This window comes from Oncorhynchus masou, chromosome 20 (assembly GCF_036934945.1).
Source record: "Oncorhynchus masou masou isolate Uvic2021 chromosome 20, UVic_Omas_1.1, whole genome shotgun sequence".
Classification (NCBI taxonomy): Eukaryota; Metazoa; Chordata; class Actinopteri; order Salmoniformes; family Salmonidae; genus Oncorhynchus; species Oncorhynchus masou.
Genome location: NC_088231.1, coordinates 8407146 through 8548368, shown reverse-complemented (window position 1 = coordinate 8548368; position 141223 = coordinate 8407146). Strand labels below are relative to the sequence as shown.

At 43.9% G+C, this 141223-nt stretch overlaps 11 protein-coding genes and 1 long non-coding RNA gene across 21 annotated transcripts in view; 5 read left to right on the top strand and 7 right to left on the bottom strand.

Moving 5' to 3' along the window:
* Positions 1 to 1069, bottom strand: part of LOC135506829 (T-cell surface glycoprotein CD5) — a 5049-nt gene extending 3980 nt beyond the window's left edge. Inside the window, exon 1 of one of the 2 annotated variants that reach the window (XM_064926220.1) lies at positions 787 to 1069. In XM_064926220.1, coding sequence (XP_064782292.1) covers positions 787 to 898 — 112 coding nt within the window. In that variant the 5' untranslated portion in view covers positions 899 to 1069. The remainder of the gene's footprint in view (positions 1 to 786) is intronic. The other variant, XM_064926219.1, reaches the window with a different exon arrangement.
* A 3400-nt stretch (positions 1070 to 4469) lies between these two features.
* vps37c (VPS37C subunit of ESCRT-I) lies at positions 4470 to 12858 on the bottom strand. Of its 3 annotated transcripts, none has more exons than XM_064926215.1 (5): positions 12610 to 12858; positions 10950 to 11058; positions 9445 to 9616; positions 7899 to 7981; positions 4470 to 7457 (listed from the first exon to the last, which is right to left on the bottom strand). In XM_064926215.1, exons 2-5 carry the CDS (start codon positions 11040 to 11042, stop codon positions 6759 to 6761), a joined length of 1047 nt encoding a protein of 348 aa, XP_064782287.1. In that variant the 5' UTR covers positions 11043 to 11058; positions 12610 to 12858; the 3' UTR covers positions 4470 to 6758. The 3 variants fall into 3 exon arrangements, with proteins under 3 accessions (XP_064782287.1, XP_064782289.1, XP_064782290.1); XM_064926217.1 differs by having other exon boundaries at positions 12633 to 12858; XM_064926218.1 differs by lacking the exon at positions 12610 to 12858 and adding an exon at positions 12517 to 12601.
* Positions 12859 to 13391: 533 nt separating this feature from the next.
* On the bottom strand, positions 13392 to 23602 carry si:dkey-9i23.16 (uncharacterized protein LOC571915 homolog). The gene is made up of 6 exons (XM_064926214.1): positions 23465 to 23602; positions 19502 to 19583; positions 19003 to 19116; positions 14347 to 14403; positions 13890 to 14039; positions 13392 to 13729 (listed from the first exon to the last, which is right to left on the bottom strand). Exons 2-6 carry the CDS (start codon positions 19580 to 19582, stop codon positions 13604 to 13606), a joined length of 528 nt encoding a protein of 175 aa, XP_064782286.1. The 5' UTR covers position 19583; positions 23465 to 23602; the 3' UTR covers positions 13392 to 13603.
* Positions 23603 to 23665: 63 nt separating this feature from the next.
* Positions 23666 to 36911, top strand: tmem176 (transmembrane protein 176). 2 transcript variants are annotated; one of them, XM_064926213.1, is made up of 7 exons: positions 23666 to 23829; positions 24005 to 24155; positions 24643 to 24753; positions 24971 to 25027; positions 28151 to 28312; positions 35123 to 35239; positions 36552 to 36911. In XM_064926213.1, exons 1-7 carry the CDS (start codon positions 23666 to 23668, stop codon positions 36609 to 36611), a joined length of 822 nt encoding a protein of 273 aa, XP_064782285.1. In that variant the 3' UTR covers positions 36612 to 36911. The 2 variants fall into 2 exon arrangements, with proteins under 2 accessions (XP_064782285.1, XP_064782284.1); XM_064926212.1 differs by having other exon boundaries at positions 23957 to 24155.
* A 1251-nt stretch (positions 36912 to 38162) lies between these two features.
* Positions 38163 to 40813, top strand: si:dkey-9i23.14 (L-asparaginase). 3 transcript variants are annotated; one of them, XM_064925884.1, is made up of 7 exons: positions 38163 to 38371; positions 38676 to 38812; positions 38942 to 39037; positions 39147 to 39307; positions 39451 to 39534; positions 39696 to 39858; positions 40527 to 40813. In XM_064925884.1, the coding sequence occupies exons 2-7, from the start codon at positions 38678 to 38680 to the stop codon at positions 40677 to 40679; spliced, it is 792 nt and encodes a 263-aa protein (XP_064781956.1). In that variant the 5' UTR covers positions 38163 to 38371; positions 38676 to 38677; the 3' UTR covers positions 40680 to 40813. The 3 variants fall into 3 exon arrangements, with proteins under 3 accessions (XP_064781956.1, XP_064781955.1, XP_064781954.1); XM_064925883.1 differs by having other exon boundaries at positions 38164 to 38467; XM_064925882.1 differs by having other exon boundaries at positions 38164 to 38812.
* A 1510-nt stretch (positions 40814 to 42323) lies between these two features.
* Positions 42324 to 44555, top strand: tmem109 (transmembrane protein 109). The gene is made up of 3 exons (XM_064926211.1): positions 42324 to 42778; positions 42998 to 43100; positions 43905 to 44555. The coding sequence occupies exons 1-3, from the start codon at positions 42536 to 42538 to the stop codon at positions 44276 to 44278; spliced, it is 720 nt and encodes a 239-aa protein (XP_064782283.1). The 5' UTR covers positions 42324 to 42535; the 3' UTR covers positions 44279 to 44555.
* Positions 44556 to 59784: 15229 nt separating this feature from the next.
* Positions 59785 to 67880, top strand: LOC135506823 (pre-mRNA-processing factor 19). The gene is made up of 16 exons (XM_064926210.1): positions 59785 to 60000; positions 60320 to 60469; positions 60686 to 60762; positions 60853 to 60994; positions 61240 to 61310; positions 61542 to 61610; positions 61802 to 61843; positions 62095 to 62169; positions 62366 to 62441; positions 62667 to 62776; positions 62944 to 63099; positions 63238 to 63307; positions 64092 to 64265; positions 66795 to 66877; positions 67300 to 67405; positions 67655 to 67880. Exons 1-16 carry the CDS (start codon positions 59982 to 59984, stop codon positions 67750 to 67752), a joined length of 1518 nt encoding a protein of 505 aa, XP_064782282.1. The 5' UTR covers positions 59785 to 59981; the 3' UTR covers positions 67753 to 67880.
* A 2619-nt stretch (positions 67881 to 70499) lies between these two features.
* On the top strand, positions 70500 to 86680 carry tcirg1a (T cell immune regulator 1, ATPase H+ transporting V0 subunit a3a). Its single transcript, XM_064925850.1, has 16 exons — positions 70500 to 70604; positions 73759 to 73881; positions 74527 to 74609; positions 74854 to 74941; positions 77453 to 77553; positions 77949 to 78067; positions 78177 to 78316; positions 78510 to 78667; positions 80209 to 80299; positions 80955 to 81073; positions 81259 to 81485; positions 81652 to 81761; positions 82011 to 82100; positions 82358 to 82478; positions 85531 to 85702; positions 86069 to 86680. The coding sequence occupies exons 2-16, from the start codon at positions 73765 to 73767 to the stop codon at positions 86145 to 86147; spliced, it is 1815 nt and encodes a 604-aa protein (XP_064781922.1). The 5' UTR covers positions 70500 to 70604; positions 73759 to 73764; the 3' UTR covers positions 86148 to 86680.
* A 1270-nt stretch (positions 86681 to 87950) lies between these two features.
* kdm2aa (lysine (K)-specific demethylase 2Aa) lies at positions 87951 to 110836 on the bottom strand. 4 transcript variants are annotated; one of them, XM_064926207.1, is made up of 21 exons: positions 110689 to 110836; positions 105156 to 105294; positions 104865 to 104943; positions 104680 to 104726; positions 101552 to 101730; positions 100479 to 100585; positions 100224 to 100317; positions 99940 to 100093; positions 99639 to 99754; positions 99371 to 99497; positions 98710 to 98942; positions 98456 to 98533; positions 96011 to 96262; positions 94570 to 94704; positions 93575 to 93658; positions 92665 to 92697; positions 91339 to 92522; positions 90448 to 90611; positions 90171 to 90317; positions 89690 to 89905; positions 87951 to 89508 (listed from the first exon to the last, which is right to left on the bottom strand). In XM_064926207.1, exons 1-21 carry the CDS (start codon positions 110692 to 110694, stop codon positions 89327 to 89329), a joined length of 3756 nt encoding a protein of 1251 aa, XP_064782279.1. In that variant the 5' UTR covers positions 110695 to 110836; the 3' UTR covers positions 87951 to 89326. The 4 variants fall into 4 exon arrangements, with proteins under 4 accessions (XP_064782279.1, XP_064782278.1, XP_064782280.1 ...); XM_064926206.1 differs by lacking the exon at positions 110689 to 110836 and adding an exon at positions 109305 to 110307; XM_064926208.1 differs by lacking the exons at positions 105156 to 105294; positions 110689 to 110836 and having other exon boundaries at positions 101552 to 101726; positions 104865 to 104888.
* A 1658-nt stretch (positions 110837 to 112494) lies between these two features.
* On the bottom strand, positions 112495 to 116629 carry LOC135506521 (syntaxin-3-like). Its single transcript, XM_064925881.1, has 10 exons — positions 116449 to 116629; positions 115750 to 115824; positions 115561 to 115660; positions 115319 to 115393; positions 115032 to 115102; positions 114767 to 114875; positions 114172 to 114245; positions 113562 to 113696; positions 113332 to 113442; positions 112495 to 112775 (listed from the first exon to the last, which is right to left on the bottom strand). The coding sequence occupies exons 1-10, from the start codon at positions 116476 to 116478 to the stop codon at positions 112698 to 112700; spliced, it is 858 nt and encodes a 285-aa protein (XP_064781953.1). The 5' UTR covers positions 116479 to 116629; the 3' UTR covers positions 112495 to 112697.
* A 3897-nt stretch (positions 116630 to 120526) lies between these two features.
* On the bottom strand, positions 120527 to 131854 carry LOC135506820 (GTP-binding nuclear protein Ran-like). Its single transcript, XM_064926205.1, has 7 exons — positions 131623 to 131854; positions 129902 to 129960; positions 124911 to 124995; positions 124226 to 124351; positions 123832 to 124019; positions 121045 to 121215; positions 120527 to 120850 (listed from the first exon to the last, which is right to left on the bottom strand). Exons 2-7 carry the CDS (start codon positions 129926 to 129928, stop codon positions 120806 to 120808), a joined length of 642 nt encoding a protein of 213 aa, XP_064782277.1. The 5' UTR covers positions 129929 to 129960; positions 131623 to 131854; the 3' UTR covers positions 120527 to 120805.
* A 5923-nt stretch (positions 131855 to 137777) lies between these two features.
* On the bottom strand, positions 137778 to 138737 carry LOC135506520 (uncharacterized). Its single transcript, XR_010450530.1, has 3 exons — positions 138649 to 138737; positions 138461 to 138550; positions 137778 to 137868 (listed from the first exon to the last, which is right to left on the bottom strand). It is a non-coding gene; the product is annotated as an uncharacterized LOC135506520 (long non-coding RNA).
* Positions 138738 to 141223: the final 2486 nt, after the last annotated feature.

The window sequence follows — 141223 nt, the reverse complement described above, 5'->3', positions numbered from 1 at the left end:
CTTTATATTTTTGATTTATATATATTTTTCATCTTTAACTCTGCCTTGTCGGAAAAGGACCCGTAAGTAAGCATTTCACTGTTAGTCTACACCTGATTGTTTACGAAGCGTGACAAATACACATTTATTTCCTTTGATATGTTGCTGTTTATCTACTTTAGTTGAATGTACTGACTCTAAGTCACTCTGTATAAGGGTGTCTGCTCAATTACCAAAATGTAAATAAATGTGTGAAAATGAACATGACAAAATTGACTGCAAAGTACACCTGGTATTATTATTGGCCTTGTTATGGGTTGGACTTCATTATAATACTACTCAGCATCCTTTGCAATTGTACAATTTTACATATACATGTATATTTAATTAATCTAGCAGATGCTCTTAGTCCACCATAGTGCCATCAATCTTCTGATACCAATGCAGGGAGAAATGGGGGCAAAAAATTACGAACCGCTATATATAAATATAAAAGTATTTTAAAAATACAAAATTACAGCTCTCGAAAGTATCTTGTTAGAAAACACATTGTAGTTTAGCCCAGTGTAATACACTTTTTTTTTTTACTCAGAAGTAATTGAAATGCGTATTTCAAATACATGTAACAGAAATACTGCCCCTCTCTGAGAGGGAATAGGGAGTCACTTTGGACACGGCAAATGACTACAATTCTGCTGCTTCAAGTTCAACTGTCACTGTCAGTATAGCATATCAGAACATGGGGACATTGTGTATCGTAATGGACTCGCTCAGAAAACACAGGACTGCATTTAAATAAAGACTTACCAACATTCTTGACACACAGGACCAGGATGGTAAGAACTAGCCTTCCATCCATTCTGGAGATGAACATGTTGAGAAAAACTGGGGAGAGAAGAAGAGAAGAGAGACAACGCATGCAAAACAAAAAACGACAGAAAGACTGAAGAGAGAGGAAACGGTGCAGAAGTCTAAACTCCTCGCTCTCCTGTCTCCCCACCCTCTCTTTTTCTGTCCATACAGCCTTCGCTTCATCTTTGGCGTCGGCTGCTTTCTGTCTGCACGAGCTTCTGCAAACTTCCTCACTTCAAAGACAGTTACAAAAAGAGAGAGAGAGAAAAATTAAAGAAAGAAGTGAAATGAAGAAGAGTGGAGGATAAGTGGGAGGGAGAGGCGGAAAGAAACATTTGAATCTTTCATATTTAAACATTTTGGTTGAGTCAATCATGAGCCTGATTTTCACACACCTTCCAACAGTGAAGTGTGTGTTTGTGTGCCTGTGTGTGCTTTCACGTCCGTGTGTTTTCGCGCGCTTGTGTGTATGTGTTCTCCAATAGGTCATGGTACACACCACTGCCAGGTACACCAGTTGTTTGCAGCAAGATCCCTTTTATGAGTTGGATTCCTGTATAGGCCTCATCTACAGGGAACTGCCAAAATGAAGGAAACACCAACATATAGGGTTAATAGGGCGTTGGGACACCACGGTCCGGCAGAACAGCTTCAACGCACCTTGGCATAGATTCTGTCTGGAACTGGAGGGATGCGACACCATCCTTAGACCATAAATTCCATCATTCTGTGTTTTGCTGATGGTGGTGGAAAATGCTGTCTCAGGCACCGCGCTAGAATCTCCCTTAAGTGTTCAATTGGGTTGAGATTTGGTGAGTGACTGACACACACACACTTTAAACCCCCCAATGCTTCTTTGAGACCCCTCTTTTTCAAAGTCACTGAGATCTATTCTTCTAGCCATGGTAGCCAAAATATTTGGGCAACTGGGCATTTTAATAAATGACGCTAAGCATGATAGGATGTTAACTGCTTATAATACTCAAGAAGCATCCTGTGTGGAAGCACCTGCTTTCAATATGCTTTGTATTCCCTCATTTACTCAAGTGTTTCCTTTAATTTGGCAGTTACTCGTACACTATGTATTAATTATTGCTTGGGAACTTAGATAATTTAAGGGGGATATTATAAATCTGTTGTTAGTTTGTGGATATTGTTGTGTACAACCTTACCTTTTAACTGTAACTTCATACATTAGCTGTGGATTAAAGCGTCTGCTAAATGACCATATTATCTTACCTAATATTCTATTTAATAACCATATTATTATTATTATATTGTTTATTATCCTACAGTGCCTTCAGAAAATATTTATACCCCTTGACTTGTTCCACATTTTGTTGTGTTACAGCAGAAATTCTAAGCTGATGACTTTTCAGCCATCTACACGAAATACCCTATACGGACAAAGTGAGAATTGTTTGGTTTTATTGTATTTAATTTATTGAAAATTAAATACAAAAATTCACATAATATTCACACCCCTGAGTCAATACGTTGTAAAAAGCACATTTGGCAGCGATTACAGCTGTGAGTCTTTCTGGGTAAGTCTCTAAGAGCTTTCCACACCTGGATGATGCAACATTACCCATTATTCTTTTCAAAATTCTTCAAGCTGTCTACTTGGTTGTTGATCATTGCTAGACAACCGTTTTCAGGTCGTGCCATAGATTTTCAAGTAGATTTAAGTGAAAACTGTAACGGTCACTCAGGAACATTCACTGTCTTGGTAAAACAACTCCAGTGTAGATTTGGCCTTGTGTTTTTAGGTTATTGTCCTGATGAAAGGGGAATTCATCTCCCAGTGTCTGGTGGAAAGCAGACGGAATCAGGTTTTCCTCTAGGACATTGACTGTGCTTAGCTCCATTCTGTTTATTTTTTATCCTGAAAAACTCCCCAGTCCTTAATGATTACAAGCATACCCATAATATGATGCAGCCACCACTATGCTTGAAAATATGGGGAGTGGTACTCAGTAATGTGTTGTACTGGATTTGCTCCAAACATAACACTTTGTATTCAGGACAAAAAGTGAATTGCTTAGCCATGTTTTGAACTATTTGTATTCTGTACAGGCTTCCTTCTTTTCACTCTGTCAATTAAGTTAGTATTGTGGAGCAACTACAATGTTAATCCATCCTCAGTTTTCACCGACATTCAACCCTGTAACTGAGTTAGGAAGGACGCCTGTATCTGTGTAGTGACTCAGTGTGTTGATACACCATCCAAAGTGTAATTAATAACTTCACCATGCTCAAAGGGATATTCCGTGTCTGCTTTTAACTATATATTTTTTTACCCATCTACCAATAGGTGCCCTACTTTGCGAGGCATTGGAATACCTCCTTGGTCTTTGTGGTTGAATAATTGAATGTGCGGGGGACAGAGATTAAGTAGTAATTCAAAAATCATGTCAAAGACTATTATTGCACACAGAGTGAGTCAGTGCAACCCAGGCGACTTGCTAAGAACATTTTTACTCCTGAACTTGTCTGTCATAACAAAGGGGTTGAATATTTATTGACACAAGACATTTCAGATTTTTTTTTTTTACTAATTGCTCACCCCCCCCCCCCAAATGAAAAACATTATTCTACTTTTACGTTATGGGGTATTGTGTGTAGGCTAGTGACAAAAAAAAAGTCGAAAATGTTATCCATTTACATATCTGTCTGTAACACAAAAAAATGTGGAAAAAGTAATGGGGTTATGAATACTTTCTGGAGGCGCTGTACTTAATTCATGTTTACTTTTCTTTTCTTAATTCAACCATTACTCAACTTTTCTGTTCGTTCACACCCGTCCACCCCCACCCTCTATCGCTCTAGGAGTTCTCTCATCTTTAGTATCTGGTTTACCGAGCCGTAGATGTGTAGAAAGCCCCGTAAAAATTATCCTCCACCCCCTTTCTCTCTCTATGAGACACTTCTCTCCGTACTTTGAATATACGAAGCATTTTAGGACCATCCCGCTTTCCCCGCACAGCCAGTTGTTTGACAAAAAAATATATATAAATTCTCAAATTGTATAAACCGTTCTGTTAACAGTATGGATTTGAAATGATATGTATTCGTCGTTTGTCTATCAGTAACTGTACCATTAAGCCTACATGCACCTACTGTACTGTTTGGTAAATTAGTGACTACTACACTTTAACTGACTTCACATACATTATAGGCTACAGAAATCTTTCCACAACAATTGATTGATCATAATAATCACTGAGGTGGAATATTTGATAGGTTATGTGGGAGTTTTTCCTCCAGTGCCCTCCTTTCCCCCAGGGGTCCGTCGCTCTCTCTTCTGTGTCATCTCCCTGGTTCGGTCTTCTCAGCCCACATCAGAAAAACATAATCACAATCAGAAAGCGGGAAGGAAGACCTGATAGTAAGCTCTGTTTGAGACAACACAAGCAAAGCCCACACCTTTCATATCAAATCAATTAAACTCAATCAAGTTCTATCCGACTTGAATCGTCCTTGATGCAATTGGAGTAAGAACAGTCCAAACTAACTTTCGCCCCGCATGAGACAGCTACCGTGGTATTTTTATTTTCTCCCAACACGAGAGAAAATTAAAAATAAAAGTAGATAAAAAAGAAAATATATTTTTCTAATTACGAGTCAGAACACAGCTATTAGATCAAGTTCAGTGTTTAATAATATTCACACAAAAAAATAAGAAACTTAAAACAAGCTCCAAGCTTGTATTTTTATTTCCCTCTTATTAATGCTGCGTATCTCCGTTGGGCTTCTAAATTTCTGACTCATCTTTTCCTTCTTTTAGTCACCTCCCAAACAGAACCATATTCCCTACCCATAGGGCTCTGGTCAAAAGTAGTGCATTCAGTAGGAGGTAGGGTGCTATTTGGAACAGTAGTAGTATGATAATACCAGTAAGACACTGCCCCCTGGTCGTAGACCAGTCATTCCAACCAGTTAACCTGATGAAGAGGCCCTACATAGGCGCTACATAACACCTTCATAGAGCGTGATGGCAACCAATGTAGTAACACTCAGTTTAAGACCACTAGGGTTCTCATGACTAAGATGACATAAGTGTCTATGAATGCTGTATGAGCCGTCATGAAGGCGGTATGAATCGTTGTAGTACCCCCGTCACAGCTCTCTCATCCTGTGCTTTCTGAGCTAAAGCAGGCAGATCAGTCACAAATAGCACCCACTTCCCCTATATAGTGCACTACTTTTGACCAGAGCCCTAAGGGTATAGGGTTCCATTTTGGGTGCAGTCCCTTGTTATCAATAACATCTCTTTAATCATTTATACAAATCACATATTCTCACTGGAAGTGAACTTAACAGAAATAAACAATTTCCTCATTTGCAATCATTGTCACGCATCAGTTCATGTCAACAGGCAGATGTTGGAGAAGGATGGAGAGGGCGAAGGAGTGAGGGAGTTGAGAGGGAAGGAGAGAAAGACGAGAGGTGAGTTTAACGCCAAGTCAGCCCTCAGGGACGGGGGACGAAACGAAGTGTGAAGTTATAGCATGTGGGAGGGAGAGAAAAACGGAGATACCAGAGATACAGGCATGATCCTCGACAGAGAATACAGATATGATTCTGTAAACAACGACATCATTGTCAATAGGCATCACAATACCTAAACAACCAACCAAAACATTCTGCCAAGAAAGAAAATACTTGGAAGCTAAACTTGTAGGACATACAGATGTAGGATTTTAATTTGATCACCCTGCACAGCAGAAAATGCAAACTTGTAGTGTATTCAAGGTTGAAAAAATAATTTTAAAGTTTGTAACTTCAGACTTGATTCGCCCTGACAATTTGACATTTAAAAAAAAAAATCAACCCTTTAAAAAAACCTCCATGAATTATAATCCACGCAATAATTCACGTCCTTTTGCTGCAGGATTATTTTCCTGCTGTGAAAAACTGGTCAGATTAAGATCCTCCACCAGTAAAAATGTCCAGATTTGGCTAAGAAACAAACATCATACATGCACAGCCAGGTGAATAAGAAAGAAGACAGGGTTATTGAAGTCTCCAAAAGGACCACTGATCAGGGCCCGCATTCATAAAGCCTCTCAGACTAAGAGTGCCGATATTGGATCAGTTTAGCCTTTTAGATCATAATGAATACAATTACATGGTCAAATCCTAGAGTAGCTATGACTTCCTAGGATTTCCTTCTTTAGTATTGTCTTAAGTACTTTCTACCCAGAACGAAGAGCAAGAAAGAGTTTACAGAACAGAATTCCTGAACAAAACTGCACCTGGAGAACATTTTGGTTCGGGTGGGTATTAAGTTATCATATACGAACGAATATGATCAACACATGTAATCTGACATCGGTGTAGAATGATATTGGTGTTAGAACAAGTCAAATGTACTCTAATGCATATACCGAACAAAGTGCCACAATGGATTTGTGCTACAGGGTGAAACCATTGATAAGGAATACATGATGTGTAGATATATTTTATGTAAAACATGGCTCTCTGACATGTCGAATAAAGAGTCACGTCAGCTCCATTTCTATCTGAAACGTACATGGCCAAGGTCTTTTTGATTGGCTCAGTATTCCACTAAGGGAGGGAGAAGAGTAAAAAGGCTGACAGCCAATAGGAGGAGAGAGGAGAGAGAGAGCGAGAGAAACAGAGAGAGAGAGAGCGAGAGAGAGAGAGAAGGGGCCGACAGCCAATGGAGAGTGTTTCTAACACATTGGAGCACAAGGGGAGGTCCTGAGACAGTTATGCACTTGAATGACAGGAGGGGAGGGGGAGGAGAAGAGGCAGATCGAGAGAGAGAGCGAGAGAGGGGCAGATCAAGAGAGAGGCAAATCGAGAGAGAGAGAGGTAAAGAGTCAGAAAAAAAGAGTGAATGAGAGAGACTGGAGAATGTGTGGTGGGAGAGGAGTGATGGGGTGAGAGCAGAGGGAGGTTCAGGAGTAGGGCTGTGGCACTCCAAACCCGGGCCTGTACTGCGGCCTGCCTGTGGGGGACTGAGAGTTGGGCAGAGCAGGGCCCGTGGGGTAGCTATACCCCCCAACCCCACCGTAGGTGTACGCAGAGGGGTATGGGGCGGTGTTGGGGGCACTGTATTGCCCGAAAGCAGACCCTGAGCCGGGGACACCAGGGAACGTTGGCTGGGTGGGGTATGGGCAGGCAGTGGCTGGAGGCCCAAAAGCAGGACGGGCTGAGTAGCCCGCCGCTGAGGTGAAAGGTGAGCCGGGGCTGGGGTAGGGTGGAAATTGACCTGGGGGAATGGACGGGACTGGGCCTGATACTGCTGAGGTGGCTGTCGGGTTAGGAGGGGATACGGGGTAAGGGGTGTAAGGTAGGGCGGAACCAGGGCCGTTTTGGAAACCAGCGTGGTTGTTGGGATTGGAATTCTGCTGCGGTTGTTGTTGCTGAGGATGATGATTCCATGGCGATGACTGTGTCGTCGCTGGGTCTTGATTGGCGCTCGTTTGTGACGTCACGGAGCCAGCATCGCCCGCGGCGTTCTCCTTCTGCCGCAGGATGTCCTGCAGTTTCTCTATCCGCACCCGTCTTTTGTGAGCGAGGGAGCGGAGGGAGAGGAAACGGTCGAGGAACGAGTCCAGAGACAGCTGGCCGTCCAGAAACTCATCTGCCAGAGACTGACGGAGAGAGAGATAGAAGAGAGAGAAAGGGAGACAGAGCGAGAGTTAAAGAAGGGGAGAGAAGAGAGAGAAAGGGAGACAGAGCGAGAGTTAAAGAAGGGGAGAGAAGAGAGAGAAAGAGAGACAGAGCGAGAGTTAAAGAAGGGGAGAGAAGAGAGAGAAAGAGAGACAGAGCGAGAGTTAAAGAAGGGGAGAGAGGGATGTGGGTAAATATGGACACACTTTATTGACAATGTCTGAACATGTATTATTTATTATCATCGTCTTATTCCAACTGCTGCTCCTCTGTGCGGCGTTGAATAGAGTAAGAGACGAGTTGACCATTTTGTCGTCGTCGGTCCTGTGTTTTAGGATGGATACACATCTCCCATACTCGTCATCAATATCATCCGTCGGTTGCATTGTCCGCCTGAGAAGCGGGTCACCGCGGCCTCTCACCTCTGACTCCGTCTCCGTGCTGGCGCCCTCTGTCTGAAGTCTGGAGAACAACCCCTCCGGTGATGACTGCCCCATGATGCCATCTGGGGGGGGCAAGAGAGGCAGAGAATGAAAGAGAGGGCAGAAATAAACACCTCCCACACGCCAATGTCACGCTATGATGAAAATTACAGGCCTCTCATCTTTTTAAGTGGGAGAACTTGTACAATTGTTGGCTGGCTTAATACTTTTTTGCCTCTGTATATATATATATATATATAACTGTATATAGCACAACGGGAGAAAGCGAGCTAGTGAGTCCGTAGCGTTCGATATCTATAGGCAAATCTCAGTTATGTGGCACACACTCTCCAAAAACGACATTCGATAGTTACCAACTACGCTTGTATAACTTTGAGCTGGATTTGCAACAAGGTTTGCCATTAGCTTGTACAGCGTCAATTTGATTTCACTATTAGTTTGTGCTAATTTTGTTAGCATTCCGGTAATTGGGTTCTTAGCGCCCCCTTCTGTGCCATGCAGGTAACACCGTAAATCCCAGGATGAGAGAAGGATGGTATGAAAATCTGGATACCGCCCAAGCCTATTAAACGCATTTAAAAACTGAGAACAAAGTAATCTCATGAAGCTCAGCCTCTCATGTTGGATAAACATGGATACACACGCAACAGGACAATCTACTTTCAAGCATCTTCAAATACCTCTGGTAGACTTCTCATTGAAGGCAGGCTCCCACAATTATGCTGGTTGAGTAAAGGTTAATACCCAGTCAAGGTGAATCACGAGGACTGATTTAGGGGTGAAATAACAATGCATTCCATATTACCTAATCACCTTCAGGAAAAACACATGACATAACTATAATAGCAGACTTTACAACAGGTGCGCACATTCAAACAGACACCAACTCCAGCCCTGCAAACGGAGACCATCACAAACACAGTTTTGGATGAAAAGCTTACAAAACAAGGCTGCAGGAGCACATGTACACAGATCACACGGGCTGTTCTACTTCCTGACAAAGCACTGACGGCAGTGGAATGGGAGCTGATGCGATGGTATCCAGGGAGACCCTGGCAGAGAGACAGACACACAGGCCAGATCTGGAAGCCTGGGGGGGGGGGGCTCTGTCTGTCTGTCTGTTTGACCAGTAGAGACCAAGGCTTAGAAACAAATGGCACCCTATTCCCTATACTACCTAAGTAGTGCACTATATAGGTGAGAGAGCGCTTTTGGGACACAGACACTGTGTTCGACTAGTAGAGACCAACTGAGTGTCCAGAATCTGAACAGGCCACACAACATCTACCCCTACACTACAAACTCCCTCTCCAAAATCTGTTCCTGCCACATCTGCCATCTGTCTGTGTCTCCCTCCCTCTCATCTCTCCATCTTGTTATTCCTATTTCCATATCCTCTCTCTCTCTCTTCCTCTATTAGGTTGCTTTTCTTCATCTGTCGCTCTATTATCCATCAATGACCTCCCATCTCATCCCCGGTCACAAGTGTTGTCTGTAGGTCTCTATGACTCCCTCCCTCCCTCACCTTTCTGGTCACAGTGTTGTCTGTAGTTATCTCTGACTCCCTCCAGTTCAGAGTATCTCTCCACTAGATGTTCTCTCTGTCTCTCCAGACGAGGCTTCATGTCCAGGTTCTGTTCTGCCAGGTTACGGTTGGAGGCCAGTGCCATCTCCCTCTCCAGCTGGATGTTCTGAATCTATAGACGAGGAAGAAGAGGAGTCAATAATACATTTTTTTTTTAATGTATTTTTGACCGGGACCACGAACAACAGATATTGTAGTGACCGGACGTCAACTTACATAGCTAGCTACTTCTCATAACGACCCTAGCCTTGATCAGCATGTTAAGATCTTTGGTATAACTTTATTAGGATTGCGGATAGTGCGTTCGTCTTGGGGTCAGGCGACCTGGGTTCAAGTCCTGCTTATGGCACTACTCTCTCCTTCTCTACGTGACTATGATTGGTATATCATGGCAATACATATCAGTCTGTGTTTGACAGAAGCTGCCAGGTCCTCCCTTCTGAGACCAGTGTCCTGGCCATGCTACCGTAACGGAGATAAGAATGTGCCGTGAACTCACTCCGCAGCTAGCTTGAAAATGTTGCCGACAGTGCTATCCAATTGGATCCTTCTCTATAGCTCGACTGGTTCGTACGTTGTCAAGCTGGCGAGGGAGAGGTTCAAGCCCAGTCAGAGGGTAGTTCCGGGAGGCAAAGCTATATGCTAAGCTAGCACACGGACAGCGTTTACACTACGATAAGGACAGGTTCGCCTGTTGATGTGTTTTTCTCTATCAATGTTTTTACTTTCAACTTTATTTAACAAGGAAGTCCCCTGCTTGAGATAAGGAGTCTTTAAAAAAAACATTTTTAGGCAGACCTGGCTAGCCAAGACAGCAGCAAATGAACAAGGCTTAACTAACAAGACGAGTTGGCCAGGAACAGGTCATTTTGCATCTAGTGAACATCACTCCCCACGTGAAGAGTGAAGACAAACAAATGAACCTCAATGGTTAGTGTTTTGGACCTATGGACAAATGTGGAAGAGAAGTGAGTCAATATGACCTTGTTAAAAAAAAAAAAAACTGCTGATGGCAGGATGAGCCTGGACATTGCTACTGGTCAGAGTGAGATGAGACCTAGATGTCCATCCTCAGATCAATCATTAATCTAGGGCTTACATTGAGTAATAGCCAAGTCGTGTGACCCCGACAGAAAAAGCCAGGTCTCAGCTCAGATAAAGGCCTATAGACAAGCTTGGCTATTCATTATCCCATTACTCAGGTACAAAACACTCGAGGCATTTCAGTAAGAGCGGCGCATCTCGACTAGCCTGGTCCCAGATCGGTTTTTAATGCCGTCTTGCAAACTCCTGTGGTGAGTGTCATTCCTAACATGGCGTATGACAATAATAAATGACAACAGAAGTTGGTTAGAGCACAAACAGATCTGGGACCAGGCTACATCTCAATCTAGATAAGACACAATAGACAGACAATGAGACAAAGCAAAGACGTGATTGCTTACCTCATCAGATTCCAATGCCATGGACTCCACCCGCTCTGTATTGTCCAGCAAATCCTCCAACTCGGATTGGCTGAGGTCCTGAAGCTTGTCCATTGATTTGCCAGGACCGCTGTCAATCAGATGGAGGGAAAAGTGAGCTGTCAATGTCAAATGTCATCAGTTTACTGAACATAGATCATTTGAGAAAAAAATAAACTTGAAACGGACAGGATACAAAATAGATCCACACAAAATAATAAATGAACAGGCAGGCTATTAAATGGGAAATCATTTTCTAGACTATAATCTAGCGTTATCATACAAGACAGAATTGACAGTTATATGTGAGCACTAACATCGCATTGTTCCGCCATGATACTACATACTAGATCTGGGAGATAAATAAATTGCCTGAATTGATGCGATAACAATGAATAGAACAATAAGTTTATAACATTGTGCACCACAGTTTTTATTTAAAATTATCCTTTCAACGACTACTAGTTCAATGATTGTCGCCATCAATTGTCCCATTATATTCAGCCATATTAGCAAACGTATGTAATTTCAAACTTCACATTCCTCTACTTATCGTAATGAACCGTATCAGCAAAATGCCTGCGATAAGTGATCGGTACGGTCGGTGTTAAACTGTGATATGTCTCGGATTATTGGCCGAGGTCTACTACATACATTTTAGGCTTTGATAAACCAGACTCGAGCTAAATTCCGATCAGGCCTAAATGACTTCAGCTGCTTGCTATCTTGGCTACATCTTTGCCCAGTCATTAAACATGGGCCACATTCAGTAGGCAAACGTTGTGGAACGTTGCAGTTAGAAATATCAATAGATCTATTCATTTTTTTAAACATTTTAGTCATTTTGCAGATGCTCTTATCCAGAGAGACTTACAATTATCTTAAGATAGTTAGGTGAGACAACACACCACAGTCATAGTAAGTACATTTTCCCTCAATAAAGTAGTTATAAAACAAAGTCAGTGCTAGTAGAAAAAGACTATTGCAGGGAACTGTTTTCTTATTTAAGATACTCTTGATGAGGTAGGGTTTCAAATAAATTTACAGAAAATGGGCAGGGACTCCGCTGTCCTGACATTAGGGGGAAGCTTGTTCCACCAGTGTGGTCCCAGGACAGAGAGAGCTTTGACTGGGCTGAGTGGGAGCTGACCCCCTGTTGATTTCTGTCGTCGGGGTTCCTTATTCTACATGTCAGAGAGGCATGTTTGTAACGTTCCACAACATTGTGCCCTGCTGAACGAACCCTAGCTATCTTGATTGATGGCTTGCCATCAGCTAACCAACACTTATACTGTTGTCAACCAGCTATAGTTAGCCACAGCACGCAGACTGGCTATGACATTATAAAGCAAGTTAGCGGGCAAAATTAATTACGTTACGCTGCTAGCAAATCAAGAAATTCGTTGCGACACGGCACACAACATTGACGGGCATCAACCTATGTGTGGATGACGTAAAACGGGCACGGGAGCCCTGACCCCAATATACAAACAAGGCAATCTGGTTGAGTGAAAATAGCCGGTAAAATAAGAATCCAACGTAATTTTACCGGCTGGCTAGCCTTAACGGGTTGTTCAAGTTCCGTGTAGAGATGACAACAACAATCGTTATGATCACATTCAATGAAAGGCACTCTTGCTACCGTCAACTTTGAGGAAAGCCCACCGTTCGCGATCTCCAAAGCCTCAAAAAATAAACGTCATTCGATCGTGTTGCTTGGCGTCGGGTACAGCAGTAGTCCAACAATAATTTCTTCAATATCTGTTCGACGATAATCCTCAAAATGGATTTAAGAATAGCTATGTTTAATTAGCAATATTTGGAAAGTTTCACTTCACACTACCAGAAACCGCTGCCATTTTTGGAATTACCCATTTTCTGCTTCCGTGGGGGGGGTTAGTAAATGCAGTGTCAATAATTGAAAGACCTTTCTAACTAAAGAAAATGAAATAATATTGTGATCAAGTTGCTGCTTTCACAAGATAAATGTTAATTTCTTGAACCTGAAAGCAAATCTTTAGATAGCATGAACAGTTTTCTTTGACAGTTTATCCACTTCTTGGGGCAATGGTTTCATCCAGCGCGCATCTGATTTGAAGGGAAATCCACCCCTACGTGACACGATTATTCCATGAATGCCAGCAGGGACAGGCCGACAGGGAGGTACCCAGTAAAGTACACGAAGTCTGGTTGGAAAAAGTGGAACATTATGTCAATGGCCAATATCTGTCATCATGACTCTCACTATAAACGCTTACTAATAAAACATATTGGCAGCACTATATGTATCCCACAAGTAATGACTAACCACAAGTGAAACAGTACGGAAAGAATATGTTGTTCCTGATATTTCTAGGTTATTATGAAAAGCCAGTTTACACTGAACACACAACACTCAATCTAAATAAGCATCAGAAGTCCACAGAGTTTATACAAATTATTTTATTAGATTTATCAAAAAATGGTAAGCCTGTAAAGCTGGAAAGGAATAAACCAACCCATGAAAAAAACAAACATGAACTTGAACAAGTTAAAGGAAATGTGGTCACTGATAAAAATATGATAAAACAGATTAATATTTTTCTAAAGTAGGTTTTTCAACTAGCATCAATTGGTTAATCAGTTTGACTAATTGATCAATTGATCATTCGGCACATTCCCACTCTGAGTCCCTTGAGTGCAGACAAAGAGAGGAGAGAGTGGAGGATAAGAGCCCCCAGGTCATAAATGATGAGTAGGACTGTGACACTCCTGAAGAACCCCTGGGACCGAGAAAAAGACAAGGAAGGATAAACAACAACACACAAAAAACACAGTGCCACACACAATACAGGGCACTAAAATAGCATAGCGGCAAACAAGACAAACTGTCCACAGACACACCCACACTCATCAACCACCCACCCACAAATCAGTCCTTACCTCCAGGTACTCTCCCGGGCACAGGTCGATGCTTGGCAGAGTGCAGGGTTCAGCAGTGCCCTGGACGGAGTGTAGGGAGACGCTGTACATACACAGAGCCAGTAGGCCCGCCAACAGGCTGGCCACGTTAGTGTAGGCACAGCCCGTCAGCTGGGGAGAAAGACACAACATGGAAGATAGAGTAAGTAGAGACAGGAAAATCTCCTGGCCCCAAAGATGAAACTGTTCCTAAGAGAAAAAAGGTCTTGGACCTAAATGTTGCTATATAATGGATGTATCTTCTCATGCACGTAATAGGGTATATACATTGCACAGTAGCCCATGGGCAACATGTTCAGCCCAATATGTGGACTACTGTACAGGTAGACCTATGTGGACATTTGAAAAATGGAATCGATTACACCCGTTTAGAGCAGTGTATATTCCAATGCAACATGTGGCTGTTGTAATGTCTTACTAGCTGTCTGCTGGGAGACTTCTCACAGGCGAAGGCGAACGACCCTGCAGTCACAAACTTTAAAAGAAAGTAGAAACAATATCTGTTGTTTCAATTGCTACAGATGTGAAAAAAGAAAACCAAACCCTCCAATGATGCACACAATATAACATATCGCCTATGCATATAAACAGAAGCCAGAGGAAGCTTGGCACCTTAATTGGGGAGGAAGGGTTCATGGTAATGGCTGGAGCAGAATTGGTAGAATGGTATCAAATATATCAAACACATGGTCACCCTTCAATGTTGTGATGCAAAAATATTGGCTAAATGTATTGCTGATAGAATAAACAAGGTCCTACCGGACATTATTCATCACAATCAGACAGGATTGTTAAAGGAATATATATTGGAGACAACATTAGGCAACTACTAGAAATAATGGAAAACAATGAGAAAAACGATCATTTTAGCAGATTTTGAGAAAGCATCTGATACAGTCCCTGGATTTTTTAACTCTCTCATAAGATGGGTAAAAGTCATGCATAACAATCCTTTATGTGAGATAATAAATAACAGTTACTTCTCTGAGAACTTTGAATTGTCAAGAGGCGTAAAACAAGGTTGCCCTCTGTCACCATACCGCTTTATTATGGCCATTGAATGGAACATAATATTTTGTGTAATTTTGGAGTCACTTTTATATTGTAAATAATAATAGAATATGTTTCTAAACACTTCTGCATTAATGTCGATGCTACCATAATTATGGATCATTCTGAATGAATCGTGAATAATGATGAGTGGGTAAGTTACAAAAGCACAAATACCATTCCCACCCAAAAGTACTAACCTCCCATGTTATTGTAATGGTGAGAGGTTAGCATGTCTAGGGGTTATTATATTTGTGCATCTGTAACATTAATGTAGAAGTGTTTAGAAACATGTTATATTCTTATTTACAATATACATTATTTACCATTAATTTCTATTGGGCACAAACAAATCTGAAACAGAACCAAAAACAAACAGCAAATATATCCAACAAATTTGTAGTTACAAGCTTGATGTAGTCATTGTGTGCTATGAATAATTGGACCAAACACTTTTTACTACTTTAATACATACAGTGGGGCAAAAAAAGTATTTCATCAGCCACCAATTGTGCAAGTTCACCCACTTAAAAAGATGAGAGAGGCCTGTAATTTTCATCATAGGTATATATGACAGACAAATATGACAGACAGAATGAGAGAAAAAAATCCAGAAAATCACATTGTAGGACTTTTAATGAATTTATTTGCAAATTATGGTGGAAAATAAGTATTTGGTCACCTACAAACAAGCAAGATTTCTGGCTCTCACAGACCTGTAACTTCTTCTTTAAGAGGCTCCTCTGTCCTCCACTCGTTACCTGTATTAATGGCACCTGTTTGAACTTGTTATCAGTATAAAAGACACCAGTCCACAACCTCAAACAGTCACACTCCAAACTCCACTATGGCCAAGACCAAAGAGCTGTCAAAGGACACCAGAAACAAAATTGTAGAACTGCACCAGACTGGGAAGACTGAATCTGCAATAGGTAAGCAGCTTGGTTTGAAGAAATCAACTGTGGGAGCAATTATTAGGAAATGGAAGACATACAAGACCACTGATAATCTCCCTCGATCTGGGACTCCACACAAGATCTCACCCCGTGGGGTCAAAATGATCACAAGAACGGTGAGCAAAACTCCCAGAACCACACGGGGGGACCTAGTGAATGACCTGCAGAGAGCTGGGACCAAAGTAACAAAGCCTGCCATCAGTAACACACTACGCCGCCAGGGACTCAAATCCTGCAGTGCCAGACGTGTCCCCCTGCTTAAGCCAGTACATGTCCAGGCCCGTCTGAAGTTTGCTAGAGAGCATTTGGATGATCCAGAAGAATATTGGGAGAATGTCATATGGTCAGATGAAATCAAAATAGAACTTTTTGGTAAAAACTCAACTAGTGTTTGGAGGACAAATAATGCTGAGTTGCATCCAAAGAACACCATACCTACTGTGAAGCATGGGGTTGGAAACATTATGCTTTGGGGCTGTTTTTCTGCAAAGGGACCAGGACGACTGATCCGTGTAAAGGAAAGAATGAATGGGGCCATGTATCGTGAAATTTTGAGTGAAAACCTCCTTCCATCAGCAAGGGCATTGAAGATGAAACGTGGCTGGGTCTTTCAGCATGACAATGATCCCAAACACACCGCCCGGGAAATGAAGGAGTGGCTTCGTAAGAAGCATTTCAAGGTCCTGGAGTGGCCTAGCCAGTCTCCAGATCTCAACCCCGTAGAAAATCTTTGGAGGGAGTTGAAAGTCTGTGTTGCCCAGCAGCAGCCCCAAAACATCACTGCTCTAGAGGAGATCTGCATGAAGGAATGGGCCAAAATACCAGCAACAGTGTGTGAAAACCTTGTGAAGACATACAGAAAACGTTTGACCTCTGTCATTGCCAACAAAGGGTATATAACAAAGTATTGAGATAAACTTTTGTTATTGACCAAATACTTATTTTCCACCATAATTTGCAAATAAATTCATTAAAAATCCTACAAATGTGATTTTCTGGATTTTCCCCCCCTCATTTTTCTGTCATAGTTGAAATGTACCTATGATGAAAATTACAGGCCTCTCTCATCTTTTTAAGTGGGAGAACTTGCACAATTGGTGGCTGACTAAATACTTTTTTGCCCCACTGTATGTATGCGAGAGCTGTGTATGCATCTCTGTGTGTGCGTCTCTGTGTTCCTCTAGAAAAGAGGTAAAACAGAAAGTTTGCCTGGATTAAAGTCCCTGGCCATTAGGAGCACCGCTTCTTGATGAGCATTTTCTTGTTTGCGGTCTTAGTGCCAGCATCGGTTTGTGGTGGTAAATAGACGGCTATGAATAATATAGATTATAACTCTCTTGGTAGATAGTGTGGTCTACAGCTTATCATAAAGTACTCTACCTCAGGCGAGCAGTACCTTGAGACTTCTTTAATATTAGACATCGCACACCAGCTGTTATTGACAAATAAACACCCACCCCCTCTCTGTAAATGCCGATGCATGGAAAATACCACCAGCTCTATATTATCCGTGTTGTCGTTCAACCACGACTCGGTGAAACATAATATATTACAGTTTTTAACGTCCCGTTAGTAGGATAGTCTTGACGTATATCATCAATTTTGTTTTCCAATGATTGCACGTTGGCAAATAGAACAGATGGTAGTGGGGGTTTACTCACTCGCCTACGAACTCCCAGAAGGCAGCCCGACCTCCGCCCCCCTTTTCTCTGTCTTTTCTTCACGCAAATGACGGAGATTTGGGCTCATTCCCGAGGAAGCAGTATATCCTTTGCATTGGACTCGTTAAAGAAAAAAATCTTTGCCCAGTTTGAGGTGAGTAATCGCTGTTCTGATGTACAGAAGTTACTTTCGGTCATAAGAGATGGTAGCAGCAACATTATGTACAAAATAAGTTAAAATATAAGTTACAAACAATGTGCAAAAACTAACAAAATAGCACAGTTGGTTCGGAGCCCGTAAAACAGCAACCCTCCGGCGCCATTCAAAGCTGTCATCAAGGCAAAGGGTGGCTACTTTTAAGAATCTCAAATATAAAATATATTTTGATTTGTTTGACAGTTTTTTGGTTACTACATGATTCCCTATGTGTAATTTTTTAGTTTCGTCATTGTGTCACTTCTAATCCAAAGTGCTGGAGTACAGAGCCAAAACAATAACAAAAATATGTCACCGTCCCAATACTTTCGGAGCTCACTGTATTGCCTAATTAAATAAAGGTTCAATTAAAAAATGTAAAAAATAAAACCACAATTGACACATCAATCCCTTCGCTTCAATTTAAGCTATTATATAAATACTTGCTACAAAATGAATGCTCAATACAGTATATGGGGCATTGAACAGTCAGCCTTGTTCAGATTCTGCCACGAGGAAACAGAATCAATAGAATATATTTTCTGGTACTGTCCATCGTGGCTCACTTTTTTAATCAGGTCCAGGAATGGTTGTTTATGTCATAATATCAGGGTTCAGATGGAACTACAAAATGTATTGTTATGGGATCTGAAAAAAAAAACCGATCAGTCAATGGGAAATATCATTATACTCTTGAGTAAAGTATGTATTTTTAGGGCAATATCGGTAGAAATGTAACAAATAGATAGGTTCAGGACCCTCGTAAGACCCTCACAGTCAAATGGAGGGATGTATTGCAAAAGAAAATAGCAAAATGGCATTATACTGAGAAAGATGGGTTAATCTGTGGATATCGGAGGGTTGGAGTTAAGATCAGAATGAATGGTGGATTGGCCAATGTGGGTGAAAATCCAGCACTTGAACAAATGTGGAATATGTGTATCATTTTTCAACGACAGGTACTGTAAATGTGAGAGAAATAGCTTTAAGTAGCAGTAGAACTATTGTTGTCCATTAGTTTACTCCAATTAGAGTAGGGATGGTACGGCAAAGGGGGAAAAGTATAGAGAGAAATAAAACAACATGGTTTCCATGTCTTTGATGCCATTCCATTTGCTCCGTTCCAGCCATTATTATGAGCCGTCCTCCCCTCAGCAGCCTCCTGTGACAGAAACAAAGTTATTTATGGCTTTATTAAATTAGGATCTTACCAGGAAGCCAATAAATAAAGGGAGCATAAGTTGTAGTTTGGGTAAGCCAATGTCCATGTAGTACAGAGGCACAGCCAGCAGCACCTGGAATAGACCCAGCAGTATCGACACCACCTGGTGGAGAAAAGAGAGAACTGTGACGATGATTGCATAACTCAGCGCTGTGGTCCGATTCTAGCCTTCTCCCAGTTCCATTCATTCTTGCTCATGAGAAATGACTAGTGCAAAAAGTATGATGAGGACAATCGGTCCTTCTCGCTCTTGCTTTCACCAGTCCAATGCGTTTAAGTCCATGAGGAGGAAGTGAGCAAGTGCGTACTCCGTGGAGCAAGTGTCTGATGCATGTTGACAAGAAAGATATATGAATTCCACTATTAAAAGACAATCGAATGGTACAATAAGGAGGGAAAGAGCAGTCTGGTAGATGTATTGACTATCTATATGTATGAGTGTTTAGTAATCATTCAATTCATGTCCATTACTCATTCATTTCTCTTACCGCTACAACTTCTGGGTCAAACTTGATGAAGAGGCGATGTAGTTTAGGACCACCTGTTGCTGACTCAGTGGTTGACATCATCCTGAATTAAAGGGTTTGGTCCAGGAGTGAGGAGAGGAAAGATAAAAAAGAGAGAAAAAATGAAGAGAGAAGAGAAAGGAGAGAGGAGAGGAGACATGCTTATCAGAATCAATCACAAAATGTAACCAATGCAAGGCCCTAAAAATTGTACATTGACTCTGTACCAGTACCCCGCCCTGTATATAGTCTCGCTATTGTTATTTTACTGTTGCTCTTTAATTACTTGTTACATTTATTTCTTCTTCTTATCTGTATTTCTTAAAACTGCATTGGTGGTTAGGGGCTCGTAAAGTAAGCATTTCACTGTAAGGTCTACGACCTGTTGTATTCAGCATTTCACTGTAAGGTCAACGACCTGTTGTATTTGGCGCATGTGACTAATAACATTTGATTTGATTTGACAAACACAAAATGTAATCACAGGCACTGGAACGCAGATAAACGGTAGAATGCATGTTTGCAATTTTGGGTTCTCAAAGGTTTGATTGATGATTCACACCGAGTTCTATGCTTCCAGCATGATATTTGAACTCTGCTTAAATAAAGGGATACTTCGGGATTTTGGCAACGAGTACCTCTTTTGATTGATTTAAATTATTTGACAATTTGTTAAATCAGTACATAAGGGCACTCCAGCTGGTGACGCCTCCACATACAATTTAAGAAAATCATCAAGGATAACACAATAAACCTTAACAGCCTACTTCCAGTGTGGTCCTTTTGAAGAAGTAAAGGGGAAGTGGGAATACAACAAGGTTAGGCAGCGATTGTAATGACAACAGACAATGACAGACAAAATTGTTGTTTGTTTCACAACATCCGATAATTAATGACATTTCCGTTCCAAATAAACAACTATGGACAGGTACATCTTCCTTGTCTCACATACCCTTAATATATAATCAATCAATCCCAAATATATATATATACATACATACATACATACATACATACATACATACATACATACATACATACATACATACATACATACATACATACATATATATATATATATATATATATATACACACACATTCATATATATATATACATATGTGTGTGTGTGTGTATATATACAACATGGACTCTGTTTTTCCAAGGTGAAGTGACAGCTTATTGTCATATAGCCACACACACACACACACACACAAGACAATCACAATATAATTAACAACACCTTTGAGACATGCTACTATTTAGACATTTTTTTCAGTGAGAACTTGAAACTACCTATGGAGGTTATATGTTTCAAATTCTTTGGAAGATTATTCCAAAGAATGTCAGCCGAGTATAAAAATGTTTCTTTCCCCATACCACTATTACATCTAAAAGGAACAGTGTCAGTTTCACTCCTTCTCGTTGAATAGTTATGGTTATCCCTTACTAAGTGAAAGTAGTTGCATAAGTATCTGGGGACCAGACTGTGGACAATCTGATGTACAAGACACAATTTTCTCTGAGCGACTCTCTCCTCCACTTTTAAGCCGTCGAAGGCTTTCAAAGTGGGAAGATTCGAGATGCTGGAAAGTTTAAGAATCATCCTGACTAATTTTGTTCTGAGTTGTCTGCAATGTTTTTTGCAATATATTGGGGGCACTACTGTAACAGGAAGAGCATGCATAGTCGAAGTGTAACTGAACAAGAGCCCCTGCCAATGTCCCCATTGCATTCTTATCCAGATATTTGGAGGTTCTAGCCAGGAATCTAATTTTATGGTTCACTTCGGCGATAACATTTTGTGCCATGCTCTCTCCTTTCAGATCTAGCACACATCCAAGATACTTAACAGAGTATTTTGCTGCGACTACATGTCACCTACTTCCACCTTAAAATCTGGGGATTTCCAAAGTTTCACTTTGTACCCGAACAACATGGACAACATGTTTTTCCAAGGTGAAGTGACAGCTTATTGTCATATAGCCATTTACTGAGGGCTTTCTCAACCACATTTAAATGACTTAAATATAAATGTAAAAATTGTCTTTGTGCGAAACCAACAGTGCAGAATAACCTGCATGTAGGAAAAGGTCACAGGTACGGGTAGATTTCAGATCATTTATATGCAATAGAAATAAAAGTGGACCCAGTACACTCCCTTGGGGTACTCTGCAGTTCAAGGTTTTGGGTTTAGACAGGGTCTCATCCACATCTACCATCTGTTTTCTTTCTTGCAGGTAAGAGCTGACCCATTTTACTGCTAAGTTGTTAAAGCCCATGGCTCTTAGTTTGATTAACAGAATCTCATGATTCACTGTATCGAACGCCCTTTGTAGATCTAACGTGACCATAACACAAAATGTCCCTCCGTCTACTTCCTTCCTTATGTTGTGAGTCAGATATAGTAGGCAGGTGTCAGTGGAATGGGATTTCATAAAGCCAGATTGGAGCTCATAGAATATGTTATGTAAAGAAATATAACTGTCAATCTGCTTGAACATAATCTTTTCCATGACCTCCGAATAAAGCCCACAGGATTGAGAGAGGCCGATAGTTTCCATGATCTAACTTATTCCCTTTTTTTATATACAGGAATGACCCTTGCAAATTTTAGTCCACTGGGAAAACAGCCGAGAACAATAGACAGATTCACAATGTGAGTTACACAAGGGGGTTATAATTACCGCAGCATCCTATAGAAATATAGGATATAGCACAGTTGACTCAGACACCTTTTCAAATGAAAAATCATCTTCATGAATCCCCTGCTGTGAGTAAAACATCTGGACCTGACTCTCCGCATAGCAACCTTCCTCGAATGTCCAAGCTAAGATGATCTACTTCACCAGAGTCATTGCCAAAATCCCGAAGTATCCCTTTAAGCATGTGCATGTTTATGTTGAGCTGTAACTGCAAGAGGGGCGAGGTTCATTTGACCTAGCAAGGACTTGGATTGTGGTGATGAGTGGTGTGAATGACTGGATGAGAGAGAGAGAGAGAGAGAGAGAGAGATTGAGAGGAGGGAGGGAGGGAGGGAGGGAGGGAGGGAGGGAGGGAGGGAGGGAGGGAGGGAGGGAGGGAGGGAGGGAGGGAGGGAGGGAGGGAGGGAGAAGGTGGAGAGGGAAAGAAGCATGGAGGGAGGTTGGGTTAGAGAGTCCGAGAGAGAATAAGAGAAAAATGGAGAGGGGAGAGAGGCAGGGGGGGGGGGGGGGGGGCTGAGAGAGAGAATGAAAACCACATGTCTGAGTTGGCCTAGTCCCTATTGGATATAGTGGAATGTTGCTGCTCGATGAAAAACAGATGTGCACAGTGGGCTTGGGGAGAGACGGGGGCGGGGGGAGATGTATTACAATGAAATCAAGATATGGGGGCATGGGAACATTTCATTTCCAGACCAGCTTCACCAAACATTATTCTAGAGCGTAGAACGCTGTTCAAACACAGACCTCACTGCATGCACTATGCACTCTACTGTATTCGAAGTGGGGAAGGGTTTGCTTGTTTAGGCCAAGCAAACGAAATAAGAGGAGGGGAGAGAGGGAAGAAAACAAAACAGGGGAAAGAGCAATGAACTACGGTACATTAACACGGTCCAGCCGACTGGTTTGAACTGTATTGACGCAACATGAAGTTCAAGGACATGTGAATGTGAGGGGGGCTTGGGCAGAGCACCATGCACACATATCCGCCATAATAGAAAGATAGTCTTCTTTTATTTATTTAATTCGCCTACATTTTATTAAACCTTTATTTAAAAATACAGGTCAGTTAAAAACAAATCTAGAACGCCTATTTACCATTCTTATTTCTCAACCATCTTGATATGTTGCCTACACGTCAGGACTAAACTGCAATGTTCTCTCGATTCCCCCTGAAGATCAGCGCAACTTCATCCACCATTTACGTAAATTCATCAGATATTTTTTTTTTCAACGGACTTACCTTGAGGAAAACGGCCCCTGTTGATTGCACACGGTCCTTTATTTTGTTGCAAAATGACCGTGTAGGTCCAGGCTGTCACAAAAACTCGGATCAACTCGGAATGTTTATATTGACTATTGTATCACTGTCTACCAAGACGAGGGGGTGACAGTGGGCTAGGGGTGGAGGCTTCGCACCAGTGAAAGTAAGCTAATCCTACTCATGTTTCGTTCGTGCCAAGAACGGGCGGAGACACAAAAAGTTAAGGGAACGGACTCGGACTGGCTATGTTGCGAAATCAATTTTTCTAATTCGTGGATTCGGCAACAAGAAGTTGAGTTTGTGGAATTAGGCATACTAGTGGTTTTTATATCTGAAAGGAAAAGGTAAGATGCGTCGATTATCCTAATAGGTATTTTGATTGTTTAACGGTACACTCTGGAGGTTTCACTATTGTTGTATAATTAATCACAATTTAAATAAAAGTGTTGGTAAAGTGAATCTCTTTAATAGCATAACAATTGAACACACATTGCGTGTGTCCTTTTCCTGGACCCCCAGTGCCAAAGGACTCCAGAGCGCAAGGATGGCTGTGTCGGTCTCAAGGGACCTGTCAGTGAGCGTGACCACGGACATCAACTCGGATAAACTGACCCACAAACAGCAGGCTCTGCGCGAGAGCATCCAGAAAGGCGAGCCGAAGGCTTTGGGGGTGAGCGTCAGATGTCAAAGACTATTTTTACTTATTTATTTTTTTATAGATGGAGATGCTACAATAGGGGGTGGTTATTATTGCATGTTGTGTTCAGCCCTGTGCATTTAGTGTCCTGTTTTTTTTTCTCATTATATTTGACTGATGCATTCAAGAATGAAATACAGTATGTATTTGTACATGACTCATTATATTTACTGTCTCTATAAAGATGTCAGATTTGTGGTGAACGCCTGGAACCTAATGTGTTTGTGTCAATAAGACAATCATATTTTAAAACCCTTTTTACACCAGCAGTTCCCACAAAGTGCATTTACAGTAAACCGGCCTGTATGTGTGTGCTTGCATCTGTTTGTGTGTGTGATTGTGTGTCTATCTATCTATCTATCTATCTATCTATCTATCTATCTATCTATCTATCTATCTATCTATCTATCTATCTATCTATCTATCTATCTATCTATCTATCTATCTATCTATATGTCAGGTGTCCCAGATAATGATTGGGTTGATGGTGATGTCCTACTCCATCCCCCTCCTCTCCACTGAGTTCACAGAGGTCGTGACCTTTGGGGTGCCCTGGTGGAGTGGCCTATCGGTAACCTAGTAACCTAACCTTCACTCATACTCACTCTCTGTACTGAATGGTTACATAAGTTATTTATCAAATTTGTTATTGTGATTATCTCTTTTTTTTTTTAAAGTGTTGCCATTCAATTTCATTATTGTTTTATCAGCTAATGCACTCATTCTTTTAATCATTGTTTATGATATTTGATTGACAATTGGGAGTTGTTTATATCTGCTGTGTCTAGTTCATAGCAGCAGGAGTCGTTGCCATAGTGATGGAGAAACACAGCAGTATGAAATCGGTGAGTATGAATACCACCACACGGTATGCTTGCGTACACACACTCACACGAGTGATCTCATAACCCGCAATCCCCATGGTTATATCCTTGGGCCGTCCAGGTTTAGGGCAATGATGTATATAAACTCTGGATTGCTAATTCTATGTATTGGCCAATGAGAGGCTTTGAAGCCACTGGTCGGCAATATTAGCACTCCCCAGAAAATCAGTCCTCCATAGAGAGAAATAGTAATGGTGTCTTTTTGTAGGCACTAACTCCGCCATGGTTCATTGGACAAAGCCTATGGGGAAAATGAATGGCGTTTTTGTAGTTTTTTTGTTTGTTTAAAACCTCTTAAGGGTTGCAGGCTTTTTTTTCCAATTTCCACCTAAAATGAAATCCAATTGCCTGTAGCTCAAGACTTGAAGCAAAGATATGTATATTCTTGATAGTTTTTGAATGGAAACACTTTGAAGTTTGTGGAAATATTAAATGAATGTAGGAGAATATCACACATTAGATCTGGTAAAAGATAATAGAAATAAAAAACAAGAGGTTTCTCAAAAATAATTGTTGCATCATCTTTGAAATGCAAGGGAAAGGCCAAGACAGTGAAGTAGGATTCTAGGTGTCATTTAGACGTTGTCCACAAGATGGCAGCAGTTTGTGTGCAACGTTTCAGACGGATCCAGTGACTAATTACATCACTACACTATTTTGTATTAATTCTGTCAGGAGTTTGCCCAAATGTGCCGAATTGGTCAATTTAAGGATGTTCAAGTACATTCAACCTTTATTTAACTAAGCAAGTCAGTTAAGAACAAATTCTTATTTTACAATGAAAGCTATCCTCAAACAATAGCATGGTATTTTTTCACTTTAATAGCTACTGTAAATTGGACACTGCGGTTAGATTAACAATAAGACATGTCTATGTCCTGGAAAGTTGGCTGTTGTTTACAACGTCATTCTAGTCACATTATCGCATATTGAGTCCCGATTTAGGGACACCGATCCCATAGAGGTTATTAAACGCCCAAAATAAGGTTTGTAGTAAACACAGGCTTAGCAGATCTTGTACGTTTAGTTCTATGAGATAATCTTCATCAGCTAACATCACCTTTTGTGAATTTTGAAGAATTTATGTAATTGAAAAAAAGCACATTAAGCACTTCATATTAAAGGCTTCATAATTCATAAAGGTCATGTTAACTGACTCCTATCATCTCATAGAACAAAACTTATAAGATTTCCTAAGCCTGTGTTAACCTCTGACCTTATTGTCGGTGTTCATTTTTCGCATAGGGATGGCTGAATGAACCAGCTATAGGATTGAATGGAATTCGACATTATTTCATTTAAATGTTTCAAGGACAAAATTGGATGTATTTAAGTATTTTTGTTGTTTTAGTGGGGACAGTAACATTAATACTTTCGAAAAATTATACTTTAAGGAAAATGTTTTTAGATATTGCTTTATTTGTATGTTTAGCTCATATCGTATCATTTAAAAGTATGCATTAAGGTGTCTGTAATAGAATAAACATGGCAATAGCTTCCAAAATATATATATTTTTACAATGGTGTTGCGGTGCCAAGATGGAGGCACGGTGGGTTCAAAACAGTGCCCCTTATCATCTAGTGTTTATATATACATCATTGGTTTAGGGTTATGAAATATTATGCAAATGGAGGGCGGGTAGGTGGCAGTTGGGTTGAATAAAGAGAAAATAATACATAATTATATCTAGGCCTATAGACTACATTTAGGGTTTTCTTTCATGTTTTTGGCATTAGTGAGAAAGCCTAAACTTTGGGGCCTAACTTTACGCGCGCCAAATAGCCTACACGCCAAACGCTTTTGAGAACACATCGAACCACTGAGGCAAAAAGGACAATAATGGAGTTTAATTCAATAAGAAAAAGCTGCGAAATAGAGAGTTGAAAATACAGAGACGGGAGGGCCATAAAAGTAATGTTGGGAAAGATTTGGTGAAGTGGTAAAAGAGGATGATAACAGTGCATATATTATGTGTGAAGATTACGAATCGCTATACGTCAGTCACAAGATGGGGACGTCAAATAGGCCTGTGACACGTCAAGGGAACTATAGCCTACTGTTCACGTGGGTTTAATTGAAACTGGTACACTAACCTCTCACATAGCCTTAATATTAACTCCTGCAAAATTAAGCATTTCTAGGGTAAAATTATACACCAAATGTACATTTTGACTCGGGAACAGGAGTAGAGAAATATTATTTATTTCAGAATCTTGAGAGAATGTGAATATGCACAGTCAGGGACCGGCTGTAGAGCTGCGATCTATCAGCGTCATAAAAGCTGATAGTATTTCAACCACATAAATACGCATCCAAGCCAAACTCAAATCTTATCAGAAACATGTTGGGCCATTTTCACAGCTTTCAATTTCCTTACAACTGGTCAAACAGATTCTGGTGGGTAAGGGTTTATTTCGTTTTTCTAGGAAACATATAATGACAGAAGAGAAGCTGCATGTATCCAATAATAGACAAGTTGACTCACAAATAGCCTAGCAAAATTATAAGCAGAAACATATCTAAAATAGGCACACAAAAAAATCCAGCACTCCCGGTCAAAAACAATTCTGCCATCTCTGACTCTAGCCTACAGCGCATTTATTTATTTATTTGTGGGTCGGGTGCGAGCCTCAGATTTTCAATTTATCACAGATAGACACACACACACACACACACACACACACACACACACACACACACACACACACACACACACACACACACACACACACACACACACACACACACACACACACACACACACACACACACACACACACTACATTCTAAAAATGTACACCATAATCAATGAGGTCTGGCCCCTGACTCCCACCCCTATCAATTCAATTCAAGGGGATTTATTGGCATGGGAAACATGTGTTAACATTGCCAAAGCATTTGAGGTGGATAATATACAGAAGTAAAATAAACAAAAATGAACAGCAAACATGACACATACAGAAGTTTCAAAACAATAAAGACATTACAAATGTCATATTACGTATATATACAGTGTTGTAACGATGTACAAATCTCTTCCTCCCTCTCTCTCTCTCTCTTTCTCTCTCCCTCCGTCCTTCTAGATGGGTGTGTGTATGGTGGTGACACTGGTGGCCATTTTGGTTTCTCTCCTGGCCCTTATCATCTACTTCATTGATCTCCACAACAACCCAGAGGCACCGTGTAACGACCCCGCAATACACGACAGGCAGGAGTATGAATGTAACCACCAGCACTATGCCACCGTTAGTACCTCTTTCATCATTGGTCTGTTTGTGTGTGTGTGTGTGTGTCGCCAGTATCCAGTATCAGTCAAAAGTTTGGACACACCTACCCGTTCAAGGGTTTTTCTTTATTTTTACTATTTTCTACATTGTAGAATAATAGTGAAGACATCAAAACTATGAAATCACACATATGGATTCATGTAGTAACCAAAAAAGTGTTAAACAAATCAAAATATATTTGAGATTCTTCAAAGTAGCCACCCTTTTCCTTGTTGACAGCTTTGCACACTCTTGGCATTCTCTCAACCAACTTCATGAGGTAGTCACCTGGAATGCTTTTAAATTAACAGGTGAGCCTTGTTAAAAGTTCATTTGCAGAATTTCTTTCCTTCTTAATGTGTTTGAGCCAATCAGTTGTATTGTGATAAGGTAGGATTGGTATACAGAAGATAGCTCTATTTGGTAAAAGACCAATTCCATATTATGGCAAGAACAGCTCAAATAAGCAAAGAGAAACAACATTCCATCATTATTGACTGACATGAAGGTCAGTCAATACAGAACATTTCTTCAAGTTCAGTCACAAAAAACCATCATGCGCTATGAAGAAATTGGCTCTCATGAGGACCGCCACAGGAAAGGAAGACTCAGAGTTACCTCTGCTGCAGAGGTAATAAAAATAAGAGACTTGTTTCAGTCAGGAAGTTAAAGCTTAAAGCTTGGTCGCAAATGGGTCTTGCAAATGGAAAGTGACCCCAAGCATACTTCCAAAGTTGTGGCAAAATGGCTTCTGGACAACAAAGTCAAGTTATTGGAGTGGCCATCACAAAGCCCTGACTTCAATCCTATAGAACATTTGTGGGCAGAACTGAATAAGTGTGTGCGAGCAAGGAGGCCTACAAACCTGACTCAGTTACACCAGCTCTGTGAGGAAGAATGGGCTAAAATTCACCCAAACCGATTGTGGGAAAGTTGTGGAAGGCTACCCGAAACGTTTGACCCAAGTTAAACAATTTAAAGGCAATGATAGCTACCAAATACACTATCCGGTTCCGGGTTGGAGCGAGCGGTCGCATCTACACTTCGGTCCGCAGGTAGTATAACTTTTCATTACATTTTTCATTACATTTCATTATAGTACAACGGTTTGATTTTTTCTAATCTTAGCAATTTCTTCTTAGCTAGCTACATAGCCGTCTTTGTATCAAAGATAATTGCATAATTATCGTATTTCGTCGTCCTAACGTAGTCTACACTGCTATCTGCCCAGCAGCTAGCTAAGCAGCTAGCTAACGTCCACTGTCCACCAGCACTGTAGAAACTATTACACTCAACTGGACGACTCGATTAGCGTAGTGTCAGCTAGCTACATAGTTGTCTTCGCTGTCTTCGTATCCAAGATAATTGTGTAGTTTAGAGTGTGTAGACTTAGAGTGATTATCTTAATTTACCGAGGTTAGCTAGCCAGCTATTTGTCGTCCTTAACGTAGGAGATGCTGCTAGCTAGCTAGCCAACAGCTAGCCAACCTCTACCGAATTGAACTTCAACTACCCGGTCAACATTCCGCGTCGCTCCACAGGTAGTATCACATTTTCATTTCACTTCATTACAGTACAACGGTCTGATTTGTTTGATCGTAGCTAGCTAGCTACATAGCCGTCTTTGTATCTAAGACAATTGTGTAGTCTAGAGCGATTTTCTAGGTTAGCTAGCCAGCTATTGTCGTTCTTTTAACGTAACGTAACGCAATCAACACTGCTAGCTAGCCAGCTAGCCCCCGAATAGCAGCACTGTAGAAACTATTACAGTACAACGGTTTGATTTGTTTGATCGTAGCTAGCTAGCTACATAGCCGTCTTTGTATCTAAGACAATTGTGTAGCCTAGAGCGATTTTCTAGGTTAGCTAGCCAGCTATTGTCGTTCTTTTAACGTAACGTAACACAATCAACACTGCTAGCTAGCCAGCTAGCCCCCGAATAGCAGCACTGTAGAAACTATTGCACTCGACGGAACGACTTGATTAGTGTAGTGTCAACATCGCAGCCACTGCCAGCTAGCCTACTCCAGCAGTACTGTATCATTTCAATCATTTTAGTCAATAAGATTCTTGCTACATAAGCTTAACTTTCTGAACATTCGAGACGTGTAGTCCACTTGTCATTCCAATCTCCTTTGCATTAGCGTAGCCTCTTCTGTAGCCTGTCAACTATGTGTCTATCTATCCCTGTTCTCTCCTCTCTGCACAGACCATACAAACGCTCCACACCGCGTGGCCGCGGCCACCCTAATCTGGTGGTCCCAGCGCGCACGACCCACGTGGAGTTCCAGGTCTCCGGTAGCCTCTGGAACTGCCGATCTGCGGCCAACAAGGCAGAGTTCATCTCAGCCTATGCCTCCCTCCAGTCCCTCGACTTCTTGGCACTGACGGAAACATGGATCACCACAGATAACACTGCTACTCCTACTGCTCTCTCTTCGTCCGCCCACGTGTTCTCGCACACCCCGAGAGCTTCTGGTCAGCGGGGTGGTGGCACAGGGATCCTCATCTCTCCCAAGTGGTCATTCTCTCTCTCTCCCCTTACCCATCTGTCTATCGCCTCCTTTGAATTCCACGCTGTCACAGTTACCAGCCCTTTCAAGCTTAACATCCTTATCATTTATCGCCCTCCAGGTTCCCTCGGAGAGTTCATCAATGAGCTTGATGCCTTGATAAGCTCCTTTCCTGAGGACAGCTCACCTCTCACAGTCCTGGGCGACTTTAACCTCCCCACGTCTACCCTTGACTCATTCCTCTCTGCCTCCTTCTTTCCACTCCTCTCCTCTTTTGACTTCACCCTGTCACCTTCCCCCCCTACTAGGCAGGCAATACGCTCGACCTCATCTTTACTAGATGCTGTTCTTCCACTAACCTCATTGCAACTCCCCTCCAAGTCTCCGACCACTACCTTGTATCCTTTTCCCTCTCGCTCTCATCCAACACTTCCCACACTGCCCCTACTCGGATGGTATCGCGCCGTCCCAACCTTCGCTCTCTCTCCCCCGCTACTCTCTCCTCTTCCATCCTATCATCTCTTCCCTCTGCTCATACCTTCTCCAACCTATCTCCTGATTCTGCCTCCTCAACCCTCCTCTCTTCCCTTTCTGCATCCTTTGACTCTCTATGTCCCCTATCCTCCAGGCCGGCTCGGTCCTCCCCTCCCGCTCCGTGGCTCGACGACTCATTGCGAGCTCACAGAACAGAGCTCCGGGCAGCCGAGCGGAAATGGAGGAAAACTCGCCTCCCTGTGGACCTGGCATCCTTTCACTCCCTCCTCTCTACATTTTCCTCCTCTGTCTCTGCTGCTAAAGCCACTTTCTACCACTCTAAATTCCAAGCATCTGCCTCTAACCCTAGGAAGCTCTTTGCCACCTTCTCCTCCCTCCTGAATCCTCCTCCCCCTCCCCCTCCTCCCTCTCTGCAGATGACTTCGTCAACCATTTTGAAAAGAAGGTCAACGACATCCGATCCTCGTTTGCTAAGTCAAACGACACCGCTGGTTCTGCTCACACTGCCCTACCCTGTGCTCTGACCTCTTTCTCCCCTCTCTCTCCAGATGAAATCTCGCTTCTTGTGACGGCCGGCCGCCCAACAACCTGCCCGCTTGACCCTATCCCCTCCTCTCTTCTCCAGACCATTTCCGGAGACCTTCTCCCTTACCTCACCTCGCTCATCAACTCATCCCTGACCGCTGGCTACGTCCCTTCCGTCTTCAAGAGAGCGAGAGTTGCACCCCTTCTGAAAAAACCTACACTCGATCCCTCCGATGTCAACAACTACAGACCAGTATCCCTTCTTTCTTTTCTCTCCAAAACTCTTGAACGTGCCGTCCTTGGCCAGCTCTCCCGCTATCTCTCTCAGAATGACCTTCTTGATCCAAATCAGTCAGGTTTCAAGACTAGTCATTCAACTGAGACTGCTCTTCTCTGTATCACGGAGGCGCTCCGCACTGCTAAAGCTAACTCTCTCTCCTCTGCTCTCATCCTTCTAGACCTATCGGCTGCCTTCGATACTGTGAACCATCAGATCCTCCTCTCCACCCTCTCCGAGTTGGGCATCTCCGGCGCGGCCCACGCTTGGATTGCGTCCTACCTGACAGGTCGCTCCTACCAGGTGGCGTGGCGAGAATCTGTCTCCTCGCCACGCGCTCTCACCACTGGTGTCCCCCAGGGCTCTGTTCTAGGCCCTCTCCTATTCTCGCTATACACCAAGTCACTTGGCTCTGTCATAACCTCACATGGTCTCTCCTATCATTGCTATGCAGACGACACACAATTAATCTTCTCCTTTCCCCCTTCTGATGACCAGGTGGCGAATCGCATCTCTGCATGTCTGGCAGACATATCAGTGTGGATGACGGATCACCACCTCAAGCTGAACCTCGGCAAGACGGAGCTGCTCTTCCTCCCGGGGAAGGACTGCCCGTTCCATGATCTCGCCATCACGGTTGACAACTCCATTGTGTCCTCCTCCCAGAGCGCTAAGAACCTTGGCGTGATCCTGGACAACACCCTGTCGTTCTCAACCAACATCATGGCGGTGGCCCGTTCCTGTAGGTTCATGCTCTACAACATCCGCAGAGTACGACCCTGCCTCACACAGGAAGCGGCGCAGGTCCTAATCCAGGCACTTGTCATCTCCCGTCTGGATTACTGCAACTCGCTGTTGGCTGGGCTCCCTGCCTGTGCCATTAAACCCCTACAACTCATCCAGAACGCCGCAGCCCGTCTGGTGTTCAACCTTCCCAAGTTCTCTCACGTCACCCCGCTCCTCCGCTCTCTCCACTGGCTTCTAGTTGAAGCTCGCATCCGCTACAAGACCATGGTGCTTGCCTACGGAGCTGTGAGGGGAACGGCACCGCAGTACCTCCAGGCTCTGATCAGGCCCTACACCCAAACAAGGGCACTGCATTCATCCACCTCTGGCCTGCTCGCCTCCCTACCACTGAGGAAGTACAGTTCCCGCTCAGCCCAGTCAAAACTGTTCGCTGCTCTGGCCCCCAATGGTGGAACAAACTCCCTCACGACGCCAGGACAGCGGAGTCAATCACCACCTTCCGGAGACACCTGAAACCCCACCTCTTCAAGGAATACCTAGGATAGGATAAGTAATCCTTCTCACCCCCCCTTAATGATTTAGATGCACTATTGTAAAGTGGCTGTTCCACTGGATGTCAGAAGGTGAATTCACCAATTTGTAAGTCGCTCTGGATAAGAGCGTCTGCTAAATGACTTAAATGTAAATGTAATGTAATGTAATTGAGTGTATGTAAACTTCTGACCAACTGGGAATGTGATTAAATAAATAAAAGCTGAAATAAATCATTCTCTCTTATATTATTCTGACATTTCACATTCTTAAAATAAAGTGGTGATCCTAACTGACCTAAGACAGGGAATTTTTACTAGTATTAAATGTCAGGAATTGTAAAAAACTGAATTTAAATGTATTTGTCTAAGGTGTATGTAAACTTCCGACTTCAACTGTATATAATGTATTCTATTCTATTCTACTGTATCTTAGTCTATGCCGCTCTGACATGGCTCATCCATATATTTATATATATTGTTAATTCCATTCCTTTACTTAGATTTGTGTGTATTGGATATATGTTGTGAAATATTTAGATATTACTTGTTAGATATTACTGCACTGTTGTACTATAAACACAAGCATTTCGCTACACCCGCAATAACATCTGCTAAACACATGTATGTGACCAATAATATTTGATTTGATGTGATGGTCGAATTTTTGCAAAGAAAACACTATTAAAGAACATCAATAATAAGAAGAGACTTGCTTGGGCCAAGAAACACGAGCAATGGACATTATACCGGTTGAAATTTGTCCTTTGGTCTGATGATTCCAAATTTGAGATTTTTGGTTCCAACTGCCTTGTCTTTGTGAGGCGCAGAGTAGGTGAACAAATGATCTCCACATGTGTGGTTCCCACAGTGAAGCATGGAGGAGGTGTGATGGTGCTTTGCGGGTGACACTGTCTGTGATTTATTTAGAATTCAAGGCACACTTACCCAGCATGGCTACCACAGCATTCTGCAGCGATATGCCATCCCATCTGGTTTGCGCTTAGTGGGACTATCATTTGTTTTTCAACAGGACAATGACCCAACAAACCTCCAGGCTGTGTAACGGCTATTTGATCAAGAAGGAGAGTGATGGAATGCTGCATCAGATGACCTGACCTCCACAATCACCTGACCTCAACCCAATTGAGATGGTTTGGGATGAGTTGGACTGCAGAGTGAAGGAAAAGCAGCCAACATGTGCTCAGCATATGTGGGAACTCCTTCAAGACTGTTGGAAAAGCATTCCTCATGAAGCTGGTTGAGAGAATGCCAACAGTGTGCAAAGCTGTTATCAAGGCAAAAGGGTGGCTACTTTGAAGAATCTAGAATATAAAATATATTTTGATTTGTTTAACCCTTTTTTGGTTACTAGATGATTCCATATGTGTTATGTCATAGTTTTGATGTCTTCACTATTATTCTGCAATGTAGAAAATAGTAAAAAATAAAGAAAAACCCTTGAATGAGTAGGTGTGTCCAAACTTTTAACTGGTACTGTATGTTGTTACCCCAATGTGTTTGTAATGCATCATGTCTATGACTCATTGAGAAATTATATTTAATCTGAAATTATAAATCTCTCATATTCAAATGATCTGTTTTGTCACAATGCAATATTACAAATGATGTGTGACAAATGTTCTTACAAATTACTTGCTCTCAGTTTAACTTTAGCTCTCTCTCTCTCTCTTTACCTCAGGTGTTCAGTTATGGAGTAAAGTCGTCCCTCCTTCTCTTCACCATCATCCAGATCACCATCTCCTCAACACTCTCTTACATCCTGTACAAAAAGAGGAGGAGTTTCGGACCATACTCAGTAAGACGGACAGGAAAATACATTAAAGGGGAACTTTAGTATTTGATTCAATAAACAGTTGTAGATTACAAGATTACCATGTACATTATATATGTAGTATTTATTAGGATCCCCATTCTGCAGCTACTCTTCCTGGGGTCCAAACAGGGTTTAAACAATTACACCACAGTAAAACATAACAGCCTACATCATAAATAAAACAATACATCATAAAATACATTATTACTCTATTTCTGCAAATGTACAATATAAAGTCCACACTACCACAACATTACAATGTGTATGTGTGTGTGTAGAGTACATGCAGATTACAGATTACAGTGTCTCCTGGCCCATAGGCTACTTTCCGGGTTAGGAACCATCGAACCACCTAGGCCGTCATTGTAAATAAGAATTTGTTAGTAACTGACTTGCCTAGTTAAATAAAGGTTGAATAAAATAAAATGTAAAAAATGGTAAAATACTTCCCCTTTAATATTTTGTTTATCACTGTAATATTCATTATTATTTGGGGTATTATTGCTGAATAACCATGATCATATTCATCACAGGATGTGGTGGAAATAGATATTTACATTTTTTAACTTGGATTTATTTGCGGGTATGTTCAGTCTAAATGTTATTATTATATGTCTATTGTTTATGATCACAACATATGCTTGCCATATTGAAAACAAGAGTGCTGGCAATGAGGTATAATATTTCAAGACAGAATCCAAACAAAATTAAAGGGGGATAAAAACAACGCCTATTTTTTCAGAGAGATTTTTACCGTACAAATAAAATGTTTACAAGATTGTGTAAATACACAGAGGATGCCACAGGGCAGGCAATAGAGTAGTGGCAATAGAGTAGTGACAATAGAGTAGTGACAATAGAGTAGAGGCAATAGAGTAGTGACAATAGAGTAGTGGCAATAGAGTAGTGACAATAGAGTAGTGGCAATAGAGTAGTGACAATAGAGTAGTGGCAATAGAGTAGTGACAATAGAGTAGTGGCAATAGAGTAGTGGCAATAGAGTAGTGGCAATAGAGTAGTGGCAATAGAGTAGTGGCAATAGAGTAGTGGCAATAGAGTAGTGGCAATAGAGTAGTGACAATAGAGTAGTGGCAATAGAGTAGTGGCAATAGAGTAGTGACAATAGAGTAGTGGCAATAGAGTAGTGACAATAGAGTAGTGACAATAGAGTAGTGACAATAGAGTAGTGCCGTGGAAATTACCGCCAGGGACACTTGAAGTCAATGTAAAATGTTCCTTCACATTCGTTAATCTATTTTTCTACTCTCCCTTTTTCTTTCTTTCTCTCTTCCAGTCTCTCAATCAAGATGTTCCCTCGACTCCCATACTGGTCACTGCCCCCGACTTCAACTGACCAATAACAGCTGCAGAAGGACTTTAACTCACCAATCACATCTACAGACAGACTTCCACCAATTCCCCTGTCATGATACTGATGATTTGTCCGCCACTGATGGTTTGTTTAAGTTTCTACCATTGTGGCTTTTTGTTATGTCTTTGAATGTGTAACATGAAGCTGTGGAATTGATTTGGATGTGATTCCATAGTATGCAGTGTTTTACTACCATGCACTGTTAAATAATGGCTTCATTTTCCCTAAATTCCTCATTTGTTTTGTATATTATCACCTAAATAAAATCATTTGTATCAAAAATACTGTTCTTCAAAATGCATTTGTAAAATGACCTCCATCTGTTCTGATATTAAGTCCCGCTCGTCTTCTCTCCGGATAGTCAGGACAAAGTGTTCTCTCTCTCTAGAACACAAGTAAGCCTTGTCCGAGCCAGAACGGCCCATAGGGGCTGGAGCCTATCGCCTGTTTCTGCAGCGTGAGGCAGCGTGATGTACAAGTACACCTCATGGACAGGACGCTAGAATGCCTAGAATGACAGAACAACATGAAGAAGGTTTAGTCAGTAATGTCATCAAAAATGTCCTCTTAAGATTCTCCAGGAAGTGTTTCTGTCACTAGGTTATGGATGTGCTCTGGGAGCCAGAAGGAACCTCCAGTGGATGGCTGGAACTGAATGGAACCATTTGGAACAGTTGACTTCATGTTGGTTGGCTCCCATGTACAGTACACTTCCTGGTATCGTTCGAATCAAAGCCTTTTCTCCCATTCTAGGCACTAGGCCAGAGAGATTCCACTCTCGTCTCTATCCATTCGAAACACACACACACACACACAATGTGACTGGGCCGTCCAGCTGCCGACCTCCTGACCTCCCTCATCTCTTCCTGTTCTGTTCCCTCACAGTCTCTCCTTTCAGAGACATGGAATGTGGCCCAAATGGCACCCTATTCCCCATATAGTGCACTACTGGTCAAAAGTAGTGCACTGTATAGGGTATAGGGTGCCATTTGGGAGGGAGGCAGGGTTACAGGGTAGTGGAGTGGCTGAGCAGTTCACTGCTTTGATGGAGTCTGACTCCAGATTATTCAAAAAACTCATTGTTTTGTTTCTCTCTGGCCCCCTCTTCCATTCCATCCCACACTCTCCCTCCCACACACAATCCACCCCTCTCTTTTTCCATCCACCCTTCCTCACCTCCCTTTTTTTCTATATCATTCTTTCTTGCTCTTTACATTTACTTATTCACTGCATTATTACATTTGTTTTTTTTTATTTAAGAGGGACAAATATTAAAAGCTCTTTATAAATAAATATACATGATTATTTTCTCTCCCTCCCTCTTTTTCCCTCTCTCTGAACATCTCCCTGGTATCAGAAGGGAAGACGTCTTTATTTGTAATTTGAGTAGCCTAGTTACATATCTCTGTTCTTTCTGCCAAGGAATTTTCAGTACATGGAAGACTTCTGTCCAACGGCCACAAATATCCCATTGCTTTCACTGACAATTGACAGCAACAGGGTGAACTTTTGTTTTCTTGCCTAAACAACCCAAGATCTTTACAAATAGTGAATTGAATCTACTGTATCTGGTCGAAGAACAAGTGTGTGCACATTTGTCATTTTGCGCCACCAAAAGAGGTTCGTACTTAGATCGATCAATATATGGCTTTGCTACCACCTAGTGGACATGACCAGTTGTAAAACAAAAGCAACAAAATAACCGGGCCATTCATCTCGCGCGCCCTCCAACGGTTGTGTTGGTTTGTTGACAAGCTCTAATACCTTGATGAGCAAACTAGTTTGCTTACATGAACTAACTGATCTATGTTTGTAAAGTAACGTGATACTATAGAAAGGTAGTAAGCTACTTTAGTTAGTTCACCACTTCAATGTGCAGGAGAGAGAAGATAGCTAAGTGCTGCAATTAGCTAGCTACCTGAACTTGATGTGCTAGCTAGCTACTAGTAACGTTAGCAGAGTAACTAGATAGCTCGGTAGCTTTGATATTTGACCCATTCTGCGTGTTTTTCTATCGTAACACACACCACATGCTCTTTGTCACAGCTATGGAGAAAACTCAAGCGAGGGATCTCAGCCTAAAACCGATCGTGATTGCAGGCCCTGTGATCAGGGACAAGAAGTTTCTGCGATGGCTGGGCAAGGTCCTAGAGCTCAGCTGGCTGCGGAACAAGGACATAGAGGCAAGGCCATATGAGTTCACCTATAATTTGGATAGACCCATTTGTCTATTTATCAGTGATGTTACACCTGACTTGCACACCTACTCCATGATGATACATACCTGGTTCAACTCTTTGTGTTTCCTTCAGGAGCGCAAAGGACTGTTGGGAGAGTTGCTTCCCTCCTTCGCTAACGGAGCTGTCGAGAACAACGACTTCCTCTCCCTCCAGGAGATCCTAGAAAATGTCTGCAGTAGTGTGTGTGTGTGTGACTGTGTTTTCTTTATTTGGGTACAGTTTCTTCTCTCTCACACACACACACTTGTCTTGCATATACACCCACCCCCACCCCCAGATGGATGTGAACTGTGGGGACTATGACGGCACCAAACCACTGCTGAAGGCCTGTGAGATCGGTAACCTGGACATGGTCAAGTACCTGCTGGCCAAAGGAGCTTCGCAGCATTTGAAAGACCGCTTCGGAAACACACCCCTACGCCTGGCTATTATCAACAGGTAGCCCACTAACCCTGCTCTGCTTTGTCAAAGCATCGTTGTAAGTAGCCTACCTGGAATAAGTCTAGAAGTGGACTAATAAAGCAACATTGAAAGCATCACACACTAAAGCCAGATAATGGTGGCTCACATTTGCATGTCAGGCATTATGACGTCATCAAGTTCCTGAGGATGAGAGAGGCGTCACTGGCTATGCCCGCAGTGAGGATCGGCGTGGAGCTGCTGCAGTGAGTAACTGCTTATTCATTAACATGAATCATTTTGAGTCGTGCTTTCATTATTCAAAAATAAGATGCCACTTTTGTTATAGAAATATTGACCCACGTCTCTCTCTCCCCCTCCTCCCATTTCCCACCATCTCCCTCCCTCTCCCACCGCTCCCTCTCAGGGCGGTGGCCAAGAAAGACTACCAGCTGCTTCATGCCTGGGCGCTGTCTGGAGTGGACATGGACTCTAAGGACTACAATGGACGCACGGCCATGCACCTGGCTGTCAAGATGAGGGACACAGTCATGGTCCGCAGGCTGCTGGAGTATGGGGCAACCCCGCTCGTAAGAACCAGGGTCATATTCATTAGTGAAAAATGTAGCAAAACTCTGAGCAACTGAAAAAACAAAAACAAGCATTTCTTATTGGACAAGTTCAGATAGCCCCTCCCTGTTCCTCAAAATTTCGACCCGTTTTCTTCCATTTCGTGCCTAGTGAATACAGCCCCTGATCTATCAAATGGGTTAGACGGAAGGGGAGGTGTGAGATATAAGAAGCCGTGGGGGCAGTATGGGGCCACCCTCTGGTAAGAACCAGGGTCATGTTCACTCACTTGGCACTAAACGGAAGCAAACAGGCTGAAACAGGGAGGTACTATCTAAACTTGTCCTTTAAGAAACACGTTTTCCGTTGCACAATGTTTTGAAAGGTTTTGCTACAGTGCGACCCTGCTCTTCTCAGGGTGGAGTAGGAGAGGTAAAAGAGGTGGTAGTTTAATCTTCACCAAAGTAGCAACTGAGCTGTTATGCCATCTAAGTGTTTTTACTCTACAGTTAGAGTTTCAGCAGCATCCTCTACATACCACCACTACATCTGACAATTGAAATGATGTCCTTTTTCCAAATTCACCTTCGAAGTCCGATCCACTCCCCCACCTTACCTCACCTCTCTTCTCATGTCCTTCCCTCTCCTGCCCTTCCTCCTCTCTTTCCTCTCCTCTCATCCCACCCAGGAGATAGATATCTGGGGCCAGACTCCGGTGGACGAGGCCCGTAAAGGCAACATGTTGAGGATCATGCTGGCGTTCCACCCCCTCTTCACTGAGCAGCTCACCACCAAGCTGGCCTATCTGACCTGCAAGGCCCAAGCCCAGAGGAACAAGTAATGGAAGAAGACCCTGAAATGTGTCCCAAAGGGTACTCTATTGCCTACATAGTGCACTACTTTTGACCAGGGCCATAGGGAATAAAATAAACACCGGGCCCATGATAACACTTTAATAAATAAACTTTAATTTTACTTATTTTGTTCAGACTTTTATTTGAGATATTTTGTGTATGATATATAGGCCTAGTACTACTACATATATTTAATTGGTCGAGCAAATAGACAACAGGCGATGAGGGTATGAAAATAAAGGTTGGTATAAAATAAAATACATTTGGGTCCGTCAACTGCCAAACGTTGTAGATAGAAATGACATGAACAGAGCTAATGTGAATCCTTATGATTCATGTCGGAGGAGCATGTCCGTTCTACATGGCCTATTTCAATCCGGAACGTTCTAAAACGTTGCGACCTGCAGGGTAAGCTATTTAATGTCGACTTGACAGTAGGTGGCGAGCGTGCCCTGCTTCCTTTTTTTCTACCAGGGGGCAAGTTTTACGGGGTCTACATTGCAGGAATTCCTTCCAGTCTACGCAAACCCTCATTTAAATTGCATATAGAAGGCTATGGAAAGTTAACTTGATTTTAGCCTGGTCGGAAAAAAATAAACAGTGGTGTGAAGAAGATAATGAGGGAATAATAGTCGATCAATATATTAGTAATCAGTTGTATTATTGTATTGCAGTGTATACAGATGGTTCAAAGGATACGATGAATGGGAAGACGGGAGCTAGTGTATTTATTCTTGAGTTCGATGTTAATCTATGCAAGTCTAACAATTGATTTGTCTGTATATTCAACAGAAATGTTTGCGATAATTGTTGGATTGCAATGGATAGAGGAGGTGCAACCATGAAGAGTAGTAATATGTTCAAACTCTGCATCGGTTTTGTGTAGTTTAAGATCTGGAAAATCAGAACGCGATGATTTATGGTTAGAAGTAATGATGCAGTTATTGGGATTACAAAGAAATTACATTGACATTTAGTTCGGTTGGATTCCGGCTCATGCAGGAGTTTATGGAAATAATTTGTAAGTCGCTCTGGATAAGAGCGTCTGCTAAATGACTTAAATGTAAATGAAATGTAATATAGTAGATATAACAGCAAAAGGAGCAGTGAAAAGCACTATTGTGTATATACATGTGCAGTTGGATAGAGGAGAATTTAAAACATTTCTTCGAAAAAATGGGTTAGATTGCTGGCAGAGACAATGGGGTGAAAGTAGGAAGGGCAGACATTTTTATAGTACAAGGACATCTTTACGGGAGATAGTGTCATTGAATGAGAACAGAATGGGGGAAATGAGATTAGGGCATACGGGATTTAATTCATCTTTGAAATTGATAGGAAACATGGTACTAGAATGTGCAATGGCTGGAAACGGTTGAACATGTATTATTATTTTGTGAAATGTGTGTAGAAAGGGAGAGGTTGTTTGACAGGGTCAGAGGTTGGACGGGAGTGGGTGGGGATGGTGGGAGTGGTGAGGTTTGCACGGAGTTATTTTATTTTATTAGAAATCCAGGGTTAGTCAAGAGAATATACTGTAGTGGTATAGATAGGTCGTCACACTCCAGTACAGTAGGTGGCGGTGTATGCACTTGTCAGTTGATTGCGATTTGCCAATCAAATTTAAAGATGAAGAAGGGCAACGCAACTACTGTAGTACATTTTGTGTTGGCCTGCTTACTTTCTATATCCTGGAAACTGTAGTGAGACTGTTTTTTTTCTTTCCATATGTAAGACATAGACATGTAGCCAATATGTTTCTGTCTGTAGAGTGACCAGTTTAGATTGTTGTAGCATATGGTTATGCAGTGAAACCGTATTCAACTAAATCTAAAGACGTTGGATGTTTTTTAATCTTTCGACTTTACATAAGGCGTCTGAAACAATGAAAGTGTGTTTCGTCTTGTGTGTGCTGAGCACCGTGGTCGTTTCTTGTTCGGGAGAATATAGTCGCTTCGAGAAGTCATTTAACTATTCCCCGGGAATGATGCAAGTCCTCCGGGAGACGCTCACGGATTTGTCCCTGGAGGCGCACAGATACCTGGTCCACCTTGTTGGGGCGCGGTCTGTTGAAACTGCACAGAAGGTGAGGCACAAAGAATAGCCTGCTCTAAATTAAATTTAACAGTAGCATGTATCATAAAATCTTAGTCTAATGATGTCAGTACTTTTGTCGAATTAGGTAGGTGCGAGTAGCAACAAGTCGGCCTGTACGGGAACCCTGGCTTGTTTTATTTCCGTATTTAGTGACCCATGTGTTTGCCTCAAACAGAACCCTATATCAACTCTCTCTCTCTCCTGTCAGTGTTTCTTTCGGTTGGTCAAGTATCTGGCTGCGGTAGCGGCCAGTGGCGCAAATGTGGTTATGAAGTACCTCACCCAGTTCCTGAGGGCAGCAGGAGTTGATGGTAAACACCTGCTCTAGGATCATTCATTATTCATCATTATAATATTAAAGGCAACACTGATGCTAAATCAGCACTCCTATTCCCACTTTATGAATACCAGGCCCAGAAAGCTAATGCAATACTCCAGTCAGTCACCGATACCGTTCCCAGAGAGCTAAAGCATGTCATGTGCAGACTTTTGTTTCAGCCCAGCACTAACACACCTAATCAATGTCTTGATGAGCAGCTGACTAGTTGGATCTGGTGTGTTAGGGCTGGGCTGGAGCAAAAAAAAAAACGGTACAACCTGATGGTCTCCAGGACCAGGGCTGATAACCAGTGCACTATTCAATAATGGAACAGACAGTTGTCAATACAAAAATAATAATTTCAAGTAAATCATTCTTATGTCATCTGTTGATTGATCCCATATTGTGCAACATCTCAACACACAACCCATGTACAGTACAGGACACTCTCACATTGTAATTTACTGTAATTGTTCTCTGTAGACACACACACACACACACGCACAACACAACTGGATGAAAGTCTGACCTGCTAAGTGAGCCCTTCATCCACTGACAGACATGCCCTGGATTAGGTGTGTGTGCCAGACGGGCAAACCTTTTTTTCCACATTGCCAAAAGTAACCTACTGAGCTTTGTGACTATAACCTACCGGTACAATAATTACATAGCAACACACTGCTAAGACTACGTTTTTGCCACATCTTGGAATGGAGACAAGTAAAGGAAGCATTTTTAAGAATACTAGGCCAGAAAATGCACTAATATGTTGTATCTCTCTCTTTCTCTCCTCTAGTTCAAATGCCTGTTAACAGTATCACCCCAGATGCTGTGGTCTATATCGGTCAGTGGCTTCTGCTGGCTCTCATTGGCTACTGGCTGCTGTCCCTGGCCTTCCGCTTGGTGGCATCCACTTTGAGGCGGGTCCTGTGGCTACTGAAGCTGGGTGTGGTTTTAGGACTGTTTGGCCTGATCCTAAGTGACCGCAGCGCTGAAACAGAGACTACGGCGCTGCGATTGGCTGGCCTGGTGAGCGTCTGCGTCCTATTGGGTGTAGGGCATTCTGGCACCGGCGGTGACAAAACCGACCTGGAGGATCAAGTGAGGGTGCTAGAGAGACAAGTGAGAGAAATGGAGAGGAGGAGTGAGGGATGGATGGATGGGAATTGAAAGGCCTTGTTTTGAACATAATCACGACATTGTACATAAGCTTTTGTTTGCAAATGTTTTGGTATTGTTTTGCATAATAAAGCATTTGCCTTTTTTCTTAAAGATCCTATAGTTATTTTGTGTGTGAAACAGAACTGACAGCTGATTAGCTTGTTTTCAAGGAGACAGACAATGTCATTTCTGTTTATTATGGTGGATATGTGCATTTCCCACGGACTATTCTGCTATAAATGCTATTGATATTTGTAGAATAAAAACATTCCATAAGGTCTGACGATATGGCGTTGGAAATCATTTTCTTCCTTACTCCTCTCCAGTTATGGCGGCACACAACACAAACAAGTTCTCTAATAAAACAAATACATACTTCCTATTACCTACATTACAGATCTGTCCATTCCTTTAACGTGTGTGTGTCGTGGGATGAGACGGTGAGAAAAGCAGTTCTGGAATAACGTTTTAAAAGTGACTCCAAGAGCTTGAGCTTGATCAAGTGGCATCTGACCTTCTCCAATTGAGATTCTCCCCTTGACCAACTAGGGCCAGGAGTTTTTCCAGTTCTGGTTACATGGTCTGGAAATGCCCTGTCCCTGAATATAATCATGTAGAATTAATTTTCCTCACCCCTTGACCCGACCAGGAACCTAAAGGAAGCAACCAGATTGAAACGGGTAGGGACTAACTGAATTTGTCCCCAAAATAAATGTTTCCAGTGCAAAACTGTTTGCTTCATTGTGCACTTATGAATACACCCCCAGGACAATCTCCCTTTGGTAGAGGAGATGAAGGCACAGGGTGCGTTTGCGTGGTGAGGCTTAAGCAAACGACTAGACGAAATCCGAGGAGTGAAATCGGGGGAGGAGCAACTGCGACAGCCAAAAGTTGGACAAGTGGTTATACAACAAATAGCAGTGTGCCATTGTTATAAAAGTATTTCTTTGTCTCCAACTCTCATATCACACAATCATAATTTGTAATCAAATGTGTGTACTTTGTACAAACAATGAGAGAGAGAGAGAGACTCATATCACATTAATTTTGTATATGTCCACTGTATATATAAATCGAGGCAAAGTTGGTTACTGTTTCAGTCATGTCTTTGGTCATGTTCGTGTGGGTCAAACAAAAACAGCCTAATGATTGGTGGACAATAGAGCCTCCCGCAATGCAGGTGATGGCTGCAGGGTGAAGTCGGTGAAGAGCAACTGCAGAGACGTGCAGTCAAAACTTCACGACCTTTGATCACATGATTTTTGTAAAGTTCACGCAGTCGACATGTCGGCACAAGTGGGATCATTTGTATCCCCATTATTCAACGCACTTTGAAAGGTGACCAACGGCGGTCACCGACTTGACAAAAGTGATCCGCTCGAATGCGTCCCACTGTCTGTAAAACCTTCAGGAGTGCATCATTATATAAAATACATTTAAATATGATAAATAGGATTTTATGCAGACGATATAACATCTTAATAAAATAGAACCCTCCCAATGTATTAATAAGCTGACTAAAAGTTATTTAACTCTACAAACCCTGTTGAAATGACAGTAGTTTCATATGTAGTACTAAAATGATGCACCATGCATATAATAACAAACAGCTATACTTTGGCATGGAAAGGCATTTCTGTTCATATTTGCATATATACTGTATACACTGTTTAAATATACACAACAGGAAGTAGCTACCGGCAATTAGCTACCTACCCGACAGGCGGAGAGGTTTGCTTGGTCTATCTTGAGTGGATGATGAGTTTTCCTAGTGGCTTCTGATTGTACGATTAGGTGTGATGTGGGTTCTGATTGGATAATGAAAATCTAAGAAGAAAAAAAATGATTCCAAGAAGGTTATTCAGCTGTCTCCATTTTTGGTTCCAGATAGAGCCCTGAAAGGCAGTTATCGGTTGTGTTCCTCTCCTCAGACGTTGCTGACGAATGCCAGTTCTTACAACTCTTGGATAGCTATTTTACGTATCAGCTAACCCTATGTTATAGCTATCGGGTGCCCGACAGCACAGACGATGACGTGGCACGCAACCATTGGTTGATGCATGCAACGTCTCAGCAGGGGAACACGACCAGAGTGTTTGATCGATACCATCTTCACCTTTGAGTTTGAAAAAAGACACTTTACAAAAATGTAAGGCCACACCATAGAGAGAGAGGACTCATCTTTGTATATGTGCCATTCGAGCATCCGTGACAGCATGGGCTGCACCATTGAGGCAATTCCATTTTGAAGTAGTCAGTTCTATTCTTCACGATTGGCTGAATTGCAAACAGGCCCCGTGGTTTAACAGGGGTAATCTAAATACGGCCTTGTAAAAGGTACAATACAATGTCTTATGTCAGAAAAATAACACTGGATAGGTGATCTGAGGGGCAATGTTGTCTAGCTCACAGCTACATCAACAACATACTGCTTCCTCTCCAACCCATATAACAGTCACCGAGCCGTACCGGCCCAGAGCCCTGGCTACATTAACCGATTGGACCGATTCTACAGGAAGTTGGCAGGGGAGTTTTTTCCTGTGTCCATGTTGAACAGGAAGGCTCTGTCTGTAGAGTGCAGAGCATCAGAGGCGGGCGGGGAGACGGGCGCGATGGGCGACGAGGTCTGGGGGGGGGGAGGGAGGAACAATGTCAGAGGGTGTGCGTATATGTGTGTGAGAGGGTGTGTGTGTGTGTATGAGAGGGTGAGTGAGGACTGACCTAGGGTGGTGGACAGGCAAGGAGGAGGATCACCTGGAAACATGTTCTCCACCTCCTTCCCGGAGGGGGCGCTGTACATCACTGGAGCATACCCCTCACACACACACACACACACACACACACACACACACCCTTTCTGCAGAGGGTTGTACATGTAACGCAAAAGGGTTTTACCTGAAACCAAAAAGGGCTCTCGTATAGGGACCTTCGAAGAACCCTTTTGGAACCCATTTTTCTAAGAGTGTAGGGTGGAATAGAGTAGAGAAGAGTATTAAGCCCTACCATCGGAGGAGCCCCAGGATTGTACTGTGGCTGGTTGGGCGGGGGGCCATTCCACTGTGGGGGCTGAAGCACTGAAACAAAACACTGTCACACTCTTTCTCTTCCTTGTTTCTTCTGAGGATTTCCACACCTGACAGGAGGACTACGAGGGTTTCCTAACAAGAACCATACCAGACACTGATATAATGAACAGAAGGAGAGAGAGAGATATACACACACACACACACACACACACACACAGAGAATCGCTATCGACTCCAATTACATACAAACACAAGGCATGCAAAAACCAACACACCACAGTTTGTAGTTAAATGAGTAATAATAAATTGTTCATATACCATGATAGAACGTCTGCAATAACCACAGAAAAACACGTCACGTTATCACCGTTCAACTACAGAACAGGCATCACCGCAACAATGTCATTACTATAGTAGTACAGCATGGGAGACAGATTAGAGGGGGGAACCTAAAGGCAACTTCTACAAGGGATTTGTCCCAAATGGCACCATATTCCCAAGTTAACTCGTTTTGACCAGAGACCTACAGAATAGCGAGAATCGGGTGCCATTTGGTAGCCAAGCCACCATCTAACTATCCCTCACCGGGACACCAGGTCCAGGGGACACCCCCCCTCCGGGCATGTTGTAGCCGGGAGGGGGTGCAGAGTCTCGGGGTTGTCCAGTTTGATGGTGGTGGTGTAGGGCAACAGAAGCAGACACTGGCGGGGATACCGAGCAGGAGGAGGTGGGCCAGGAGGGGTTTGCCTGTTTCATTCTCATGTTTGTCTGGAGGGGGATAGGGGGACGGGGAGGCGACGGAGGGAGGTGGAGAGGAGAAAGAGGGAGGCGAGGGAGTTCATTTGGGAGACATTGCAGAGCAATAAGGGGAACTGGTGGGGGTGATTGACAGATGACGTGTTTCACTCTTAGCATGTTGTGTTCTATCCCCCCTCACCCCACCCCCTCCTTCCCACAGCTTACTGAGCAGCCCTGTAGTCCTACAAATATCCAACTAATTAGTGACAAACAGAGACGTATGAGCCGCGAGCCAAACACGGTGTGTCCCAATGGCACCCTATTCCCCAATGGGCCCGGGTCAAAAGTAGTGCACTATATAGGGAATAGGGTGCCATTTGGAACAAAGGGCCAGTAAACCAACCCGCTGGGAAGGGAACCTGATGCTGTGTCTATTTCCATGACGTACTCACCTCTGTTAGGTCATGTTGAAGTGTAATTGAATTATATACAGCCAACACCACTTCTCTATGCAGCACCAGATTGTATCTCTGACTACTTACAAGGTGTTACTACTATGTACTAAGCATACTTGGATATTTATGGTCTATGTTTTGACCAGAGCCCAGTGTACTAAATAGGGTGTTTATTAGATACGCTGCGGCCACTGTTTATTATCTATCCTGTTGCCGAGTCACTTTACCCCTACCTATACGTAAAGTGCATTCGGGAAATATTCAAGCCATTTTACTTTTTCCACATTTTGTTACGTTACAGTCTTAGTCTAAAAATGATTCAATTGTCCCCCATCAATCTACACACAATTCCCTATAATGACAAAGCAAAACAGGTTATTTGAAATTTGTGCAATTTTTTAAATGTATTTTTATTTTTTACAAATATCTGAAATATCAGATTTACATAGGTATTCAGACCCTTTACTCAGTACTTTGTTGAAACACCTTTAGCAGCAATTACAGCCTTAAGTCTTCTTGGGTATGATGCTACATGCTTGGCACACCTGTATTTGGGCAGTTTCTCCCATTCTTCTCTGCAGATCCTCTCAAGCTCTGTCAGATTGGATGGGGAGCATCGCTGCACAGCTATTTTCAGGTCTCTCAAAGAGATGTTCGATCGGGTTCAAGTCCGGGCTCTGGCTGGGCCACTCAAGGACATTCAGAGACTTGTCTCGAGCTACTGCGTTGTATTTGCTGTGTGCTTAGGGTCATTGTCATTGTTGGAGGTGAACCTTAGCCCCAGTGAGGTCCTGAGCACTCTGCTGCAGGTTTTCATTAAGGAATTCTCTCTGTACTTTGCTCCATTCATCTTTCCTTCGATCCTGACTAGCCTCCCAGTCACTGCCGCTGAAAAACATCCCCACAGCATGATGCTGCCACCACCATGCTTCACTGTAGGGATGGTGCAGGTTTCCTCCAGATGTGACTCTTGGCATTCAGGCCAAAGAGTTCAATCTTGGTTTCATCAGACCAGAGAATCTTGTTTCTCAAAGTCAGAGTCCTTTCGGTGCCTTTTGGAAAACTCCAAGCCCGATGTCATGTGCCTTCTACTGAAAAGTGGCTTCTGTTGTCAGCGATTAGGTGAATGGATAAGGCGGAGTCAGGCGCAGGACACAGGTATGAGTAATAATCAGAATTTACGGCAGAATTTTGTCGGAAGTTGTGACATCTGTCTTGCCACTCTACCATAAAGGCCTGATTGGTGGAGTGCTGCTGAGATGGTTGTCCTTCCAGAAGGTTCTCCCATCTCCACAGAGAAACTCTGGAGCTTTGTCAGTGTGACCATCGAGTTCTTGGTCACATTCGCGACCAAGGACCTTCTCCCCTGATTGCTCAGTTTGGCCGGGCATTCAGCTCTAGGAAGAGTCTTGGTGGTTCCAAACTTCTTCCATTTAAGAACGGTGTCCACTGTGTTCTTGGGGACCTTCAATGTTGAAGACATGTTTTGGTACCCTTCCCCAGATCTGTGCATCGACACAATATTGTCTTGGAGCTCTACGGACAATTCCTTCGACCTCATGGCTTGGTTTTTGCTCTGACATGAACTTTCAACTGTGAGACCTTAAATAGACAGGTGTGTGCCTTTCCAAATCATGTCCAATCAATTGAATTTACTACAGGTGTACTCCAATCAAGTTGTAGAAACATCTCAAGGACGGTCAATGGAATCAGGATGCACCTGAGCTCAATTTCAAGTCTCATAGCAAAGGGTCTGAATACCTATGTAAATAAGGTATTTCTGTTTTTTATTTTTAATACATTTACAAAAATTAGCAAAAACCTGTTTTCGCAATGACATTATGGGGTTTTGTGTGTAAATTAATATTTTTATTTATTTATTTATTTAATCAATTTTAGACTAAGGCTGTAACTGTTACATCTGCCCCTGTCTTTTTTATGATTTGTGATGCAGACAGCGTCTGTGTAAACCAAGGAATGGAGTGAAGTGGTATCCCCCCCAACACACACAAGGGAATTTGTGATTCAGAAGAAGTGAGTATGACAGTTGAGACGAGCAACCCAGCAGTAGACAACTACAGGTGAAAATTCGAGTAACAACTCAACTTGAGCACAGCAAAGCAGACCCCACACGAAATGGGTTAAAATCGTTAACCCTAGGATATGCCGTAGCATCTGTCCAGTATACACGCTTTTGAAAAAAGTGGTACCCAGATACCTGGGCTATATGATGTGAGACATTTGTGTAACTTTGATTTGAACTAATCCCTTTTTTCAATCCGGGATTCAGTAGAAGTGAGTGACACTTCATCGCTAACTAACAACTTATGGCAACACAGCGAAATCACAACCTCTGAGTGTGGCAAAGCTAAGTGGTTAAACTCAATTACTTACACACACAACCCCTCACAATCACACCTGTGAGTTCCATACTGACGATGGAGACCACCCTGTCCCTCGTGTCCTTCAGCGTGTAGTAGCCCATGTCCAAGGTGTTGACCTACTGGATGCTGATCTTGGGGGAAAGGGTCTTGACCCGGTTCAAGTAGTCTGGGAGATCCTGGGCAACCACTGCCCCATCATGCACCAGGGTGACGTTGGCATTGACGCCTGAGAAAGAGAGCGTGGCATTGGCCCGTTTGATGCCCTCCAATGAGATGTAGGAAAATTGGAAAACACTAAACAAACAACACAAATAATTAGCTATCCAAAATGGAGATGTATGGGTAAACCACTTCTCCAATCTTTTTGGCTCTATAACAAAGAATAAAGAGCAAAAACATATACATGATCAAATACAAATCTTAGAATCAACTATTAAAGACTAGCAGATGCCCACTGGATTCTCCAATTACCTTGAATGAGCTACAGGACAAAATAAAAACCCTCCAATCCAAAAAGGGATGTGGTGTTGATGGTGTCCTTAATGAAATTATCAAATATACAGACAAAATTCCAATTGGCTATACTAAAACTCTTTAACATCATCCTTAGCTCTGGCATTTGATTTATTTTATTTTTATTTCACCTTAATTCAACCAGGTAGACTAGTTGAGAACAAGTTCTCATTTGCAACTGCGACCTGGCCAAGATAAAGCGTAGCAATTTGACACATACAACAACACAGAGTTACACATGGAATCTTCCCCAGTATTTGGAACCAAGGACCGATCATCCCAATCCACAAAAGTCGAGACAAATTTGACCACAATAACTTCCGTGGGATATGCGTCAACAGCAACCTTGGGAAAATCCTCTGCATTATCATTAACAGCAGACCCGTATATTTACTCAATGAAAAAATGTACTGAGCAAATGTCAAATTGGCTTTTTACCAAATTACGGTACAACAGACCATGTATTCACCATGCACACCCTAATTGACAACCAAACAAACCAAAACAAATGCAAAGTCTTCTCATGCTTTGTTGATTTAAAAAAGCCTTCGACTCAATTTGGCATGAGGGTCTGTACACAAACAACAAGTGTGCGGTTAAAATTGGCAAAAAACACACACATTTCTTCCCACAGGGCTGTGGGGTGAGACAGGGATGCAGCTTAAGCCCCACCCTCTTCAGCATATATATCAACGAATTGGTGTGGGCACTAGAAAAGTCTGCAGCACCCGGCCTCACCCTACTAGAATCTGAAGTCAAATGTCTACTGTTTGATGATGATATGGTGCTTCTGTCGCCAACCAAGGAGGGCCTACAGCAGCACCTAGATATTCTGCACAGATTCTGACAGACCTGGGTCCTGACAGTAAATCTAAGTAAGACCAAAATAATGGTGTTCCAAAAAAGTTCCAGTTGCCAGGACCACAAATACAAATTCCATCTAGACACCATTGCCCTAGAGCACACAAAAAATGATTTGGCCTAAACATCAGCGCCACAGGTAACTTCCACAAAGCTGTGAACGATCTGACAGACAAGGCAAGAAGGGCATTTTATGCCATCAAAAGGAACATAAAATTCAACATACCAATTAGGACGTCATAGATTTAGCCGGTGGTAACTTGTGAAATAGACACCGGTTGGAATGCGATTTTAACAAATCAGCATTCAGGATTAGACCCATCCGTTTTATAATAGTATATAGTTAGTAGATAGAAAACAAGAATTAATGTTGAATCAGAGAAAAGGAGGGAGAGAAAGAAGGAGGGGGGTACATGAAGGGGTGGGTGAGAGGAGGTGGAAAGAGAGAGAAGGGTGAGTGAGAGAAAAAGAGAGAAAAAGGCCAAGGCAAAAAAGGTTCTGTACACTAACGGACAACAACAAAGGGTAATAATTAAGAGAGAATAGAGAGGGAGTGAGGAAGTGGAGATTAACATTATCTGAAGAGGTAAATAAGGATAATGTAGATTGAAACCCTTTTAAACAACTTTTATCAACAAATCCTTGACATCTGCTGACTTGGGTCTTTGTCCCAAATTGCATCTTATCTTATCTTATCACTATGGGTCCTGGTCAAAAGTAGTGCCCTAGATAGGGAATAGGGAGCCATTAGTGATGGGCCCTAGGTTTCTGCTGTTGACTAATGCAGTTGGTGGTGTAGGAAGGTGTGGTGCAGGAGCTATAACAGGTACAATAATGTTGGCGTAGTACTAGCAGGAGCAGGCCCTACTTACAAGATAGTTCCCTTTTAAACATTGCCGTCCATTCATCTTGAAATGTCAACCAAATCCTCCTCCAGGATTCAATTTGTTCATCAATGCGTTTTCACACGTTTTTGTTTCTTCGTGACCTTTCAATGTGGTGTAAGTGGTGACACTCCTGGCTCGCAACACACATGCAACTCCTGGGTGGGTTAAAATCATTGTCATTCTTTCCAGCTTTCTCCCCTCTCCAACCCCTTTGTAATTTCTAAACTGTCTTTTCTTTCTTAAAAAGAATAGGGAACACAAAGTAAGCACCAACTCACCCACACTGAGAGCCCAGCAGGATCCAAAGACTCCACATCATCTGTATTGGCATAAACATAGGCCCATACAAGAAATATAATACATTATATTATGAACAGCTTGTGAGGGGTATAAGACAGACAAACAACAAATAATAAGCAACAATTAAACTAAATAAACAAATGCCTAAATTTACAGTGACACTGATAATGTATACAGTACAACTACACCAAAAATGTCTTCTATGCAATTTAAATAATCACAACAAAAGGGGTGACACAGTCAATCAAGCAGGGGTAGCGCATGTTAGGACAGTGTTTCCCACGGTATGGTCTTGGCTTAACCCTTTTGGTACTGGATCGAGGAGACTTGAGACTGAGGTTGCATCCCGAATGGCACCGATTCCCTGTATAGTGCACTACTTTTGACCTTGGCTCTGGTCAAAAGTAGTCCATTTGATAGAGAATCAGGTGCCATTTTGGCCGAAGCCTGTCCAGACTAAATGCAGTCTCTAGTAGGTCAGGAGAAGATGTGAAAGGCAGTGAACGGCAACAGGGATGGGCAACTGGAGGCCCGCAGCCCCCTCTGATCAATCCCCCCCATTTAAAAAAAATAGTAATCAGTAAACTTCATGGAACATAAAGAGCGACTGCCTCAGGATCGATTTTCGCCTAAAATGACATACCTAAATCTAATTACCTGTAACTCAGGCCCTGAAGCAAGGATATGCATATTCTTGGTATCATTTGAAAGGAAACACTTTGAAGTTTGTGGAAATGTGAAAGGAATGTATGAGAATAACACAATATATATGGTAAAAGATAATAAAAAGAAAACAACCATTCTTTTGTTTTTTTTTGTACCATCATCTTTGAAATGCAATAGAAAGGCCATAATGTATTATTCCAGCCCAGCTGCAATTTAGATTTTGGCCACTAGATGGCAGCAGTGTATGTGCAAAGTTTACGACGGATCCAATGAACCATTGCATTTCTGTTCAACCTTTTGTATCAAGACTGCCCAAATGTGCCTAATTTGTTTATTAATAACTTTTCATGTTCATAACTGTGCACTCGCCTCAAACAATAGCATGGTATTATTTCACTGTAATAGCTCCTGTAAATTGGACAGTGCGTTAGATTTAACAAGAATTTAAGCTTTCTGCCAATATCAGATATGTCTATATCCTGGGAAATGTTCTTGTTACTTATAACCTCATGCTAATCGCATTAGCCTACGTTAACTCAACCGTCCCGTGGAAGGGACACTTATCCCGAATACATTTTTAATAGAAAATGACTCAAGTAAAAGTAAAAGTCACCCAGGAAAAATATTACTTGAGTAAAAGTATTTGGTTTTAAATGTACTTAAGTACCAAAAGTAAATGGAATTGCTAAAATGTACTTAAGTATCAAAAGTAAAAGGACAAGTATAAACCATATCAAATTCCTTATATTAAGCAAACCAGACGGCATGGTATTCTTGTTTTCAAAATGTATGGATAGCCAGGGGCACACTCCAACACAGACACAATTTACAAACAAAGCATTTGTGTTTTGTGAGTCCGCCAGAGTGTGTAAATTGGACCATTTTCCTGTCAAAATGTAACAAGTACTTTTGGATATCAGGGAAAATGTATGGAGTAAAAATTACATTATTTTCTTTAGGAATGTAGTGAAGTAAAAGTAAAAGTTGTGAAAAATATAAATAGTAAAGTAGAAAGACAGGGAATTGTTACTAGGATTAAATATCAGGAATTGTGAAAAACTGAGTTTAAATGTATTTGGCTAAGGCGTATGTAAACTTCCGACTTCAACTGTATATCCGCCTCACTCTCAAATAGATAAGTAGTACTGCTAGGTTTCACAGGGTCAAATATAACAAATTACTAAGTTTTTACAAAGAACTATACAAATGAAACATTTGTGACAATATTTAAAAAATGTTTTACAAAAATAATTCAATATGAGATCTGTATGCAAAACATTTACATTTGACATTTTAGTCATTTAGCAGAGGCTCTTATCCAGAGCGACTTACAGTCAGTGCATTAAATGTTAAAATAGCTATGTGAGACAACCACATATCACAGTAAAATATACAGGATATGAACATTCCATTCCAGCAAAACAATGTATATATAGCGTTTTTCATACACATCTATGAATTATTCATCTGAGAACAATAATATAATAAACACACATGAAGGTGCCCATAATCAAGAATGTCTGATGAAACAACACAAAATGCAAAAAATTGGTGGATCTAGCATTTTGGAAATAACCTCTCAAAATGTTCGTCCTGTCTCCCTGTAGCTCTGTCTTAGGCGTCTCTGGCAATTTATTTCTCTGGCCACATCTGCAATCCTCATGCCTCCTTTCAGCATGCCTAAGGCACGTTCACACAGATGAGCAGGGACCCTGGGCATCTTTCGTTTGGTGTTTTTCAGAGTCAGTAGAAAGGCCTCTTTATAGTATCCTAAGTTTTCATAACTGTGACCTTAATTGTCTACCGTCTGTAAGCTGTTAGTGTCTTAGCGACCGTTCCACAGGTGCATGTTCATTAATTGTTTATGGTTCATTGAACAAGCATGGGAAACAGTGTTTAAACCCTTTACAATGAAGATCTGTGAAGTTATTTGGATTTTTACGAATTATCTTTGAAAGACAGGGTCCTGAAAAAGGGACGTTTCTTTTTTTGCTGAGTTTGTCTTAATTGAAGATTGTACCCGAGGTGTTCTTTGTCCTAGTTTAATATTTTTTAGTACGTACAGTCGTGGCCAAAAGTTGAGTATGACACAAATATACATTTTCACAAAGTCTGCTGCCCCAGTTTGATGGCAATTTGCATATACTCCAGAATGTAATTAAGAGTGATCAGATGAATTGCAAAGTCCCTCTTTGCCATGCAAAGGAACTGAATCCCCCAAAAACATTTCCACTGCATTTCAGCCCTGCCACAAAAGGACCAGCTGACTTCATGTCAGTGATTCTCTCGTTAACACAGGTGTGAGTGTTGACGAGGACAAAGCTGGTGATCACTCTGTCATGCTGATTGAGTTTGAATAACAGACTTGAAGCTTCAAAAGGAGGGGGGTGCTTGGAATTATTGTTCTTCCTCTGTCAAACATGGTTACCTGCAAGGAAACACGTGCCGTCATCATTGCTTTGCACAAAAAAAGGCTTCACAGGCAAGGATATTGCTGCCAGTAAGATTGCACCTAAATCAACCATTTATCGGATCATCAAGAACTTCAAGGAGAGCGGTTCAATTGTTGTGAAGAAGGCTGCAGAGTGACCAAGAAAGTCCAGCAAGCGCCAGGACTGTCTTCTAAAGTTGATTCTAGAGGTCGACCGATTATGATTTTAACGCCGATACCGATACCAATTATTAGAGGACCAAAAAAGCCGATACCGATTAATCGGCCGATTTTTTTATTTGTAATCATGACAATTACAACAATACTGAATTAACACTTATTTTAACTTAATATAAAACATTAATACAATCAATTTAGCCTTAAATAATGAAACATGTTCAATTTGGTTTAAATAATGCAAAATAATGCAAAAACAAAGTGTTGGAGAAGAAGGTGTCAGTGTAATAGTCCGGTGGCCATTTGATTAATTGTTCAGCAGTCTAATGGCTTGGGGGTAGAAGCTGTTAAGGAGCCTTTTGGTCTTAGACTTGCCGCTCCGGTACTGCTTGCAGTGCGGTATCAGAGAAAACAGTCTATGACTTGGGTGAATGGAGTCTCTGACAATTGTATGGGCTTTCCTCTGACACGGCCTATTATATAGGTCCTGGATTGCAGGAAGCGTGGCCCCAGTGATGTACTGGGCCGTACGCACTACTGTCTGTAGCGCCTTACGGTCAGATGCTTAGCAGTTGCCATACCAGGCGGTGATGCAACCGGTCAGGATGCTCTCGATGGTGCAGCTGTTGAACTTTTTGAGGATCTGGGGACCCATGCCAAATCTTTTCAGTCTCCTGAGGGGGAAAAGGTTTTGTCGTGCCCTCTGGGGGCCTGTTCGGCTCACATCTTCCTCTAGTCCATGATCAGCTCCTTTGTCTTGCTCTCATTGAGGGAGAAGTTGTTGTCCTGGCACCACACTGCCAGTTCTCTGACCTCCTCCCTATAGGCCGTCTCATTGTTGTCGGTGATCAGGCTGTTGTGTCGTCAGCAAACTTAATGATGGTGTTGGAGTTGTGTTTGGCCACGCAGTCGTGGATGAACAGGGAGTGCAGGAGGGGAATAAGTAGACACAGTACCCAGTGTTGAGGATCAGGGATCAGCGTGGAAGACGTGTTGTTGCCTATCCTTACCATCTGGGGGCAGCCCGTCAGGAAGTCCTGGATCCAGATGCAGAGGGAGGTATTTAGTCCCAGGGCCCTTAGCTTAGTGATGAGATTCGTGGGTGCTATGTTGTTAAACGCTAACATAGGTGTTCCTTTTGTCCAGGTGGGAAAGGGCAGTGTGGAGTGCGATTGAGATTGCGTCATCTGTTGATCTGTTGGGGCAGTATGCGAATTGGAGTGGGTCTAGGGTATCTGGGAGGATGCTGTTGATGTGAGCCATGACCAGCCTTTCAAAGCTCTTCATGGCTACCAACATGAGTACTAAGGGGCGGTAATCATTTAGGCAGGTTACTTTTGCTTCCTTGGGCACAGGGACTATGGTGGTCTGCTTGAAACATGTAGGTATTACAGACTCAGTCAGGGAGAAGTTGAAAATGTCAGTGAAGACACTTGCCAGTTGTTCTGCGCATGCTTTGAGTACACGTTCTGGTAATCCATGTGTAAAGGTCTTTGCTCACATCGGCTACCGAGAGCGTTTTCACACAGTCATCCGGAACAGCTGGTGCTCTCATGCATGCTCTCGTGCATGCTTCAGTGTTGCTTGCCTCGAAGCGAGCATAAAAGGTATTTTGCCGTCTGGTAGGCTTGCGTCACTGGGCAGCTCAAGTCTGGGTTTCCCTTTGAAGTCCGTAATAGTTTTCAAGCCCTGCCACATCCAACGAGCATCAGAGCCGGTGTAGTAGGATTCAATCTTAATCCTGTATTGACGCTTTGCTTGTTTGATGTTTCGTCTGAGGGCATAGCAGGATTTCTTATAGGCGTCTGGATTAGTGTCCCGCTAGCCTTTAGCTCGATGTTGCCTGTAATCCATGGCTTCTGGTTGGGATATGTAGGTATGGTCACTGTGGGGACGACGTCATTGATGCACTTATTGATTAAGCCGATGACTGAGGTGGTATACTCCTCAATGTCATTGAATGAATACCGGAACATATTCCAGTCTGTGCTAGCAAAACAGTCCTGTAGCGTAGCATCCATGCCATCTGACCACTTCCGTATTGAGCGAGTCACTGGTATTTCCTGCTTTAGTTTTTGCTTAAGCAGGAATGAGGAGGATAGACTTATGGTCAGATTTGCCAAATGGAGGGTGGGGGAGAGCTTTGTATGCATCTCTGTGTGTGGAGTAAAGGTGGTCTATAGAGTTTTTTCCCCCTCTGGCTGCACATGTGACATGCTGGTAAAACTGATTTAAGTTGGCCATTAAAGTCCCCGGCCACTAGGATCGCTGCTTCTGGGTAAGCATTTTCTTGTTTGCTTATGCCCTTATGGAGTTGGTTGAGTGCCAGCATCGGTCTGTGGTGATAAATAGACGGCTACGAATAATATAGATGAGAACTGTCTCGGTAGATAGTGTGGTCTACAGCTTATCATAAGGTACTCTACCTCAGGCGAGCAATACCTCAAGACTTCTTTAATATTAGGCATTGCGCACCAGCTGTTATTGACAAGAAGACACACGTACCGGGTTTTGATGCAGCTCGACAATATGCTCTTGATGGTGCTCCTGTAGAACACTGTGAGGGCCCTCGAGAACAGGCCAAATTTCTTCAGTCTCCTGATGTTGAAGAGTTGCTGTCGTGACTTCTTCACCACGGTGTCCGTGCTGTTTGACCATTTCAGCTCCTTGGAGTGTTGAGGAACATTATGTTTTTGACCGTCTCCATTGCAGACCTGTTGATGAGGAAGGGGGTGTGCCCAACCTGGTTTTATTTACAGTACTAGCCTTCTTGTCTAGACTATAAGTCTACTTCTTCTGAGTTGCCATGAATGGTGACAACAGATTCACACACGTTTCAGCGCTGCCTTTGACACATTTTGATGACCATATAGGATTTAGGCTATCTCTTGTTGGTCCTTGTTATCCGGGATCTTTGGGGTGCCCTTACCCCCATTGAAGTTGACATTCAAAATGGTTAAGGTTTAGGGTATGAGCGTCCCAAAGAGTTTGAATAGCACTATAGTTTGTTGGGGACCTCAGACTAGGGGCGGGATCGGAGGACTCATGCTATACCAGCATGCAATAGTCGGAGCTGCACCCGAAACGCGCAGCCGCGGACCTACGTTACGGAAAGAAACATTAATAAATGAAAATTTAATTTAGCCGGATTATTATTGTATTACAATCAACACAAAAAGAAGCAACAGTTGGATCCGAAGAACATTCATTAATCTGTATTGATACGGTGATCTTGGAGGGGACGAACGACCGAAGGTTTAGCTAGCTACTGAAAATGTCCCTGGTTTGTGCAAGTAAGTTCAAATGAATGAATGAATGAGTCGAGTTGCCCTTCCGGAACGTTAACGTGATATTTTCGGTCTGTGTACCGCTATGTATAATAATGTCTCTAGAACCTTCCCTTGTTATTGTCACCATATGCATGTTATACATTTCAATTAGCAAGCAACCCTTTTCAAACATTGTGGATCAGCTTGACATCGGTGTTATATCTGCAAAGTACAATTAAACGGTAATGTGTCCTTCCATCTTCTGACTAGAGTTGCGTTTGCCGTATTTATATTGTAATTGCGGGCATGCACATTTACCCCTCTCGCTCTACCGTCCATCCAGTATCAAATGAGGTCCCGGAGCACCCGTGCGTGTCGCCGGTGTCCAACCAGGTGTTTGAGCGGCGGCTGATTGAGAAGTACATAGCTGAGAATGGAGCAGACCCTATGAATGGGCAGCCTCTGTCAGAGGAACAGCTGATAGACATTAAAGGTGAGGGATACATGGAGGAGAGTGTGTTCAGATCTGATGCTGAGCTGAAGTCAACACAGTAAGGGTAATCCATATTATTTGGCTTCCAACTATTCCTGCATGGTGCCTGGTAATTTCTAGGCTAGACTGTATTCTGCCACTTCAACAACAATGGTAACCCCACTAGTCAGGGGATATCTCACTACATTAAGCTATCTTTGTCTCCTCCTGCCTCAGTCTCTCACCCCATCAGACCCAAAGCTCCCTCATCCACTAGCATCCCAGCCATCCTCAAAGCTCTGCAGGACGAGTGGGTGAGTCCATGTATACTCGGCTACACTCCCCTTCGCTGTGTCTGAACTGAGACACACACGCACCCTTCTAAAATGATCTCTCTCTCTTAGGATGCGGTGATGCTCCACAGCTTCACCTTGAGGCAGCAGCTGCAGACAACGCGTCAAGAACTAAGCCACGCCCTCTACCAGCACGATGCCGCATGCAGGGTCATCGCCCGTCTCACCAAGGAGGTCACTGCAGCCAGAGAGGGTGAGAGATATATACATACGTACACACACGCATTATGCACTTATATACACACACATGCTTGTACACTCAACACATGATTATACATTCTAACACACACACACACCGTATTATAGACAGACACACAGGCAAGCATACTTGCACACACTCTTATGTTAATCTGGAAACAGCTTTGGATGTTAGTGGCCATGGGGCGTGTCACTTCTCATTTCTCCTCTGCTATATTTTACCCTTCTCTCTCCCCGTAGCTCTGGCCACTCTGAAGCCACAGGCAGGATTGGTGGTGGCTCAGGCAGTCGCTTCCCAGCCCCATGTCACGGTCAGTGATTGGCTCAAAGCCCTCAGTCAATATTTTTAAATTGAGAGTTAACTGGTTCGCATGAGCTCAGTCTGTTTCTTGATTGAAGTCTTCGGTCTAAGTGAGACCTGTAAAGTTGTAGTATCTATATGTTCATATAAAAATGAGTTTTAACAGCTGACGCAAATACACATTTTCTAATAAGGAATGTACAATTCTCGTTTGTTATTGATTCTGTGTTTCATCTCACAGGCTGGAGGTGCAGGAGAGCTCATGGAGGTCAGTGAGCAGGTGGGAATGATACCAGAGATCATACAGAAGGTAAGAGATGTCCTCACATCCACAGTGCAAGAGGAATGATACCACCCTGTTATACTGGACTATCATGTGCGTTCATTGCAAATAGTACCATATAAGACCGCGGTGTATCAAACCTTGAAATAACCAATCAACCATGCTGTCACACTACACAGCACAGTGTCCTATACTAAGATGTCCACCTCTCTCCACAGCTGCAAGACAAGGCCACGGTCCTGACCACGGAGAGAAAGAAGGTAACTATTCAAATGCCAAAGAAGTCCCTATCAAGCAACCTCCCTGTTATTCATAGAATAACCTACCTAATGTCCAACCAGTTGTCAGCTTAGTATAGGGTATGGGCTGTGTCTCCAATGGAGTGCAATAGCGCCCTACTCCCTGCATAGGGCACTACGTTTGAACGGGGGCCATAGGGTGACATTTGGGCATAGCCATGCTAGGATACATTTTTGTCTACACTTCACCTCTACCGTCTCTCTTCCCACAGAGAGGAAAGACAGTTCCAGAAGAGCTGGTCCGAACGGAGGACCTCAGCAAGTACAGACAAGTTGCTACCCATGCTGTGAGTACGTGTATGTGACCTCCAGCTATGGCTGGTGTTGGAACACTTTATTCTTCAAACTTTGGGCAAGTTCAGAAAGGTTCCTCCCTGTTTCAGATCATTTTTCTTCCATTTCATTCCTACTGAACACAGCCCTAAATTATGTTTATGTATCTGTCTCTCTCTCTCTCTGTCTCTCTGTGTGTCTGCCTGTCAGGGTCTCCACAGTGCCAGTGTGCCTGGGATCCTGTCTCTGGACCTGTGTCCCTCCGACACCAACAAAGTGCTCACTGGTGAGAGACACACACAGTCTACGGCCCATTGTAGATATACACACACATTGTTTCTGTCTGAATTCCATCAAAATGCTTCCTCCCTCCCTTGAGGAAACAAAAAATACAATGGCACACCCTACATTTCCTATATAGTGCACTGCTCTTGACCAGAAGGCTGACGTTTGGGACACAGACCCTGGCCCGACCCAGATAAACCCCGAACCTCTCTGTCTCCCTCTACAGGCGGGGCTGATAAGAACGTGGTGGTGTTTGATAAGAAGGAGGAGCAGATCATCGCAACCCTGAAAGGTCATACCAAGAAGGTCACCTCTGTCATCTACCACCCCTCTCAGGTGAGACACACACACGCACTTCCTTTCCTTTACTCTCCGTTGACGTAGTCCGCAGCAATGTCTTGCACTGGAATTACTCTGTAACTCTAATATCCCTTACCTCAACAATTTCTCTCTCTCTCTCTACCCCCTTTCCCTCTCTGCGCACTCTCCTCCTCTCCCTCTAGTCGGTAGTGTTCTCGGCCTCTCCAGACAGCACTATCCGCGTGTGGTCCGTTACCGGCGGCAACTGTGTCCAGGTGGTGCGGGCTCACGAGGCGAGCGTCACCGGGCTCTCCCTCCACGCCACCGGAGACTACCTGCTCAGCTCCTCCGAGGATCAGGTAACACAGACACACACACAAAACATATGTACACACACATGGATTTGGATTTCAAGAACATTATGTAAAGACTATTTTTATCTACTGTCTCCCCCTCTTTCTCTACTTTCTATCGCTTCCCTTTTCTCTCTCCATCAGTACTGGGCCTTCTCTGACATCCAAACAGGTCGTGTTCTCACTAAGGTCACCGATGAGGCTGCAGGATGTGGTGAGTGCTTCTTCCCTGCTCTTTATTATTTTTTATTGAGGAGATAGGAGTAAGTAAGTAGCCTTGTCCAAGCCAGAACAGCCCATAGGGCAGGAGCATATATCCTGTTTTTGTGGTGTGAGGCAGCTTGATGTATAGGTACACCCCCTAGACAGGACACTAGTCTACCACAGGGTGGGAGGGGGAGTGAAAGGGGGAGTGAAAGGGCAGTGGACTGGATTTGAACCATGGCGATTGTGGCAGCTCTAATCGCTGGACCACACCGTTGGACCTCTCTCTTTGTCTTCCCAGACATTTTATTGACCACATGTTGCTAGGGACAAGACGTTTTATTGACCACATGTTGCTAGGGACAAGACGTTTTATTGACCACATGTTGCTAGGGACAAGACGTTTTATTGACCACATGTTGCTAGGGACAAGACGATTTAGTTGCTAGGGACAAGACGTTTTAGTTCCACATGTTGCTAGGGACCAGCTTCCTCTAATAGTCTGTCAGTATCCAAAAGTAGCATTTCCTAACTGTGGGGTCAGCTCACCAAATAATTTCCCACATATCAAGCCCCTTAAATGCCAGGTTGTCTTTCCTATGTAAATGGATAGACAAAAAACAATAACATTTAATCAATCTCCCCCCCCTGTGAATTGACTGACCTAGTACCTAACTGGAGTAACTGAAATAAAAGACAGTATTTCCAACCACCCAGTCCCCTGTACTCTCTCAAAGCACACGGATACATTGCAAATACATGTTCTTTACACATCCTGTCCTGTACCCCTCCAGCTCTGACCTGTGCCCAGTTCCACCCTGACGGTCTGATCTTCGGGACGGGAACGGCCGACTCTCAGATCAAGATCTGGGACCTGAAGGAGCGCACCAACGTGGCCAACTTCCCCGGCCACATCGGCCCTGTCACTTCAATCGCCTTCTCTGAGAACGGATACTACCTGGCTACAGGTGAGATTGCTGTGTGTTTGTGAGAGAGAGGACTCTCTGTGTGTATGTGTGAGCGCACACATGAGAGAGAAGATTAGCTGTATGTGTGTGTGTGTGTGTGTGTGTGTGTGAAGTTGTCTTTATTCCTTTGTGTAAACACTGTTAGACATTATTGCTCACCTCCAGTGGTGATTTTAGCATGTAAATCTTGCTGGGGCAAACTCCCCCTAATTTTTTGGGATGCAGGCCAGAGAAGCCACAAAACAACACTAAACAATACATTAATTGCACTTTTGCAGTGACAAAATCTGCCCACAAACGGTTAGGGCCTGCATAAATCTGTCTCAACAGCTGAGCTTTCTGTTCAGCACCATGGATTGAATGCTTACCACAGCCACACCTGTCTATTAGCAGAGCCTTGTCTGGCAGCAAAACTGCCTTTAAAAAAACCCCTGATATGGCTGACTTGCTTAAACGAATGTGGTTACTCCTGACAATTGAGATGTCCAAACTGTGGCATAAGCGAACGATGAGCGGACAAGAGGCCATCCGTAATTTTGATTAAGACATTAATGAGCGAGCTAGGACAGACTTAGTCAATATAACTATTTGTTCAGCACTTCTGAAATGTACACATGACAGAATTCAGAACATGGGCCGTTCTTAGTGTTCTCCCTGTACACCAAGTCAGAACCGTAGGATAAATAAAGGGGGCATATAAGCAGACAATGACATTTCTTACAATATTCAATTACATTTCTCTAAAACAGGCTATAGGCTACAGGTGCACCAACAAGTCAGAACAGTAGGCTAAGTTAGGGATCAGATTATTAAGGTGAGGCACATGGTCAACTAATAGCTTACTACACAACATACACTTTGTATTACTTTTTTGCCTACAGTATACATATCTCCCTGGAATATTACATCATTTATGCAGCAACATACAATACATCTTTGGACTCAACTTGTTGAGCTGTGCTCACTTGAACAGGAAGGTGGCATGGTGTTCCTTTTTGTGGGAAAACTTTCTCATTAAAGTCTAGCAGTCTCTGGATTTATGGCGCTTTCGAGACACCTGGGAACTCTGGGGGAAAAAGTTTAATCATGACGTCAGTGGTCTTCAGGTCGGAGCTCTATAAAGAGTTCTCGACTTGGAATTCCGAGTTGGATGACCTTTCAAAACATATTTTCCCAGTCAGAGCTCTTTAAAAAAAAAATCCCCCCCCGAACTCCCAGTTGTCTTGATCTCACTGAAGTTTGGTAGAAGTCATGCTGCATTGACAGCATAGCCAATGTATTCAACCTTTTCTGGCTCATGGCCATGTGAATGTTTGTCCTTTCAAGCTTGGAAAATAAACTTTAAACCCAGACTTGGACCACACACCCACTCCACTGAATAGCAGGATAGTGATTCCTTGCAAACCACTCATTGTTGAATTTGCTATTTCCAACTTGTTGTGTAATGTTTATGTCCAATGGCCCATGAGCATCGATACGTTTTATCTATGATTTCCCTTCATATGACAAGCATTGAAAAGGATTTGCCAGTAGATTGTCGACTTGATTCATAATGACGACTGCTTGTCTATCTTGTTAGCTAAGATTTTGAAAGTATGGTGTTGACATGATCAGTCATATCAAAGCTATGGTAGATTTAACGTAATTTTTATCAGTGGCCAATGACCTTGAGCCTTCTTGGATGGGCACTTATAATGTAAATCTATGGCAGTACCCAAGGGGCTTGAATTTTCAAGCTCTCCCTGTAGATTTTGTGGTGACGTAGTGTCCCCATGAGTGACAGAACACTGAGCCAATTGTGAATAAAAATATGTATGATCACATTTATAGCAAAAAAATAAATGATTCAGTAGCTGTTTTCTAGGTATTTCTGCCGTTTTGTTTCAGAGCTGGTATATTAAATTCACAAAGTCAAAGAACTACAAATCCTATAGCCTATCCCACCTTGTGTTGCAAAACTGCATGTGAGTTGAAAGAGATTTTTAGAAGCGCTGCACACAGGCATAAAAGTTTGTCTAATTTACTTGAAATGAAAGTCTACTGAAGTGAGACTTTGTCCTTGTTTCTTGGTTATTTACATTGTTTAAATTCACAAGCTAGGTTGTTTTTTAATGTTCGAGTTTCAACAGCTAGGTAATAGAGGACAATGCATCTACTAGTCAGACTCTCAATGGCACAAACATGACTTGAGTCGTGTTACCATGGCAACACCCGCCTTAAAGGGGCAGGTGAACATTTATGTATCATCTGTGATATTTTGGTTAAAAGACTCTGGTCACAAATAAAATGTAACAATATACCACTACTTCTTACTAGTCCTACATTTATTGTTTTTTAGAAACATTACAAAGCATGCTCATCTTTTTTTCATGTTTTGTTGGTGTAATTTTTGTGAACCAAAATATTTTGGCTGGTTAAATAAAATCTAGTGGCTGGTAGATTATTTTTCATCTTCTTGACACAGTGGCTGGTGGATCAAAAAGTAAATGTTTGGCCCTGCTCACCTCACCTCCTCTCTCATGTCTCCAGGTGCACAGGACAGCTCAGTGAAGCTCTGGGATCTGAGGAAGCTGAAAAATTTCAAAACCATCACCCTGGACAACAACTATGAGGTAAGTAGTGCACGTCTGTAATGACCTCTATTCCCTACAGTGCACATGGCTCTGGCCAAAAGTAGTATCTAAGAAATCCGCTGCTATTTGAGAGACAGTCGTTGTAGACTGTACACTGAACATTCAGAAGCTAGTCGTGCTACAATTGAGCCTGGTCCCATTTGTAAGTCGCTCTGGATAAGAGCGTCTGCTAAATGACTTAAATGTAAATGTAATGTAAATGTCCCACATCTGTTTGTGCTCTTGCCAACTCCAATTCCGTCACTGGCATGAAAATTCCATAAGGAGTTTGCAAGAGAACAGAATCCGACTGGCACCCAGGCTAGCAATGGTCTGCTCTGTATGAATACTGTAATCTCCTGGTACTGAACTACCCTGTAAATTTAGATAAATGATACGTGAGTCTCTTTCCTCTCCCTCAGGTGAAGTCCCTGGTGTTTGACCAGAGTGGGACGTACCTGGCTGTGGGTGGCACTGACATCAGGGTCTACATCTGTAAGCAGTGGTCCGAGGTCCTCAACTTCACAGGTAAGAGAATGCACTGTGTGTGTCATACTGCTGGAGATGCAATGGCGAGTGGTGATGAGTTAGCTTGGGACAGAAACAGTGGTCTAGAGGTGGGTCGTCAAAGTGCCTGGCTGGATGACGATAATAGCAAGTGTGTGTGTGTGTGTATATATATTAGTACCCTTGTGAAATACAACTTTATTGGGTGTGCGTCAACTCATGCTTTTGAGTTGATTTCAAGTCAAAACATTTTTGTTTTTCTTTACCCAGAACACACTGGGGTGGTGACAGGCGTGGCTTTCGGGGAGCACGCCCAGTTCCTCACCTCCACTGGAATGGACAGGAGCCTCAAGTTCTACAGCCTGTAACAACACGGATCATATGAGCAGAGTGATGGATGTCTCTGATTGGCTGGCCTCTCTGAGGTCACGCTGAGGATGTATGCATGGGAAGAGACTTTTGACGTGTCCCAAATGGCAACCTAGGGAAAAGGATTCCATCTGGGGGGGAGGGGGGGGGACAGACCCTGCAGCAGTTGATCAGAAGGGACATGCAGCTTGATTTGATAATAAACTGAGGCTAGAATGTTAGTATGGATTTTTAACTGATATGCTCTTAATAATAAGGATCGGACACTTTTTTTCAATTTTCACCTAAAATTACATCCCTAAATCTAACTGCCTGTAGTTCAGGAACTGAAGCAAGGATATGCATTTCTTGATACCATTTGAAATGAAACACTGTTGAAGTTTATGGAAATGTGAAATTAATGTAGGAGAATATAACACATTAGATTTACAAAAGAATACAAAAAAACATCAGCTTTGAAATGCAAGAGAAAGGCCACAATGTATTATTGCAGTTTAGGTGCAATTTAGATTTTGGAGTGTATGTGCAATGTTTTAGACTGATCCAATGAACCATTGCATTAATGTTCAAAATGTTGTATGAAGTCTGCCCAAATGTGCCTAGTTGGTCTATTGATACATTTTCAGTACATAACTGTGCACTCTCCTAAATCAATAGCATGGTATTCTTAGCTACTGTAACTTGGACAGTGCAGTTAGATTAACAACCTGCCCAGGGACTGCAGTTGAAAATGAGCTGGCTGGCTAAAACCGGCACTTATACTGAAACGTTGATTAATGTGCACTGTCCCTATAAAAAAATAAATAAACTCAAACAAGAATTCAAGCTTTCTGCCCATATCAGATATGTCTTTGTCCTGGGAAATGTTCTTGTTACTTACAAACTCATGCTAATCGCATTAGCGCGCCCGTCCCGTGGGGAGGGACACCAATCCTGTAGAGGTTTTAACAATGGTGAAACGGAGCATATCAGTTTGGATTCCAGGCTCCTAGAATGCACCCAAAATATGTCATACAACAATCCTATTGTATATGGCTCATACTATGTTATTATTGTATTTTACCTTTAACTAAATCAAAGTTTATTTGTCATGTGCGCCGAATACAACAGGTGTAGACCTTACAGTGAAATGCTTACTTACAGGCTCTAACCAATGGTGTGAAAAAAAGTGTGTGTGTAGGTAGGTAAGTAAAGAAATAAAACAACAGTAAAACGACATTTGAAAATAAGAGTAGCAAGGCTATATACAGACAACGTGTTAGTCAAGCTTATTGAGGTAGTGTGTACATGTAGGTATGGTTAAAGTGACTGCATATATGATGAACAGAGAGTAGCAGTAGCGTAAAAAGAGGGGTTGGTGGGACACAATGCAGATAGCCCGGTTCGCCAATGTGCGGGAGCACTGGTTGGTCAGGCCAATTGAGGTACTGTGTACATGAACGTATAGTTAAAGTGACTAGGCAAGTCAGTTAAGAACAAATTCTTATTTACAATAACGGCCTAGGAACAGTGGGTTAACTGCCTTGTTCAGGGGCAGAACGACAGATTTGTACCTTGTCAGCTCCAGGGATTCGATCAAGCAACCTTTCGGTTATTGGCCCAACACTCTAACCACTGGGCCGAGAGCCATGGTATGTGTCCCAAATGACACCTTATTCCCTATATAGTGCTGCACTACTTTTGAAAGGGGCCCTGGTCAAAGGTTGTACACGATAAAGGGAATAGGGTGCCATTTGGGACATTGACTGAATCACACCAAGAGCCATACAAGCACGACCATGTCCTTTCATCAATGTGTATATAGTACCTTGTAAGACCACCCATACCACACACACAAGGGAGCACAAACACAGAGGTGACTTCAGAGTGAACATTGTTGTTGTATATATATATATATATATATATATATTTGAAGCTCAGTGCCATCTTATTTTGATTAATATCGTAACAGTATCAGAATGTGGTCTTAGTCTTTACAGCTTGTTGATTTCATGCCTTCTATTCTCCATTTCCGCGTTTTAAAAAAACGATCCATTATGTTTATTGTACAATGTGAATGATTTTGATGAGTTGGTAAGTGATGCCATTGATTTTATGAAATTGTAATATTTGTATATTTTTAAACCCTCGGTTCCATTTCCGTTTTTTTCCTTATCCTATTGTCCTTAATTTATCTCTTCATGAAATGCCTGTTTTATGCATTTTTCTTTTCCACATCTTTTGCCAGGTGAAGACTTTTTTTTTGGATCATCAATCAATAAACATCAAAATAATCCAATCCGCTCTCATTGTGGTCTGTTACATGCTTATTACACATGCCCTCTTGTTATACAACTCAATTACCGGTGTGTGAGAACACCACTGTCCCAAATAGGACGACAGTACCAGAACGGTTGGAGACGTCACGTGAGTTTGAGAGTGGAACAGTGTGACACAGAAGAAAGACAAAGGAAAAAAACGACCTCAAATAGTTTCAGCCATCTTAACTTCGTTATCTAACGTGCATTTGTACTGTAGTCCCTTTGTTTACATCTCTGCATAGTGCACGTTGCACCATCCCAATTGCTAGAGGGAGAAATGCTGGGATAACATTTACATTACATTACATTTAAGTCATTTAGCAGACGCTCTTATCCAGAGCGACTTACAAATTGGTGAATTCACCTTCTGACATCAGTGGAACAGCCACTTTACAATAGTGCATCTAAATCATTTAAGGGGGGGGGGGGGGGTGAGAAGGATTACTTTATCCTATCCTAGGTATTCCTTGAAGAGGTGGGGTTTCAGGTGTCTCCGGAAGGACGTGCCCCACAGCTAACGGATCGCTATCCGGCGAGCGAACTAGATAACGGTAAGATACAGAAGTTCATTTTCGTTTCACGTAGCTAGCTATCACCCTACGATGAAGACATGTCGATGGAATGGTCAACCATCTCTATTTGACGGGCATGTGTACAGCTATGCTAGCCAACGTCAGCTAGCTTCTCTTTACTACCTAGTTTATTGCTAGGTGTTTTGATGCTGATGACAGCCAGCCAGCTTAGCGTCTCCTACAGCGACGATTCGGGACATTGCTGCATGACTCAAAAGAGAGTAGTTAGCGAAATTGCCTTGTGGTGAGCAATTGTATCCCCCTAGCATCGTATCCCAGCTAGCTATGCTGAATCCGGTTAAATTTAAACTAGCTCATCACTGCCCCTAGGATTTCAGAGCTCTAAAGTCTAGTCCCAGCTTTGATGCACATGCCCTGTCTCTGCCATCTAGATGGTAGCGAGGTGAACAGGCCATGGCTCGGGTGGCAGAGGTCCTTGATGATCTTCTTGGCCTTCCTGTGACACCGGGTGCTGTAGATGTCCTGGAGTCCAGGCAGTGCGCCCTAGCTTCTGGAGAGCCCTGCTGTTGTGGGCGGTGCAATTGTTGTACCAGGCGGTGATATAGCCCTACAGGATGCACTCACTGGTGCATCTGTATAAGTTTATGAGGGCCTTAGGGGCCAAGCCTAATTCCTTCAGCCTACTGAGATTGAAGAGGCACTGTGCGCCTTCTTCACCACACTGTCTGTGTGAAGGGACTATATCAAATCAAATTGTGTTTGTCACATACGCCGAACACACCAGGTGTAAACTTTACCGTGAAATGCTTAATTAAGAACCCTTTCCCAACAATGCAGAGTTAAAAAAGAAAGAAAATCACCACACAAAAAAAGTAGTAAAACAATAAATAACAATAAACCTGGCTATATACAAGGAGTACCTGTACAAGTCAATGTGCAGGGGTACGCGGTAGTTAATGTAATATGTACATGTAGGTAGGGGTAAAAGTGACTAGGCAGGATAGATAATAAAGTGTAGTAGCAGCGTATGTGAAGAATGTGAAATTGTGCGCGTGTGTTTGGTGTGTGTGAGCATATGTAAGTGTGCGTGTGTGTGTTGGAGTGTCAGTATATGTATATGTGAGTGTGTGGGTAGAGTCCAGTGAGTGTGCATAGAGTCAATGATAGTGGAAAAAAAGGGTAAATTAAATTCCAGGTAGTCATTTGATTAACTGTTCAGCAGTCTTATGGCTTGGGGGTAGAAGCTTTACAGGATCCTTTTGGTCCCACACTTGCTGTGCAGTAGCAGAGAGAACAGTCTATAGCTTCGGTGGCTGATTTGTTTGACAATTTCACAGGCCTTCCTCTGGATGGCAGAGAGCTTGGCCCCAGTGATGTACTGGGCCATCCGCACTATCCTCTGTAGCGCCTTGCGGTCTGATGCCAAGCAGTTGCCATACCAAGCCGTGATGCAGCCAGTCAAGATGCTCTCAGTTGTAAAGCTGTAGAGCTTGTTGAGGATCTGAGGGCCCATGCCATTTCAGGTTGTCAGTGACGTGAACACAGAGGAACTTGAAACTTTTGACCCTCTCCACTGCGGCCTGTCAATGTGGATGGAGGCGTCCTCTCTCTGCTGTCTCCTGTAGTCCACGATCAGCTCCTTTGTTCTGTTGAGGGAGAGGTTATTTTCCTGGCACCACTCCGACCAGGGCCCTCACCTCCTCCCTGAAGGCTGCCTCATTGCTGTTGGTAGTCAGACCTACCACTGTTGTGACGTCAGCAAACTTGATGATTGAGTTGGAGATATGTGCCACGCAGTCATGGGTGAACAGGGAGTACAGGAGAGAGCTGAGCACGCACCCCTGTGGGGCCCCCGTGTTGAGGATCAGCATGACGGAGGTGTAGCTTCCGACAGTCAGGAAGTCCAGGACCCAGTTGCACAGGGAGGGCTTCAGACCCAGGGCCCTGAGCTTAGTGATGAGCTTGGAGGGCACTATGGCGTTGAAAGCAGAGCTGTAGTCGATGAACAGCATTCTTACATAGGTATTTCTCATGCCCAGGTGGGATAGGGCAGTGTGCAGAGCAATGGCGATTGTATCGTTTGTGGATCTGATATGCAAACTGAAGTGGGTCTAGGGTGGCAGGTAAGGTGGAGGTGATATGATCCTTGACTAGCCTCTCAAAGCACTTCATGATGACAGAAGTGAGTTCTACGGGGCGATAGGCATTTAGTTCAGTCACCTTTGCTTTCTTGGGTACGGGAACAATGGTGGCCATCTTGGCGCAAGTAGGGACAACAGACTGGGATATGGAGAGATGGAATATGTCCGTAAACACTCCAGCCAGCTGGTCTGCACATGCTCTGAGGACACGGATAGGGATGCCGTCCGGGGCCGGCAGCCTTGCGAGGGTTTACACGCTAAACGACTTACTCACGTCGTCCACAGGGAACGATAGCACACAGTCCTCGTGAGCGTCCATCACTATTTAATACAGCCTATGTATCTTTGCTTTGTCTCCCTCTATGTAGATCTGAATACTTCATTATAACAATGTAATTAGATGCTTACTAGCTACCATATATATTAGTAGTGATAGTACTTCCATATATACTAAAGTGTACTGCAGCTCTCTGATTTCCTTTTCTTATTTGCAGTACATACTGACTTTGATTTAGGTTTGAGTGACTGTAGTATTTTATCAGTCTCTCTCTCTCTCCCCTCCTCTCCTCTCTCTCTCTCTCTCTCTCTCATTACCATCTCTCAATCACATGGGGTAGTATCCTGTTCTCTTCCCCTCGTCCTAAACTCATTTACTGTCAGGCCATCTGTCCCGGAGTCACATATCGAGAACTGAACTTTTCTGTGTTCAGTAGCTCGCTACACCTATCCCTCCTTTCTCTCTATCTTTCCATCTTTCTCTTGATGCTTACAATGCTCTCCGGACTGTCTGTATTAGCTTTCATTTCTTTACCGTTGTTTAACCAACCAGCTAGGTAAAATTGAGAAGAAACACCTTTTCTGTTTAGCCTGGTCCCAGATCTGTTTGTGCTCTTGCGAACTCCATTGCTGTCAGTGTCAAGTGACACTCATGCTATTCTCTTTTTACAATAATGAATCTATCTGACATTTTTAACAGGTCATTTCTAATATCTTTTAAAAGTTGATTGTTTATTTGACACTCATCTCGACAGGTCGCCATGGGCGCGTTCTTTCGGAGCGAGGAGGTGTGTCTTGTGCAGCTCTTTCTCCAATCAGGGTCAGCCTACAACTGCGTCAGCGAGCTTGGAGAGCTGGGTCTGGTCCAATTCAGAGACGTGAGTTGTTCCCTTTGACATTTTAGTATTGAACATCTATTGTAATGCTGATAATAGACTAATTAGACAATAATCTTACTTGGCTCATAAATGTATAATTAAAGTCCATACCATAGACCATTAAATTACTAGAGGGCCTATGCCATCAATCCTCAAAGTTCTAGAATGGGGTGAAAATGGCAGCCATTGTGGTCAGGGAGAAATCCAAGCCAGTCTAATTGGAATTTATGGTAGTAAATGCATAGGTGATGCATTTCCTGCTTCTACTTAAGGCATGTAGAATAACATAAACTGTCTAAGTCCTAGCATTAACTGATTTCAGCCAGTGTATGGCTGTGGATGGACTGCATTGTTTGAATGGAGTGTTGGCATATTGTCAGTTAATTTGAAAAAACGATGGAATCATTCCTCTTAGACTGTATGGTTAGCTAGCTAACAAACATACAGGGCAGATAATCTTCACATTCATTGTTTTACACAATTATCTTATTACATCACTGGCAAACTATGGTTGGCCAATGCCCTTACCAACATGGCTGACCGTTTAATCTGTCATAAGAAGCTTCACATTCATTCTAGTATTCTAATTCCTAATTCTTCTCCTCTTCCTCCTTCTCCTCCTTCCTCTCTTCCTCTCCACTCCAGTTGAACCCCAATGTCAACTCGTTCCAGAGGAAGTTTGTGAACAAGGTGTGGCGCTGTGAGGAGATGGAGAAGTCCTTCAGTGAGTCTCTGACCTCTGACCGTCACACCATACGATCAGAGAGCACTCTCATATGGGATATTCATCAAGCCTCCTCCTCTACACATCTTCTTTGATAATCTGCATCTGATATCCACTTGCTCCCTCATTCCTCTTCCACTGTCCTTTTCTGCACATCTTCTATTCCTTCGCCATCCCTCCATCCACCCTTCGGTTCATCATCCCTTCATTTATCTCCCCACCTCACCTTTCCTTCTCTTCATCCCCAGGAAGAGAGACAGCCTGATGAACCAGCTGATCCAGCTCAGCCAATACAGAGGGGTTTTGATCCAGACACAGTCCCGCACAGTCTCACAGGTATGAACTACATATCCCAGTATTCTCTCTGCTGCTCTGGGGTCGGCCATTGTTGCACTCACACGCTCTTGGAATTATGAGTTTCCAATGTCAAAAACAATTCAAGTAACCCTCTTAAGTTATTTTCAAACGGGATGGGCTAAGTTTCCTAGGAACTCATGAACACAGCAGATGTGTATGGAAAAGCATGGATTTCTTTAGCCCGAGCTTTCGTTCCCCTTTCATTCTGATGAAGGCCATGAGGCTTTGGTGACAAAACGGATGGCACTGTGATAGACTGCATCCATTTGTTGAGTAGAGTGTTTGAGGCTATTTTATATATGACATCACCGAAGTCGAGGATCGGTAGGATGGGCTATTTTACGAGGGTATGTTTGGCAGCATGAGTGAAGGATGCTTTGTTGCGATGTAGGAAGCCGATTCAAGATTTAATTTTGGATTGGAGATGCTTAATGTGAGTCTGGAAGGAGAGTTTGCAGCCTAACCAGACACCTAGGTATTTGTAGTGTTCCCCGTATTTAAGTCAGAGCCGTCCAGAGTAGTGATGCTGGACGGGCGAGCAGGTGCGGGCTGTGATCGATTTGAAATACTGAACTCTATCAGAGAAGTAGTTGGTAAACCAGGCGAGACAATCATTTGAGAAACCAAGGCTGTCGAGTCTGCCAATAAGAATATGGTGATTGACAGAGTCGAAAGCCTTGGCCAGGTCGCTGAATACGGCTGCACATTAATGTCTCTTATCGATGGCGGTTATGATGTCGTTTAGGACCTTGAGCGCGGCTGAGGTGCACCCATGACCAGCTCGGAAACCAGATTGCATAGCGGAGAAGGTACGGTGGGGTTCGAAATGGTCGGTAAATCTGTTTGTTAACTTGGCTTTCGAAGACCTTAGAAAGACAGGGTAGGATAGATATAGGTCTGTAGCAGTTTGGGTCTAGAGTGTCACCCCCTTTGAAGAGGGGGATGACCGCGGCAGCTTTCCAATCTTTGGGAATCTCCGACATTACAAAAGAGAGGTTGAACAGGCTAGTAATAGGGGTTGCAACAATTTCGGCAGATAATTTTAGAAAGAGAGGGTCCAGATTGTCTAGCCCGGCTGATTTGTAGGGGTCCAGATTTTGCAGCTCTTTCAGAACATCAGCTATCTGGATTTGGGTGAAGGAGAAATGGTGGGGGCTTTGGCGGGTTGCTGTGGAGGGTGCTGGGCAGTTGACCGAGGTAGGGGTCGCCAGGTGGAAAGCATGGCCAGCCGTAGAGAAATGCTTATTGAAATTCTCAATTATAGTGGATTTATCGGTGGTGATAGTGTTTCCTAGCCTCAGAGCAGTGGGCAGCTGGGAGGAGGTGCTCTTATTCTCCATGGACTTTACAGTGTCCCAGAACTTTTTTGAGTTAGTACTACAGGATGCAAATTTCTGTTTGAAAAAGCTAGCCTTAGCTTTCCTATCTGCCTGTGTATATTTGTTCCTAACTTCCCTGAAAAGTTGCATATCACGGGGGCTATTTGATGCTAATGCAGAACGCCACAGGATGTTTTTGTGCTGGTCAAGGGCAGACAGGTCTGGAGTGAATATCCAGATATATTCTATATCTGTTCCTAGTTCATTTTTTTTGAATGAGGCATGCTTATTTAAGATGGTGAGGAAGGCACTTTTAAAGAATAGCCAGGCATCATCTACTGACGGGATGAGGCCAATGTCATTCCAGGATAGGTCGATTAGAAAGGCCTGCTTGCAGAAGTGTTTTAGGGAGCGTTTGACAGGGATGAGGGGTGGTCGTTTGGTCGCAGATCCATTACGGATGCAGGCAATGAGGCAGTGATCGCTGAGATCTTGATTGAAAACAGCAGAGGTGTATTTGAAGGGTGAGAGATATACTGCCCTTTGAGGCGGCAGGGTAGTGGTTAGAGTGTTGGACTAGTAACTGGAAGGTTGCGAGTTCAAACCCCCGAGCTGTCGTTCTGCCCCTGAACAGGCAGTTAACCCACTGTTCCTAGGCCTCATTGAAAATAAGAATTTGTTCTTAACTGACTTGCCTAGTAAAATAAAGGTTAAAAGAAATAAAAAATAAATACTGACCAAAAATATGTGTGGGTCCCAATTTTCATGAGCTGAAATAAAAAATTCCAGAAATGTTCGATACACACAAAAATGTTATTTCTCTAAAATGTTGTGCACAAATTGGTTTATATCCCTGTTAGTGAGCATTTCTCATCGCCAAGATAATCCATCCACCTGACAGGTGTGGCATATCAAGAAGATGATTAAATAGCATGATCATTACACAGGTGCACCTTGTGCTGGGGACAATAAAAGACCACTCTTAAATGTGCAGATTTGTCACACAACACAATGCCACAGATGTCTCAAGTTTTGAGTGAGCGTGCAATTGGCATGCTGACTACAGGAATGTCCAGCACAGCTGTTGCCAGATAATTGAATGTTAATTTCTCTACCATAAGCCGCCTCCAATGTGCTCATCGTCCTCACCAGGGTCTTGACCTGACTGCAGTTTGGCATTGTAACCGACTCCAGCATGAAAATGCTCACCTTCGATGGCCACTGGCACGCTGGGGAAGTGTGGTCGTCACGGATAAATCCCGGTGGCATCGTGTGCGAAAGCAATTTGCTGATGTCAACGTTGTGAACAGAGTGCCCCATGTTGGCGGTGGGGTTAAGGTATGGGAAGGCATAAGCTTCGGACAACGAACACAATTGCATTTTACAAATGGTTATTTGAATGCACAGAAATACCATGACGAGATCCTGAGACCCATTGTCGTGCCATTCATCCTCCTTCATCACCTCATGTTTCAGCATGATAATGCATGGCCCCATGTTGCAAGGATCTGTACACAATTCCTGGAAGCTGAAAATGTTGACCCCGCTGACCCTGGTGCTAGAGGGGTTACCCAGCTGGATGTTGAATGTTTGAAGGGGTAAGGGACTATAAAACGTTTGGGAACCACTGCTTTAGGCAATAACAGGTATAATTCTCTCTCCCCCAGAGGAAGAACGATAGTGGTGTGGACTCACTCTATAACCGCCTCCCGGACCCAAGCACCCCTCCTCCCACCCTCTTCCAACTCCTTCACAGCCGGCTTCCAGAGCATCGTAGACGCATACGGTATACACACACACACCAGCAAACTAAACAGGCATCCCCCAACTCTGTCAACCCTAACTCTTTCTCTGTATGATTTTTGTGTTTGTCCCCCCTGTGTCTCCGTCCGTAGCAGTGTACACTATTATCACCTTCCCCTTCCTGTTTGCGGTGATGTTTGGGGACGTGGGCCACGGCCTCCTCATGACCATGGTCGCTCTCTGGATGGTGCTGCAGGAGAGAGACCTCAAACTCAAGACCAACGACAACGAGGTACACACACCTTTACCACTCTCCTCGTGGATGCTACTACAGGAGAAAGACCAGAGGATGCTCGATGCTAGAGCCTCTTCCCGGGAAGAGGAAATGAGTGAAACGTGTGTTGGAAAATGAAGTATTTCAACTGGCCCAGCCCGACACTGTACCCCTCTTGACCTCATCCAATTGAAGAGCATCTCTCTCCCAGATCTGCCAGATGATGTTTGGTGGTCGGTATCTGATTCTGCTGATGGGCCTTTTCTCTATCTACACCGGAGCTGTGTACTACGAGTGTTTCAGTAGAGGCCTCAGCCCCTTCCCCTCGGGATGGAGCCTGCAACCTATGTTCCAACACTACAACTGGAGGTAAATGGATACACACACCTACAGTACCAGTCAAAAGTTTGGACACACCAACTCATTCCAGGGTTTTTCTTTACTTGTACTATTTTCTCCATTGTGGAATAATAGTGACGACGTCAGAACGATGACATTACACATATGGGATCATGTAGTAACCAAAAAAGTGTTAACAAATCAAACTATATTTTATATTAGAAGTAGCCACCCTTTGCCTTGATGACAGCTTTGCACACTCTTGGCATTCTCTCAACCAGTTTCATGAGGTAGTCACCTGGAATGCACTTCAATTGTTAAAAGTTAATTTGTGGAATTTCTTTCCTTAATGCGTTTGAGCCAATCAGTTGTGTTGTGACATGGTAGGGGTGGTATACAGAAGATAGTCCTATTTGGTAAAAGACCAAGTCCATTTTATGGCAAGAACAGCTTAAATAAGCAAAGAGAAATGACAGTCCATCATAACTTTAAAGCATCCGGAAAATTTGAAGAACTTTGAAAGTGCAGTCGCAAAAACCATCAAGCGCTATGATGAAACTGGCTCTCATGAGGACCGCCACAGGAAAGGAAGACCCAGAGTTACCTCTGCTGCAGAGGATAAGTTCATTTGAGTTACCAGCCTCAGAAATTGCAGCCCAAATAAATGCTTCGCAGAGTTCAAGTAACAGACACATTTCAACATTAACTGTTCAGAGGAGACTGTGTGAATCAGGCCTTAATGGTCAAATTGCTGCAAAGATACCACTACTAAAGGACACCAATAAGAAGAAGAGACTTGCTTGGACCAAGAAGCACGAGCAATGGACATTAGACCGGTGGAAATCTGTCCTTTGGTTTGATGAGTCCAAGTTATAGATTTTTGGTTCCAACCGCCGTAGGTGAACGAATGATCTCTGCATATGTGGTTCCCACTGTGAAGCATGGAGGAGGTGTGGGGGTGCTTTGCTGGTGACGTTGTCTGTGATTTATTTAGATTCAAGGCACACTTAACCAGTATGGCTACCACAGAATTCTGCAGCGATAAGCCATCCCATCTGGTTTGCGTTTAGTGGGACTATCATTTGTTTTTCAACAGGACAATGACCCAACACACCTCCAGGCTGTGTAAGGGCTATTTGACCAAGAAGGAGAGTGATGTGGTGCTGCATCAGATGATCTGGCCTCCACAATCACCCGACCTCAACCCAATTGAGATGGTTTGGGATGAGTTGGACCGCAAGGTGAAGGAAAAGCAGCCAACGAGTGCTCAGCATTTGCGGGAACTCCTTCAAGACTGTTGGAAAAGCATTTCTCATCAAGATGGTAGACAGAATGCCAAGAGTGTGTAAAGCTGTCATCAAGGCAAAGGGTGGCTACTTTGAAGAATCCAAAATCTAAATAGATTTTTTTATTTGTTTAACACTTTTTTGGGTTACTACATGATTCTATATGTGTTATTTCATAGAAAAACCATTGGATGAGTAGGCATGTCCAAACTTTTGACTGGTACTGTATGCATACACACACACAGACGCACACACACTAATATTGTCCTCTCCATCCTGTGTGAGTGATGAGACTCTGAGGGAGAACCAGTATCTTACTCTGGACCTAAACGTGACCGGAATGTTCCAGGGACCCTATCCGTTTGGCATCGACCCGGTAACTAACTCTAAACTACATCCATCCATCTTTTAATCTGTATCGCTTTTGTGTATTTTCCCATTCAATGTCTTTGTTCCATACTGAATGAGCCGGCACTGGAAACTTCCATGCAACATGTATCTTAAGCTCTCTTAAACGCAGCTTTGGAGTGAGTAGGCTTTGGAAACAGTGATGCTCAGTGATCAATGCTTTTCAGGACTGAGTCAAATGAAAACATGGCGTTTTTAATTTTAAAAATTTAACTAGGCAAGTCAGTTAAGAACAAATTCTTATTTTCAATGACGGCCTAGGAACAGTGGGTTAACTGCCTTGTTCAGGGGCAGATCGACAGATTTTTACCTTGTCAGCTCAGGGATTCGATCTTGCAACCTTTCGGTTACTAGTCCAACGCTTTAACCACTAGGCCACCTGCCGCCCCAAATTGCATTAACGTTACGCAATTCCATTTCCTTTTATTGCACTACAATGGCAATTACTAACAGGCTTAAGCCTATAACTGTACAAATATGTTAGGTACTGTGCTGCTTTAAACAAGAAATGAAAAGAGAAACCAACTAAATGTAAAGAAACGTTCGTGTTTGCGGAATACTTGAATTCGACACATTCCAAAACAATGTCTGTTGTGCTCTGTTTTCTGACCTTTGACCTGTAGATCTGGCGGCTGGCCAACAACCACCTGACGTTCCTGAACTCGTACAAGATGAAGATGTCCGTTATCATCGGGGTCGTCCACATGACTTACGGAGTCTGCCTGTCCTTTTTCAACTACATGTACGAGACACACACACTACAACCCTAAAACCATACTTTAACAATCATCTGTGATTTGCATAGAGTCTACATCTTCCAACCCGACACTGAATTGAGTTTGTATTATAATGAACCCACTCTTTTCCAAGGAGATCTTAGTTACACATCTGATCAAAAAGTCATGTTCTTTGTCTCTCTCCCTCCAGTCACTTGAACCAGCTGAGCAGTGTGTTCCTGGTACTGATCCCAGAGCTGTTGTTCATGCAGTGTCTGTTTGGCTACCTGGTCTTCGTGGTGGTGTTGAAGTGGCTGGCGTTCAGCCCCCAGGATTCAGACCGGGCCCCCAGCATCCTCATACACTTCATAGATATGTTCCTGTTCACTGAGAATGAGGATAATCCGCCCCTCTACCACAGACAGGTGAGGAGCACGCGTGGACGGCAGACAGACATGCGCGCGCACACGTGATTGTGGATAGGCGAGCGTAGCTGTCCTGTCCGTCTAGCTGCATTAAGCTCTAGCAATGGACAACTTTAATGAATGTCTGTTTCTCCTCTATCCCTCCCTCTTTCTCGCTATCCCCCCACTCCCCTCTCTAGATGATAGTCCAGAGGTCCTTGTGGTGGTAGCTCTGGCGTCACTGCCTGTCCTGTTACTAGGGAAACTCTCTCTCTACTACAACCACAGGAGAAGAGCCAACACCATAGGGGTAAGGGTGTGTTTGAGAGAGAGAGGAAGACAGACTGAAAGAGACAGGGTTTGTAAGTAACTACATTTTTGCAAGTAAGCAAAGGAGTCTGACAGCGTTTGTAACATATGCGAACAGTTATGTCTGTGTGTGTGTGTGTGTGATTGAGACATGAAGTCTGTTTACTCTACTGAGTCATCGGTTCTACACCTCAGCCCTCTACTGTAAATTATAGATGCCACATGTCGTGTGTGTGTTTGTGTGAGACAGGGAGAAGAGCGCCCCCTTGTGACGGACACCAGCTCCATCAACGCACTACAAGGAGACCTGGAGGAAGGAGGACCCAGAGAGGAGGAGGAGGTGAGGAGGGAGAGGGAGGGGTAGAAAGTAGGATGGTTAATGTGAGGAAACTGTAAAAGTTTTTTTTTTTTTGTAAACCGTAGCAAAAGGTTTTTCAACTGAAAACGAAAATGGGTGTTTCTTATTGGACGAGGTAGTCCCTCCCGGTTTTGATCAGTTTTTTTGTTGTTGTATTTGTTTGGTGTCTATTGAATATGGACCAGGGCTAAGTGTTGATTTGGGATTCTGATTTAAACCCTTTCTCTCCTCCCCTGCAGGAGTTTGATACAGTGGATGTGTTCATGCACCAGGCCATCCACACTATAGAGTACTGTCTAGGCTGCATCTCCAACACAGCTTCCTATCTACGACTGTGGGCCCTGAGTCACGCACACACTGGCACATTGTCACAGACAGGCCACACAGACCCAAACATCTAACACACACACACAGAGAAACAAAAATTGAAGTCTCCTACTTAATCTACACACGTCTAAATTGTTTTTCAAATCCATCCTTCGTGGCACTGATCTGAAAGAACTGACCAGGTGAAAGCGAGACTATTGATGAGCTTCCATCACATGGTTTTCTTCACCTGTCAAGTATTTTCTAATCAGAATAGATGGAGAGCAGGAGACAAGGAGAAGACGAAGGTTGTTTGTTTTAAACAGGAAACCCTTTGTCTATCACCTTTAAGCAATCGAAAGAGAGCCCACATTCTATTCCCAAATTGACCCCAAATGTGAACGATGCCAACATAACACTGCAGCTCATTGACATACAGAATGTTCTGGTTGTGTCCAAAACTAAAAGGCTATCGGGATGCTATTTTGAATGCAATATCCAATATAACATAAGTACCTATAACTCTTGACCCACTGATGGTGCCTTCAGAAAGTATTCAGACCCCTTGACTCTTTCCACATTTTGTTACGGTACAGCCTTAATCTATAATGGATTACATCGGGGGGTTTTTCATCATCAATCTACACACAATACCCCATAATTACAAAGCAAAAACAGGTTTTTAGAAATATTCAGACCCTTTACTCAGTACTTTGTTGAAGCACCTTTGGCAGCGATTACAGCATCGAGTCGTCTTGGGTATGACGCTTCAAGCTTGGTACCCCTGTATTTGGGGTGTTTCTCCCATTCTTCTCTGGAGATCCTCTCAGGCTCTGTCAGGTTGGATGGGGAGCGTTGCTGCACAGCTATTTTCAAGTCTCTCCAGAGATGTTCGATCGGGTTCAAGTCCGGGCTCTGGCTGGGCCACTCAAGGACATTCAGAGACTTGTCCCGTAGCCACTGTGTGCTTAGGGTCATTGTCCTGTTGGAAGGTGAACCTTGGCCCCAGTCTGAGGAACTGAAGCAGGTTTTCATCAAGGATTACTCTGTTCATCTTTCCCTCAATCCTGACTAGTCTCCCAGTCCCTGCCGCTGAAAAACATCCCCACAGCATGATGCTGCCACCACCATGCTTCCATAGCCACAGGTAGAATAGTTGAAACTGGAGCAGCAGCACGGCCAGGTGGACTGGGGACAGCAATGAGTCATCATGCCAGGTAGTCCTGAGGCATGGTCCTAGGGCTCAGGTCCTCCGGGAGAGAGAAAGAAAGAATTAGAGAGAGCATACTTAAATTCACACAGGACACCAGATAAGACAGGAGAAGTACTCCAGATATAACCAACTGACCCTAGCTCCCGACACATAAACTACTGCAGCATAAATACTGGAGGCTGAGACAGGAGGGGTCAAGAGACACTGTTGCCCCATCCGATGATACCACCGGACAGGGCCAAACAGGAAGGATATAACCCCACCCACTTTGCCAAAGCACAGCCCCCACACCACTAGAGGGATATCTTCAACCACCAACTTACCATCCTGAGAAAAGGCTGAGTATAGCCCACAAAGATCTCCGCCACGGCACAACCCAGACAGGAAGATCACATCTGTGATCAACCCACTCAAGTGACGCACCCCACCTAGGGACGGCATGAAAGAGCAGCAGTAAGCCAGTCTCAGCCCCTGTAATAGGGTTAGAGGAAGAGAATCCCATTGGAAAGAGGGGAACCGGCCAGGCAGAGACAGTAAGGGCGGTTCGTTGCTCCAGAGCCTTTCCATTCACCTTCACACTCCTGGGCCAGACTACACTCAATCATATGACCCACTGAAGAGATGAGTCTTCAGTAAAGACTTAAAGGTTGAGACCGTGTTTGAGTCTCTGTGTCTCACAAACTCCAAGTGGCTGTCATGTGCCTTTTATTGAGGAGTGGTTTATGTCTTGCCACTCTACCATAAAGGCCTGGTTGGTGGAGTGGTGCAGAGATGGTTGTCCTTCTGGAAGGTTCTCCCATCTCCACAGAGGAACTCTAAAGCTCTGTCAGAGTGACCATTAGGTTCTTGATCACCTCCCTGAAACACAACCAATGGACATTAGACTGGTTGGAAGTCTGTCCTTAGGTCTGATGAGTCCAAATCTGAGATTTTTGGTTCCAACCGCTGTGTCTTTGTGATGATGATCTCCGCATGTGTGGTCCCCACCGTGAAGCATGGAGGTGTGATGGTGCTTTGCGGGTGACGCTGTCTGTGATTTATTTAGATTCAAGACACACTTTAACAGCATGGATACCACAGCATTCTGCAGCGATACGCCATCCCATCTAGTTTGCGTTTAGTGGGATTATCATTTGTTTTTGAACAGGACAATGACCCCAAACACACCTCAAGGGCTATTTGACCAAGAAGGAAAGTGATGGTGCTGCATCAGATGATCTGGCCTCCACAATCACCCGACCTCAACCCAATTGAGATGGTTTGGGATGAGTTGGACCGCAAGGTGAAGGATAAGCAACCAACAAGTGCCCAGTAAGTGCTCAGCATATGTGGGAACTCCTTCAAGACGCTTCGAAAAGCATTTCTCATGAAGAGAGAGAATGCCATGTGTGCAAAGCTGTCATCAAGGCAAAGGGTGGCTTTGAAGAATCTAAAATATATTTTGATTTAACACTTTTTGGGTTACTACATGACTCCATACGTGTTCAATTTCATAGTTTGTCTTCACTGTAGAAAATAGTAAAAATAAAGAAAAACCCTTGAATGAGCAGGTGTGTCCAAACCTTTGACTGGTACTCTGTATAAAAAAAGAGCCCACATGTATTTGTATATGCTTTTTGCATAATGGAGAAGTGACAGACTACTACTGGTTCTTTCAAGACAACGGAGAACTCTGAAAAAAACGAGATCAAATCATGTGAGCTTCAAGGAGCTCTAGAAAGATGAGAGTTTCCATCCTGGAATTCTGACTTAGATGACCATTCAAAACCATTTTTCAGTCTAAGCTAGTTTTTCTCCCGAGTTACCAGTTGTCTCGAACGCACTGAAGTCAGAGATTTCAGAGTTCCCAGTTGCTTTGAACACGGTATAATACCAGTTGTGTGTGTGTTGCAGAGCTGTCGGAGGTGCTATGGGTGATGGGGATACGTATCAGCCTGTCGTGGCAGGGCTACATGGGATCTGTAGTTCTAGCCGTCATCTTTTCCTTCTGTGCCACACTCACCGTCTCCGTCCTGCTCGTCATGGAGGGGCTGTCCGCCTTCCTGCACGCGCTCAGATTGCACTGGTGGGTCACAATGTGTTCCATCTCTCTTAGGTCATTCACATACCGTTGCCCATCGATGTCTTCCATCTCTCACCCTCACACACAGGCGTACAAACGCATGAAATAATGCACACACCACCAGTTGATCTGTATCCCAACACAACACACACGGGGATGTATGAAACTTCTCAGCCCCGAAGTGTCGCAGAATTGTGAACGTGTCGGTGGCGGGGACTGGTAAGACGCTTCGGGAGCGCAGTCACGTGTGTTAGCAAAGCAGAGGTCCTTGGTTCGAGCCTCAGCGCGAGTCATGTCAGGAGGAAGTGGTAGTCGCTGAATAAGCAGCGTGACGGCCATCCCTAATATTCCCATTGTCTTTCTTCCCAGGGTGGAGTTCCAGAATAAGTTCTACAGTGGAACAGGATACAAGCTCAACACTTTCTCCTTCAACCTGAACCCTCTATAGGACATTGTTACAGAGGAAGTACTCTACCAACATAGATATTTACCCAACAGAAGCATGTATAAAGTTGTTTTATATACCGCTTTCAAACACAAGACGTTGTGTTACAAATGAAGTACTGACAGATATTGGGTGTCTGGAATGGCAACCTATCCCTTATATAGTGCACTACTTTTGACAAGAGCCCTATGAACCCTGGTCAAAGGTAGTGCACTATATGGGGAATAGGGTTCCATTTCAGATGCATCCATAGCCTAATAAAAATTGATCAAACCATAGCTTATCTTGCATATGGTATCATATTTAAAAAGGAAGGGAACTTGTGTATATAGTCAGCGTTTAGTTTTTGACTTGCAGTTTCTCTTTTATGATGAGCCTACAACAGAGATGGCGACTGTAGGAGTGCACTGCTTTTCCCAGGGATCACTGGGACACCATTTTGTGCATGGGAGCCTTCTACGTTTTTTAACCACTTATAAATTAATGCCATTAAATTGTTTTATAATCCCTAAAAGTTTATGGATTGCAGTGGATTTTCAGTAATGTAGAGACAATGTAGGAACACTGCAGCCAACATGCATGATATCTTACAGTACCAGTCAAAAGTTGAAACACCTACTCATTCCATACATTTTTAAAAAGCCATTTTCTACATTGTAGCAATATTGAAGACATCAAAACTATGGAATCATGTAGCAAAAAGTGTTAAATCAAAATATATTTTATGAGATTCTTCAAAGTCGCCACCCTTTGTCTTGACAGCTTTGCACACTCTTGGCATTCTTGAGGTTGTCACCTGGAATGCATTTCAATTAACAGGTGTGCCTTGTTAAAAGTTAAGAGATTCCACAAATTAATACGTTTGAGCCAATCAGTTGTGTTATATTTTGTAAAAGACCAAGTCCATATTATGGCAAGAAAAACTCAAATAAGCAAAGACAAACAACAGTCCGTTACTTTAAGACATGAAGGTCAGTCAATGTGGAAAATTTGAAAGTTTCTTCAAATGCAGTCACAAAAACCATCAAGCGCTATGATGAAACTGGCTCCCATGAGGACCTCTACAGGAATGGAAGACCCAGAGTTACCTCTGCTGCAGAGGATAAGTTCATTAGAGTTACCAGCCTCAGAAATTGCAGCCCAAATAAATGCTTCACACATTAACATCAACTGTTCAGAGGAGACTGCGTGAATCAGGCCTTAATGGTCAAATTGCTGCAAAGAAACCACTACTAAAGGACACCAATAATAAGAAGAGACTTGCTTGGGCCAAGAAACACAAGCAATGGACATTAGACCGGTGGAAATCTGTCCTTTGGTATGATTCGTCCAAGTTTGAGATTTTTGGTTCCAACCGCTGTGTTTGTGAGACGCAGTGTAGGTGAACGGATGATCTCAGCATGTGTGATTCCCACTGAAGCATGGAGGTGGTGGTGCTTTGCTGGTGACATTGTCTTGAATTCTAAATAAATCACTGACCATCTTAACCAGCATGGCTACCACAGCATTCCGCAGTGATACGCCATCCCATCTGGTTTGCACTTCGTGGGACTATCATTTGTGTTTCAACAGGACAATGACCCAACACACCTCCATGCTGTGTAAGGGTTTTATTATTTATTTTGATTTGTTTAACACTTTGATTACTACATGATTCCATGCGTCACATCTTCACTATTATTCTACATTGTAGAAAATAGTAATAATTAAGAAAAACACTTGAGTAGATGTGTCCAAACTTTTGACTGGCACTCTACTTGGCAACTGACCTCAACATAATTTCAATCAAGACGTGCGCACACACTATTCATTTCAGATTTTTGTTTTAATTTTTTCTTTTTTTCTTGTAAAAACCACATTCAGAGAGAATTTCTGCAAAACATTTCAAAAAATAATTATATAATTGATTGCAATGCTGTAGGCACACAGTCCCATTGAGCAACTGCAGTAGGGCAACCAAAACAATTCACCAAGACCCCGTCCCAAATGGTACCCTATATACTTTTCAAAAGTAGTGCACTAATATTGGGTCTAGGGTGACATTTGCGACGCACCCAACCCAAGAGCCCTCCGGTTCAACATTATTAACAATAACATTATGGGGGACAGAGACGGAGGGATGAACAAAACATTACACCTGTAAAAAGACAGAAAGGAAAGACGTTAAAATGACAGGAAAATAGTCTGTCAAATGAGGGAATTCAAAGTAGCAAAGTTAAAACCTGTAGTGGCTGGTAGTGAGAAACAGAGTCAAGTAAAACTGAAGAGAAACAATGTATTCGTCCCAAATAGCACCCTATTCCATATATAGAGTACTACCTTTGACCAGGGCTCTGTAGTAGTGTACTATGAGGAACAGGGTACCGTTTTGGATGTAACTAATGAGAGATACAGTACGGTTTTAATCCAACAAAACTCATGGCTGTAAGCGTAAGGAACAGAGGTGAGGATGGCGCGGAAAGAGAGCTGAGACAATGAGAGCTGAAATGGGGGGGGGGTCTCCAACCCTGATTTACTCCACTTCATGTCGAACAAAAACCCACATTCACAATCCATAGGGTTCCCGTTTTCTTTGTTCAACCTTTTTTCTCCCCAATTTTGTGGTTTCCAATTGGTAGTTTACAGTCTTGTCTCATCGCTGCAACTCCCGTACGGACTCGAGAGAGGCGAAGGTCGTGCGTCCTCAGAAACACAACACAACCAAGCCGCACTGCTTCTCCACACAATGCCCGCTTAACCCGGAAGCCAGCCGCACCAATGTGTCGGAGGAAACACCGTACACCTGGCGACCGTGTCGGTGTGCATTGTGCCCGGCCCACCACAGGAGTCGCAAGTGAACCAGAATCTCGAGTGGCACAGCTAGCACTGCGATGCAGTGCCTTAGACCACTGCACCACTCGGGGGTCCCAGGGTTCCCATTTTCAACACTGTTGCGTGAACAACACTAGCAAGTGTCTCTGTGCTATCCATATCATTCCTAACCCTCCTAATAAACATGATGCTGCAACAGCACATCCTCCCCTCTCATCCCAAGTGAGGAGTGGGAACGTCTTTTCACTTTTGTTTTTAGCTCGCCCTCCTTTTCGGGGGAGGGGTGTTGGCTGCTCCCCATCTCTCCCCCCTGCCTGGCTGGCACAGGGTCTCTACGTGCCCCTTGCGTAGGGGTAAGAGCGTGGTGAGTTTTACGATATCCTCTGAATGAGTTTCTCCTCCGTCATACAGAACAAGACGCAGTGAGCGAGGTCCGAGATGAAGCCCTCACAGCCCCGCAGCGTCACACCTTTGCAGCCCCGCAGGTCCAGCAGTGCCAGGCCAGACGCCCTCTTCAGGTACGCCAGACAGCCGTCCGTCAGCTTGTTACAACCTGGGGGAGGAGGGGGAAGGAGGGCTGAGAGAGGTGTACAACCTGTATGAAGGAAATGAGTGTGTGCGTGTGTGTATACTTGCGAGGCTGATCTCAGCCATTGCAAATTCGCATGTGGGTTGTGTGTACCTTCAAGGTTCACCTCTATGCATTCCATGGGAGAGCGAGTGTGTGTGCCTACCTGCGAGGTTGATCTCCGTGAGCGTGTTGCGTGTGTTTGTGCCGGCGGCGGTGAGCAGGCAGATGGACTGGTCCGTGAGGTCCCTGCAGTGGGCCAGGTCCAGCCGCTCTAGCAGGGGCATGTGACGGAGAATCAGCCTCAGGGTGGAGTCACTGATGTCCAGGCCGGCTAGACGCAGCGCCACACAGCCACGCAGCCGAGACCGACTGTCACAACCTGCAGGGAGAGAGGGGTTAGATGCGTTCAGTACCGTCACACACCCACCCCATTCAATATAAAATACTTACTCACCAAACCCAACCACCTAAAAACACTAGATTCATTCATCATAGGGGAGGTGAAGCAGCTACATAATTCCTCAAACTTCTATAGTCAAACACACACGGCACCAGTGGCCTGCAGCAGTCATAACGGCCTGTAGGAAAAGGAGAGAGGTTTAACTCCCAACACCCCTGTTAGTCAGTCAGTATTGACGAGTGACCTGGTGGTACGACCAGGTCCCTGATCTGGGTGTCTTTGACCCCCTCTGCCCAGCGCAGGTCCAGGGTACGGAGGCACGGCAGGCTGGGGGTGGACAGGGCTGACATGGACGACCAGGAGCAACCTGCTATCATCAACTCCTTCAGACCTGAGAGAAGAGACGGGGGGGGGTCGAGAGAGAGGATGGAGATTTTAATTCAACTTGTGATGGTAAGGTGTGTGTGTGTAGACTGTTGGTGTGTCTGTGCGGTAGCTATATATATGTGTGTGTGTCCTACCTGGCAGGCGGTGTATGAGCAGGGTGATCTGTTTCTTGGACACGGGGGTCCAGGAAAGGTCCAGCGAGGTGGGCTGGCGTTTGATGATGCCCTGCACGGCCTGGGAGGAGAGGGAGGGACACCGCGATACATCCACACCACTCCACAGACGCTTGTCACAACTCCTACAGAGAGGAGGGAGAGAGGGAGGAAAGGGGTACAGAAACGAGGATAGTTAGGATGAGGATGTCAGATAAAAGGAGGTTTCCTGGTTCTGTTTCAACGCAGCTTTAGTATTTTTCCTCCATTAAAAATGACATGATTGTCTCCTGTCTCTGGGGTAAAAACCACACGCGTCATGGAGAAGCCCCACAGAAAAGGCCCTTTGGTCCACAGATTAAGGAGAGTGTCATGTGCCATTTTAAAAAGGAAGTAAATATCCCAAAGCTGCGTTGAACCAGAAACAGGAAATAAACTCCTTTGTCTATAGAAACAATAAGCAGGGCTGGTAATTGCCAGAGAGCTCACGATATGACGGCGATATTTAGGTGCCGATACGATATGGATTGCGATTCTATAAGTAACGCGATTGGATACGGTCATTTTATTGCGATTCGATGTTCCAAACATATTGCTCCCCATATAGATGTCTGTTGAAGAGACAACAGAGCCATGAGAAACCAGTTTGGATCAGTCATGGAAATAAGTGCTGAAAACAAATTGGCTCCATATTTAAAAAGATGGAGAACAAGCCAACTAGCAGAAAATATTGCGATATTGTTAATACTATATTTTGCCAAAAATAATATCCCAATATGCAACTGTGTAGATTTTTCCCCCCAATCACTAACAAGCCATGATTATGGCTGTGAATTGGAATCTAATAAGACAGACAGGCATTGTGTGACTCACCATTTGTACCAGGCCTTACAGACAGCCATACAGCTTGCCAGCTCAGCTCGGCTCAGGTAACGGAACACCGCCACCCACACCTCCTTCTCCCCTCCTTTCTCGTTTCCTACATCCTTGAAGGAGGGAAGCGACAGGAGCGAGGAAGGAGAGTGGGAGGAGGGGGGAGGAGGGGTGGGGGAGGCCGAGGAGTCAGAGTAGGAATGAGAGGCAGTGTCCCTCTCTCTTTCCCTGTCTGCTGTGTCGCCGTGGGGATTGTTGATACGGTGACGAGGCGGCCGGCCGACTGGATTCTTGGCGGGCTGGGCCAGGCCGTGGCCGGCGGCGACCGTGCCGTTTTTGTGCCGCGTCTTCCCGAGGGTTTTATGCTGGACGTAACCTGGACCGCCGCCGTGGGTTCTGGGAGACATGGCGGCCTCCAGCTTGGGCACGATGGAGCCGGGGTGGCGTTTGGCCCTGGGGGGGCGCTGTAGGGTCACTGTCAGGTATGAGCCGTTTAGGAGGTCGTCGTTAAGGTCAGACACCAGGAGGACGGGAGGCTCTGGTTCAGAGTCTGACCTGTTCTCATCGTCTTCCTCATCCTCGTCTTCATACGCCACGTCCTCATCCTCCCCCTCCAGGTCCCGGGCCGAGCTGTCTTCCTCATCATCGTCTTCCTCATCGTTGTCGTCTTCCTCGTCGTCCGTTCTCCTCTGCCTGCGACGTTGCCGGTGGTGATGCTGCCGATCTTCCTCGCTGTCGTCATCTTCCTCGTCGTCATCATCATCATCATCCTCTGACTCGTCCCTGCGTCTCTGCATCCTGGTGCCTCCCCGGAGGCGCACTCTCCCGCCCCTCTCCCTACGCCCCCCCTCTCTATCCCCTCGGCCCGCCCCCAGCCCTCCTCTGCCGCGCCTCATCTTCAGGGAGGAGTGAGGGGCAAGCCCACTCCTGCGGCCTGCCCCTCCTCTGTGGGAGGAGCCTCTCCAAATGCCCCGCCTCCCAGTCCCATAGCCTCTCCGAGAGGTGGAGCCACTGCCGCGAGGGCATGGCCCGGACATCTTCTGTCCCGCGCCGCCTCCTCCGCCCCTGGAGCCTTCATCATCACCATCATCATCGCTGCCCGAGTCGTCATCGTCTCGGCTGTGACCACGGCGACGGTAGATCTTGGCGATGCGGCCGTCGAGATACGAAGAAGACTTGCGTTTCTGGAAGGAAGGAGGGAGGAAAGGAGAGAGGAGGGAGGAAAGGAGAGAGGAAAGGAGAGAGGGAGTGAAGTATCCTTTAAGGAAAGGGTGAAAAACTGTCTTCAGTTTAATTGAACACATTTTTATTGGCTGCCATACTTACCGCGTGTAACATTTTATTCTTGTCCTCCTTCACCTGAAATCAAAAAAAGAAAAACATCAATGCAACAGAAATTCACTGTTCATTGAATACTGTAACATTTCTGTTGACATAATGCCTGCTGCACTGAAGACAGACAAGCACATTCACATCACAAGCTGCTGTTTCTCTCGCTCAACCTCCACATGCACTGGGCTTTCGTTCAGGCTACAAACACTTTCTGCTCCACAAATACCGTCTCACAAATACATGGACTAGACCTAGGTTCAAATAGTTGAAGTCTTGAGTCTGCCTGGAGTGCCAGACTTTTCTATTGGTCCATTAAGCCAGGCAAGCTGAAAACCAGCACAGATAAAGTATCTGATATCAACTCCAAAGCAAAGGGTTCTACATTCAGACAGTATTTGTGGAGCCCAAAGCCCCACGTTTACCCCAGCCCCTCCCCTCGTCAGTCAGAGCAGTGATAGGCGAGTGATGATGTAACGGGCGGGGGGGGAGGGCGTTGGCGGCGGTAGGCCTCTCACCCTCTTCCTACGCCCGCTTGCCCATCTCCCCGCCCGCTTGAGGCCGTGCTGCTCTAGTAGTAGCTGCCCAGGGGAGGGAAGGGGCGCCTCGGAGAACCAGGAGGAGGAAGGGGTTGGGAACCAGCCCTGGGTATAGCAGGATCGCCCTGCCCCAGCCCTCGTCCCCCAACCCAGGAGCAGAGCCTGGCTCCATGGAGACCCCTAGAGGCCCCTGGGTGGAGGAGAGGGCGGAGAGGGGGCTCACGCCAGCGCCGAGGCCAACGGACGCCCCACTGTCATCATCATCGGTGCCCGAAGACTGACACACAGCACAGGGAGAGAGTCACGGCCGTTAGCTAGCCGGGACACAGTGTGTGTGTGTGTGTGTGTGTGTAGATAGGAGGGTCTACCTCAGTGTCAGTGATTCCCAGAACACATTTGGGACACTCCCAGCAGCTGGGCAGATCTGTATTCACCACACCATCCCCTGTTACCTAGAGAGACAGATGGAGACGCAGAGGGAGAGAGAGAGAGACACAGAGGGAGCGAGAGAGACACAGAGGGAGCGAGAGAGACACAGGGGGAGCGAGAGAGACACAGAGGGAGCGAGAGAGACACAGGGGGAGCGAGAGAGACAGGGGGAGCGAGAGAGACAGGGGGAGCGAGAGAGACAGGGGGAGCGAGAGAGACAGGGGGAGCGAGAGAGAGGGGGAGCGAGAGAGACAGGGTGAGCGAGAGAGACAGGGGGAGCGAGAGAGACAGGGGGAGCGAGAGAGACAGGGGGAGCGAGAGAGACAGGGGGAGCGAGAGAGACAGGGGGAGCGAGAGAGAGACAGGGGGAGCGAGAGAGAGACAGGGGGAGCGAGAGAGAGACAGAGGGAGCGAGAGAGAGACAGAGGGAGCGAGAGAGACAGAGGGAGCGAGAGAGAGAGAGGGAGCGAGAGAGAGAGCAAGAGAGAGAGAGGGAGCAAGAGAGAGAGGGAGCGAGAGAGAGAGCGAGAGAGAGAGAGGGAGCGAGAGAGAGAGAGGGAGCAAGAGAGAGAGAGGGAGCAAGAGAGAGAGAGGGAGCAAGAGAGAGAGAGGGAGCAAGAGAGAGAGAGGGAGCAAGAGAGAGAGAGGGAGCAAGAGAGAGAGAGGGAGCAAGAGAGAGAGAGGGAGCAAGAGAGAGAGGGAGCAAGAGAGAGGGAGCAAGAGAGAGGTGGTCAGAAGTGTAGAGCATTTTGCTTGAGAACCAACAGAGAGAGATAGAGGGAGACCTCTCATCTGTACTGATGTCATGTGTGTTTTAATGCTGATTTGATTGTGAGAGCTCTGGTGAGTAAGATTTCAAACATGCATTTATTACATATGGCAAATCAAGCTGAAACTTGAAGGTAGGGTATAGTTTGAGGAGAGGAGGGGTTACCTTGAGGCAGGCGGGGTGGGCTATCTGGGCACAGTTGGAACACTCCATGAGGGTGAGGGCGAAGACTGGCCCCTCTCCTCCCTCCTGGTTCCCCTCTGCACAGATCTCACACACCACTGACAGGGGCAGACCCGGCTGGGGTAGAGAAAGGGAGGAGTTAATATACTAACAGACTAGTATTTTCTGTCACAATGACTCAAACACACACACTATACTAGCTGGGAAGAAGAGATACAGTAAGGACCCAGGCATCAAAGGCAAGCAGTAAGTGATACACACAGCTAGCAAAGAGAGGGAGACAGTGACAATGCTTCTACTGTTCGGGTGAAACATCACACACATCCAAACACACACACACATCCAAACACACACACACAGACGCTCGCACACAGACGCTCGCACTCGCACACAGACGCTCGCACACAGACGCTCGCTCTCACACACAGACGCTCGCTCTCACACACAGACGCTCGCTCTCACACACAGACGCTCGCGCGCTCACACACAGACGCTCGCGCGCTCACACACAGACGCTCGCGCGCTCACACACAGACGCCGCGCGCTCACACACAGACGCTCGCGCGCACACACAGACGCTCGCGCGCTCACACACAGACGCTCGCGCGCCACACGCCGCGCGCACAGACGCTCGCGCGCGCGCGCACAGACGCTCGCGCGCTCACACGCTCGCGCGCGCTCACACACGCTCACACGCCACGCGCGCCACACGCCGCGCGCTCACACGCCGCGCCACACGCTCGCGCTCACACGCGCGCCACACGCTCGCGCTCACACGCTCGCGCTCACACGCCAAGGCCACACGCCGCGCTCACACGCCAAGCGCCACACGCCGCGCCACACGCTCGCGCCACACGCCGGCCACACGCCGCGCTCACACGCTCGCGCTCACACGCTCGCGCTCACACGCTCGCGCTCACACGCTCGCGCTCACACGCTCGCGCTCACACGCTCGCGCTCACACGCCGCGCCACACGCTCGCGCCACACGCCGCGCTCACACGCCGCGCACACACAGACGCTCGCGCTCACACAGACGCCGCTCACACACAGACGCCGCGCTCACACACAGACGCTCGCGCTCACACACAGACGCTCGCGCTCACACAGACGCTCGCGCTCACACACAGACGCTCGCGCTCACACACAGACGCTCGCGCTCACACACAGACGCTCGCGCTCACACACAGACGCTCGCGCTCACACACAGACGCTCGCGCTCACACACAGACGCTCGCGCTCACACACAGACACCCGCGCTCACACACAGACGCTCGCGCTCACACACAGACGCTCGCGCTCACACACAGACGCTCGCGCTCTCACACAGACGCTCGCGCTCTCACACAGACGCTCGCGCTCTCACACAGACGCTCGCGCTCTCACACAGACGCTCGCTCTCACACACAGACGCTCGCTCTCACCGCCAGACACTGTCGGAGCACGCAGGTCTGTTTGAGTTTCCCCGGCCCGCCAAACTTCTTCATGTCCCTGCAGAAGTTACAGTCCCCGCACTCCGTCCTGACACACGCCTCGCAGCGCTTACACCGCACGCGCCGCCGCCGCAGCACGGACATGGAGGAGGCGGGCTTCTGGGGTCGCGGGGTCACCACCGTGGCAGACAGCTTGGGACGAGCCACCGGGGGAGGAGGGGGAGGGGGCTGGTACCACGACGGCTGGAAGGGCGGGGACGAGAATTATTGGGATAAAGGTGAATTCAAAGTTTTTAAAAATGTTTTAAAAAATGTAAATCAATGGGGGAGACGAAGGCAACAGTCCAGCACTGGGCCTAATCTGTCTGGAAAAGCATCCCTCTGTGGATTAAATCGCCCTTGGATTTAAGAGTCAGAAAAGTACATGGATTTAAAGAGAGGTATGTAGCAGTCTAAGAATGTGGCATGACTTGCACTCAGTCTTATGACAATGTACAGTATGTGTGTGTGTGTAACACTTGCCTATATGGACAGGGCTACAGGTTTCTTACAGAACAACTATTCAAAGCAACAGTTTGAACATGATGAGAAAATTATTCAACCAAAGTTGAGGACAACAGTTCACCTGACACAAGATGGAATCCAAACATTTAAACTTGATTTAACGTTTACTGTAATCTAGATACTTAAAGTAACATTGGAATTTCAATGCACTTTTATGTGAAGAGACTTCAACTATAAAAATGTAAAAAACGGCATTTTTTTGAGCTCTCCTAGTTGTGCCGTTGAGGAACTAGAGCAAGCGGACTTGTAGTTGATTTGTTCGGTACACAGCCCTGCACCGGGCGCAGTCACACGATTACTGTTGTGGTTCACGCTATCCAAAAACATCTCAATTAGAAACCGCAGTCTGTGTCAGGTGGGCATCATTTGAAAGCATATTCTATTGCCAACATGACTCGCTAAGTTCTAAAATACGATCTTGCAGCCTTAAGCTTTCACAGGACTTTTCAGAGAAACAGATTGGAATTTTGGTGAGCATAGAACAGAGTCAGGAGTGTGTGTTTCCGCGGCAAAACAAATTCCACAACAAACAAACAAACAGGCTCATTCTGTTCAGAACAGGGTATGCCGCCGTGTCCCCTTGTGACGTTGTCAGTGTCAACATGAGTTTTACGATGCGGAAATCTTGCTTGTACGACATCAAAGCAGTATTTGTTGTCATCCTCAACCTTTCCATCGTTCAAAATACATCAGAGTCCTTTACAGCATTTCCCCCAGTTAGACAACAAAAAACATGCAAAAGGTGGCCCAATTATCGGGAGGGACGAGGGGCATCTTCTTGTGGCGTGTGGTGCTCAAGTTCAGAAAACGGCTGTCAGTCAAAACCCATCCAGCGCTGTGAAGCAGACAGACTGAGCGCCGACGTCAGATATATCAAGTTACTGTACCGCCACTGCGTCCCAATTAAGGAACTTCTTGTTAACGCGAAATGACACGACAAGGTTCCGGTTTAACAAAGTTTACTGTACCGTATGAACACACTACCAGGCAGCATTACACTCAAGGCCAGGTCCATCAACAACCAGACTCCCTGCGCAGGCTCACTCTGACTGAGTGATCGCCCCGTAATAACAGAAACATGGGGATACTTGAAACATGGACATAACACTTATTGCCGCCCAAACCTGCCAATCTGATCCCATATATGGGTAGGAGTGTTAAGGGCCAATCTGATCCCATATATGGGTAGGAGTGTTAAGGGCCAATCTGATCCCATATATGGGTAGGAGTGTTAAGGGCCAATGTGATCCCATATATGGGTAGGAGTGTTAAGGGCCAATCTGATCCCATATATGGGTAGGAGTGTTAAGGGCCAATCTGATCCCATATATGGGTAGGAGTGTTAAGGGCCAATGTGATCCCATATATGGGTAGGAGTGTAAAGGGCCAATGTGATCCCATATATGGGTAGGAGTGTTAAGGGCCAATGTGATCCCATATATGGGTAGGAGTGTAAAGGGCCAATGTGATCCCATATATGGGTAGGTGTGTTAAGGGCCAATGTGATCCCATATATGGGTAGGAGTGTAAAGGGCCAATGTGATCCCATATATGGGTAGGAGTGTAAAGGGCCAATGTGATCCCATATATGGGTAGGAGTGTAAAGGGCCAATGTGATCCCATATATGGGTAGGAGTGTAAAGGGCCAATGTGATCCCATATATGGGTAGGAATGTAAAGGGCCAATGTGATCCCATATATGGGTAGGAGTGTAAAGGGCCAATGTGATCCCATATATGGGTAGGAGTGTAAAGGGCCAATGTGATCCCATATATGGGTAGGAGTGTAAAGGGCCAATCTGATCCCATATATGGGTAGGAGTGTAAAGGGCCAATGTGAGCATGTGACTGATGCGGTGTCTCTCCTCCTCACCCTCTTGGGCCACTTGACGATGGGCTTGCCAGTGTAGGACAGTTTGGGGATGTCATTTGCGTGCTCCTTCAGCAGGGCCTTACAGAGGACAAGAGAAGGTTAGTACATGAAAACACACACAAAACCGTTATAATATACCCCATTTAGCAGACGGTTTTATCCACAGTGACTTAGTCAGTCATGCGTATGCATCCACTTTGATATGATGATATTTCATTCTGTCAGACACACACATTCATCCCTCCCTCCCTCACCCTGATGTCGTGCAGCAGAGCGGGAGCATCGTGTATGCCTGCCGGGACACAGTTCTTCTGTGAGGGCAGCGACTCCAGCTTCCCCAGCAGGTTCCACAGCCCCTCCAGCTCAAAGGGCGTGAGGTGAACCTTCACCCCGGGATTAGAGCCCGGGGTCGGGGGAGCCTCCTGTTCATCCTCCTCCTGGGTGTGCCCGTTGACTGACTCACAGGTGGAGGGGTCTCTGGTAAGACCTGGCGGGAGGGAGGGCCGGAGAGATTAAGAGGTGGAGTTGGAAAGAGAAAAGAAAATGCAGGGTTTGTAATCTAACGAAACACAGAAAACGCACGTCTCAAGTTATAGATCTCGTGCTGTCATTCAAACGTAACCACCGAGAGTAATGCTGGTTAGAGAAGTGCTGAGCTGCCTGCTGAAATAGTAGAGGTGGAGTGCAGAGAGGGGGGGGGGGGGGGGTGAGAACAGAGAGAGAGAGGGGGGGTGAGAACAGAGAGAGGGGGGTGAGAACAGAAAGAGAGAGGGGGGTGAGAACAGAGAGAGAGAGAGGGGGGTGAGAACAGAGAGAGAGAGGGGGGGTGAGAACAGAGAGAGAGAGGGGGGGTGAGAACAGAGAGACAGAGTCAAAGAGGGGGTAGTAATAGAGGGTAGTGTTGTTGGCACTGACCGATGCCCAGGGAGTGCTTCTGGAAGTCAGGCGTGAGGTAGGAGGTGTTGGTCAGACTGAAGAGGTATCTCTCCAGCACGTACCAACACATCTCATAATAGAATGGGTAACGGAACTTGGCTGGTACCTGCAGAGACACCAAGTTCAACTTTCAATTTATTATTAACTTCCACTACATACTTCCACTACATACACAGGAACAAAAAAAGGACTCAGTACACTTAGGAGAAATAGAGATGAAGAGAGTGTGTGTGTGTATGTCTCCCACCCGTGTCCTGTCCTCGATGCTGTAGATGTTGAGCTGCATGGGGATGTTGAAGCTGTGGAGGAAGTTTCCCCCAAACACCAGGGTGTCCACTGGAGTGTAGACCGCGTGGATCCAACCTGACAGGACACAAACAGAGGTAAACATTAGAAACAGGAACACTACTTTAAACGCTTAAATATCTGTGTGTGTGTGTGTGTGTTTATTATGGATCCCCATTAGCTACTCTTCCTGGAGTCCAGCGAAATTAAGGCAGTTCTTACAATCCATTCACACCAGATTTCACAACATATTAAGTGGGTACCTGAGGGGATCATGAAGGTATAGCCCTGCTTCAGCTCTATCCTCTGACAGCCCTGGGCCTTGTCTCCCAGGAAGATGTCTCCCTGTTTCCCCGACAACACCCAGTCCTCATACAGCTCCAGGTTCTGAGGCGTGGGCGGGATCAGCCAGAACACCTGACAGGAAGTAAGCGCTCAAGAGGTAAGAAGTGAGAGGACACCAGTCACTCTTATTCGAGTCTCAAATAGAACGGGTCGAGACTCGTGTCCAAGTCGAACATTGTAAGATCAAGTAGTCCGTTGTTACCTTGCCTCCCCGCAGTATGTGGTACCAGACCGAGGAACCGCCGAAGTCTATGTGGAAGTCCGTGTAGCAGCCCTGCACACTCATTAGACAGTACCTGGAACAGAGGAGGAGAGAGAGGGAAGGAGAATGCAGTTGATGAGGGAGAGGGTCGCACTTCCGCGTACTGCATATCTGTGATGGAGTTGACGGGGCCTACGGACCATGGTCAGGTTGTGCACTATATAGGGTGCCATTTGGGACCCAGATGAGCCTTACTTCTGCACTTTGGGGTACTGCATGTCTGTGATGGAGTTGGTGGAGTCTCTCTGTCTCTCCTTCAGGTGCCGAGGCCACATGTTGTCCACCCAGTCTATGATGTCCACCTGATAGGATACAAAAGGAGGCGGTAAGAACAGACAGGAGGGTGTGTGTGCCGATGTGTGTCCGCGCGCGTCTCACAGACCGATGCAGACCTCTGGGCCAGGTCCGTCACCTTGGTGTGTGTGTATGTATCTCAGACTGACCGATGCAGGCCTCTGGACCAGGTCCGTCACCTTGGTGTGTGTGTGTGTGTGTATGTACTGTATGTATCTCAGACTGACCGATGCAGGCCTCTGGACCAGGTCCGTCACCTTGGTGTGTGTGTGTGTATGTACTGTATGTATCTCAGACTGACCGATGCAGGCCTCTGGACCAGGTCCGTCAGCTTGGTGTGTGTGTGTGTGTGTATGTACTGTATGTATCTCAGGCTGACCGATGCAGGCCTCTGGACCAGGTCCGTCAGCTTGGTGTGTGTGTGTGTGTGTATGTACTGTATGTATCTCAGACTGACCGATGCAGGCCTCTGGACCAGGTCCGTCAGCTTGGTGTGTGTGTACTGTATGTATCTCAGACTGACCGATGCAGGCCTCTGGACCAGGTCCGTCACCTTGGTGTGTGTGTGTGTGTGTATGTATGTATCTCAGACTGACCGATGCAGGCCTCTGGACCAGGTCCGTCAGCTTGGTGTGTGTGTGTGTGTGTATGTACTGTATGTATCTCCGACTGACCGATGCAGGCCTCTGGACCAGGTCCGTCAGCTTGGTGTGTGTGTGTGTGTGTATGTACTGTATGTATCTCAGACTGACCGATGCAGGCCTCTGGACCAGGTCCGTCAGCTTGGTGTGTGTGTGTGTGTGTATGTACTGTATGTATCTCCGACTGACCGATGCAGGCCTCTGGACCAGGTCCGTCAGCTTGGTGTGTGTGTGTACTGTATGTATCTCAGACTGACCGATGCAGGCCTCTGGACCAGGTCCGTCAGCTTGGTGTGTGTGTGTGTGTATGTACTGTATGTATCTCAGACTGACCGATGCAGGCCTCTGGACCAGGTTCTCCAGCTTGGTGTGGCTAAACTCCAGGCTGATGACGTTGTAGAGTTTGTCCCTCTGGGAGGGGGGTGTCTCGTAGTAACGTCTCCACTGGGCCATAGACATCTCTATGCCCTTCTGAGTACTGACATCCATCACATCCATCATACGCCTGCTGCCTGGGGGAGACAAGGAAGGGGAGAGGGGTCCAGACAAAGAGGTGATACGGTGAGGGAGGAACAAAGGAGAGACAGAAAAGGTGAGAGGAGGAAAAGGGAAGGTAAGAGAGTATTTAGTGTTCTATTGAGATCCCCATTAACTGTTGCTGAAGCAGAAGCTACTCTTCCAGAACATCAAACATGACATAAGAACACCAAGACACCAATTAAATTGGGAACCAAAAAAAAGGTCCTACTGACAGTTACCCACACATCATTATATGTACGGTGCATTCAAAAAGTATTCAGGCACGCTGCCTTTTTCCACATTTTGTTACATTACAGCCTTATTCTAAAATGGATTAAATAAATACAAATCTCATCAATCTACACACAATACTCTATAATGGTAAGCAAAAACTGTTTTTTAATTTTCCATTGATCATCTTTGAGATGTTTCTACAACCTGATTGGATTCCACCTGTGGTAAATTCCATTGATTTGGAAAGGCACACGTCTATTTAAGGTCCCACAATTGACACAGCATGTCAGAGCAAAAATCAAGCCGTGAGGTTGAAAGAATTATCTGTAGAGCTCCGAGACAGGATTGCGTCGAGGCACAGATCTGGGGAAGGGTACCAAAACATTTCTGCAGCATTGCAGGTCCTCAAGAATACATTGGCCTCCATCATTCTTAAACGGAAGAAGTTTGGAACCACCAAGACTCTTCCTAGAGCTGGCCACCCGGCCAACTGACCAATCGGGGCCTTGGTCAGGGAGGTGACCAAGAACCTGATGGTCACTCTGAAAGAGCTCCAGAATTCCTCTGTGGAGATGGGAGAACCTTCCAGAAGGACAACCATCTCTGCACCACTCCACCAATCAGGCCTTTATGGTAGAGTGGCCAGATGGAAACCACTCCTCAGTAAAAGGCACATGACAAGCCAGCTTGGAGTTTGCCAGAGGGCACCTAAAGGACTCTCAGACCATGAGAAATAAGATTCTCTGGTCTGATGAAACCAAGATTGAACTCTTGGCCTGAATGCCAAGAGTCACGTCTGGAGGAAACCTGGCACCATCCCTACAGTGAAGCATGGTGGTGACAGCATCATGCTGTGGGGATGTTTTTCAGCAGCAGGCAGGAACTGGGAGACTGGTCAGGATCAAGGCAAAGATGAGCAAAGTACAGAGAGGTCCTTTAAAAATATATATATTTCCAATATTTACCCCCTTTTTCTCCCCAATTTTGTGGTATCCAATTGTTGGTAGCTACTATCTTGTCTCATCGCTACAACTCCCGTACGGGCTCGGGAGAGACGAAGGTCGAAAGTCATGCATCCTCCGATACACAACCCAACCAAGCCGCACTGCTTCTTAACACAGCGCACATCTAACCCATAAACCAGCCGCACCAATGTGTTGGAGGAAACACAGTGTACCTGGCGACCTTGGTTAGTATGCACTGCGCCCGGCTCGCCACAGGAGTCGCTGGTGTGCAATGAGACAAGGATATCCCTACCGGTCAAACCCTCCCTCACCCGGACGACGCTAGGCCAATTGTGCGTCGCCCCACGGACATTCCGGCCACAGCCAGTTGCGACAGAGTCTGGGCGCGAACCCTGAGTCTCTGGTGGCCCTTAACCACTGCGCCACCCGGGAGGCCACAGAGAGATCCTTGATGAAAACCTGCTACAGAGTGCTCAGGTCCTCAGACTGGGGCGAAGGTTCACCTTCCAACGGGACAACGACCCTTAACACACAACCAAGACAACGCAAGAGTGGCTTCAGGACAAGTCTCTGAATGTCCTTGAGTGACCCGATCGAACATCTCTGGAGATACTTGAAAATAGCTGTGCAGACACTCCCCACCCAACCTGACAGAGCTTGAGAGGATCTGCAGAGAAGAATGGGAGAAACTCCCCAAATACAGGTGTGCCAAGCTTGTAGCGTCATACCCAAGAAGACTCGAGGCTGTAAACGCTGCCAAAGGTGCTTCAACAAAGTGAATAGAGTGAACTGAGTAAAGGGTCTGAATGTATATATATATATATTTTTTGTTTTTTGCAAAAATGTCCAAAAACCTGTGTTTGCTTTGTAAATATGGGGTATTGTGTTTAGATTGATGAAAAAAACAATAGTTTAATCCATTTTAGAATAAGGCTTTAACATGACAAAATGTGGAAAAAGTGAAGGGGTCTGAATACTTTGAATGTCGTGTACATAATGGCTATCAGTTAATTTGGTCAGATGGGGAGAGGCTGTTCTGTTCTGTAAGGTGTTGTTTTGAAGCTCATTTTTTGCGGTTTGCTTGAGTTATTTGAGATGGAAGGGTGTTCCATATGATAACGCTCTATAGAATACTGTGTGTTGCCTTGAATCCGTTCTTGATTTGGGGACTGTGAAGAGCCCCCTGGTGGCATGTCTGGTGGGTAAGCATGCCTATCAGAGCTATATGTAACTTGATTTGGGGACTGTGAAGAGCCCCCTGGTGGCATGTCTGCTGGGTAAGCATGCCTATCAGAGCTATTTGTAACTTGATTATACAGACTATTTGGAAATTAACACAATATTTCTCATAAAAACAAGAATTGATGCAGTCAAACCTCTCCTGTACTTTGAGCCAAGAGAGACTGACATGCATACTGATGATATTAGCCTTCGTGTGCATTGAAGGGCAACACTCGCAGCTCTGTTCTGGGCCAGCTGCAGCTTTTCTAGGTCCTTCTTTGCAGCACTTCATATCACCGGGCAATACGATCAAGATCAGATCAAACTGGAGCCTGCCGGGTTTGTTTGATCAACTGTGGTGTTAACAATGCGAGCGAGGGAAGGAGAGAAGTAAAGGAGATGTAAATGAGGGAGTGTTATGATGGAGAAAGAGAGAAATAGAGTGAAGTGGGTTAAGGAGAGGAACTGGAAAAGGGAAGAGGCGTGTTTGGATAGAAGCACTGGAGGAGGAGGGAATCTTACCGACAAATATCTTGACGTCGTTCACACTGAAGTCTGGATCTGGCATCCTTTAGAGAGCACGACACACCAGGGTTACATATCACTCAGACTTACAAACTCTACGCAATTTCAGCTATTCTAATTGCCCCAGAGAGAATACAGTGAATGTGTTTCCAACAGAGCTGAGGGGGGAAAGCAGGACGTACTTGATGCCCAATCCGTCTGGCTTCTCAAAGATGATCGGGTCCCTCAACCCACCTCTTTGGATGTACTCAAAAGTGAGGTCTGGAAAAACAAACCACAATAAGCCATAAACTAAACAGGAATCCTCAAAGCTACTCAAGTTGGTAAGCAACGCCCAAATGAGACCCTATTCCCTTCCCTATAGTGCACTACTACTGTCAGAAGTGCATTTCATATAGGGAATAGGGCGCAATTTCAGACAGACAATGTCTCAAACCCTCCGTCATTCTACTGCAATGACACCCAACACTGACCTTTCCCCTCCATGCGTTTGACCCTGTCCGAGGTGAACCTCTCGCTCGTCAGCTTCTCCTCCAGGTCAAAGGTCCTCTTCCCCTCGATCTCGTCGTCCGAGATACCATCGTCATGGTAGCGCCGCCGCGTGCCCGACCGCTGGAGAGAGGGGGAAAGAGGAAGAGGGAATAGGGATGAGGAATGTGAGGAGGAAGAAGGAAAAGGATTAAAGAACATATTTACCTCAATGTGTTCAGCAGCTGTATCCCCTTCAAATCCCATCGCACTATTTTAGGGTATTTACAGTATTTCTGTAATAGTTAGGTTTAATACTTGTCCCAGGTTCTTTAAGGTATTTCAGTAACATGTAATGCTACTTAACGACCGCAGCGTTTGGCTGTGTAAACAACGCTCCCACACACAGTATATGATCTGCTCCTCCCTCCTACAAAAAGTCTCTGTATTACAACACACACTGGGGCAAGGAGGACAGAACATACCCACACAAACTCATATCAACACAGAACACAATACATCGATGTTCAGGCCAGGGTAACAATTCTCTCTAATGTAGCCTATCATTAATCTCCCTCACACCGACTCTCCCTTCTCTCAGGGATGGGGGGATAAAGAGGAAGAAGGGGGGGGGGGGTACCTGTAGACCTTTTTACCCAGTGCTTCCATTCCCCCTGCTCAATATTGTCCCCCATCCCCACTACTTATTCACCAGCTCGATCTGTCAACTGGAGGCTTGATGCTTCATTGATGGTGGTGTAGCGCTCATGTGATTTCAGAGTTTGCAAAACAAATGGCCATTGGATGGCTGCAAATAATCATGATATCATTCCACCAGAAAGGCAGAGGCTACTTTTTAGACAACATTTAACTGAGAAGGTTTTTAGGGAAAACCTTTCCGTCTACCAGCTGACGGTTATCATTAGCACGATCGCTAACAACTACACAAAGTGGACCAGGGTTGCCACAGCAATGCACCAGCTGACCCAGGGAGGGGGTCCAGCAGCCCAGAGCTTAGGGACAACAATAAGAGGTGTCTGAGAATGCACTCCCTACGCCAGTCTCACACACCTCTAAAATATCCTCAGCCAGCCCTGAACACACTCACACGCCTCCTTGCAAACACCACACAATGGGAAACAACCTCACTGTACTGTCCAGCAGTCAGCCACAAGCCAATGACACTATACAGCGAGACATTAAACAGCAGTAGTATCCACCGCTGTAGCAGCCAAATCTGTACCATGAGATGCAGAATGAGGCACCAGTACCAGCCCTACCTCCAACATCTCACTGCAACCCTCCTAGGCTCCGGGTGGCCCAGCCCTTTAAGAAGACAACCCTGTCCCAGTAAATTCAAAATCCATTATCCATCTGTAAGCCAGGGTTGACGAGAGATCTTTGTTCCATTCAGGTGGTTTGGTATAGGAGAAGGACACAACGGCATTGCAGCGAGTGGTGTAACGCAGTGCGCCAGTCAGGTCTGTGCTCCCCTGGGCCGCTGCCCAGTACAGTGGACAGTGGCTGCGCGTACCAAATTGCTCTCTAGATAGTGCACTGTGTAGGGTGCCATTTGAGACACAAGCATACCGTCTCTCAGTGACGCACTACGTTGCTACAGCACCCGACGGAACCAACAATCTTTAACTGAGACATCACACAGACCAGCTGCTAGTCACGCACACCGCAGTTACCAGCTCCACCTAGTATTCCCAAGGCTGGAATTCTGCTTGTGTGACAGACTCTAGAGAGAGAGAAACAGTCTGGATTGGAGCACTATGCCAGGGACATGGGAGCGGGAGGGAGTGGATCCATCTGGGAGACGCCTTGGCTGGGGAACGACGGACAGCCAGCGCCTCCGGTCTAGATCACATCCTGGGTCTCCCGGCTGCCCACTCACTCACTCACTCAGCTACTCAAGAAACAATAGACGACCCGGAGCAGCACAATTGCGCCACGACACCTGAGCAACTAGAGTGGGTAAGGGCACACGACAGACGTTAAGTTTAAAAAGTCCATGTTTATTATCAAAGATCGTCGCCAAGAGACGGTGGGTCTCGGAGCCAGTACCAGCAGGGTTACAGATGTTCTCTCTCCCTCCCTCACTGTAGCAATCCAGTATCCTCTCCATCATATTTATCTTGCCCTTTCCCTCTCCTGCAGTGCACCTTGGGGAATCCTGTGGGATGGAGACTCGACACACCTCGCACCTTCAGTGTCACCATTCCATCCCTCCTCCTCTCTTTACCTTTCTTCCTCCTCCTTTCTCCTCACATCCCTAGCGTAGTGCAGCAGCATCTCTCCTTCATTCACCATCCTCCGCTTCCCCTCTCCCTTTCAGAGAGAAAAAGAGGCCCGCGGTCTATCCAGCTCTGTCATTCATCCGCCTCTGCAGTGCCCCCACCCCAATCTCTCCCCATCCGTGTTTTCCGCATTTCTGCTCACATGGCCAGTCAGACAGCCAGCCTCTCCAGTAACTTCTCCTCTTGCTTCACACAGAGCAGACAGTGTCCTCTCCACTCACACACATCCCTCCCTCCAATCCTCTTCTCTCGTTTCATCACTGGCACCGTTGTATTGCAATATGCCTTCTGGAGATGCATGGCTCAAAGTACAGGCAAAGAAAAATAACTCTCTCACAGACCAGAGACTAAGAGATGTAGACCTGACCACCACTGCCTAAATCTCAGCCTATTCATAATTGATAAGACGTTATCGCTGCATGATGCTGCCTGGCTACTGCTCTGAGGGACACATTCTGCTTCTGCTCCTACAAACTTGACTATCATCCAAAACTCAACTTTAGCAAATCACAACACACAAACCTCCACTGTACAGTATAAACATCAGGTTTATGGTCCATTGCCTAGCAACAGCCTTTTTTTTTTCACCTCACCTGTAAATATTCAGATTCTACAGTCAGGTAGACTGCAGACCCTAGTCACTCTACTAAACAGGTTCAAATTCTCTCAACATGCAGAAAAATAAAGAACTCACCCCAAACACATCAATCAATCTTATCTGACCCTCAATCAAAAATGTACCATGTAGCCTCCCGGGTGGCGCTGTGGTCTAAGGCACTGCATTGCAGTATTAGCTGTGCCACCAGAGATACTGGGTTCGAGTCCAGGCTCTGTCACAGCCAGCCGCGACCGGGAGGCCCGTGGGGTGGTGCACAATTGGCCCAGAGTCTTCCAGGTTTGTCCCATCGTGTACTAGCTACACGACGGGCCGGGCGCAGTGCACGCTGACCAGGTCGCCAGGTGTTTCCTCTGACACATTGGTGCGGCTGGCTTCCGAGTTGGATGGGCATTGTGTCAAGAAGCAGTGCGGTTGGGTTGTGTTTCTGAGGACACATGGCTCTCGACCTTCACCTCTCCCGAGTCCGTACGGGAGTTGCAGAGATGAGACAAGACTAACTACTACCAATTGGACAGCATGAAATTGGGGAGGTACCATGTAACAAAATGTACAATATTCTTTTCCAAGGATTTAGCTAGCTCTCACACTAATAGCCCAACCTAACCCTGTGTTCACTCCTCCAGGCATGGTTGATCCGGTCCTCTTTAACTACTCTTCCGCTCTGTTTGCTTTTACAATGTTTTGGAGCGACTGTGACATGATGCACACTCCTGCGATGAACTCATGAACCTGGCTCGTCTTAGAAATGCACCATATTCCATTTATAAGGCACTACTTGACCAAAGAGCCTTGTTTATCATACTTTCTCAAGTCACAGTCAATCTGGACTACATGACGCCATCAAGCCATCAAGCAAGACAAATCGGAGACATAAGCTTCTCAGCTATTTGGTATTGGAAATAAATTGTTACTTAGGGGAAAAAACACGAGTTATTCCCATAACCTAAACTATGAGGTTCAGGTCTTGGTGCAAGTCATGGAATTGAACCACAGACTAGTAACATAACTCACTTCCTCTGTCTTTATAATTCTAACATCTCAATCCATATGGAAAGTTTTAGAACACACTAAAATATTAAGATGTCCATACTACGCCAATTTCAATATAATTAGTAACTAGCGGTAGCCCATGCCATTTCAGATAGTTCATCACCATAAGCGTCTAAAGTAACGTTTAGCGATGGATTTTTACTACAGACGTTGAAATAACGCTGGGCCAACTAGTTACTTACCAGCCGCTTGCTGAATCTTGGTCGACGCTTATCTTCCATGTTTTATGACTGTCACTTGAGACAGTGGACTGCTTTGGTAGGCGTTTCGCCGATACACGTGGGTACCTGACTGCGGTGTCAAGCAGCCGAACACTACAACTAGCTCGTGATTGGAAATGTATCTTAATTTATTTATTTCTAGTAGTGTAATATTTATGTCCACTGTCACTTGCGGGTAAAAAGAAAAGCCTTTCAAATCTGACAAACTACATCTAAAAATACAGTCAGCAACGTAGCCAAGTTAATAGATTTTGATTTGACTAAAACCACCGTATAAAATAAAGTACGAGCGTTTACACATTGCAACGTCATGTTATTTACAGCTAACGGCAGATAATTACCACTAGGACATAGCTAGTGAAATAGTAGAGGCTAGCATCTTTGGCTAGCTATCCCCCACCAAAGGGAAGCATTGTTGTCGATCACCAAAACAAAACCCTACCGAGAGAATGGGATTAGCTAGGAAGCTTTAGTTTGTTGATAGCGCCCGTATTGCATCTGGGGTTGTAGTGTGGTTCATTATGTAAGGGTTAGCGTGTTATAGCTAACGTTAGCTATAGAGTAGCTTACTAATGATACAATTTAGACACTTGTCTGGATAGTTTTAGGGGGTGAGGGGGGTTACCAGTCCTGGGTTATTTGCGGCATGTAGTTCAAACACATTTTCTTATTATGCTGAACAAACTGTTCGCTGAACTAAAACGAAGGTTAAGTTTAAAATGCAACAGCAGACAGCGAGCAATCTATTTCCAAAGGAACTTTCCGCTTTGTCTTTTGGAAAACTCCAATCAACCAAAGAGTTTAGAAAATCCTTAAAACCTGGTCATATTAAATGATATGACGTTCTGTTAAAATCGACAGAGAACGCTGGTTTATTAAATCGCAGTTTTATGTATAATATCCGATAAAGACGGCGGTCAGCCATCCGCCGCCATTTTCATCTCCTCACAAAACAACACTAGTTTCTCAAGACCCGCCTACAACAATAAAATCGTCCAACGAGAGCAAAGCCGGCGAGGCGCTAAATGGTCGGTAATTATGTCACTCAGAAATACATTTTGTCGATAACGATTGAACACACGTAAAACAAAGTGATACCGACACGTGAATGACCAATTAAATTGCGAGTTATTTGGCGAATCGAACTCCAATTGGCAACCATTTTGCTACTATCTTCAAATGAGAATAACAATAGGTCAACATACAAAAAGGGTCAATAAAGTAGCCAATTAACTACCACGCAATTCAGACATCGTGTTTCCCAACTCAACCTCCTTACAATAATTGCCAGACCTGCCATATAACTTATGAACTCATAAAATTAAAATGTATTTCCGTTACACACCACCATGATTGAGTAGGCCTGTTCAAGGACGGTCGACGGGGCCAGTCTGCCTCCTGGCTTCTGCTGTGTCTTGACTCCCGGAGCTTTGCATTGCTGAGACACGTTTTTCTGGGTAGCTACTTTGGTCTTGGTTTGCTACAGCAAAGCCGCCCATTCATGGCAGTTGTAATCCGGAAGCGGCTGTCTATTGGTCCCACAGTTGGGTGGATGGCAACAATTGGAGGAGTTGGCCTGCCAATTAAACAATATACAGATGGCGAGAGATGTCAAAGGCAATTCGTTTTGTTGTATTCCTATTTTTCAAAACAGTTTAAAGTAGTTGAATAATGAAAACTTAGAAATAAAAACACTTGGCAAATGGCGATTCTTTTTTATTATTTGTCAACAGAAACCATTTTGTTCAGATAACATTTTCCATATAAATTCCTACAAAATCACTACAAATGTATTTGACTGAAGACACAGACAGACACAGACATATTGGCTATTCACTTGATACTGCTTGCTTGCATCACAACAAAAATACTATCCTATCTATTATTCGAGGGGGTAGAGAGCAATGGCTTATATAAATAAACCCTGGACTGCTGATGCTATGTATTGGCCACCGGTTGGCCATATTGGCACTCCCTAGAAGGAGTAGTCCTCCATAGTATTTCAAAGACAAAATTACATATATTTAAGTATTTTTTTGTAGTGGGGACAGTAACGTTAGTACTCTCCCCATTTAAAAAAAAAAATGTTTAGGCCACATAATAGAATTTAAAATATGCATTAAAGCGTCTAATAGAATAAACGTGTCAAAACGAATGTAGACATTAACAAATGCATTTCTATAGCTTCCAAAATCTTTTAACCATTGAGGAGGATTACCAAGATGGCTGCACGTTGGCGTCAATACAGGGTTTATACACATAATTTGTAGAGAGAGTGCAGTGACAGTTTTATGACACAGGCATGATCCCTGGTGGTACATGCATTGACACACATGTAGGATAAAAATGACACGAGTGCAATATTAAGCAGTAACTTCAACACACAATAATAACATAAAAACGTGCCATTTTGGGGTCATTTTGATTACTAGCTGACAATAGGGCAGTGAATCATTGTTTTATCATATTAATTTGTTTACCAATATCTTTAGGTTACTTGACATGATTACACAGTGTTATCGTTGACCTGTCTTGGCTTAGATTATTAAGGAGCCACACTACCAAAGCTAATTGACACAAATCCTTGAAGTGGGAAAAGGAGCTGTGGGTAGAAGCATGCCTGAAAAGAGGAACGAGAGAGAGAGGGGAAAAGAGGGAGAGAGAGAGAGAGTGTGTGTGTGTGTGAGAGAGAGAGAGAAAGACAGAGAAAAAGACGAAAGGAAAGAGGGAGAGAGAAGACGAAAGGGTGGAAGGCCTTAAGCAAGACTGAAGTGTGTCTCCTCTGAGTAGCGCTGTATGCATCTCTTGACAGACAGAGTGACCACTGTTGATCCATCCACCCAGGTTAAACTGGGGGTAATCTGGGACACTCCTCTTCAACTTCCCCTGAGGCCAGAGTCATAAGTGATTATCACGTTAAGAGGCCAATAATACAGCCTAAGTCTACATCCCAAATGGCACCCTATTTCCTATATACTACAAGGGGAATAGGGTGCCATGTGGGACACACCTAAGAATAACCTGGATCTAATGTGATCTAATCTGGTTCCGTATTCATAAAGCATCTCAGAGTAGGAGTGCTCATCTAGGATCCTGCCCTGCCTGTCCATGTAATCTTATTCATTGTGATTTAAAAGGTTCAACTGATCCCAGATCTGTACTCATACTCTGAAAGGCTTTATAAATCCAGGCCCTGATCAAACTTGACAGGGACAGGAATGGCATTTGCAAGAGTACAAAGAGATCTGTGACCAGGGTAACATCCTTCTGGATCAATACATGATTAAAAAGTTTAAATTTGGAGTTTTGAACACCTCTCAGTTTCACAACAAGTTTTCCCCCAGACGGTATTTCCTATTTGATGAAGCTGTAGAGGAAGGACCCTCCGATGACACAGAGAATGACACAGCAGCACATGATCATCATCTGCTTCTAAAGGGCAGAAGAAGGAAAGAAAGAGGCAAAGAAAGACAGAGGATGCGAGAGAGCAAGAGAAAACGGAGGAGGAAGAGGAGGAATAAATATAAAGAAACAATGAAGGGAAGGGAGAGAAGAAAGAGAACAAGAAAAAACTCAGAAAAACAAAAGGGAAGATTGACCTGACCACAGAGAGAAATCATAACCCACAATAAATATTTAGAGACTCAATGTGCCATTGCAAGTTCTGAAGCTTTTAAGAGATTCTTTGCATCAGTGAGAATGCTGAACCCCCTGTAGCAAGACAGTATATTTAGTGTATGTCCCAAATGGCACCCTTTTCCCTGTATAGTGCAGTACTTTCAGGGTAACAGGGTGCCATTTGTGACGAAGCCAATGTATCCCTTCTCCTGTATGGACCAAGGTGATAGATAATAGGTCTAGGGTCCGGACTGAAGTGGACCTATAAACATTGCAGCCATACAAATAGAATGACATATTATGGCATCATTGACCTGAATGTGGACGGCCATTCTACTCATTCTAATTCTATGGTTTCAGCCCCACTCACCCTACGGGCCTCCTGCTGAAATTTGGCTGCTTTCTTGGTGTCGGCAACAGCCCGCTCTACGAAGCCCACCGATTGGTCCATGTTGCTCTCAATCTTGTCAATCATACCACCCTTTGAAGGGAGTGGGCGGAGTGTTGGGAGAGGCACACACAAACAGTGGTCAAAAGCAGTGCACTACGTATGGAATAGGGTGCCATTTGGGATGCACACTAAAAGGAGTGAAGGGTTACCTGGTTCTCCACCAGCATAGCAATGTCCACGAACATGTCATGAAGCTCTTTGATGCTGCTCTCCAGTCTCACAATATCTTTATGCCGCGCCTCGATCTCATTCAACGCCTGCTTCGATATACCCGACTCCATGATCTACAAAACACATACGAGAAGATATACACAACGGTTTAACACCCACACATAGGAGAGGATATACACAAAGGTTTAACACCCACACTAGGAGAGGATATACACAAAGGTTTAACACCCACACTAGGAGAGGATATACACAATGGTTTAACACCCACACTAGGAGAGGATATACACAAAGGTTTAACACCCACACTAGGAGAGGATATACACTAAGGTTTAACACCCACACTACGAGAGGATATACACAAAGGTTTAACACCCACACTACGAGAGGATATACACAAAGGTTTAACACCCACACTAGGAGAGGATATACACAACGGTTTAACACCCACACTAGGAGAGGATATACACAACGGTTTAACATACACACTCACAAGCATTCTCGCTTGAACACACACACACACACACACACACTCACAAACATTCTCACTTGTACACATGCACACATACGCACGAACACACACAGAATTACCCCTGCGGTGAAGACGGCTGCGTTCCCTCCTTCCAACATCTCCTCCAGCTCCTCGTCGGTCGTTGTTTTTCCCGCTGTGGAGTGGAGAGTTCACAGAAAGGGGTTAATAACATGTATGAAAGGGTTAATAACATGTTTGAAAGTCTTAATAGCAAGTTAACATATAACAGGCCCTTAATGCTGGCATAGAATATACTAATACACGCCATCAACAGCAGATCTGGGTTTCAAATACTTTATCTGTGTCTGTCTGAGCTTGTCTGGCTTAATAAGCCAGAAAAGAAAAGTGACAAAACTGCAACCCTGCCCAACTCCAGGCAGATTCAAGCAAACACTCAAAATATTGGGAAAGGATTTTCCAAGTATTTGAGCTGGTAAAGAGCATTGTATTGGTTTGAGTCTGTCCGTGGTAGGCTGAAACATGCTCTTCCGTCTACGACTTAATGTAACTTTGGGCCTGGATTTTTTTTCCTGACAATTGACTTGTCCAGGAACAAAAAAAACCTGGCCCTAGTTATACCAGGTATCTTGTCTCTACTACTGGTTAGGACTTGGTTATCACATGGTTATGAAGGTTCCTAGACGTCAGACTCACTGATCTCCAGCTGCCGGGCAATGCGGCCTTTGCTCTTGTCTCTAAAATCTGTCTGAGCCTCGTTGTACTTGGTCATCACCTCCACAAACTTCTTGGCCAGGATGGCATGCTGGGAAAAGGTGGAGGTGGGTACAGAGGTTGTTATGGTAAACTAGTGGGGATGAAACCCGTGTCTCCAACAAGAAAAATGACAAGGACATGATTTGACATGCAAACCGATAGAGTTATGGGTACGGTTGAGGTTAGTTAGTCTCTTAAGGGTTACCTGGGACTTCCGAATCCTGGTGTCTGCTGACGACCGCTCCTCTGTGTTTGTCTCAAGTTGCTTCTCGATACCTGCCAGGGACGGGAACATGCAACCGTTACCATGACTACGGCCACCGACAACAACACAAAATGACTATGGCATCGGAGTCCACGGCGTTCAAAAACACTTTATCTTGACAGGAAAACTTATGTTTATACAATTTGATGACTGTCGTGCTGGTCGTCAGAAAGACGGTGGGGTAAGGTATGGTGCGTCGACTATTTAAAGGGTCAAGAAGGACTGACTCTTTAGTTTGTTGCGAGCGGTGCCGGCTGCTTTCTTGATGTCGTTGGTGACTGCCTCCAAATCATCCTGCGTTTCTGGTGAGCACAGAGAAAGAGAGAGAGAAAAAAAGAGCGATTGTAACATACACGTATCAGCAAGCCACAAAGATGACCAATGTGGAATGGAAAGAAAGTGGGCGAGATAACGAAGAGTGAGAGAGAGAGGGGGCAGAGAGAGAGTGGGATTGAATGGTGATGTTTACTCTGCTCTGGTGTCGGGGCGGAGAGGATGGTCGAGTACAGCTTCTTTGCTTGCGCCACACTCTCATCTATCTTGTCGATGCTACTGCGAATCTCCTCAATCTGAGACCGAGACAGGCAATGATGACACACTGGTGAACACACACACGCGCACACACGCACACAAACATCAGGACTATGGTCAGGCATACCTGGGCGAAGAAGTCATCCATAAAGGCTTGGTTCTCCACTGGAATCTCCACATCATCCCCAGCCACATCACTTTTCTGTTGACAAACACACAGACAGACAGAGTTGCTGTGGTAGTGTGTTTGTGGTGAGATAATCACACTCACAGGCTTTTTAGCGGTTCTTACATCAGTGTTTTGACGCCACTATAAAGTAAATTTTTTAACCAGACACAAAGAGGATTGCAGCGCACACAAGCTACAATGAATAGCCGACATTGAGACCTTGGAAGAGGTGCAGGAAATTAGAAAACAATCCTTCCTTAATTAATCAACCCTTCTGATCCCCTTTCTGTATCCACCCCACTCCATTTGTAACGCACCACCAATAAACAAGTGTACAGCCTGAATATCATCACACCCCAATTAGGCCTACCTACTTCCTAGATTAAATTAATGCTCTAATGTTAATTAGCCCAATGTTCAACTAGGCTATTTCCGCTTTTCTAGGCCTGAAAATGGGATCAAACAGTTGGTCTAACGTTATGGCCAAACCGCTCATCCGGACCCAACCGCATCTAGTGCGCAAAAACAAACGAGTAAATATAATACGTCCCCTACCCCTATTATATAATTATATATGATTGGCAACGGTTATATGTTACGCTAATAGCAAGCAAGTCTATGAAAACATGAACAAGTGTATAAAAAGACGTAGCTTACCGCCTTCAACTGTTCCAATCGGTCTTTCATCTTCAAAACTGTGTTGTCACTGTCACAATCTCTAAACTATCAAAAAGCGTTATTCTAATCTACAACCACTAATTAAAAGGTTACCAAATTAGAAAATTACAATTTATTAGCCTACTGATTCATCCAGTGACCTGCCCGAAAATAAGTTTCAAAGTTAATTGTAAAAATATTTAGTAGGGTAAATGCTCATTAGAATATGGTCATCAAATTAAAAAAGAACTATCTTTTTTTACAAAATGTCTGTTCAATATGGCTGCAGCAGCGTCTCCAACCTGTAGTTTTACTAAGCCTATCCTCTCAAGGAGGATTAGAGCAACAGTTGTGCAGAGGGCGATTAATCTCTCTCTCTCTCTCTGATCAATGGCATGCGTAAAAACGCATGCAAAGTAAATATCACGCACGATTTCTGTTTTGGGTACACTACCCAAACAGTGCACCGAATGGAAAGGTAATAGGTTCAATTCTAAATCTGTAAAGTCAACCCAGTGGATTGTCCATCTATAAATAAGAAGAGGCGGTATTTGAATTGTTATTTCTTGACCCCCATCTACTTTCTAAATATAGCTAAATAAGGCCAGGTCAACAAAATAAAGTGATGCAATGATTATTGATTTATGAAGATACTTTTTGTATTCCTTTTTTTATTGGCTAATCAAAAAAATGCATAATGTTTCATAGTACAAACACGCGAAGCAGCTTTTTTATCGACACCATTCCTCCTGAAAATACATTAGGTCACACTGTTTTCTGACAATAGGTCGAGATAGTATTCTCAAATGCAATGTGTCTAGAAGTTTCTAACACTACCAGTTGCTTCCTTAAATCTTACTTTGGGCTCACTTGACTGCTCATCTGTCATCTACTCTAAATGATAAACCTCACACTCCCCTTTTCCACCACCCCCTCTTCTTCTCATCCTTCATTAATTTCCTCTCTTTCGGCAGGTTTGAAGGCACACAAAAAGTCATTGGTTTGGTTGCACTGATCAACCCCCCAACCTTCCAAGCTCAGGACAGTCACTCTAACCACATGGCCACTGAGCTGGATGATACAAAACTTGTGAGATCTGTCATACTTTAAATCAAAAACCTCCCACTCCCTTTTCCACAATAGTTAACCCAATTCTGAATACATCAGCACACTGGATTTGGTGCAGCTGGTAGCCTTGCTGTTAAGAGCGTAGGTTCAAATCCCAAATCTGCCCTTGAACAAGGGACTTAGCCCTAATTACTCCTGTAAATCGCTCAGGATAAGAGCATCTGCTAAATGACTAAAATGTCAAATCAAAACAACACTGAGAGAGATGTATATCAAAATATATCTTCAGTTGAGAGAATCTACATCAGTCACTGTGGTGTTAAGATGATGAGGGCAGGCTACTGTACCTGTGGAGTTTAGGCCATTGAGCACCATGGCAGACGGCCCGAGTAGCATCATGGGATCTTCACTTCTCTTCAGCTGTCGTGAAAATAGCTTTTTAAAGGAGACCTGGAGTTATGTTCTGTGGGGTCACGCGACCGGCACACAGTGAAATACAGAGAATGCGGAGACAAACGAGAAAGCAAAAAGAAAGAGGTGGAATAACGTTGGAAAAGAGGTGCATTTTCTCATTACAGAATCAAACCCTTTGGGTTTTGCCCTGGTGTGTGTAAATGTCACCGCCTTTTTTCTCTATTCTTGCTTCTTCTCCTTGCCTCAGATGCTCTCTTTCACTCAGCTCTGCCTCCTTGTATAACTTATTCCATACCTCCATCCTAATCTCCCATGTATTAACTCTTCTCTAATGTCTCAACCTCTTACACATAAAAGGTTGCAAACCCTCAGGGTTTGTCTTGACACTTTGCAATCCCTGGGTACAGTTGCAGCCTGATATAGTCACCCTTCACGATAGTCTTTTTTTTTTTTTTTTACTTCTCCAGTTGAAAAAAACGAAATTCCAAGTAGGCCTACAGTGATGTATGACCAAATTAAGCATTCAAAGAAAATAACACCCTCCCTACAACCAAACATGGGAGAGTTTTTTGATAATATTGTGGGGCTGCTTTGCTGCCTCTGGTACTGGGGGCCTTGAACATGTGCAATGCATCATGAAATCAGCAGATTATCAAAGAGTTTTGGAGTGCAGTGTTCAACCCAGATTCCAAAAACGAGGTCTCCCTTCGAAGGTCGTGGTTATCCAGCAGGACAACAACCCCAAGAACACATAAAGAAGCACCCAGGAATGGTTCAAGAAGAAACACTGGCAGAGTCCAGATCTGAGTCCCGTCAAAAACCTAAGGCGAGATCTGAAAACAGCAGTTGGTCAAAGGCAACCATCAAACATTGAAGAATTGGGAGCAATTTACAGCTGAAGAATGGGCAAAGTTGCCAGTAGAAAAGTACAGCAAGCTCATTGAGAGCTGCAATTAGCGGCAGTTAGGCTGACCAAATGCTGTGCAACCAAGTACTAGTACTGGGTGCTAATCATTTTGTCAATAGTTATATTTTCTAAAATTGTATTTGGTTCTGCAATGTGGAAATTCAAATAACCAGGTGTGGAGTTATTTTCAATTTCATTTTTTTTTGGTCAGAATTATGAATTATTTAAGAAAGGTGCAAGGGTACCAATATCCTGTCTGCTGGTTGTTTCTAAAAGAGAACTTGTCAAGACAACTTTTCATGATAGAACACAACATGTGGAGAAAAATACCTACCGTTCCTTCAGAAAGTATTCATATCCCTTGACTTTTTCACATTTTGTTGTGTTACAGCCTGAATTTAAAATGGATTTAAATTGAGATTGTGTCACTGGCCTACACACAACACCCAATAATGTCAACTCGGAATTATATTCGAGAAATGTTTACAAATGAAAAAAGAAAAGCTGAAATGTCTTGAGTCAGTAAGTTTTCAACGCCATTGTTATGACAAAGCGTAAATAAGTTGAGTAAAAATGTGCTTAACATGTTACATTCCATGGAGTCACTGTGTGCAATAATACTGTTTAACATGATTTTTGAATGACTACCTCATCTCTGTACTCCACTCATACAATTATCTGTAAGGTCCCTCAGTAGAGCAATGAATTTCAAACACAGATTCAACCAAATAGACCATTGAGGTTTTCCAATGCCTCATAAAAAGGGCACCTTTTGGTAGATCAGTAAAAAAGAAAAAAAAAGCAGACATTGAACATATCCCTTTGAGCATGGTGAAGTTCACTGGAGGCTGCTGAGGGGAGGAAGGCTCATAATAATGTCTGGAAAGGAGCCACATGGAATGGTATCAAACATATGGAAACCATGTGCCTGATGCATTTGATACCATCCCACAGATTCCGCTCCAACCATCATCACAAGCCCGTCCTCCCCACTTTGAATGGTGGGTCAATACACTCAGTCACTACAAAGATACAGGTGTCCTTCCTAACAGTTCCCGGAGAGGAAGGAAACCACTCAGGGATTTCACCATGAGGCCGACGGTGCCTTTTCAAAACAGTTAAGAGTTGAATGTCTGTGATAGATTAACATTGTAGTTACTCCACAAAACTAACCCAAATGACAGAGTGAAAAGGAAGAATACACAGAATAAAAATATTCCAAAACATGCATCTTTTTGCAATGCACTAAATACATTTTTTTTTTAAATGTGGCGAAGAAATTAACTTTATTTCCTAAATACAAAGCGTTATGTTTGAGGCAAATCCAAAATACCTTAGTACCACCGCCCTATGGGACTCCCAAACATTGTCGGTTGGGATACAGGGATGCGTGTAGATGGGTTTTTGTTGTTGATTTAATCCATTTTCAATTCAGGCTGCAACACAAGGTGTACGAAAACCTTCTGAAGGCACTGTACAAATGGATTATTGTACACATGTATTTACTATTCAACTTTATGTTGTGGAGCTTGAACATGAATTATCAATCCCTGTCATCCACACCAGAGCCACCTCTGTAGAATAAAAGGCTGTCAAACATCAACAAGGTAGACCCAGAAGTGAACTGTGATTTTTGCTGAATTCCATTCACACGCCGATTCTGTTCACATGAATTGACACAGCAGCTAGTTTGTATTCAAATACTTTTTATTTAGTGTGATTTCATATCACCCTTAGTCAGTATAGTACAGCGAGCGTACAGTCTTTCATTTGTATGCGTGTGAGTAATGCCTACTTTGAGCAGTCTAAACTTCTACTCCTGTTGGTCTCTACTGAAATCTTCACGCAACCAGACACACATTCTCAGTTTGAAACACACAAAAAAAAACATTGGGGGAAGGCTTTTACAATTAAAAGGTCAGCAATAGGGCACGCTCCCAGAACACTGGAGGCCAGCGAGGTCACAGGTTAAAGGTCGTCGTCTTCATCTGGAAGCGCAGTTTCTGCGGCAACCTGGAGGCGTGAGGAAAAATTGTGTATTCATTATTTTTATCACCTGTAAAACAAAATACTTGTTTGCAAGTTCCTGATGTAAATAAAAACAATTCAAATAAATAACACCCCGAACACTGACCCAGCCTGTGTGTGTACGGTGTATAGCGTGTGCGACTTCTGCATGTGTGTGTGTTCTGCATGCGTGTACGCACTTTAAGGTCGTTCTCGTACTGCGCAGCCAGGGAGGCGTCCATGACGACTTCTGGGGGGGCGAGGGCTGGCATCTCCACAAACTCTAGGTTGGGGTCTCCTACCAGCTTCCTGGCCAGCCACAGGAAGGGCTTCTCAAAGTTGTAGTTACTCTTGGCTGAGATGTCATAGTACTGATGGGGAGGTAGAGTGTGTCAGTCAATTAGGTATGGTCTTCTCTATCTCTCGCCCCTCATTCACACACACAAGTCAAAGGTTTATAAACACCTACTCATTCAAGGGTTTTTATTTTTTAAACTTTTTTTCAACAATTTAGAGTAGCGAAGACATCAAAACTATGAAATAACACATTTGGAATCATGCAGTAACCAACAAAAATTATATTTTACATTCTTCAACGTAGCCACCCTTTTCCTTGATGACAGCTTGGCACTCTTGGCAGTCTCTCAACCAGCTTCATGAGGAAGTCACCTGGATGGCTTTTCCAACAGTCTTGAAGGAGTTCCCACATATTCTGAGCACTCGTTGGCTGCTTTTCCTTCACTCTGCAGTCCAACTCATACCAAACCATCTCAATTGGGTTGAGGTCAGGTGATTGTGATCTGCTTTGCTTATTTGAGCTGTTCTTGCCATAATATGGACTTGGTATTCCACATACCACACCTAGCTTGTCACAACACAACTGATTGGCTCAAATGCATTAAGGAAAATAATTCCACAAATTAACTTTTAACAAGGCACACCTGTTAATTGAAATGCATTCCAGGTGGCTACCTCATGAAGCTGGTGTGCAAAGTTGTCATCAAGGCAAAGAGTGGCTACTTTGAAGAATCTCAAATATAAAATACTTTTTTGGTTACTACATGATTCCATGTGTGTAATTTCATAGTTGTGATCTCTTCACTATTATTCTACAATGTAGAACATAGTAAAAAATAAAGAAAAACCCTTGAATGAGATGGTGTCCAAACTATCTAATCAAATCTATTTTGGCTAATTAAATGCTATTTTTGCTCTCCCACCTAAAAAAAAGGAACCAAGGAAGGGAGAAACACTGCAGACATTCCAGCTGAGGCATACAGTTGAAGTCAGAAGTTTAAATGTATTTGGATAAGGTGTATGTAAACTCAGTTTCACAATTCCTGACATTTAAGCTTAGTAAAAATGCCCCGTCTCAGGTCCGTTAGGACCACCACTTTATTTTAAGAATGTGAAATGTCAGAATAATTATTTATTTCAGCTTATTTCTTACATCACATTCCCAGTGGGTCAGAAGTTTACATACAGTCTATTAGTATTTGGTAGCATTGCCTTTAAAATTGTTTAACTTGGGTCAAACGTTTTGGGTAGCCTTCCACAAGCTTCCACAAGTTGGGTGAATTTTGGCCCATTCCTTCTGACTGAGATGGTGTAACTGAGTCAGGTTTGTTGGCCTCCTTGCTCGCACACGCTTTTTCAGGTGTCCACAAATTTTATAATGGGATTGAGGTCAGGGCTTTGTGATGGCCACTCCAATACCTTGACCGCGTTGTCCTTATGCCATTTTGCCACAACTTTGGAAGTATGCTTGGGGTCATTGTACATTAGGAAGACCCATTTGCAACCAAGCTTTAACTTCCTGACTGATGTCTTGAGATGTTGCTTCAATATAGCCACATCATTTTTCGCCTTATGATGCCATCTATTTTGTGAAGTGCACCAATCCCTTCTGCAGCAAAGCACCCCCACTAAATGATGCTGCCACCCCCGTGCTCCACGGTTGGGTTGGTGTTCTTCGGCTTGCAAGTCTCCTCCTTTTTCCTCCAAACATAATGATGGTCATTATGGCCAAACAGTTCTATTTGTGTTTCATCAGACCAGAGGACATTTCTCAAAAAAGTACAGTCTTTGTCCCCATGTGCAGTTGAATACCGTAGTCTGGCTTTTTTAATGGCGGTTTTGGAGCAGTGGCTTCTTCCTTGCTGAGAGGCCCTTTCAGGTTATGTTGATATAGGGCTCGTTTTTCTGTGGATATAGATACTTTTGTACCCGTTTCCTCCAGCATCTTCACAAGGTCCATTGCTGTTGTTCTGGGATCGATTTGCACTTTTCACACCAAAGTACGTTCATCTCTAGGAGACAGAACGCATCTCCTTCCTGAGCGGTATGTTGGCTGTGTGGTCCCATGGTGTTTATACATGCGTACTATTGTTTGTACAGATGAACGTGGTACCTTCAGGCGTTTGGAAATTGCTCCCAAGGATGAAGCAGACTTGTGGAGGTCTACAATTTTTTTCCCTGAGGTCTTGGCTGATTTCTTTTGATTTTCCAATGATGTCAAGCAAAGAGGCACTGAGTTTGAAGGTAGGCCTTGAAATACATCAACAGGTATACCTCCAAGTGAGTCAAATCATGTACATTTCCCTATCAGAGGCTTCTAAAGCCATGACATACTTTTCTGGAATTTTCCAAGCTGTTTAAAGGCACAGTCAACTTAGTGGATGTAAACTTCTGACCCACTGGAATTGTGATGCAGTAACTTATAAATGAAATAATCTGTCTGTAAACAATTGTTGGAAAAATTACTTGTGTCATGCACAAAGTAGATGTCCTAACCGACTTGCCAAAACTATAGTTTGTTAATAAAAAATGTGTGGAGTGGTTGAAAAGCGAGTTTTAATGACTCCAAACTAAGTGTATGTAAACTTCTGACTTCAACTGTATATACTTGAAGAGACAGTGTTTTATTTTACCTGTCAACTAACACACCGATCTTAACATGTGCGTCGGGCTGGCGTTGCCACAGTTACCTGAAGGTTCTTCTTGCGGTGGAACACGATGCTCTTGGCTTTGACCTTTCTGTCCTTGATGTCCACCTTGTTTCCGCACAGGACTATGGGTATGTTCTCGCAGACGCGCACCAGGTCGCGGTGCCAGTTGGGCACGTTCTTGTAGGTGACGCGAGATGTGACGTCGAACATGATGATCGCACACTGGGCTGGAGAGAGATAGGGGAGAGAAGAGTGGAAGGGGGAGAGTAATCGAGTGTATCAGATAATCGTTAAATATCTGGAGTCCGTACCCATCCAAGTCATTTTGCACCAGAGGGTAAGATTGTGTAGAGATCTGAGGACAGGATGTGACCTACTCTGTTTCTACTACAATAAAACACACGGACATGTGACCCACACAAATGTGACGTACCCTGTATGTAGTAGCCATCTCTGAGCCCCCCAAACTTCTCCTGGCCGGCTGTGTCCCAGACATTGTACTTGATGGTCCCTCGAGTGGTGTGGAAGACCAAGGGGTGCACCTCTACTCCCAGAGTCGCTACAGGGGGAAGAGAAGGGTGAGCGAGGGGCAGGTCAGCCATGGTTCAGGGATCTAGAATGGTTTATACTCTTGTATGGATTGCATTTTTTTTTTGATCACGCTACCCACCTAGCTAAAGTTATTGCAAATTACATATATGAATTGTAATTCGTGACATATCATGCAAAATGGATGAGGGACATCCACAAATAAATTTCCTTCCCTTAACATAGCCTACCAAAAGGAAGGAGACAAATGTGCATTTACTATGTTACGTCTACCCCAGTGTCCAGGTTGAAAAACAATGAAGCCTAGTATCCAAGACAGTCAGAAACGGCTTTTCCACGTTGGCTAGCTAAATTCATGCGCAGAAACACATCATTGCGTCTTTTTAAGTCTACAATTATAAAGTTTGCCTGCAAACTAAATTTCCCTCAGGAGAGAATTAAGTCTGATTATTGATTGAATGTATGGTGGTGTTATGAAGGAGAAGAAGCAGAAGTCGAAGACGAAGAGGTACGTAAAAGCTGAGAGAGAGAAGGGGGACAGAGGACTGTCTGGACTCTGAGAAACTCACCAACGTATTTCTTTTCAAACTCTCCCGTTAAATGCCTCTTCACGAAGGTGGTTTTTCCTGTGCCTCCATCTCCGCACAACACGAGCTGAAACACGGGTAGTAATTAAAATAACACATTGGTGTTTAATTGCTATTCCTTTTGACCAATGTAGTACTGGTTAGTGCTAGACGAAGGAACAATTCCAAACCATAGTGTGCATCCCAAATGACACCTATATACAGTGGCAAGAAAAAGTATGTGAACCATTTGGAATTACCTGAATTTCTGCATAAATTGGTCATAAAATGTGATCTGCTCTTCATCTAAGTCACAAAAATAGACAAACACATTTCTGCTGAACTAATAAACAATTATACGTTTTCATGTCTTTATTCAACACACCGTGTAAACATTCACAGTGCATGGTGGGAAAAGTACGTGAACCCTTGGATTTAATAACTGGTTGACCATCCTGTGTCAGCAATAACACCAACCAAACATTTTCTGTAGTTGCGTATCAGACCTGCACAATGGTCAGGAGGAATTTTAGAAAACTGTTTCAGTTCAGCAATATTCTTGGGATGTCTGGTGTGAACCACTCGAGGTCATGCCACAGCATCTCAATCGGGTTGAGGTCAGGACTGTGACTGGGTCACTCCAGAAGGAGTCTTTTCTTCTGTTGATTTATTTCTGTGTTTTGGGTCGTTGTCCTGTTGCATCACCCAACTTCTGTTGCGCTTCAATTGGCGGACAGAGCCTTACATTCTCCTACAAAATGTCTTGATTAACATGGGAATTCCTTTTTCCGTCGATGATAGCAAGCTGTCCAAGCCCTGAGGTAGCAAAGCAGCCCCAAACCATGATGCTCCCTCCACCATACTTTACAGTTGGGATTAGGTGTTGATGTTGTTGTGGAGTGCCTTTTTTTCTCCAGACAGTGTTGTGTGTTCCTTCCTTCCAAACAACTGAGCTTTAGTTTCAGCTGTCCACAGAATATTTTGCCAGCAGCGCCGTGGAACATCCAAGTGCTCTTTTGCAAACTTAAGAATTGCAGCAATGTTTTTTTCTGGACAGCAGTGGCTTCTTCCGTGGTGTCCTCCCATGAAAACCATTCTTGTTTAGTGTTTTAAGTATCGTAGACTCGCCAACACAGATGCTAGCATAGTAGAAAGAGGAGGAAGGGAAGCGCTACTAAGGTACACAATAGTACATTTTGGTAGATAGAAGGTGCTCTTTGGTAAAAAGGGTAAATTGGTCATAAAAAAGAAAGGAGGACCAAGGCACTCTTCATATAATTAATTAAAATGCCTTTATTAGTATGGCATGTTCAATAGAAACAACTTTTATTTTTTAAACAACGCGTTTCAGCTGCATGGCCTTCGTCAGGGAGTACAAAAAAAAGAATACAATGTCCTCTTTTGAACAGCTTTTCCAATCAGCCCTAATTGGAAGAGGGAGTGGTTGCAAAATTGATTAGACACACCGAGTAAGCAATACTATACACATTAAAAGGTGAAATACTGTAGCTATGTTATCATAAAAATACAACTCCAAGCTAGAAGTATCAGAACACTTAGAAAGTTAGTTCTAAATAATGAATTGAATACAAAGATTGACCTGTTTCTACATCTGAAGGCCTGGTACAAGCAAAACATCTCTCCAACTACAGACGCCAGTGTCTCAGGTCAGGCAGTTTCTGTTCCCTCAAAACACCTTTTAAGCCCAAGTCCACTTTTTGTCCCATTGTCCAGAATGCCACACTAAATACACTAAATACATTGCCAAGAAAGTGAATTTTGATGTGGAGAATCTGTTTAAGGGTAAAATGGACTCCAACCAAATATGACGTAATCTTTCTAAGACAGAGAGGGATGCAGTTGAATCATTGTCCAAAAATAAACGGATTGTGGTTAAAAAAGCAGACAAAGGTGGCGCTACAGTAGTGTGGAGTAAAGACAAATATGTGACAGAAGCCCACCGTCAATTAGACAATGATGAATTCTACCAATCTCTTACCTTCAACCCTACTGAGGACCTAAAAACTGAAGTGAAAGGGATCCTCACAGAAGCTAAGGAGAATGGCTACATTTCAGACAATGAGTTCAAATGTCTTTTCAATGGCAGTCCGCATATGGCTTATTTTTGACCTTCTTCCAAAAGTCCACAAGAATCTTGTAAATCCCCCAGAGCAGACCAGTCATCAGTGGTAATGAAAGTCTGACAGAACAAATCTCTAAGTACATTGATGACTTTATTAAGCCTTTTGTGACGTCACTCCCAGCCCATCTTCAAGATAACACAGATGTGTTGAACAAAATTAAGGAATTGAACAATATTGGTACAGCTTCCTTTTCAGTCCCCATTGATGTGGAGTCTCTATACACCACCATTGAGCATGAATGAACAAGTTGGGCAGCTATGCACCATTTCTTGAGTACCTGACCTGAAATTGAGATGCCTCCTACAGTATTCATTATCTCACTGACTGAATGGACTCTTAAATCATAACATCTTTATCTTTCAGGACCGTATTTTTAACAGGTTAAAGGATGTGCCATGGGAGCTACAGCCCTTCCTACGCTGGTTTGAACTTGGGTAAATGACTTCATTTTGGATCCTTCTAATAACCATTTCTTTGACCGGATTATGTGGTGGGGACGCTATATTGATGATGTTTGCCTGTTTTGGTCCGGCTCAGAAGATTAACTTATTTCCTTCCACCAATACCTTAACAGCATTAACCCGAACATCAAACTATTTATGGAGTACAGCAAGGATAACATTCATTAACCCTAACATCAAACTATTTATGGGGCACAGCAAGGATAACATTCATTTTTTGGACCTCGACATTAGTAAAAAGGACAAAGGTTGTTTGCACACATCAATCTTTAGAAAGCCCATTCTGAGGGCAGACAGCTTTCACCCCAAAAGGCTAAAAGAGAATATTCCATAAGGCCAATTCCAAAGAGTCAGCAGAATTTGCGATCAGGAAACAGACTAGTGTCAAATCTGCTGAATTGGAGAATCGCTTCTTGAATCGGGGCTACAGCGTTCAGGTCCTGAAAGATGCAGGTATACTTGACAGAGAGAACTTGTTCCAAAGGTGAGTGCCTCGTGATACATCAGAGAGTGTGTTTTTTAAATATTTTTACATAATACAGCACTGAAGCAGAGAACATTAAAAGGATCATTAAAAATACTTGGGGAATCATCCAAAGTGATGCTCTACTACGCCAAGTCTTTACCGAGCCACTAGTCATAAGCTTTAAGAGATGTCCGACCCTAAATGACAAATTAGTCCACAGTTATCTTCCGGGTGACTCAAAAAAACTTGGCTTGACCACAAACCCAAGGGCTCTTTAAAATGTAACCATTGCAACCATTGCAGTAATATTGCAAAGAAGAAGTATTTTGTTGGCACAGCTTCCAAAATGGAGTATTACGTCAAGCATTTCATTAACTGTAAAACCACTCATGTCATCTATAGATTGGAATGTCCACAGTGCAAGGTGTTCTACATTGGACGGACAAAGAGAAGCCTTCAAGACCGCTTTGCGGAACACAAGTACGCCATACGGGTAGGCAATGAAGACTACCCCATGGCAAGGCACGACAAGTCCTTACACCATGGCAACCCTGCCTCTCTACAGGCTAAAGGTATTGATTATATTCCGGCCTCTATTAGAAAAGGGGACCGTCTTAAACAGTTAAACCAAAGGGAAGGTTTTTGGATTTACAAACTACAGGCCACTAAAAACCCTGGTTTAAATGAAGATATGGATTTCTCACCCTTCCTGTAGGGTCGTGATAGGTCCATTTGCTGTCATCTAGTGGACATTTTGCTCAATTGCCCTCAGCTATGTTTAGACTGTTGTTCATGTTTTTCTGTGTTCTTGTATACTATGGAATATATTGTTTCTTATTCTTGACACTTCTCCGAGTCACATTTAAGGTTAGAACTACCTTTCTAAGTGTTCTGATACTTCTAGCTTGGAGTTGTATTTTTATGATAACATAGCTACACTATTTCACCTTTTAATGTGTATAGTATTGCTTACTCGGTGTGTCTAATCAATTTTGCAACCACTCCCTCTTCCAATTAGGGCTAATTGGAAAAGCTGTTCAAAAGAGGACATTGTATTCTTTTTATAAAAGTTGTTTCTATTGAACATGCCATACTAATAAAGGCATTTTAATTAATTATATGAAGAGTGCCTTGGTCCTCCTTTTTGATGTTAGCATGTTCCAGAGATTTCTGTAAGTCTTTAGCTAACACTCAAGGATTCTTCCTAACCTCATTGAACATTCTGCGCTGTGCTCTTGCAGTCATCTTTGTAGGACAGCCATTCCTAGGGAAAGTAGCAACAGTGCTGAACTTTCTCCATTTATAGACAATTTGTCCAACCATGGATTGATGAATATCAAGGCTTGATGAATATCAAGGCTTTTAGAGATACTTTAGTAACCCTTTCCAGCTTTATCCAAGTCATCAATTCTTAATCTTAGGTCTTCTGAGATCTCTTTTGTTCAAGGAATAGTTCACATCAGGCAATGCTTAATGTGAATAGCAAACTCACATTTTGTGAGTGTTTTTTAGATTGCAGGGCAGCTCGAACCAACATCTCCAATCTCGTCTCATTGATTGGACTCCAGTTTAGCTGACTCCTGACTCCAATTATCATTTGGAGCAGTCATTAACCTAGGGGTTCACATACTTTTCCCAACCTACACTGTGAATGTTTAAATTATGTATTCAATAGACAAGTACAATAACTTGTGTGTTATTTAAGCAGACTGTTTGTCTATTGTTGTGACTTAGAGGAAGATCAGATTTGGTTTAAAGTAGTAATTTACGTAGAAATCGAGGTAATTCCAAAGGGTTCACATACTTTTCCCCCTTGCAACTGTATGTCTAGTACACTACTTTTGACCAGAGCCCTATGGCCCTCGTCAAAAGTTGTGCACTATATATGGATTAGGGTGCCATAAGACACAGTCAAAGACTCACCTTAAATTGTACATCTGGTTCTGCCATAGCAGTATGTTCTCCGTGTTGGTGATTATACGCTGAAATAACAAGAGGAGAAAAACAGGTTAATAATGGGCAGTGTTTGTGTCCCAAATGGCACCCTTTCAACTTTACAGAGCACTATGTTTGACAGGAGACCAGAGCTCTGCTCAAAATACAGTATCAATCATCAATAGAAGAAGCCACAAGAGGTGCTGCTGGTGTGATGTGGCTTCAGAACAATAACTGCCAAAAGTGACTAGGCTGAAAAACCAGCCTGGTCTCAGACTACGCGTAACATAGTAAAAATAAATCCAGGACACTCAAATTAGTGTGATATGTTACGTTTGGCATGGTTAATAAGACAAAGTTACTTAAGGCAAACACAAAAGGAGGTTGTGGTTGGTCGGGGTGGATGGGTAGGCGCATAATGTAAACGTCTAGCAACCCAAAAGTTGAGCTTTCGAATCTCATCGTGGATAAATTTAGCATTTTAGGGAACACTTTCTACTTTGCATGTTATAGCTAAACCTTGCGCCTAAACTTAACCCTAACCATAATCCCCTAAGCTAACTAATGTTAGCCATCTAACTAACGTTAGCCACCTAGATAAAGTTAGCCACAATACATTGCAATTTGTAGGATATACTGTATTGCAAATGACATATACAAATTGTAATTTATAACATATCATGCGAAATGGATGACGCACATCCACAAATGAATTTCCTTCCCTTACGAAATGTAACATATCCTACCACAGGGAATGTACATTTACTATGTTACGTCTACGCCAGAGTCCAGGTTGAAAAACAATGACGAAGCCGAGTATCCAAGACAGTCAGAAACTGCTTTTCCAATAGAAATCCCAGATGACGCTTTTCGGCGATGTCATGGCGACGTTGGCTAGCTAAACTCACGTGCAGAAACACGTCATCGTGTCTTTTTGTCAACAATTATAGTTCACATAGAGAATATACTTTACAAAAATAAAGGCAACATGCAAGAATGTCAACGATTTTCATATAAGTAAATCAGTCAATGTTTATAACACCTTGACCCCACCAATACAGAAATTTAGATTATTCGTATAAATCAAATCCACACGTCACAAATGTTGCCGATATTTAGAAAATATCCATTATATCTACCGTTTCCATTACATGTTGCAATTACTTTATTTGCGACATTGCGTTGTTGAATAAACCTGGGCCAATGGAAACCTGCCTAATGGAAGGGAACCAACTGTACACACCGTATTGCTGCAGTTATAGCGTGCTATAGTTTCAGCACATGTGCAATGCAATTGGAAGTCCAGTCAACCCCCATATTTAACGAGATACAGCACTTTTTCCATGAGGCTTTGCGTTACACATGGTCCAGTAGCTAATAATTAATTTGTACGAAAATGTATCAAAACAAAAAAAGTGTTGCATTTACAACTCTGCATGGACACACTGAAATTGCAGCTCGAGTGTAACAAGTTGATATGCTAGCTCTCTAGCTCGCGCCACTGGGAACCAATGTCTTCCTACTATGCTAACAAGCTATCAAACGTTAGCTAGCTAATATTAGACAGCTAAACTTTGTTTAGGACGAAGCATGTGTCAACACAATACAATAACTCTAATCCCTGTATTCAGATATTTGAATAGATGTCTGTGTTTGGACATGGCAGAGTAATTGGATCATATTTTCTAAACTCTTAAATCCACACTTACCCCCACGGTGTCGGATGGAATAGCTAGCTAGGCGCTAAAGGTGCTTTGGGCCTTCAAGCACCTTCGATGAATTTGGTTAATGTATGTGACGTTTTTTGGTTGTTGACTGTATCACGTGATCTCTGACATGGTTGCGAGAAAAGGTTGTTGAGTTTTTTTTTAATCAAAGACAGTACAATATGAATATTTATACTGCTTCTCCAATAGACGGGTTGGTTTGTTTACCAACAAAACTGACAGGTGCACGACTATGGGGCAAAACAGACGGGGTTGGGTTAGATTGAGGACAACATGTAAACGACAACGAGTGAGTGTACAAAACATCCGGAACACCTCTTCCGATTACAGACTATCCAGGTGAAAGCTATGATCCCTTATTGATGTCACCTGTTAAATCCACTTCAATCAGTGTAGATGAAAGGAAGGAGGGCAGGTTAAACATGGATTGTGTATGTGTGCCATTCAGAGTGTGAATGTGCAATAGAAAATATTTAAGTGTCTTTGAACAGGGTATGGTAGTAGGTGCCAGGCACACTGGTTTGAGTATGTCAAGAACTGCAATGCTGCTGGATTTTCACGCTCAAACAGCTTCCTGTGTGTATTGAGAACGCTCCACCACCCGAAGGACATCCAGCCAATTTGACACAACTGTGGGAATTATTGGAGTCAACATCGGCCAACATCTCTGTGGAAAGCTTTCAACACCTTGTAGAGTCCATGCCCAATGAATTGAGGCTGTTCTGAGGGCAAAGGGTGTCAAACTCATAAGGATGGTGTTCCTAATATTTTGTACACTATATTCAATGAGCACTGGTCTCTCATACGTCAATATTTTTTTATTTTTTTTTATTTATTTATTTAACCTTTATTTAACCAGGTTGGCAAGTTGAGAACAAGGTCTCATTTACAACGGCTACCTGTGCCAAGATAAAGCAAAGCGGTGCAACATAAACAACAACAGAGTTACACAAGGGATAAACAAACGTACAGTCAAGTAGAGCTACTGGGGCGCAAAAAATAATAATAACAGTATTGGGATGAGGTAGTTGGGTGTGCTATTTACAGATGGCCTGTGTACAGGTACAGTGATCGGTAAGCTGCGCTGACAGCTGATGCTTAAATTTAGTGAGGGAGATCGTAAATCTCCAGCTTCAGTAATTTTTGCAATTCATTCCAGTCATTGGCGGCAGAGAACTGGAAGGAAAGGCGGCCAAACGAGGTGTTGGCTTTGGGGAGATATACCTGCTGGAGCGTGTGCTACGGGTGGGTGTTGCAATAGTGACCAGTGAGCTGAGATAAGGTGGGGCTTTACCCTGTGTCAGGATTCACCTCGGGGTCATGATTTGGGGCTGTACAAATGTTTGATGTATTAGAATAATTGATTATGCTTATGTTAAATGCATAGAAGGGGAGGGGTTATAAGACCCCTCCCCTCCTTACATTTATAGGGTCCTAGATTACAGATTTACAATATATATATTCATTATAACGTTTTAGAATTGTTCCACAGTTGTTTGCGCTCTCTCTCTCTCTCTCTCTCTCTCATAAAGAAGACCCCTCTTAGAAATGTGTGACTGAGAAAAAACTCTGCAGGGGAGTGTGGGAGATAAGAGACTAGTCATACATTCCATAATAAATCAACTTTGGGGAGTGGACATTTATTGCCTAGCTTTTTAGATATCACTGAAACTGTATGTTTGTATAGCTATGGATGCAGGGTTTTGGTCTCGAGTAAAAAGTAAAAAACACTAAGGCGGGACTTCGGTTTAATAAAACAACTTGAGACCTTTTTTTTGATGCAGAACTTACTCGAAAACATACGTGCTATGTTCCTGGTTGTCAACTTCTGTCTGAATTGAATTATTTATTTAAAGATATTGTCATAATGCTAATTTCACCAATGATTGACAAGGACGAAGTCGGAACGAACCCTAACATTTGGCGAGTTTGCCAGGAGTGAGTGTCACCCCGGTTGGTAGAGATTCCACACCATGTTCCCAGAGCTCAAAATTAAATAAGGTAAGCAGACACCCGTTTAATCTAAGTCTGTAATTAAATGGCATTTACTGGTGTGGTTTCCCTCTAACAAGTAAGCGGCACATCACTCAATCTAAATGATAGACATACGCATTGAATATGACATCGTGATATTTTAGTTCGGAGAAATTATGCATGATGCATATATAGGATGAATGAAATTAAATTTTGAAGATTTTAATTTTATTTGTTAAAGTAATTCAGGCGACAATTACTCATACTAGTTATTTGTTTATTTGTTAGAGACAATTCAGAGCGACAATTGTCCGGTTTTCATATTATTTGTTATTTGAGTTGTAACACTGGCGACAATTCTAGTTATTTTTATTTTGTGGAGTTTATTTTGTAGAGGTACCCAATGAATGAGTTGAGTTGGTTATGAAATGTGCGTTTGTATGTTTTTCATGGTTTGTCTGTCTGTGGATTATGGCGGGAGGTATTGGGTAATGGTCCAATTGTGGAATAAATAATTATTTGAATAAAAGTTGAACGTATTTGTTGGTGACACTTTCCTACCATAGGACAGTATTGGAAACATTTTCATTCAAAAAAGTTACTTTGTATCACCACCAGAGGGCACTGGTGTATACCATATTACTGTTACTCTACACAATTAAGATAAAACATTAGAAATTAAAGTCGTTTGGCATGCGGGTTTCTTTGTGAGGCCCGTGTGGGAATTATATTTGAGTTTAGTAGAACCAATTACTATAGGCTGGATTAAGTGAGACTGCAATCCTAATTCTACTCTCAACCACTGTTATTTAACACACACTGAAAGGCGATAGAGAGGAATTTTTATAGGCATATTCATACACATTACACCCACTTTAGGATACCCATATAGAGGTTAGAGGACACATTACACGCAGACTCTCTAAATAAAAAAACTGAGCATCATGGCACAGTCAAATCAGAATGAGGAGATTGGAGCAATGAAGCCTGTCACACCTGTTGAATATATGCTAAATAAGTTTCCTGCGGTGGAATTTACAGACACTTAAGAAATGTATGGACTGAGATGGCAGGAGAAAGTAGATATCCAATAGCTGGTTCATTCAACAAGACTAGTTTGGATTTAGTCAAGGAGATAATTCAGACGGGAAGAATGGACAAGGAGAAGGGGATGAAGATGAAGTGCCCTTGTATCAGAAACTGTGATGGGGATGATGGTGCTGGAAGGAAAAGGAGGCACAGTTCCTGGAGGGAGTTTTCCCTCGCCACCCCAACTCACTCTACAAAAAGGAACAGACTGGAAGACAAAAAGACATCTGCTCCATTATGAACTCATTGATGGAAGAGAAGAGCCAATGGTTACTCTTAAATGTCAATGGACATGACCTGCCATTTCTAATAGACACTGGAGCCTGGACAAGTTGTTTGGGCTTCCCCGAGCAAATCATCAGTAACAGTGACAGGACATCTGGACAGCCCAGGAATGTGTACCGGACAACAACTTGTTTGATGTACCTCTGCTTGACTCTGACATGGTGCTGTTCGTTGATGGTTCTGCCTATATAGATCAAAGCACAGGGTAGACGCATGTAGGATTATCTGAAGTAGATGTGATATTGAGGTTATACGGCCCCTACCAGACCATTTATCAGCGCAACCGACAGATTTAGTAGCTCTGACCACAGCTTGTGAATTGGGGGAAGGCCTTTACTGGCTACTCAGACTAGCAAGAGAGTTTACTACTACCACTGGCTCTCCTATTAAAAACAGACCTTTTGTTGAACAGTTGTTTGAAGCTATGTGAAAACCTAACACATTGGCTATTGTTAAGGTTGAGGCACACACGGGCTGGTGGGATAATGCTAGAATTGGTAACAGCATAGCTGATGAGGTGGCCAAATTGTCTGTTTTCCCTTTGTCAAACACATGCATTTTACATTTTTTTTAAGTCGTTTGTATCATTTGAAACTACTGTTCTTGAGAAACAGCAGCAGGCTTGATATATCTTTTGTATGGCATGTCCTGTGTACCAACTACAATGTTCTTTAATATTTGCCGATTGGCTCATGGAGTGAGCCATTCGTCAAAATGGGGATATGAGTGGAGAATGGAGGAGGAGAGTGTTTGAAGATTTGAATCCGCACGTTAAACAGTTAATTTATCGTTGCGCGACATGTTTGTTATGTAATATAGGCAAGGGAACTCCACTGCAACCAGGGAAGTTCCCCCACTCCAAAATAATATTTTGTCAACATAGCTATGGATTTTCTAGACATGCTGGAGCCAAAAGAAAGATGCTGCCTGGTGATAACTGACAGGTTTACCAGGCGGGTGGAAACATCCAATTGCGTTGCTCGAACAGTTGTTAAAATGGCTAGTTAGGAAAATGATACTCCGGTTCGGAATGCCTGAGGTTTATCTGCAGACAATGGGACCCCATCACATCAGAGATGTGGTTACCCAAATGGCCAAAAATGATGGGTGTTGACCAAAAGTTTGTGTCCATCTATCAACCGCGGAGTAACGAGAGTTACTGAGGGCTAATAAGAACATGTTATTCTCCCTTGTCAAACTATGCCATTCCACAGGAATGACATGGGTAGAGGGATTTACCTCTTGTCCTCATGAGAATGTGCAGCACCTTAACAAAGGTATTGGGTGTACACCTTGTGAAATGTTAGCGAGATGGCCAATGAACACCCCAGGGGTGAGACCTATGACCGACAGATAGACATAACTGAGACATAGTGTGACCATCTTGAGTACATGAAGGAACTACCTTCTGTTGTAAGTTTTCTCCACACTAGGAAAGCAGCAGAACCAATCCCAGGTGAAGACCCTGACCAGCTACCCATAAACGTTGGAGAATGAGTGAAACTCGGGGTCCAAAAGTGAAAATGGAAGGGTGTGTGGGTGTGTTCCAGGTAACCATGGTAACACCAACGGTCCTGCGGGCCGCAGAGAGGCCCGGCTGGCATCATCTCTCCCACTGCAAGCACCTTCCAGAGTGGAAGCCATGGATGAGCGACTGGAGGGAGGGAGAGCAGGGCCCCGAGAACATCTGAAGGAGGAAGAAGGTCCCGAGACAAAGGACAGAAGAACCAACAAGGTTCAGCCACAGAACCTGAAGAGTCACCAGATGTCGAGGAAACCATCATACACACACACACACTATGGTAGGTGAAACAAGAAAATTGCAACCATGGAAACATATGCAGGGTATTTATTGCTCTCAAAATCTTAGCCATTCCCTTTGTGGACGGGGATGTGGAGAATAATACATGGGTGAAAGCAGTGACATACATAGGATTACAGGGGAGGGGGAACACATCTGGCACACAGGTAATTATTTTCCAGAAACCCACCTCCACAGCATTTCGGTGGGGAACCCAGGCAGTACCAATTGGAAAGAAGGATTTTGGATGTAGATTACTCCATTTTATGAAAAGGAACAATACTAGGTCTCGACAAAGACAAAGCAATTATACTATTCTGATGTTGGTCAAAGGGGGAATGAAGCAGCATGGGAAGTTGTAGTAATGGGTATATGGATTCATAATTTGACATACTCCATGCAGGCCCTTACTAATTTGATAATACAGGGTTTTACTCAGTTGTCACTAAATGTGCAGAATTTGAAGGCAGTAGTGACCAGAGACGAAATGGCACATATTGGCTAAAGACAGGTCCCTTGGAATAAACGATGAGGATGACTGTGTCATGTTACTTCCTGACTCCTCTGACAACATGGCAGCTATTATTAATGATCTGGCTAAGTTAGGAGGTGCTCTGTGAAAAGCTGACAACCCCATCTTTGACCAAATTGGACACTGGTTTAATGGTGTATTTGGAAACGTGATGGGTAAGGTAATGATGTCCAGGTCTGCCATGATTGTTTCCGCTCCTGGTAGGACTACTGTGTTTTGCGTTTGATTTATGTATAATAAAGTGCTTGGCTGGAAAGACTGTTGATCATTTGGGGATTATGGGACACATGTATGTTGGGGTGGTCACAAGATGGGAGCAAACTCACCTAATGTGGTAGAGAGAAGATCTGGGAGATACTAGTGCTTGTCATGAATATATGGGTCAACTGAGAGAAGAGTATAGTGATAGGAGAAACTATGATAAAGGGGATTTTAGTGTGTTAGACTTACAGTAACAGGTGACAGGTGTAAACATTTCCAGGATAGGGGAAGGCATGGGAGCACCTTTTCGATGGATGTGGGTATGCAGGTGAAGTGCATGGCAGCTCTGAAAGAGAGATGCACAAAGTGACAGTAAGTAAACAGCTCAACAACATGACTGTGTGTATCCATGTGGGAATCCTCAAAAGGGGGGGGGGGGGGCACAATTTTCTTAACTGACAATAATCACACAACTAAATAGACTGAATGAGTGTAAGGCCGAGATTCAATCGGATAAAGCGTTAACCGGCGATAGCCGACTCCCGCAAAGCTGATGTTTTCGTGATGTTCCACGTGTAACAACGAGAAAGTGTAGGTTATATAGAAATAACGCAGCTCAAATTCAAAATCATTCAACTAAATAATGAGGATTTCTATCAGCCTAATCGAGATGTAGATTGCATCTCAAATTGCTGTGTTTTAACTTGTAAACAGGGCTGCATGAGATTTCTGTTAATGCGACTCCGTGCAGCCAATGGCAATGTCCGCTTTAGGTATAATGCCAGGAGCAGCTTGTGGATTTGCCAGCTCTAACACAGTTCCACCTCAGACACCGCCAAAACAACCGCTATGTGGATGTCGGCTAAAGCGGACGTGATTGAATACAGCCCCAAGTGAGGGAGAGTGTGCATGTGTGTACACATGCATGTGATAATTACCTCTATCACGCGTCGTGGCCGGTGTAGCAGATGCAGGGGCAGACGCCTGCAGCTGTGAAGACTGTGGTTGAGCTAATAGGGGTGTCAGATCTAAAAGAGAGAGGAACCATTTTCTTAAGTTGAAATAATTATACAACGAAACAGAGTGATTGATTGAGTGAGTGTGTATACCTGTGTATGATAAATACCTAGACCACATCACACTGCTTCAGGTCTACATGACTCTGGAAGTTCCAGCCTGCCAGACGATTACCTGTCACACACCGAGCCGGTTGGCAGATCTGAAAAATGGGCACAATATAATTTCAATGACTACACACTAACCTAAACAAAACAGACTGTGGGAGGCGCACAGTAGTACATAGAGCCATGACTACATGGAACTCTATTCCACATCAAGTAACTCACGCAAAGCAGTAAAATTGATTTAAAAAACAGATCCAAATAAACCTTATGTAACAGCGGGGACTGTGAAGAGACACATGCACACACAAGGAGTTTGTGTTGTAGACATGTGGTAGTAGAGTAGTGGTTCGAGGGCACACGCTTAATGTTCGCCAGCTCAGTAACAGGTGATGCACCTATTCCTGTTTACAGAGTGTGCATTTCTCCCCGGTCCCACGACCTGCACGGAGAAGCACCACTGAGTCAACATGTGGCCAGAATTACACTGCTCAAAAAAATAAAGGGAACACTTAAACAACACAATGTAACTCCAAGTCAATCACACTTCTGTGAAATCAAACTGTCCACTTTGGAAGCAACACTGATTGACAAAAAATTTCACATGCTGTTGTGCAAATGGAATAGACAACAGGTGGAAATTATAGGCAATTAGCAAGACACCCCCAATAAAGGAGTGGTTCTGCAGGTGGCAACCACAGACCACTTCTCAGTTCCTATACTTCCTGGCTGATGTTTTGGTCACTTTTGAATGCTGGCGGTGCTTTCACTCTAGTGGTAGCATGAGACGGAGTCTACAACCCACACAAGTGGCTCAGGTAGTTCAGCTCATCCAGGATGGCACCTCAATGTGAGCTGTGGCAAGAAGGTTTGCTGTGTCTGTCAGCGTAGTGTCCAGAGCATGGAGGCGCTACCAGGAGACAGGCCAGTACATCAGGTGACCGTAGGAGGGCAACAACCCAGCAGCAGGACCGCTACCTCCGCCTTTGTGCAAGGAGGAGCAAGAGGAGCACTGCCAGAGCCCTTCAAAATGACCTCCAGCAGGCCACAAATGTGCATGTGTCTGCTCAAACGGTCAGAAACAGACTCCATGAGGGTGGTAATGAGGGCCCGACGTCCACAGGTGGGGGTGTGCTTACAGCCCAACACCGTGCAGGAACACCAAGATTGGCAAATTCGCCACTGGCGCCCTGTGCTCTTCACAGATGAAAGCAGGTTCACACTGAGCTCGTGACAGAGTCTGGAGACGCCGTGGAGAACGTTCTGCTGCCTGCAACATCCTCCAGCATGACCGGTTTGGCGGTGGGTCAGTCATGGTGTGGGGTGGCATTTCTTTGGGGAGACGCACAGCCCCCCATGTGCTCGCCAGAGGTAGCCTGACTGCCATTAGGTACTGAGATGAGATCCTCAGACCCCTTGTGAGACCATATACTGGTGCGGTTGGCCCTGGGTTCCTCCTAATGCAAGACAATGCTAGACCTCATGTGATTGGGGTGTGTCAGCAGTTGCACCACGCCACGTTGCACCACAGACTGTCCAGGAGTTGGCAGATGCTTTAGTCCAGGTCTGGGAGGAGATCCCTCGGGAGACCATCCACCACCTCATCAGAAGCATGCCCAGGCATTGTAGGGAGGTCATACGGGCACGTGGAGGCCACACACACTACTGAGCCTAATTTTGACTTGTTTTAAGGACATTACATCAAAGTTGGATCAGCCTGTAGTGTGGTTTTCCACTTTAATTTTGAGTGTCACTCCAAATCCAGACCTCCATGGGTTGATACATTTGATTTCCATTGATAATTTTTGTGTGATTTTGTTGTCAGTACATTCAACTATGTAAAGAAAAAAAGTATTTAATAAGAATATTTCATTCATTCAGATCTAGGATGTGTTATTTTAGTGTTCCCTTTATTTTTTTGAGCAGTGTATATTACATCCAGGTTGGTTTACAAACCCCATTGACTATATGGGAAACTGTTCAGGGACGTTTAACAAAGCTCAGGGATTTGATGTAGCAACCTTTTGCTTACTGGCCCAACACTGTAACCACTAGCCTACCTGGTAGATGGGAAAATAAAAACAGACATTGAATATCTCTTTGAGGATGGTGAAGTTATTAATTACCAGTGGTGGAAAAAGTACCCAATTTTCATACTTGAGTAAAAGTAAAGATACCTTTAAAAAAAATGACTCAAGTAAAAGTGAAAGTCACCCAGTAAAATACTACTTGAGTAAAAATCTAAAAGTATTTGGTTTTAAATGTACTTAAGTATCAAAAGTAGAAGTATAAATAATTTCAAATGTCTTGTATTAAGCAAACCAGACGACATGATTTTCTTGTTTTTTAATTTACAGATAGCCATGGACACAGATCAACACAGACATCATTTACAAATGAAGCATTTGTGTTTAGTGAGTCTACTAGATCAGAGACAGTAAGGATGACCAGGGATGTTCTCTTGATAAGTGCGTGAAGTAGACAATTTTCCTGTCCTGCTAAGCATTCAAAATGTAATGACTACTTTTGTGTTTCAGGGAAAATGTAAGAAGTAAAAAATTACATTATTTTCTTTGGGAA

Coding starts and splice junctions, on each gene's coding strand:
- vps37c (XM_064926215.1), bottom strand. CDS start 11,042: ATGGACAAGCTTCAGGACCTCAGCCAATCCGAGTTGGAGGATTTGCTG. Junction 9,617..10,949: donor TGGCATTGGAATCTGATGAG/GTAAGCAATCAC, acceptor CCTCGTCTATAG/ATTCAGAACATCCAGCTGGA. Junction 7,982..9,444: donor ACAACACTGTGACCAGAAAG/GTGAGGGAGGGA, acceptor TGCCCCCCCCAG/ATGGCATCATGGGGCAGTCA.
- si:dkey-9i23.16 (XM_064926214.1), bottom strand. CDS start 19,582: ATGATGTCAACCACTGAGTCAGCAACAGGTGGTCCTAAACTACATCGC. Junction 14,040..14,346: donor AGTCTCCCAGCAGACAGCTA/GTAAGACATTAC, acceptor CTTTCTCCCCAG/CTGACGGGCTGTGCCTACAC. Junction 13,730..13,889: donor GCCCGGGAGAGTACCTGGAG/GTAAGGACTGAT, acceptor TCTCGGTCCCAG/GGGTTCTTCAGGAGTGTCAC.
- tmem176 (XM_064926212.1), top strand. CDS start 23,666: ATGTTTCGTTCGTGCCAAGAACGGGCGGAGACACAAAAAGTTAAGGGA. Junction 23,830..23,956: donor TTTATATCTGAAAGGAAAAG/GTAAGATGCGTC, acceptor TCTCTTTAATAG/CATAACAATTGAACACACAT. Junction 28,313..35,122: donor ACCACCAGCACTATGCCACC/GTTAGTACCTCT, acceptor TCTTTACCTCAG/GTGTTCAGTTATGGAGTAAA.
- si:dkey-9i23.14 (XM_064925882.1), top strand. CDS start 38,660: ATGCTCTTTGTCACAGCTATGGAGAAAACTCAAGCGAGGGATCTCAGC. Junction 39,535..39,695: donor ATCGGCGTGGAGCTGCTGCA/GTGAGTAACTGC, acceptor GCTCCCTCTCAG/GGCGGTGGCCAAGAAAGACT. Junction 39,859..40,526: donor AGTATGGGGCAACCCCGCTC/GTAAGAACCAGG, acceptor CATCCCACCCAG/GAGATAGATATCTGGGGCCA.
- tmem109 (XM_064926211.1), top strand. CDS start 42,536: ATGTTTTTTAATCTTTCGACTTTACATAAGGCGTCTGAAACAATGAAA. Junction 42,779..42,997: donor CTGTTGAAACTGCACAGAAG/GTGAGGCACAAA, acceptor CTCTCCTGTCAG/TGTTTCTTTCGGTTGGTCAA. Junction 43,101..43,904: donor GAGGGCAGCAGGAGTTGATG/GTAAACACCTGC, acceptor TCTCTCCTCTAG/TTCAAATGCCTGTTAACAGT.
- LOC135506823 (XM_064926210.1), top strand. Junction 60,470..60,685: donor ACAGCTGATAGACATTAAAG/GTGAGGGATACA, acceptor CTCCTGCCTCAG/TCTCTCACCCCATCAGACCC. Junction 64,266..66,794: donor CGGATACTACCTGGCTACAG/GTGAGATTGCTG, acceptor TCATGTCTCCAG/GTGCACAGGACAGCTCAGTG.
- tcirg1a (XM_064925850.1), top strand. CDS start 73,765: ATGGGCGCGTTCTTTCGGAGCGAGGAGGTGTGTCTTGTGCAGCTCTTT. Junction 81,074..81,258: donor CTGTCCTTTTTCAACTACAT/GTACGAGACACA, acceptor CTCTCCCTCCAG/TCACTTGAACCAGCTGAGCA. Junction 85,703..86,068: donor CACGCGCTCAGATTGCACTG/GTGGGTCACAAT, acceptor CTTTCTTCCCAG/GGTGGAGTTCCAGAATAAGT.
- kdm2aa (XM_064926206.1), bottom strand. CDS start 109,343: ATGGAAGATAAGCGTCGACCAAGATTCAGCAAGCGGCTG. Junction 92,523..92,664: donor AGAATAAAATGTTACACGCG/GTAAGTATGGCA, acceptor CCTTCCTTCCAG/AAACGCAAGTCTTCTTCGTA. Junction 89,509..89,689: donor CACGGAGATCAACCTCGCAG/GTAGGCACACAC, acceptor CTCCTCCCCCAG/GTTGTAACAAGCTGACGGAC.
- LOC135506521 (XM_064925881.1), bottom strand. CDS start 116,478: ATGAAAGACCGATTGGAACAGTTGAAGGCG. Junction 114,246..114,766: donor TGCCCGGCAGCTGGAGATCA/GTGAGTCTGACG, acceptor TCCACTCCACAG/CGGGAAAAACAACGACCGAC. Junction 113,443..113,561: donor CTATGCTGGTGGAGAACCAG/GTAACCCTTCAC, acceptor CTCCCTTCAAAG/GGTGGTATGATTGACAAGAT.
- LOC135506820 (XM_064926205.1), bottom strand. CDS start 129,928: ATGGCAGAACCAGATGTACAATTTAAG. Junction 124,996..129,901: donor AACCAGATGTACAATTTAAG/GTGAGTCTTTGA, acceptor CCCGTGTTTCAG/CTCGTGTTGTGCGGAGATGG. Junction 121,216..123,831: donor ACCGCAAGAAGAACCTTCAG/GTAACTGTGGCA, acceptor CCTCCCCATCAG/TACTATGACATCTCAGCCAA.